The sequence below is a fragment of the Nuphar pumila genome, chromosome 3 (genome assembly GCF_984573655.1).
Source record: "Nuphar pumila chromosome 3, dmNupPumi1.hap1.1, whole genome shotgun sequence".
In the NCBI taxonomy this organism is placed as follows: domain Eukaryota; kingdom Viridiplantae; phylum Streptophyta; class Magnoliopsida; order Nymphaeales; family Nymphaeaceae; genus Nuphar; species Nuphar pumila.
The window spans coordinates 61164110-61308288 of NC_143251.1; the positions used below are offsets into that span (position 1 = coordinate 61164110).

At 36.5% G+C, this 144179-nt stretch overlaps 1 protein-coding gene across 2 annotated transcripts; it reads left to right on the top strand.

The window, feature by feature from the left end:
* The first annotated feature begins 33592 nt into the window (after nt 1–33592).
* Nucleotides 33593–100172, top strand: LOC149842988 (uncharacterized). Of its 2 annotated transcripts, none has more exons than XM_089999534.1 (10): nt 33593–33943; nt 70364–70523; nt 71271–71332; nt 73094–73253; nt 73444–73564; nt 91682–91763; nt 91883–91986; nt 99170–99248; nt 99343–99393; nt 99748–100172. In XM_089999534.1, the coding sequence occupies exons 1-10, from the start codon at nt 33653–33655 to the stop codon at nt 99829–99831; spliced, it is 1194 nt and encodes a 397-aa protein (XP_089855660.1). In that variant the 5' UTR covers nt 33593–33652; the 3' UTR covers nt 99832–100172. The 2 variants fall into 2 exon arrangements, with proteins under 2 accessions (XP_089855660.1, XP_089855659.1); XM_089999533.1 differs by having other exon boundaries at nt 33640–33943; nt 71232–71332.
* The last annotated feature ends 44007 nt before the right edge of the window (nt 100173–144179 follow it).

The following is a 144179-nucleotide window of genomic DNA, read 5'->3' on the forward strand; positions in this document are numbered from 1 at the left end:
CCTCTTTAATACAAAGAGTATAGGGCAACCTATATAAAGGTAAAATTACCAAACTATTTTTCAAATATTTTTATAAAAATTAAGAATTTATATCTAGATGAAAATCAAACTCCACACTCTTGCAACATACTTTAACATGTATCTTCTCCCACACATACCAAGTGAAAAAATCGCCGCCTGTTGACCAGGCTAATTGATTTGCTCTATAAACATCACGACCAATGGACCAACCAGTTCCACAAGATGTGGATTCCTCTGGATCAAAGGTGAAAGAATATTTATTTCCATCAACTCACATCTGTCACCCACCGTAGCATTCATCATGTCAGCTACTTTTACATTGTACAAAGTAATTTGATCTTCCCTAGACATGTGGCCCTCAACAACTTCCAACAATACAAAATTTCCCTCCCAATGGTTGGACCAGAAATCAATAATAGCACCATCTTATACCAACAAGTTTGCTTCCATTAAGATGACGTGCATAATTTCATTAATTTCCTTCTACGCCGAAGAAGCACCTTGAGCTAAATTATCATCCCACAAGGAACCCAATCGTCCATACTTTAGTGTCACTAGCCAAACCCAAGGATTTTCAACCTTAGACATCATCAGCCAAGCAAACTTAGATAGAAAAGCCATACTAAAATCTGTTGCCCCAAGCCACCTTCTTGAATAAGACTTAACACATCCTCCCAAGCTCAAACATGAGTATATTGTTGACATAAAATGGATTGCGAAAGAGCCACTTACCGGATGCAGTCATGGATGATCCGAATTGCACTTCGGTGGATGCGGGTGGTCAGCGTTCTCCTCAACCAATCGATACTAACAATGAGTTCAAGTCATCACACCATTCTGAGTCTCCTATTTATAGGGAGATCTGATAGAGGTTCATAATGGGCACTAGTGGAGGTCCACAATGGGCTGTAATATAACCCCCCAAACCCAAGTCTTTCCCATGTATGTCTGCTGATGTGCCAATGTCATTATGGATCACATCTAGGTTGAATCCTATTCGATCCAAAATTTATTCTTTCACCTGAATCAATGACATGAAAAAATACATCATTGAGGTTTATTACTATTATCTCGATTCAATTTTCATGTGAGTTCACATGCTATCCAGTATCATAAGAATGAATCATACGAGTAATGGAGATAAACACCTCTATATAAGATGTCATATTTCCATAGACTACTATATTATTCATTTTAAGTGCTTAGCATATTAAGAAGACCTTTATGAATAGGTTAGTCTCAAACCCATTATATTGGACTTTTTAATATTGTTATTCTGATATTCTCTTTTTACAAATGAAAGACACTTTATACATAATCAACAATGCACAAAAACCATAGAGAATCAATTTAGTTTCATAAATGCAATCACATATAACTATAATGTATTGTCATACATCAGAAGGAATCAAATAAACTCATATTCATTACATGTTAGAAATATAATCGCGGTGTTAGCCCTTTAGTAAGAAGATCCACAACCATTTCCTTCGTATTGATTGTATCAATACACACTAAATGATTCTTAGTCCAGCAACTTCATTTTCATAAAAGGTCTTCAGTGGCCTCTTAATAGACTCCACAACACCAAGACCCGAAATAAAGTTTCTTATCCATATGGTCTGAGATGAAATCAATAATTTATGCCTCAATGGCTTTCAGAAATTCTTTCATTGTCCTGCAGTGAAAGATGACACATCGATTTTTCTTAGTTACTCATGATTGCAAAAGCAATAGCCTAAGATTATTTGAGCACTCCCACTTATCATAGACAGTCTTCTGAGCGCTCTCACTTCTCATAGCCTTTTGATCAGCTATTATATTCTCTATATGAGCGAGAGGTTAATCGCTCTATACGAGATTCATATAGAAAAGGTAAACATGAGACCATTTATTATTCACCTTTTTTAAGACGAGCATAAATAAGATTATTATCATTCAACTTTGGTGAAAACAATAATACTTAGAGTTGTTTCACCTCCTCAATTATCAAGGAATTGACTTCAATTGGTGAAACTAGTAAATCATATAACTAGAGGTAAATCGACACTATATTTTTGGGTACGATCATGCTTCATGGGTTGGTGTACACATATACTATTATACCTTGCATGAATTTGAAGTATAATGACCTACCTTTAGGTAGAATCATTATTTTATAAAGTCACACACAATCTCAATACTGAATTTCAATCTCAACAAGGTCCAAGAAATTCTCAATTAACAAAACTGAGATCACTTTGGTGATAACCAAAGTGAGTTTATCTAAATCTTTTATTGTAAGTTTATGTAAAGCATGTCACAACACATAAATAACACGCATGTATTCATAATCTTATGCTTAAATAATCATGGACAATTCAAAAACAACATAAAACACACTTTATATCATGTTAAAGTTACCAAAAAGTATGAGATTAGTAATAAAGACATGCATTTACGAGTCATATTTGGGATTAGGGTCTTAAAACGGCCTAAACGAGTCCTTCAAGACCTTGAACCGATCAGGAAAATCCCTGAACTGGTCTTAGAATGGATGAATTGATCCCAGAAAAGCTAGAATCAGTCTTAGAATACATTAACCGGTCTCAAAAACTACTAAACCAGTCATAGAAACTGTTGAATTGGTTTTTAGGATGCCTGGATCGGTTCTAGAATGGCTGAACCAGATAAAAAAAAACCCAAAACTGGTTTCTAGAACCCCTGAATCGGTCCCTAAAGGACCGAATCAGTTCCAGAATCGGTTTTGTCCCTAATGGGTTCAGTTTTGGACCTAATCTGACCCATGGTAACTGACTCGATCTACCTTGGAATAGTAATGGGTCTTGGACTGAGTTGCAATGGGTCATGCTTAGACCCGCTCCATCCAGAACCCAGATACCGGATCTAGCTGGTTCAGGTATACACTCGATCCACTCAAAACCCTATAAACATGTTTGGGTCTCTCGACCATGTACTAACTGAGTCGGTTATAGACTCGATCCACCCGGAATCCCTTAACGGGTCTAGGTCAGGATTGGGTCCCCCCGGGCAGGCACAGACCTAGTTCACCAAGAATCTCTAATAGGTCTGAGACTTGGACCGAGTCTAACGAGGTTGGGTACAGAACCGATCCACCCAGTCTTGCCAATGGGTTCAGGTTTGGATTGAGTCTCGTCGAGTCGGGTACAGACCCAATCCACCTCTATCCCTCAGCCTCTCTCGATGTTTCTCTTGTAAAAGAGGGCATTGGCAACCCTCCAGTTGCCAGCGGTGGAGACAGAGGGTGCCACTGTAACACCTCAATTTTTATAACACAAAAAATGGTGATTTTTTTTTTGAAATACTTTTTTTAAATATTTAACAAATAACAATGAAAAAACTCATCTGATCTAAAAGTTGGCGTACTACTTCCTGTAATCATGCGTAACCATACGATTGTGGAAATTTAAAAGAAATAAATTTCAACATGCATAAAATAAATCAATATCCATAATCATTCATAATTAATTATATTTATCCTTTGAAATGAAAATTAATTAAATAATCAGAGTCCAAAATGTTCAGAGATATAGAAAAGGTAATCTTGGTTCCCATCGCAACCTTCCGCCTTCGCATGCAAGTATTTACTCACTTCTTAAAAAATATTAAATCATATGAGGTCAGACATAACATGTCTCAATAGAGTGAAATATACTAAACTTGTAAAACAGAATACGAAGTACGAATTTCACCAGACTTTTTAAAATTTAGAATTAAAAATTAACTGAAATACTTGTACAACTGACATGTGTATTCAATTCACTAAATTAAACAAGTGTGCATCAATTCATTCATCCAAAGCAAATAAAATGCACGAGCAGTTAATATGCACGAACTTACCAAATGCAGAAGTCATTGAATGCATGCATAAATTTTTATCTTTAATTAAGTGTTCTTTCTTAAATGATGCATGTAATGCCTAACTAATGCACATACATCTTAAGTTATCACTTCTTAGCCCTGTGGGTACAATATAGACAGAAACTAGTTCAGGACCATGGTTCAAACAATGTTTTACATACATGGGTGACTTTGGTCTGACTAGGCACCTTTCACTAGTACCGAGTGCAGGACGACAAGAGTGAGAGAAACTCCTAACACCACTAACCTGATGCATCAAACTTCCACTCATGAGTTTCTTACCTTCTGCATTGTAGTCTACTGCAGAGGTTTCTCTTATCTTTGTGGGTAGGGAGGAGCAACCTTTTGTGCTCAAAATACAGCTCAACAAAGCCAAATATATTATTTGCCTCTCTTTGAAAGTCCTTACTTTAATGTCACATGTTTTACTTAATTGCTTTAATGCCTTATATGCAACATCATGATTGAATTCATTATAAGGATTTGGCTACTTTTGGGTAATGGATATGTTCTTTGATGCATTGCATTCAATTACACATTCATTCTCATGCTTTGACTAACACATATGCATGTATATGAGCAATGCGATAAAGAAATGTAACTTACATGCATTCACATGATTACAACATCATATCATCATCATCAACATAATAGGATCATACATGCTGCCCAAAAACAATATTTGTAAACAAACAATACACTTTGAATGTTGGACCCTTCGGTCCCTTAATTAACGCTTATCCCCCTTTTTGGCAACATGTTTAGTCTTTTCAATATTTATTCATGCCTTAGGATAGGCATATCATACCCTGCAAAAAATTAGACCTAAATATATACATACACATTATGTATGCTAATTATAGGAGAAAAATTATGCCAAACACATGCACACTTTGCAAATGTCGAGATTCGATTCTTAGACCGGCTCTAATTTATGAAACACTCAACTATGTCTGACTGTTTTAGTTAACAAAAACTTTTATATTCGGTAAACATAGATAAAATTTTCATAGATTGGAGAAAATTTTGTCAGCTTTCCATAGCCGAAAATTGTTCATAAAAGTTTCTTCGTATGAAGGAGTTATGAATATTTTACTACAGACATGTCATATTCTATTTCAACTATCACAGAACCATGCTCAGTTCATGAACAAAGCCCAAAATTTCACAATAGATAGAAAATTTTGTTAGTTTTTCAAAGCAATAAACCACTCATTAAAACTCTTCTAGACGAGAGAGTTATGAGCATTTTATTGGTCAGATGTCTGGCTGAAAAGCTGTAATTCTGGGTCTATGCATTAAAGTGGGACCAAATCGGGTCACCCAAATCAGTATACCCATATTTTTTTGACATAAATTAATTTAAAACTTAAATAAAATTTCACATCTAATGTTAATATATCCTAATTTTCATAAATCATATGTTTCCTCAGCCATTAAGCAAGAAAAATAGACTCATCTAACACATGCCTTATTTCCTTAGAAATTAATTCGAAAAAATCAACAATTAATCAAATAAATGATGGCATTTACATGTAATTAAAAAATTAAAAAAATTTACAAAAATTACAAAATATATACATGGACACAATCTACCAACTATAATTAAATATTTCATGGATCTAATTACAAAATTCATGATTTTTCTAAATTTACTAATTTTTTTCTTAAAAAAACTGATATTACAAAAATTACAATATCTCAAAATTTCAACTATAGAAATTCACCAAATTTTTACAGAATGTCTACAACAACCTACTCTACTAATCCAAATCAATACTTGCAAGAAAATCATAGCATAGTTCATGTATTTTTGAAATTTATAGATTTCTTTTCTAAGAAATAGTTTTTAAGCAAAACACATTTTCAAACTATTTTTTCCATAGTTTGATAGCCCTAAGCCAAACCCATGTATGTGAGAGTTTGTTTAGGGCCTATGCTTATGAGAACTCATGGAATTCATACCACGAAATTCATTTCACAAGAGGAGTATATATCACCTACTTTTTGTCAAAAAAAAAAAAAACTGGTGGGTCTTTTCACACGATCTAGTCGATCCATGCATGCTACGGACTTGGAAATAGTCTTCCAAGCCTCCTTGAACCATGTGAGAGCTTCTCTTGTAAACCCAAGAGAGAAAACTCCTCTACTTGGTGGAGGAAAAGAAAAAGAGAAGAAGGTTTTGGAGAAAGAGAGAGGGTTTTGAGAGAGACTTGAAAAAAAAATCAACGAGGCAAAATGAGGAGGGGGGGGGGCTCCTCTACATTTATAGTACTTGAGTTGAGGTCAAGGGATGGAGTAAATCCTATCCCTTGATCTCAATCAAGGGGTACTTACCAAATCTCAACAAAAAGTTTACCTTTTTTTTCACCTTTGTCCTGATATATATTTTATTTCTAATAAGTATAGTCTAAGTCATATATATACTTTATATACTTAATATACTATACATGAATACATTAAAATAGAGAGGGGGTAGGTCGACCCCCTCTTGGCCTCTCTTTCTAATTTATGAACTAGGCAATTTGCTTGCTTGGCAAGCAAGTTGACCTTTTGAATTTTCTTTTCTTTTCCTTTATATATATTCTTTCCTTTCTTCTTTCTTCTTTCTTCTTTCTTCTTTCTTCTTTCTTCTTTCTTCTTATTTTTTTTTACTTTCTTCTCTCTATGCTCCAGTCCCTTAGAGACCTTCTAGAGTTTTCTAAAAGTTCCCTCCCACCTATGGGGTTTATTTTTTAAGTATGGAAACTTTTGACTTTTTCTACTTTGGTTTTAACTTTTAATTTAACCTCAATTTAAAGTTTATTTTTGTTTTTATGGTTTTAAACTTTAAATTAGGATGCCACATAGGATATGGTGGCCCACCTATGGACTCCTACTATTTTATATAATATAATTAATATTTGAATTCCATTCCACTAAATGAAATTCTAATTTAATTTAAATTAAATTCAAATGAAACCTTTCATAAATGCAAATATAAATTCACATGCAATGTAAATACATGGAATCTAAATTGAGTCTACCCTAATTAAGTTTTAGTAATTATATTTCTAAAATCTTAATTATTTAAATTACTTATTTCAATTAATGCTCCTAAGGCTAACTTCGAATTTTACAAAACATATGATTTGAAATTCCAAATTCACCTTAAATTGTACTTAAATTCTAAATGTCATTTAAGCCTAAATTAACTTTGAATTTTAATTAAATTTAAATTCAAATCTTTACAAATTCAAATGTAAACATCCATTTATGTAAATTATTTATATTTCTTAAGGGTTAATTTGAATTCTTCATAAATAATTTCTGAAAATTTTGAAACTAAATGGGGTTGATAAGACCCTGGGGCATGTAGGTTTTTTTTTTGACATTTTTTATTTCTTCTAAACTCTACAAACCCTCTAGTGCATTTCTTGGCTAGAACTTGAGAATTGTAATTAAAATCCAAGAATTTTAGAAAAAACCTTGAAAATCTTGGGTAGTATATCTAAATTCAAATCTAGATCTGACCTAAATTCATAAATCGAAATCCACTTTCAAAAAATTCTAGAAACTAAAATCAAAATTCACTAAGACTCCTAATTCAAATTCAAATTCGATCTGAATTCAAAAACTTCAGAAATTGAAATCAAAATTCAATAAGACTTCCAATTAAAATATATACTTGGTTCGAATCCTGACTAATGTTAAAACTCAAATTAAGATCCAGTTAAGTTCAACTTAAACTCAGATTAAATCTGATAAAAATCAAAACTTTAATTTAGAATAATTTCTCAACTCAAACTTTATTTTGAATCCCAATTAATACTTGAATTATAATAAATTTTATAGCTTAATTTGAATAGTATTTTAGTCTTAATTTACTATTATTTCTTGTAAAGTATCGAAAAGTTATGCGTTTTATAGTCACCCTCTATCTCTACCCTCTTACTCTCTTTCTAGGGTGTCATTAACCATGTCGATTGTGGACCCTTCCTCTGTGGCCGACCAACAACCACCATGGTTGTCGGTGTCGTCATTCTCTCCCTCTTAAAAAAAATAGCAGGAGGAAAATGGGAGTTTACGTGACAGAGTTCGCCCTCTCTCTCTCTCTCCTTCAAACCTCTCCTTCTCTCATCAATTCCCTCTCTCTCTCTCTTTTCTAGTGAAAATGATGGGAGTGGAAGGGGTTGTGAGGTCCCTTAAATAGGGATCTTGCAACCGTGGGAGTCCCTCACTCATTCAAAATCGTGAAAAGGGATCCCTCAATTTTCTCCTCATAATGGTGAAAAGGAACCCTTCCTTAATGAGGAAGGTTTCCTTATCCTCATCTTTATCTCTCTCTCTATCTTTTAATTGTATTGTTTACTGCACTTTGATGCAGGTTTTATAATTTTACCCCTCTTAAAAGAAGATTCGTCTTGAATTTTACTTGAAAACAAATGTTGAAACTGTTCTCGGATGTCTGTCATGTGATCTCAGGTGACCTGATACTTGTTATGATGTTTTTCTCTGACTAGCCCCAATGATATGACTATTCTTCAGCTTTTGCTTCTTTTTATCTAAAATCTCGATGGGCTTCTCACTCATACTCAGGCCATCCTGAATTTTCAACACTGACTCAATTGTATCTAATATGTGAGAGGGGCCAGATAGATATTATTCTAACATAAAGACATAAAACACATTATGAATTTTGAACAAAGAAGCTAATGGAGCTAAAAGGTAAGTTGTCAGTCTAACCCTCATAAGTATCTCAAAGGGTCCAATATACCTTGGACTCAATTTCTCTTTGTGACCAAAATACATTACTCTCTTAAATGATTTTTTTTCCAAAAATACGTGGTCACCTTGCTCAAACACTAACTCGTGGCACCCTTGATCTGCATAACTTTTCTATTGACTTTGTGCAGCTAAAAGTCACTTGAGTATGAATTTGACATGATTTGTCATACGTTGAACCAACTCTGGCCCTAACAACTTTTTCTCTCTAACCTCATCCCAAGGGTGTTCCATATCGATGACCATATAATGCCTCAAAGAGAGTCATGCATATGTTTGCCTCTAAGTTATTGTTGTAGGCAAACTTCATCAAGGACATAATGTCATTCTATGAGTAATTATACTCCAAAGAACATGCTCGCAACATGTCTCTTAGAGTCTGAATGTATTGCTCTGATTGTTCATCCGTCGAAGGGTAGAATATCGTGCTCATCTTTAATTGTGTCTCCATTGCATCTTGCAAACTCTGTCAGAAATGAGAAGTAAACTTGGAGTCTCTATCTCAAATGATCGAATCATATACTTCATGAAGTCTTGACTATTTTCTTGATAAAGAGTTAAGTTAATCAATCAAAAGAGTGAGATGTATTGCAAGTGAGAAAGTGAGCAGACTTGGTCAGTCGATCAACAATGGCCCATATTGAATCCATCCCATCTTTAATCCTTTGAAGTCTTAAGACGAAAACTATTGTACTGTCTGCCCATTTTCACTCAGGTATGGGGAGTGACTGCAAAAGTCCTCCAGGTCATTGGTGCTCAATCTTCACTTGTTGACATATAAGACTACCCATGAATTATATAATATCTTACTTAATATCACTCCCTATAAACACTCCAAATTTTCCAGGTCCATTCCAGACACCCTCCTTTCACATATGCCAAACTCCTACAGTACAATGTAAGAGCCTTACCCCTAGGTCGACCCTAGTTAAAAGGTCATTTTACCCCAATTGCATCAGCAAAATTACTATTTTACTCCTAGGTCATCCTAAACCCTTGTCACTTAGACCCAACAAAGCTTATTTTAAGTTCAAAGGAATTAGGATGTTAGTCAATTCTGGTTCCCCTGAGCTCACGATGGGTAGTGTCAGTTCATTCTGGGTAAATTTAGTTTATTTTACGCAAAATGCGCTCATTTCTAGCTCGAATTTTACCCAATTGTCTTCAAGTCAGTCAAATTTCAGTATATTCTATTCTCAGGTGTCTAATTTGAGCTCATCAGAAGTTCGAATGGCCCAATTCCAGTTCAAAATCACTTCTCATGTTCTTAGACCTTCATTTCAGCTCATTTTAGCTCGTTTCAATTCATTTCAATCAAAATTGTGCTAACCCCAGTCAGCCCAACTAGTGTTTTAGCTTCAGATTTAGTTCACCTCAATATAATTGACTTCCAATTCAGTTCTATCCAGTTTAAATTAGTCCAAACCAGTCCAGTACCATGTCACTCTACACTAATCATGCATATATTTTAGGGTTAATTAACATTAAAATATGCATGATTTTATAAAATAATGTTTCAAAACACCAATTTTATGTTAGTTCTCGAGTAAATGTGCTAAAATGATTTAAAAATAGAAAATGCATGAACAATAGTTTTATTTTACATTTTTATGCCTATTTTAGTTTTTGTTATAGTCATAGTAGTTTAGTTTTAGTTTTCAATTAAAAATAAAATAAAAAATAAAAAAAATAGAGAAAATAGTTTTATATTGTTAATAAAATCATTTTAAATGTTTGTTTTTAGAAAAGAAAAAATTAAATATAAATATAAATAGTTAGAATAGTTTTTTTTGAGTTTCTTTATAAATAAGTTTTGATTTTAATTTTTGAAAACTTTATAATAAATTAGTTTACATAGTTTTTGTTTTTTTTTTAAAACTAAAAAAAATATAAAATAACCAACCAGTTTACACGGTTTGGGTTTCTTGGGAAAAAATGAAAAAATAATAAGCAAACCGGCTTGAACCGGTTTGAATTTTTAAAACTGAAAAAAACTTCTGTTACAAACCGGTTCCAACCGGTTTGATGTTTTTAAAAACCCCAAAACAAGAAAAAAACAGTGCCTCCCCCATTCACGGCTGAAGCTCCTCTTTCCCCTCTTTCCCACTCTTCCCTCTCTTCTCTCTTTTCTCAATCTCTTCCACCATCGCCGGTGGCTGCTTCTTTCCCTAACTTCCCCTTCTCCCTCTTTCTCTGTCTATATTCCGGCGACGGCAGTGGTGGTGGAGCTTCCTTCCGGCGACGGCAGTGGTGGTGGAGGTCGCCACTTCTTCCCCGATTCCAGCTCCATTTCACGGTAAGTTAGATCTACTTCTTCTTCTTCTTCTTCTTCCTCTTCTTCTTCCGATTTCTTCTTCTTCTTCTTCTTCCTCTTCTTTTCCGATTTCTTCTTCTTCTTCTTCTTCTTCCTCTGATTTTCAATCCTTCTTCTTATTTTTCTTCTTTTTTCGATTGATCTTCATCTTCTTCAGTTTCTCTGTTGTTTCTTCATTTCTGTTGTGTTGTGTTACTTCTGAAAAACGAAAATACAAAAAAAACATATATTCCAGATTTGTTTTCTGTTAATCGGCTGATCCTTTACTTTGCAGTGATTCTTTAGCTAGATTTTGTTGATTAATTCATAATGTGTAATATTTTTTTTACAGCAGTACATTTTCAATTTTTGTTCATTCATTAGTTGTTTAAAGCATTTTTTCTTAATTTCCTGTTATTTTCACTTTGTTTCATTCATCGCACAGATTTGCTTTATATTCAGTTGATGTTTTCCTGTTTTGCAGTTTTTTTTTAATTTCTGGTTTTACCGTGTTCCATAAATTCTGTTTTCATTTTATTTTTCATCGTGATTTTCATTTTCTGTTTTAATGTGATTTTCATTTCCTATTTCAATATTTGATGCTGATTTTTGTTTGATGCCTCATTTAATTTGAAGTTCTTGTTTTACATTCTTTGCATTCTTTGCTTCTGATAACTGCATTTCCATTTGTTCCTTCCCTTCTTCATCTGCATAATTTGTTCTGGCATTCATCTAGTTTAGTTGTTATATTTTCTGTTTTTTATTTCATTTCATTTTCCAGTTTTATTCATTTCCTATTTTCATTTTTTAATAATTAGTTTAATTAGTTTAGTAAATAACTGACAGATGTTAACATTCCTTGTTTTTCAATTAAATTCCTATTGTTTTTAAATCGTTCATTTTCTTGTGTTCTTCAACATTAGTTAGTAGTTCAGTAAATAGTTAGTTAATTGATTTGTAATTAGTTAGTTAATAATAGATTTAATTAGAATCAGTTTCCAATTGTAAGTAGTCATTTAGATTTCTTTTCTGATGTCTTTCATATTTCTAGCAATTAATTAGTTTTTTTAGTATACGTGTTATTTGTTCTATATCTGGTACTGCTCGTGTTCATTTGAATTATGCAGGATAGCACAGACTGGAGCGGAAGCGATTACGTGACACGAAGTACGAAGAATAAAGCTTCTTTTTACTTTTCAGTTTAGAATTAGGAATTTCATTGGGTTTGTAAATATTGCACTTTATGCCCTCTGCGAAGGGTATTCATTTGTTGTAATAGTTAGTTGTTTTTAATTTTCTTGAACATTTTACATTTCAAATAATTCGGCAATAAAGATTAGTTTATATTTGTGTACTTAAATACGATATATTCCCGTTCCCTGAGTTCGACCCGGTCTCATCCACTAGTGAGAACCGGTTTTTATTATTTGATGTCTAGTTTTCACATGTTTTTCATATAAAAATCTTTTCAAAATTACAACGATTATAAAGAAGACATCAAATTTTTGACGCCGTTGCCGGGGAACGACGTAATATTAGTATTCACTTTATTGCTTAGTGTTTGTGTTGCATTTAGGTTTAGAACCACGTATGTGCATATCTTAGAGACGAGCTTACTTTTCTGCACAGCCCGCCTATTAGGATCCCCTTAGAGGTGACTGTGTACGATTGGTACCGTACACATAGATTTCATAATTCTTTGCATAATCTCTGTTATGTGTAACTGCGTGGTGTTTGTTTAGTTTTTGTTGTTTTTAGTTCACTCGCTTTGTGGTTTGCGTGGTTTGGCCGCTTAGTGCGTTAGTTAGGTAGAAAACCCAAAGTTAGGACGTGTGTTACACCGGTCTACTCCAAGGTGTACGCAATGGCTGACGATCATCAATTGATCCGTCCTTTGAGGGAGTACTTCATGCCAAATACGTATACTCCCACCTCCTGCATCACGAGACCTGATGTAGGAGCGAGCCATTTTGAGATTAAGGCCAGTGTAATTCAAATGTTACCTTCGTTTTATGGCCTTAACAATGAAGACCCATATCGTCATCTCGACGAATTCCTTGAGATTTGCTCGACTGTGCGAATCAATAACTTTGGAGATGATGCTATGCGGTTGACTTTGTTTCCATTCTCTCTCAAAGATAAAGCCAAGCACTGGTTAAAATCTCTTGAGACGGTTCGTATTACTACTTGGGAAGGAATGCAAAGAGAATTTTAAAAAAAATATTTCCCAATTGGTAAAACGAATCAGTTTCGTAAAGCTGTAACCAGTTTTTCTCAAATTGAGGGAGAACAATTTCACGAGTCTTGGGAGAGATTGAAAGATCTTCTCCGCAAGTGTCCCCATCACCAGGTGCCTCGTTGGCAGTTGGTGCAGTATTTTTATGACGGGCTTACTGAAAAGCATCGTCAAATGGTTGATTCGTCTTGTGGGGGCACTTTTATGCTCAAGAGTGAGGACGAGGCATGGTCTCTATTCGAGACCTTGAGTGAAAACATGATGCATCATACCTTGTCTTCACGGCTCGATAGGACTACATCTCTGTCTAGTGGTCCTAAGAAAATAGGGATTTCCGAAGTTGGGTCCGAGTTAGAATTGCGTACCAAGGTTGACCAGTTGACTAGGAAGTTAGATCAATTCCTAGTCAATTCTTCGAGAAATCCAATAGAAAGAGTGTGCGAGCTATGTGCTAGCCCTGCACACTATGTTGCGGATTGTCCGGCAGCACCATTATATCCTGAATTCGTTCAGGAGCAGGTGAATGCTGCCCAAGGTTTCGCTAAACCCATGCCTGATTCATTTACATCCTCATATAACCCAGGTTGGCGAAACCAGTTTATTTCCCCATCTCATCAGCCCTCCCAGACACAGTATAGACCCAGTAACCCTTCACAAGGTTACTCGCATCCTATATTTCCACAGGTTCATCCCCAGTATTGTCTATCTTCTCCAAAGGAGCCCATTTCAAGAGAAGATGTTAGAAGCCTTTTCTGATATCAAGGCCACTCTTTGTTCCCATACGCAGTCAATAGCCAAGCTAGAGACTCAAATGGGACAGTTAGCTCAGACATTGAGTAGACAAAGTCAGGGGAATCTTCATAGTCAGTCTGTTGTCTCAAAGGGAGAGGATTCCATGTCATTTGACTTGCAACCCACTGATTCACATCATGAGCAAGTCAAATCTGTTACATCCCTTCAGTATGGGAAGGCATGTCACTCCACTCAGGAATCGACTCATGAACCTCATATCATTTCTACTGACGAGTCGATCTCCATGATACCTCAACAGAAGGGGCCTTACTCACAGCATACATTTTCATCATATAAAGCCCCATTTTCTCAGCCTTTAGGATCACCGATTGTTTTTAGTAAGCAAGAGGTTCAAATGCAGAAGGTGCTTGACCAAGTCAAGCCTGATCATATTCGCCACTTGTCTGAAGTTGCATTCATTGATAGTCGGTCGGTCCTAGACTCTCGATTCTTGACCAGTCTCTCAGATGAGACTAATCTCTGTTCTTCACGTCGAGAGAGTTATGATCCTACAGTTAGAGGTAGACGGGATGGAAACACAGTGTGTAGTGTCACAGATGACACTCTTTTCTTTATAGAGCCTCATTGAGTCTGACTTCATGTCCATTGATCTCATGGACAATGAAGGATTTTTCTAGGGATCCGTCTGGCTGGGGACGTGAAACTTAGCGCTTTATGGGAGGCAACCCATATCTTGTATATTATTAGATTTGCTTAGAATTTATAGATTTTATTTTGTTTTTACTTTTTCATGAGTTTTTCATGTTCTTTTTGTTTCATTCATGAGTTTTATGTTTTGTCATGTATACATTGCATTCATTATATTCATAGAACGTGTATTTTTAATTCATGTCAGGTCATTCTACTCTTTTCCCTCATTTATTTCTCTCATGTGCATTCACTTAGTTTCATATAAGCATGGGGGAGTGCCACTGGGACAGTGTCATCCAAGCATGGGGGAGGGTGTAGAGTGCACACCTTGATATTTCTATTTACGTTCTTGCACATGTTTACACATCTCTTATGAAAAGTAGATTTTTAAAGAAAGAGTTTGAACTTATATGAATGTTATTTCAAATCTGATGTTTTTTAGAGGATTTTAAGCCCCACGAAATTTTTTTCTGACATAGATCTAAAAATTATGGTTGTTTATGCGGATTTCAAAGAAATGATGATAGATACATGTTAGAATTTATTTTGAATCATAAATATGAATATGCACAGTTCTATTTTTGAAAAACTAAGCAAATGAACAAAAGCGTAAAAATGAGCTCAAAAAAAAAATAGCATGCGTTAGGTTGTTTGGATAATTCCACAATCCTTAGTAGATGGAACTTAGATGTAAGTTGAAACTTTTAATTCCATTCTCGAAAAGGAGAGTGGAAAACTTCGTGATCCTAAGTAGCTGAGAACAGATACAAGTTGAAATGTTTGACTCTCATGTTATAAGGGTGAATGAAGGAAGTCACTTTTATGTCTTAGTTGATATCTTTTGGTATGTATTGAATAAGTATAGAAGATATTGACATTGCACAAGGCATAAAAGCAGACCACACGCAAGCTATAAGAGAAGAATAAGTGCGCAAAAAGAAAAAGCGTGAAAAAATGAAAAAAATCGAGAAAAGAGCTGAAAAAGAGAGAAAAGTTCATTGCTTAGAAGTGTGATTGAGAAAACCTGTGCAGAAAACATATGAGTGAGGATAAGTAAATAATAATATATTTTTTTTGGATTTTCTAAGAATAAAACATAAATAATTGTGATATTTAGAAAAGTGAAAGAAATTCTTTTTCTGTGGTGGTGCATAAAAGACTCTAATTATATTTCAATTTTGAAATAATAGGAAATATTTGTGAAAATAAAGTCTTTGATTATCTACTACTTGTGAGGATATGTAATATTATGCATACATGACAGAGATGTTTGTGGGTAGCATCACTGTAAACCCTCACGACCTTACTCGTCCACTGGGGTAACCCAGGGGTTGAAAGGGCTTGTTGCATGAGCTAAATGCAACCGTGATTCCTACGAAAGTGAGTTAGGTGATAGTTTTCATTTCATGCATTTTTCTAGTTTGCTCGAGGACTAGCAATACATAAGCATGGGGGTATTTGATCATGCATATATTTCAGGGTTAATTAACATTAAAATATGCATGATTTTATAAAATAATATTTCAAAAACCCAATTTTATGTTAGTTCTCGAGTAAATGTGCTAAAATGATTTAAAAATAGAAAATGCATGAAAATAGTTTTATTTTACATTTTTATGCCTATTTTAGTTTTTGTTATAGTCATAGTAGTTTAGTTTTAGTTTTTAATTAAAAATAAAATTAAAAATAAAAAAATAGAGAAAATAGTTTTATATTGTTAATAAAATCATTTTAAATGTTTGTTTTTAGAAAAGAAAAAATTAAATATAAATATAAATAGTTAGAATAGTTTTTTTTGAGTTTCTTTATAAATAAGTTTTGATTTTAATTTTTGAAAACTTTATAATAAATTAGTTTACATAGTTTTTGTTTTTTTTTAAAAACTAAAAAAAATATAAAATAACCAACCGGTTTACACGGTTTGGGTTTCTTGGAAAAAAATGAAAAAATAATAAGCAAACCGGCTTGAACCGGTTTGAATTTTTAAAACTGAAAAAAACTTCTGTTATAAACCGGTTCCAGCCGGTTTGATGTTTTCAAAAACCCCAAAACAAGAAAAAAACAGCGCCTCCCCCATTCACGGCTGAAGCTCCTCTTTCCCCTCTTTTCCACTCTTCCCTCTCTTCTCTCTTTTCTCAATCTCTTCCACCATCGCTGGTGGCTGCTTCTTTCCCTAACTTCCCCTTCTCTCTCTTTCTCTGTCTATATTCCGGCGACAGCAGTGGTGGTGGAGCTTCCTTCCGGCGACGGCAGTGGTGGTGGAGGTCGCCACTTCTTCCCCGATTCCAGCTCCATTTCACGGTAAGTTAGATCTTCTTCTTCTTCTTCTTCCTCTTCTTCTTCCGATTTCTTCTTCTTCTTCTTCTTCTTCTTCCTCTTCTCTTCCGATTTCTTCTTCTTCTTCTTCTTCTTCCTCTGATTTTCAATCCTTCTTCTTCTTTTTCTTCTTCTTTCGATTGATCTTCATCTTCTTCAGTTTCTCTGTTGTTTCTTCATTTCTGTTGTGTTGTGTTACTTCTGAAAAACGAAAATACAAAAAAAACATATATTTCAGATTTGTTTTCTGTTAATCGGCTGATCCTTTACTTTGCAGTGATTCTTTAGCTAGATTTTGTTGATTAATTCATAATGTGTAATATTTTTTTTACAGCAGTACATTTTCAATTTTTGTTCATTCATTAGTTGTTTAAAGCATTTTTTCTTAATTTCCTGTTATTTTCACTTTGTTTCATTCATCGCACAGATTTGCTTTATATTCAGTTGATGTTTTCCTGTTTTGCAGTTTTTTTTTTAATTTCTGGTTTTACCGTGTTCCATAAATTCTGTTTTCATTTTATTTTTCATCGTGATTTTCATTTTCTGTTTTAATGTGATTTTCATTTCCTATTTCAATATTTGATGCTCATTTTTGTTTAATGATTTCTGTTTGATGCCTCATTTAATTTGAAGTTCTTGTTTTACATTCTTTGCATTCTTTGCTTCTGATAACTGCATTTCCATTTGTTCCTTCCCTTCTTCATCTGCATAATTTGTTCTGGCATTCATCTAGTTTAGTTGTTATATTTTCTGTTTTTTATTTCATTTCATTTTCCAGTTTTATTCATTTCCTGTTTTCATTTTTTAATAATTAGTTTAATTAGTTTAGTAAATAACTGATAGATGTTAACATTCCTTGTTTTTCAATTAAATTCCTATTGTTTTTAAATCGTTCATTTTCTTGTGTTCTTCAACATTAGTTAGTAGTTCATGTTGAGAAACTCGGTTTTGATGTCACATAATATGATACACTGTCTTATTTAATTTTGTATGATATGATAATATGTTCTCTTGAAATAATGTTATATTATGACTAAATATGTTTTGCCTTAAATCTAACGAGTATTTGATGCAAGGATATCTCACCCAATAAGGATGGAGACTTCCTGTTCAAGTACAACTATGGTGCAATCATACTCCTTGAAGAAAAAGCTTGATGAGCCATGCTTTCCTAAAGTTCAAATGAAGAAATCGGCTACCTCAAGTTGAAGATTTTTTCTTCTTTAGAGTCATATGTAACAGAACCTTCAGGAACTTGCATATTGCATATTACATACTCATTCATACATACTATATCATAAAAGTATACGATAGTTTCAAAAAGGTTCTTTTTTGAAAACCAACAAGTGTACCTTCTTACAACCTTTTATGAAAAAGATATTTTGTCATATAATAATTGTACCTTCTTACAACCTTTTATGAAAAAGATATTTTGTCATATAATAATTGTACCTTCTTACAACCTTTTATGAAAAAGATATTTTGTCATATAATAATTGTACCTTCTTACAACCTTTTATGAAAAAGACATTTTGTCATTATACCTTACACTATATACAAGACAACATAAAATCGGCTACATAAGAAGAACAAATAAAATATGTTTTTTTGAAAAGACTTAAGTTATCTTCTTTAATGAAATGTTTCTTAATACAAGAAGAAGACAAAAACATAAATCGGCTACATAAGAAGAACAAATAAAATATGTTTTTTTGAAAAGACTTAAGTTATCTTCTTTAATGAAATGTTTCTTAATACAAGAAGAAGACAAAAACATAAATCGGCTACACAAAAGAAAAACAAATAAAATATGTTTTTTAAAGGACTCTAGTTACTTTTTCTCATAACCATAGAATGTCGACTTACTTGAAGTCATCATTCTCTTTACAAAGCATTAAATGCCTTCTGTAACAAATCCCTTCTAAATATCCTTCCCAAAGAATGTCGACCTTCTTTTTGGGTCCTCATTCTCTCTGGAGACTTTAAAATACACTACATAAAGAACATACTTGACATGACTATGTACAAATGAATATCTCAAAGCACTCATAGTACTTACACTCATTTAAAGTAAAGAAGTACTAATGTACCTCAAATCATTAATTAGAATAAAGACAAAACTACAACCCAACGTTCAAATGTACTATTGTAAGAAATAGACTTTCTTACATAAAATATGTATTACCTAAAACACTACAACGACTAGTGTACCCTCTATCTTACTCTTCTGGAAAAAGGCATTCTCGATCTTCTCTAAAAGATATTTTTGAAAAGACATAACATTTCATATTTCAAAAAGTTACAATTCCAAAATATAACGACTACTTTTTATAAGCTATATAAACACACACACACATAAACTATTCAAACAAGAGGAATGAAATAGACGTGTGAGCTTACAAAGAGAAAAATATTCTATTCGTGATTTGAAAAGAGAGCCTTGAAAAAGAAAGAGAAAAAGAAAGAAAAGAGAAAAAGTCAAGTCCAGCTCTTTGACAAAGAGTATCTTCTGAGTGACAAACAGAACATTATTAGAATCCTTCATTTGTGCATTCATATCATTCTGAAGGTTCTATAGGAAGTATTGTAACTCTGTTTATTCACTGTACTCCTTCTTTGTTTAAAGAAGTAGACCTCTGTGAAAGAGGGTGTTGCCCTTCTCTGTTGAGAGAAGAAGACCTCTTGGGAAGAGGGTGTGCCCCTTCTCTGTTGAGAGAAGAAGACCTCTTGGGAAGAGGGTGTTGTACTATTTATCCGGTAACTCGGATGTTATAGTGGAATCTCAAGTGGTTTGCTTGGGGACTGGATGTAGGTCTGGAAATTGACCGAACCAGTATAACTTCTGTGTTTTATGTGTTGTGCCTTATTGCTTAATTATTTTATTTTATCGATCATAATCATATTTCACTATTCACCCCCCCTCTAGTGGAATTTCATTTGGTATCAGAGCAGGTTTGCTGGTTTCGACGTAACAAGTCTTCCAGCACAAATGGCATCTACCTCTTATGCTCGTGATATTGAAGGTCAACACGCATCTCGTCCTCCCTTCTTCAATGGCTCCAACTATGGATATTGGAAGTGCAGAATGGCTATCTTTCTCAAATCCATAGACTTTGCTGTATGAAAAATTGTTGAGCATCCATACACATCTCTATCCGCAGACTATAACTTATGGTCTGATGAAGAAAATAAAATGGCAAACTTAAATGCAAAGGCTATGAATGCCTTATATTGTGCCATTGATCAAAATGAATTCAACAGAATATCTATATGTGAATCTGCATATGACATTTGACATTCTTTGGAGGTGATTCATGAAGGAACCAACAAAGTTAAAGAAGCCAAAATATCATCTCTTGTTAGAAAATATGAGTTGTTCAAAATGAACAAAGATGAACTCATCACAGAGATGTTTACCAGATTCACCAACATCACCAACGATCTGAAATCTCTGGGTGTAACATATTCCCAGACTGAAAAGGTGAAGAAAATCTTGAGATCTCTCACAACTGATTGGGAGAGAAAGACCACTGCTATTGAAGAAGCTCAAGATTTATCTAAGCTTACATTGGACGACTTAATAGGCAATCTTATGGCCTATGAAGTCCACATGAAAGAAAGAAGGGAAGAAGAGCAACCAGTAAAGAAAACTCTAGCTTTCCCAGCCCTATCTGAGAATGAAGACTCAGATAAAGAATCAGAAATTGCGCTACTTACCAAAAAATTCCAGCGCTTCATGAGAAGGAACCAGCTTCCAAACAGGCACAAGGAAAGAAAAGATCTTAAAGAAGATCCCATGTGCTTTCAGTGTAATAAGCCAGGGCACTTAAAACGTGACTGTCCCCTTCTCAAAAGAAAGTCCAAGACTGAGGAACCAAAGAAGAGGTTCCTCAAGAAAAAGGCTCTGCATGCTCAATGGGATGATTCAGAACCATCCACTAGTGAAGAGTCAAGTGATGATGAAGCCGAAACTGCAAATATGTGCTTCATGGCAAACGAAAGTTCGGTAAGTGAAATCTCTGATTTTTCCTTTGAAGAACTTCTAGATGCTTTTCAAGAACTATTTGAAGAATCTAGAAAATTGAGTTTCAAAAATAAAGCTTTAAAATCTGAAAATTTAGAGCTTTCTCAAGAGAATGAAAAACTCAGCAGTGAAAATTCTGAGTTGAAAAAGAAAAATCTTTTGCTTATATCTGAAATTTCTTCTACTAGCTCCAAAACTAAAGATATGCAAGTAGAAGTTTCAGAGCTAAAAAGTAAAACTGATAACCTCATGAAAACGGTTTTCAAGTTTACTAAAGGTAAAGAGAACTTGGATAAACTCTTATCCTCTCAGAAGGTCTCCTTTTACAAAAATGGGATTGGCTATTCTCATTTCAAAAAACCTTCTTGTATAAATCAAAAGACCACATTTGTGAAAAGTTCATCTAAACCAAATAAGGAGTATTATATTGATAATCTTTTTAACTCCTCTAAAGAGATAGACAAACCCAAATCCAAATGGATATGGGTTCCAAAGTCTAACAAAAAAGGACCCGATTGGGTACCAAAAAGAAGATTTACTTAATGTTTTGCAGGCTTCAAAGAAGAACAGATGGATACTAGATAGTGGATGTTCAAAGCACATGACAGGACATCCAGACCTTTTTGTTGTTCTTCATCATAAAGAAGGAGGAACCGTCACCTTTGAAGATAACAACAAAGGTTTGATAATTGGTATTGGAAATATTGGTAACATAGACAAACCTCTTATCAAAGACGTTCTCCTTGTTAAAGGCTTAAAACATAACCTACTAAGTATCAGTCAAATGTGTGACACAGGTTATAATGTTAGCTTTAATTATGATGCATGCCTCATAGCTGACACAAATGAAAACATCATCTTAAAAGGTATAAGAAAGAATAATATATACGAACTATACCTAGAAAACATCACAGAACATTGTCTTATAGCTAATAATGACACTCAACATCTATGGCACATGAGAATGGGCCATGTCAATTCAAAATACATGTCCAAACTAGCTAAAAATAAATTAGTACGTGGGTTACCCAACATATCTTTTAAAAAGGATTATTTTTGTGATGCATGTCAATTAGGAAAATTGTCAAAATCTCCTTTCAAATCAAAAAATGTCATCTCAAGTAAAAGACCTTTAGAGCTTCTCCACTTGGACCTTTTTGGTCCTTCTAGCCTTAATCATAATAGATATGTTTTTGTCATTGTAGATGATTACTCAAGATTTACTTGGGTAATATTTTTGAAAAACAAAAGTGACACGTTTTGTCAGTTTGAAATCTTATGTAAAAAATTACAAAACGAAAAATCATGTTCTATTGTTAAAATCCGTAGTGACCATGGAGGAGAATTTGAAAATGAACTCTTTGAAAATTTTTGTAACTTGCATGGTATTTCTCATAACTTTGCCTTCCCTAGAGCTGCACCTCAAAATGGTGTAGTAGAAAGAAAGAATAGAACCCTTCAGGAATCTGCCAGGACTATGCTCCAACACAATAATCTTGTAAAATCTTTTTGGGCAGAAGCTGTTAATACTGCATGCTACATAACAAATAGAGTTCTCATTAGACCCTTATTAAATAAAACTCCCTATGAACTATTCTATGACAGAACTCCAAGAATAGACTACTTCAAAGTCTTTGGATGTAAATGCTTTATCCTAAACACAAAAGATAGCCTGGATAAGTTTGATGCTAAATCTGTTGAAGGCATATTCTTAGGATATTCAAGTCATAGTAAAGCATACAGAGTTTTCAATAAGTGTCATAATACTATTGAAGAATCTATGCATGTTAGTTTTTGTGAATCTATTGATCAATCTGTTCATATACAAACTAATGATGATGTTGAAAGTACAGATTTATTTTTAGATAACACAGCTAAATATAATGAAGATGATCACCAAAGAACCTTTGTCGATATCAAAGATCATCCTCAAAAGCAGATTTTGGGAGAACTAACAAAGGGGGTTCAAACTAGAGCTCAGCTAGAACGGATTGCAAACATGGCATTCATTTCTCAACTTGAACCAAAGAAGATTGATGAAGCCATCATTGATGAGTTCTGGATGCTAGCCATGACTGAAGAACTGAATCAATTCCAAAGAAATGACGTTTGGGATCTTGTGCCGAGACCAAAGGATCATCCAATCATTGGGACAAGATGGATCTTCAGAAACAAGCTAGACGAAACAGGTAATGTTATAAGAAACAAGGCCAGACTAGTAGCTCAAGGATACAACCAGGAGGAAGGTATTGACTTTGATGAAACATTTGCTCCTGTTGCTCGACTTGAATCTATTAGAATGCTCTTAGCATATGCAAGCTATATGGATTTCAAATTATTTCAAATGGATGTTAAAAGTGCCTTCTTAAATGGTTTTATAAATGAAGAAGTCTATGTAAAACAACCTCCAGGATTTGAAAATGAACAATACCCAGATCATGTTTTTAAACTCAAACGTGCTTTGTATGGTTTAAAACAAGCACCTCGTGCTTGGTACGAAAGACTTAAAACCTTTTTATTAAAAACTGGTTTTTCTGTTGGCAAAGCAGATTCTACACTATTTGTCAAAGTAGTGGATAATCATACCCTAATTGTTCAAATCTATGTCGACGACATCATCTTTGGATCCTCTAACAACACTCTCTGTGAAGATTTTTCTAAGTCCATGCAGAAGGAATTCGAAATGAGTATGATGGGAGAACTCACCTACTTTCTTGGACTGCATATTAAGCAAACCAAGGATGGAGTTTTCATCAACCAATCTAAGTATGCTCATGAACTTCTGAAAAGGTTCAACATGAACTCAACTGCTTCAAAATCCACTCCTATGAGCACTACTACTGTGTTGGACAAAGATGAAGATTGTAAGACTGTTGATACAAAGGTATACCGAGGTATGATAGGATCACTTCTTTATTTAACTGCTAGCCGTCCAGATATAATGTTTAGTGTTTGCTTGTGTGCTAGATTCCAGTCAAACCCAAAAGAATCACATCTTAAAGCTGTAAAAAGAATAATGAGATATTTAAAAGACACAGTTGATTTTGGATTATTCTATTCAAAATCCTCTACATTTGATCTAATCTCATACAGTGATGCTGACTTTGCTGGAAGTAAATCTGACAGAAAAAGCACAAGTGGAACATGTCACATGCTAGGGCACTCACTGGTATCATGGTTCAGTAAGAAACAGAATTGTGTATCATTATCAACTACTGAAGCCGAATACATTGCTGCTAGCCTAGCTTGTACTCAAGTTATCTGGATGAAACAAACATTAAAAGATCTTGGTTTAAATTTTGAAAATACAACTATTTTTTGTGATAATACAAGTGCTATAAACCTATCTAAGAATCCTATTTTACACTCACGAACTAAGCACATTCAAATAAGACACCACTTCTTAAGAGAACAAGTCTTAAACAACATAATTAAACTAGAATTCATATCCACTAATCAACAGTTAGCAGACATATTCACTAAACCATTAAGACATGAAGACTTCACACGAATTAGAAGAGAACTAGGAATATGTAAACTAAGTGACTTATAAATTAATCTTAATATAATACTTCTTATAAGTTTTGTTAAAATCTTATTTTAAAAGTCTTTTTCTTCTTATCGATTTTTGTTAGTCAAACTAGGTTTCCATATTCACGTATACTCTAAACTCTTATAAGACACATTCTTTGTGTCTTTCAACTTGTCATCTTTCAAGTACACATCCATAATGACTCCTTGTCCTATCTCCTTTCACTCATATCCATAAGAACTAATTATATTAAAAGCTATCATGACATTGTTCACATCACTCATCTCATATCTCCTTTATTATTTGTTGTCCTTTTGTGAAAACTTCTCTTACGATAAGTTGATTCACCTTCAACATGATAACATATTATTTTATGAGAAATCTTACTTTTCAAATTTTAGTCAAAATCGAATGATTTTTTTTTGTTCTTTTTACCCTCTTCTTCTAAAGATCTAGTTGCTATGTTTTTACGTATAAATTTTACTATATCATTTGTTATATCATATAGTATGTACACTCTATTTTTATCATGTCTTCCTTTCATCCTATCGACACTTCACTAAAACATTAAATGCCCTTCATGAAAAATTTAAATGAATATCCTCTCGTACCACCTTTTAAGTTATTATATTTCACATAAATTTTTACTATATCATCTATTATATCATAGCCTAAGAACAATCTATTATCATCTCTTCATGGTTTACATCTTTTACGAAAAAGTACGGTAAAATTCTCTTTTCAAAAACTTGTACTCCACTCATTAGTACGTTTTGTATCACCATTTTATCTCTCTCTCTCTACATTATACGAAGTTCCTTTTCATCCGTGACCATGACTCTCTCATATATTTTATATCTCTCTCCAATCGAGATTCATTAAAACCTTGTCCTTCACTCCACTTTATGTCATACAATTTCTATCCAACTTCAACTGATTGGTGTCCTTTATGACCACTCTCATTTCTTTTACATATCCGTATCACCCTCCTTTATATCTATTCACACTCCTTTCACGTATATCAAAATATACACTTCTTAAATAAGAAATTATTGCATTTCCTCATACTCTCATGTTTGTCCTATTCCAAACTCCCTCTTCACGATTTTGGAATGCTTTCACATAAAGTAAATTCTTGAAAAAAGTTGTTTGTTCTTATTAGGCCATTATTCACTCTCTATTTTTCATGATCTTCACGAAAAACTTTAAAAACTCTTGAATCATTCTTTCTCTTACGTTTAATATGACACTCCATACTCAATTCATGACTATTCTCACTATCCAACAAGATTGCCCATAGTAAATTTGTTACATATATATAGAAAAATTATTTCGAAACTATGTCCTTCTTAATATCTATGCTAATATAATACACTTTCTTCCAAAATTGATTTGATTTGTCATTCACAAGTCTCTTATTTTACAACTCACGCATTTCCTCATTTCATATCAACAATTATTTTCTTCCTTCTATTTAATCAATTGGTTCATCTCCTACCATTCCATTCGATCTTTTCTATCCTTATACAAATTTTCTCTCGGTTCTAGCTCCTTTCTCTCCTAGTGCTTTATTTTCAAGACACTCGAAAATGGCTTCCTCTTCTACCAATGTGATCACCTCCGCCGATCTAAGGTATCCTGATTTGTTTCACACCTACACCTCACTCTGCTCTCGCCCCATTCATGAAGGAAAATTGATCCACTTTGACGACTTCATGTTCTTCGACTTAGACACCTATCTCCTCGAACTCAAACCTCTCATAGGATCTTCATCCCCAGCCGCCTATTATCCTGAACTAGTTCGACTGTTTTATACCAACTTCTCTTCTGATCATGAACAAACCTCAATCACCAGCAAAGTCCGAGGACAGCTGATGATTTTCAATGCTTCCGACCTAGGTAGAATTCTAAATCTACCTTCCACCGGTACCGACCTTAACGCCATAGTACCAATCGACCGATCGGTACTTCGAAAAATACTTCTTTGCACCAACTGCTACCAACTTCCGTGGCACATGAGGAATCTCCAACCTCAAGCTCAGCTACTTGCCCAGATTCTTCTCCACAACCTCTATCCCAAGCATCCCCGCCAGGGATTAGTTCCTCGAAAAATCTCTCTTCTTATCTACGCAATCCTTTCTTCTCTTTCGATAAATTGGTCATCCATTATTTTCGACCTTTTTATTCGTTATCAGAAATTTGAGCCTCTTCTTTTTGGGTGTTTTATAACTTCCATTCTCAAATACTTCCAAGTACCACTTCACAACGAAGTCATCCTCCGACCCTCTCACGTCCTCGATGCTACCACCTTCAATCTAAGGTCTCTGCACATGCCCGGCTCTGATGAAGCAGATCCACTGTCCTCCTTCCATTACTTTTCTGCTATGATGGATATCGAGCAAACTCAAGATCGAATCCTTCGTAATCAAGCCCTGTTGCAGCAGACTCGCAAGCGGAATCGTGCCAACCGGACAACTTCACCTTCTCCACCTTCGAGATAGACTCCTTTTTTATTATTATATTTGGTCTGTAATAACTTATTAAATACTTTCGGTCTGTAATAATTTTTTATTACTCTGATCCCTCCTTTTTGTCCATGACAAAGGGGGAGAAAACCTGTCTCTTTAAACATTATTTCACCCTTTTTTATCATATTATTATTTCTATGCATAATGTCTTTTTGACAGGGGGAGCATATTTTGTCATTATCAAAAAGGGGGAGAATGTTGAGAAACTCGGTTTTGATGTCACATAATATGATACACTGTCTTATTTAATTTTGTATGATATGATAATATGTTCTCTTGAAATAATGTTATATTATGACTAAATATGTTTTGCCTTAAATCTAACGAGTATTTGATGCAAGGATATCTCACCCAATAAGGATGGAGACTTCCTGTTCAAGTACAACTATGGTGCAATCATACTCCTTGAAGAAAAAGCTTGATGAGCCATGCTTTCCTAAAGTTCAAATGAAGAAATCGGCTACCTCAAGTTGAAGATTTTTTCTTCTTTAGAGTCATATGTAACAGAACCTTCAGGAACTTGCATATTGCATATTACATACTCATTCATACATACTATATCATAAAAGTATACGATAGTTTCAAAAAGGTTCTTTTTTGAAAACCAACAAGTGTACCTTCTTACAACCTTTTATGAAAAAGATATTTTGTCATATAATAATTGTACCTTCTTACAACCTTTTATGAAAAAGATATTTTGTCATATAATAATTGTACCTTCTTACAACCTTTTATGAAAAAGATATTTTGTCATATAATAATTGTACCTTCTTACAACCTTTTATGAAAAAGACATTTTGTCATTATACCTTACACTATATACAAGACAACATAAAATCGGCTACATAAGAAGAACAAATAAAATATGTTTTTTTGAAAAGACTTAAGTTATCTTCTTTAATGAAATGTTTCTTAATACAAGAAGAAGACAAAAACATAAATCGGCTACATAAGAAGAACAAATAAAATATGTTTTTTTGAAAAGACTTAAGTTATCTTCTTTAATGAAATGTTTCTTAATACAAGAAGAAGACAAAAACATAAATCGGCTACACAAAAGAAAAACAAATAAAATATGTTTTTTAAAGGACTCTAGTTACTTTTTCTCATAACCATAGAATGTCGACTTACTTGAAGTCATCATTCTCTTTACAAAGCATTAAATGCCTTCTGTAACAAATCCCTTCTAAATATCCTTCCCAAAGAATGTCGACCTTCTTTTTGGGTCCTCATTCTCTCTGGAGACTTTAAAATACACTACATAAAGAACATACTTGACATGACTATGTACAAATGAATATCTCAAAGCACTCATAGTACTTACACTCATTTAAAGTAAAGAAGTACTAATGTACCTCAAATCATTAATTAGAATAAAGACAAAACTACAACCCAACGTTCAAATGTACTATTGTAAGAAATAGACTTTCTTACATAAAATATGTATTACCTAAAACACTACAACGACTAGTGTACCCTCTATCTTACTCTTCTGGAAAAAGGCATTCTCGATCTTCTCTAAAAGATATTTTTGAAAAGACATAACATTTCATATTTCAAAAAGTTACAATTCCAAAATATAACGACTACTTTTTATAAGCTATATAAACACACACACACATAAACTATTCAAACAAGAGGAATGAAATAGACGTGTGAGCTTACAAAGAGAAAAATATTCTATTCGTGATTTGAAAAGAGAGCCTTGAAAAAGAAAGAGAAAAAGAAAGAAAAGAGAAAAAGTCAAGTCCAGCTCTTTGACAAAGAGTATCTTCTGAGTGACAAACAGAACATTATTAGAATCCTTCATTTGTGCATTCATATCATTCTGAAGGTTCTATAGGAAGTATTGTAACTCTGTTTATTCACTGTACTCCTTCTTTGTTTAAAGAAGTAGACCTCTGTGAAAGAGGGTGTTGCCCTTCTCTGTTGAGAGAAGAAGACCTCTTGGGAAGAGGGTGTGCCCCTTCTCTGTTGAGAGAAGAAGACCTCTTGGGAAGAGGGTGTTGTACTATTTATCCGGTAACTCGGATGTTATAGTGGAATCTCAAGTGGTTTGCTTGGGGACTGGATGTAGGTCTGGAAATTGACCGAACCAGTATAACTTCTGTGTTTTATGTGTTGTGCCTTATTGCTTAATTATTTTATTTTATCGATCATAATCATATTTCACTATTCACCCCCCCTCTAGTGGAATTTCAGTTCAGTAAATAGTTAGTTAATTGATTTGTAATTAGTTAGTTAATAATAGATTTAATTAGAATCAGTTTCCAATTGTAAGTAGTCATTTAGATTTCTTTTCTGATGTCTTTCATATTTCTAGCAATTAATTAGTTTTTTTAGTATACGTGTTATGTCTTCTATATCTGGTACTGCTCGTGTTCATTTGAATTGTGCAGGATAGCACAGACTGAAGCGGAAGCGATTACGTGACACGAAGTACGAAGAATAAAGCTTCTTTTTACTTTTCAGTTTAGAATTAGGAATTTAATTGGGTTTATAAATAATGCACTTTACGCCCTCTGCGAAGGGTATTCATTTGTTGTAATAGTTAGTTGTTTTTAATTTTCTTGAACATTTTACATTTCAAATAATTCGGCAATAAAGATTAGTTTAGATTTGTGTACTTGAATACGATATATTCCCGTTCCCTGAGTTCGACCCGGTCTCATCCACTAGTGAGAACCAGTTTTTATTATTTGATGTCTGGTTTTCACATGTTTTTCATATAAAAATCTTTTCAAAATTACAACGATTATAAAGAAGACATCATACACCCTACAGGGTAAAACAAAAAAATAATAATAATTTCTTAGTCATTTGCTCAGAACATCATTTCTGTTAATTTCCAAGCAGGGACAATTCACAATCTGCACTCGGATCAATTCCTTTATTTGATATTTTATCTATATCTGAGATATAATTTTATTTTGGGCTCGATCCGATACAGGATCCAATATCCAATTTCTAAACCTAGGCCCATAATTTTCAAACCTTTCAGTCTATTGTCTATATCCAGGGTCCGATCATCATTCAGCATTCGCCCCATCATTTCATTCATCATTTGAGATCCAGATCCATTTTTATTCAAAACTTTGGATCCAGATCCAAATTCAAAATCCAATTTTAAAATCAATCCTTGCATTTCAATTTCAAATCCAATGTTTTGAAAATCCTTTTTAAAAAACAATATAGATCCAATTTAAAACTTCAATTTGAATTTCATTCTAAAGCCCAAATTTCAAAATGGATCTTAGATCCACTTTAATTTTAGACCCCAAATAATGTCCAATATCCATTTTTATTCTGGATTCGAACCTTTTGTCCAATTCACCTTGTTATTCATGCCTATAATCCAATTTCCTTTCTAAACCCGGATTATCTCATTAGATATCTAGGATCCAATCAATCATTTCCATATCTATTCCTCAATTTTTGGGATCCAAGATCCATTTCTATCTTGATTCAGATCCAATTTATAATTCTATCTTCATATCCAAGATCCAGTTTATTTTTTTCATCATCCGAGATCTATTTCAAGTGTTTTTATCCTCGATCTAGGATTCCCTCATTTATTTTCAAATATGGATTTTGACTTAAGATCTGAGATCCAGATCCATTTGTTATTTTCAACTTCGGATCCAAATCTGAATTCAAATTGTCTTCTGATTTCAAACTTAGATTCAAAATAGATCTTTTAAATCCAAAACCCAATACTTTACATTGGATATTTTGAAATGTTTTCAAAAAAATATCTTTTTCAAATATATCAAATTTGGATCCAGATCAAATTTCTGATTTGGATTTTATCATGCTTATATTATGAAAATGGATCCTAGATCCAATTTTATCCAAAAGACCCACTTAAGTGGTGTCACTTTTGAATCACCCCTTTCATATTAGTCTTGTTTTAAAACTTTGTTTTTCACCTTTTATTTCTTTGTTTTTAACTTTGTTTTTAAAACTTTCTTTTAAAAAAAATCCTTTTGAATGCTTTTAAAATCGAATGTGGGGCCCACTTAGGTGGCACCACATTAAGGTTTCTTTTAGGGTTTTACTTAGTTTAAAGCTATAAAAAAATCAAAACAAAGATTTGTTAGAAAAAAAATCAAAACCAAATTTCAACTAAGACCCATTAGGAAAATCACATGTTAATTAATTAGGTATTGATTAGGTTAGGAATTCTCCAGAAACCCTAACTCCAGCCCTAAAGTTTTCTATAAATAGAAGCTAAAGGGTCAGACACCATCATCTCACGTATCCCTATTCCCCTTTTGCTCTCTCTCCTTTCCCTCTTCCTTCTTCTCCTCTTCTCTTTCCTTCTTCTTCTCCAAGTAGTCGCCCCCCTGTAGTTCCTTCTTATTCACTTGGGTTGCAGCAAGAGTGCTCCTCCACAATAGGTAATCTTCTCCCCTCTCTCTCATTTCATTTCTTTTTTACATTATTTGATTTACATTGCTGTAATCTCATTTTATTCAAGCCTTCATGAAGATGGAACTCGATTTTTCCCTAAAATTGAGTTCCTCTTCAATCGACAATAGCAATTGATTCATGCCTTTTGTTGTTTTGATTTTGGTTTTGTTGATTCTGTAGTAGATCAGTTTTGATCTTAGATTACTGTTTTCATTCATCTAAAATCCAAAAATATTGCATCTATGCTTTTATTTTCATTTTATGCATGGTTAGATTAGGTGTTTTCATTCTCCTTTATAATTCTGTATGTATTTTAATTCTAGTCTCATGTTAGCATCATTATTTCGAGGCGATTTTCCTTATATTTTTGATCTGATTTTTTTATGGGTGATTCATGAATGTATCTCCATAAATCTGTGAAATTTTCATGATTTTAGGAGATCTGATAACCCACTTAAAAAATCAAGAGTCAGAACTTGTTATTATGCACCGTCAGGATTTTAGCAAAATCAAGACCAACTTGTCGAATTTAGATGTCCCCCCTCCCCAAGATGGTCGTTAGCTATATCTCGTGTTCAAGGGTCCTAATGAGCGCCACGTATGTAAGCACATGTAGCTCGTATCCCCATGTTTGTCAGCATCAGTTAGCGTCGGAGTCCGGTGCCGTTGCAAAGACTTAAGTACCCTTTCCTCCATGGGTGCCATAAAAATGACGATTCTAAAAAAAGAGCGGTTGCAAAGACTTAAGTACCCTGAAGATGGTTATTTAAGACTCAGTACCTGCACTGCAGGATTATCCGAGAAAAGAATCCCTCCTGAAGAAGGCCATGAACATCAACCCTCTCTCTCTCTCCCTTCTTTTTTTGCCTCTAAGCACATCCAGCAGATGATCCTATACTGCTCCATCAAGCACCGACTGACCTGCGCACTGACTGTAACATGATTTAACTTGATGAGTTGTGGAGCCTAATTCAGAGTTTTTGCCCTTACAGAAGGGGGGTCCGTGGGCTCCCCCCGGCACAGGTCCAGGGGGCCCCGCCCCTGGCGGGGGTTTTGGGCGGGCAACGCCCCCCAGAACAAATTTTTTTTGGGCCTTGTATAAATTCTTTCTTTTCTTTCCCTCTTGTAACTATCGAAAAAGATCAATAAAGTGTTTTGTTTGATCGTGACACTCATATGTTTCCTTCGATTGTTTCTTGCTCGAGGTTTTTGTAACACCCTTTCCTGCGATTTTTTGTTTTTTTTTTCATACGATTTTCGTAAATCGCTACTCGATTTAGTGATTTTCTATTTTTTTTCGCTACATGATTTTCGTAAATTGCTACTCGATTTAGCGATTTGCCATTTTTTTTGCTATACGGTTTTTGTAAATCGCTACTCGATCTAGCGATTTACGAAAATTGCATAACAATTTGCCATTTATTTTTTTTCGCTACGCGATTTTCATAAATCGCTACTCGATTTTGTGATTTGCCATTTTTTTACGCTATGCGATTTTCGTAAATCGCTATGCCGAACACCACCCCCTTGAGCATGATCTTCGCCGTGATCAGACTGTAGTCGCCAGTCGTCCTAATGGCAGTCTTGAGGTTCGTGATAGGGAAGCCAGAGAGGAACGTGCCATTCTCGACGCCCGTGTTGAGCAACGTTAGGGTGACCTGGAAGACATAACCCTGATAAGAAGTATTGCCGATGTAGAGGGTAGACGGATTGCACTTTGAAAGACTCTGTTGTAGGTGTACTGAAGGAAGATTCTATTGTAGGTGTTCCTTGAAGGCGGAGGAGGGGCCGCCGCAGTTGGTTGCCTGCTGGATGGGGGCAGTATTCTGGCTATTGCTAGCAGAAAGAGGATGACGATCACCATCGGATCACCGACTCTTTGCCTTCCTTAATTTCTTATCTAGAGAAAGAGGGTTTTACAGTGTTTCACGAAGAAGGAAGAAGAAGAAGATGACAACAAAAAGTTCAAACAGAAAAGAAAGAGAGAGCGCTCCAGGTTCATTTCGCTGTTTAGACTTTGAAGAGTCAACATCATCCTCGACTTTTTGGATGAAAGACATTTTTATTTTTTATTTTTTTAACCCTTGTTTTCTTTTTTTTGAATTAAGGACATTTTTGTTATTTTCTTAAACCGTCTGCGTACCCGCTACTCTTTATCCATACATTGTGTGTGTCTGATGTGAGAGAGGGAGAGAGCGCAATGATGGCTGTTGGTTCCATTTCCGGCTTCTCTCTTGTCTCTCAGCCTTTTGTTAACGATGGTGGTGGCAATCTTTCCACCACCATCACGTTCGATGTTAGTTCCACGCTCATTCCCTCTCAGAGCCCATGTGGGTATAGTAACACCAGAAATTCAGGTGCAAGGAGGAAACTAGCATCAACCATGGGAGGTTTGGTTGTATCTTGTAAGGGTGCTAAGGCTGGAGGGGTGGATCTTGCGGAAGGAGTCGAGAGAGATTCGAAGGCTGCAGATTCCCTGCGTAATCTCAAGGTACGATTGTTTTTTTTTTTGAAAGGCAAGATGGGGTTAGGCAAACCCCTACCAGATATCATTTCACGAAATCACAAGAGTATCACAGTAATGGTTTATACATCTCCCCTTCCGGGGAACCAATCGGGGGTTGATCCTTCGAGGATCTTTGAATCCCCCCTCGCAAGTTTCGCCAGATGTTTAGCTATGAAGTTTGAATTGTACTTAGACTTCTGTACATTAAATCTAGGAAAACTAACCAAAAAATTCCTAGCCCGTTGATCATTTCTCACAATGTCGGCCCGCCCTGATTCGACAACAACCTTCGAACCAGGCTTAATCAGTTTGAACACTTCTGGCCGCCCACACCACTCCTCCTTAATTTCACTGACTGAGAAACTTCCAGCCCAAACAAAATAACCCGTGTGGTTTCGTATGGTGTATCCAAAAAACCAGCACCCATGAAAAATACCATGGATAAATACCTGCAGCCAGTTTACGTTCGGAGGAAACCAGCACGCAAGCCGGCGCCATCTGACAGCAGCAGCCTCTTCTGAATTGTTCATGACTCTAAGTACATGCTGTCTGACCATTCTTTCTGGATCTGATCAGCAGATTTACGTACTTCGCCAAAAATTTGATTGTTTCTTATCTTCCAAATGAACCAGATTAGGATCTGGAAATTCACTCTCAACTCCATCTAGTTTTTTTGCTATCAAACTTGAAGGCAAACCATAATTTCAGATTCTGTTTTAGATCACCTGTGGGGTGCCACAGGCCACCAAATAAATTCGCAGAAATTCTCCAAAGGTCCCCGCTGACTGGACATGCGAGGAATAAGTGCTGGGGGTCCTCGCATGCTGAGGTGCATAGCTCGCATCTGCTGGGAAAATGATGTCCCAATTTTTGCAACCGATCTTGAGTGTGGAACCTACCCTCCGAGGCCCATCTAAGGGTAAGTGCAGCCCTCGGAAATCCTTTTTTCTCCCAAACATAGTCCAACACCTTGTTTCGTTGGCCTTTGATCCGAATAGAATCCCAAGCCTGCTTTATGGAGAATGGATCCTTAGGCAACCATTTGAGTCGATCAGGAAGTCCTGGGCACCGGCTTTGGCTGTTGCCAATATGCCTATTCGTCTCTGGAATTCGCAGGGGAGTCTCCTTGTATTGACATTGAAGAGCCATGTTCACATGAATCTGATCTCTGACTTTGAGGGAAAGTAGGTTGTTATACATAACTTGTGCGGTGTTGGGCGGGAGAAGCTTGATCAAAGGGCCTTGAGGACACCAGGGGTCGAACCAAAACTCCACATGTGTGCCTCCCCTTACTTCCCATGATACATCTTCAAGAATAGCAAGAGCACCTTGCATGACTCCTTTCCAGCCATATGACCCACGCTTGGGGGAGTTTGGAACCCAAAGGGATTCTAGGTGGAGATATTTCTGGCGAACCAGTTGGACCCACAAGAGTGTCCAGGGCATTAGCAACCTTCTAGGCCAGGTTCGCTAAACATGCCAGGTTGACCTCTCTACTATCCCGAATACTCAGACCACCCTCCTTTACAAATCCTGTCCCAGCTCATTAGGTGTGCCCATCTTGCTCCTGCCGACCCTTCCCCGAGGAAATTGTGGATAATTTTGTCAATAGTTGAGATGGTGGTTTCGGGTAAACAAAAAGCCCCCATCCAAAATACTGGGAAGGATTGAAGCACCGATTGGATGAGCATCACTCTTGCAGCCATCGAGAGTAGTTTCCCGTGCCAAAGTTCCATTTTCCTCCTAAACTTGGCCAGCAGTGGCTCACATAAATCTCTGCGCAGTCAGCCACTGAACAACAGAAGGCCATGTGAAAATGTCTACGAAGAGACAATACGCATACAAGCACTAATACTTCACGAAAGATGTGCACAAAGGCACTCAAAGAACACTTGAACAAATACGCAAAAAGCATAAAATAATGCAAACATGCACAAAGGCATGCAACACAAATATATTGAATAAAAAAAGAGAAGCTTGAGTCACTCAAGCCTTAAGTTTATAAGGGGGAAATACCCCTATTTATACACCTCAAGGGGGTCACCTTGGGGGCTCACAAAAGGAGTCATTGGGGGGCTCCCCAACGACTCTTTTGGGGAGCCTTCCCAAGGTGGCACGAAAAGCCATAAAAAAAGAAAATAAAAAAGGAATAAAGGAAAAGAAAGAAAGAAAATAAAAAAAACTAAAAAGAAAATACAATCATATTCCAAGTGGAATATGCATAAAAAGTGAATTTATAGAAATACCCTTTTCGGGTATTATGATCAAAATAAATATATATTAGTATATATATATAATATATATGTATACGTATCTTTATATATATACATACTAATGTATATACATAAGGATTACATTTTTAACACCCCCCCTCAAACTTATGGTGCGATAACCGCAAGTTTGCCCAAAAGAAAATGAAACCGAGGGGAGCAAAGCGCCTTAGTGAAGAAATCCGCTAGATGATATTCCGATGTCACATATGGAAGATCGAAGATTTTTTTCAAATATTCTTCCCGAACATAATGACAGTTCATCTCTATATGCTTCGTACGCTCATGGAAGGTATGATTTTTGGCAATGTATATCGCACACTTATTGTCACAACATAACTTTGTCGGTTCTTGAATATGAACTCTCATATCTTCTAGCAGACATCGAATCCATACTATTTTCATGGTTGTGGAGGCCATGACTCTATACTCAGCTTCTGTGGAGGACAAAGAGACCTTTTGTTGCTTTTTACACCGACAAGAGACCAATGATTCTCCTAGAAAGATACAAAAACCAGTGGTGGAGTGACGGTTATTAGGGTCACCTCCCCAATCAGAGTCAGTATATGCAATTAAATTTAAATCAGAGGATGATGAAAGAAATACTCCCTTATTTACCATCCCTTTTATAAATCTGGTGATTCGGAGGACTGCACTCATGTGTACTGACGTAGGAGCATGTTGAAATTGACTGATAATGTGCACTGCATGAGATATATCGGGTCTAGTGATGCTAAGATACATCAATGACCTAACTAGTTTTCTGTAAGGAGTAGGATTATCCAAAATAACCCCATCATCGATCTTCATCTTGGACCCCACAACCTCGGGTGTTTCACAAATTTTGTCATCAGTAATGCCTGACCTGTCAATTATCTCACAAGCAAGCTTAGTTTGGCATAAAAAATATCTTCTATGAGAAAAAACGACTTCAATGCCCAAAAAATATGTCAGAAAACCTAAGTCTGACATCTCAAATTTTTCAGTTAGTGCATACTTAATTTTTTAAATTCCCTTGATATCATCACCTGTGATTAACATGTCATCAATATATAGAAGCAAGATCACAATTCCTGCATCAGATTTCTTTACAAATAAGGCAGTGTTAGCATGAGACAAATCCATTTTCTATCATTAAACTGTTAAATCGGTCATACAAAGCTTTGAGGTCTTGTTTTAGACCATAAAGAGCTTTTCGTAAATGAAGAACCTTACCATTATGGCAATCCATGCCAGAAGAAGCAATCATATAAACTTCTTCATTTAAATCCCCATTTAAGAAAACATTTTTAACGCCCATTTGATGAATATTTCATTTTTTAATTGAAGCGATGATAATAAGACATCTAACGGTAACCATTCGAGCAACTTGAGCAAATGTTTCATCATAGTCTACCCCATATTCTTGACTATATCCCTTAGCAACTAGACATGACTTATATCTCTCAAGAGTTCCGTCACTCTTGGTTTTGACTTTAAAAACACACCTACATCCTATACTTTTCTTTCCTTTAGGAAGATCCTGAAACTCTCATGTTCTAGCTTTCCTAAGGGCCCTTAGTTCATTTTCCATAGCTTCTACCCATTCATTCATCTTTTGGGCTTCTTCAAAATTTTTGGGCTCAACATATGAGTGAATGGCGCTAAGGCACACTCTATGTTTGGGAGAAAAGGAATCATAAGATATGAATCTAGAGGGAAGTCTCCTATTTCTCTCAGTTCTTTGAGAACTTATTGTCTCGTTAGGCTCACTATATTTTTCTATAGCACTTTTAAAGTTGCTTTGGTCTCTATGTCTGTATACAACAAGCTCCCTAGAAGTTCGATCATTAGCCTCATGATAGATGAAAGGCTGAGGAGGATGGTTATTCTCTTCTACTTCATTTTCACTTGGTGTGAATTCATCATCACTAATATCATCATTTCTTGATAAAAGTTCAAATAAAAAAGAATAATCCATATTTTCCTCATGAGATTCAGAATTTTTAAATCCACTAATATTTTCTAGAAAAGTTACATTTCTAGACACATAATTTATCATTTTTGACATTGTAGCATCAAAATCCTTTTTGGGTTTTAGAATACCCAAGGAAGGCACATGAAATGGCTTTAGGAGAAAGTTTATCATTTTTATCTGTTAGAATAAAACATTTGCACCCAAAAATCCTTAATCTGCTATAATCAGGATCCCTTTTATACAAAATTTCAAATGGCGAAATTTTATCCAAATTTTTGGATGGAAGGCGGTTAATAAGATAAACAGATGCAAGAGCCGCTTCGGCCCAAAATCTTTTTGGGATGTATTGGGAAATGAGCAGGGTTTTGGTTGTCTCAATAATGTGTCTATGTTTTCTTTCAGCCAAACCATTTTGTTGGGGTGTTTTGGGACATGATTTTTTATGAATTATTCCATATTTCTCAAGATAGCTTTTAAAATCATTTGAGAGATATTCTTCTCCAGAATCAAATCTAAAGATTTTCAGATTTGCATCAAATTGATTCTTAATCATCATATGATAAGTCTTAAATGTTGTAAAATCTTCATGTTTATATTTGAGGAAGTATATCCAGGTAAATCTAGAGAAATCATCTACAAATATCACATAATAAGAGAACCCTCCATTTGAAATAATAGGTGCCGATCCCCAAACATCTGAATGAATGAGTTCAAAAGGTTTTGTAGTAAACATGGATCTTTGATAATATGGCAAACTTCTCGTTTTTCTATGTGTGCAATCATTACAAACAAAAATTTCCTTACATAAATGTTTGGCAAAAGGAAAATACAAAATTTTTGTGACATTGGGGTGACCAAGTCGTTTGTGTCATACATTATTGTCTTTGTGATACATCACATTACAAAAAGAATCTTTTGGAATTTGAAGAAAGTCCACATAGTAGAGATCTCTTTTTCTAGAGCCTTCCCCAATCAATTTCTCAGACCGACGATCCTGTATCAAACATTTATCAAATAAGAATTTTACATCACATCCATGATCTAAGAGTTGAGAGACAGAAAACAAGTTTAAATTTAACTTTGGAATAAATATGATTTTCGGAATAAAAAAACCTTTTTCTTCAAAATTTCCAGTGCCTTTAATTTCTAGAGATGTGCCATCCACAGTTGAAACAAAAGATGGTGATGAATGTTTTAGAAAATCGGATAAATAACATATGTTGGGGGACATATGAAAGGAGGCACCCGGATCTAAGAGCCAAGAGGTCTTACCAGGAGAAGGAGAGGTAGATGAAGTTGCTCTAGAAATAGTTCCCTTAAGAAGTGGTTGAAGTGCTTCCACGATTTGATGAAGAGAAAGAAGCTCATTTGAGGAAGTCACATTTTCTTCCTTTTGAGAAGTGGTGGCCATGGCAAGCAACTTCTTTCATTTAGGGGAAATAGGTTTTATGTGCCCTGGTTCCTTACAAAAATGGCACACAAGTTTGTTGTAGTCCCTTCTTCTTCCTTGACCACTTGATCCTTGATTTTGATTTTTGAAGTGAGGAGGCTTATAAGCTCGTACATTGTTTCCCGGTCTTGAAACAACATTAACGGCATCACTTTTTTCATTAGCTGAAGTTGTAAGAACACTTTGAATTGTTTTTGCTAGAATTCATACAAGTTTCCTCCCCACTTAGCTTAGTAATGACATCTTCAAGCAAGGGCAAAACGAAAGAGGAGAGGAGAGAAGACCGAATTTGCTCGAACTTGGGTCTAAGTGTAATAAAATATGCGGAAAGACAAAGAGTGCATTAAGCACTTACAACATTCACTAATGAACAAACAAAAGGGATAACACCCAAACCCACAAGAGACAACACAACATAAAAATATAAATGTCTCTTATTGAAAAGAGAGAGAGCTCTCGAGAGTGAAGAATACAAGAGGGGTTCACCCCTATATATACACAAAAAAGAGGAGAGGAGGGGTGGCCTTAGGCCTTAAAAGGAGAGCCACTTAGGGGGCTCCCCATGGAGTCGTTGGGAGCCCCCAACGGTCACAAATGTGACCGTTGGGGGCCCCATCGACTCCATGGTGGGGCCCCTTATGTGGCTGGAAATAAAACAAAAAATAAAAAAAATAAAGTGCAAAATAATTACAAAAAGAAAAAGAAAAATGACAAGTACCCCTATCGGGTACTTGTGAAATGTCTAAAATACCCCTAGTGGGTATACTTAGACAATCTATATATATAAATATATATATAGATTACATATGTATTTTAACACCCTCCCTCAAACTTTACAGGGATATAACCGAAAGCTTGTTAAGAAGAAACAAGAAACGAGGAGCAGCAAGGGCTTTAGTGAAGAAGTCCGCCAACTGGTACTCGGATGTGACGTAAGGAAGTGTTATGGTTCCTCTTAGAAATTCATCACGTACGTAATGGCAGTCCATCTCAATATGCTTAGTACGCTCGTGGAAGGTGTGATTGCTTGCGATATAAATTGCGCTTTTGTTGTCACAACACATCTTCGAAGGAGTAGAGATGATAATGCCCATATCACTGAGAAGACTTCTTAGCCACACAAGTTCCACGGTTGTAGTGGCCATAGCTCGATATTCCGCTTCTGTTGAGGACAAGGAAACTTTGTGCTGCTTCTTGCATCTCCAAGAAATCATAGTCACCTAAAAAAACACAGAAACCCGTAGTTGAGACTCGGTTATTGAGATTTCCTCCCCAGTTCGCATCAGTATAAGCAATTAAATCAAGTGATGAGGAGGAGGAAAGAAAAACTCCCTTAGTTATGGTGTTTTTGATGTATCTGACGATCCTTAAGACTGCACTCATGTGCACGGTTGTAGGTGCATGTTGAAACTGACTGACTGAGTGAACGACATGAGCTATGTCTGGCCGAGTGATGGATAAGTAGGTTAGCGATCCAATAAGTTGCCGATAGGGAGTAGGATCCTCGAGAGGTGTTCCATCTTCCATCCTTAACTTCGCATTGATGATTTCAGGGGTTTCTATCTTCTTATCATCGGAGATACCAGACTTGGAACAAATGTCCGCAACAAGTTTCATCTGAGAGAGAATGTACCCTCGAGGAGAGTATCAATTCCTAAAAAATATCTTAAGAAACCAAGGTCAGACATGTCAAAATTTTCTTTTAAAACTTTCTTAATATCATTAATTACTTGCTCATCACTTCCAGTGATGATCATGTCATCAACATAAAGTAGTAAAATAACTATTAAAGACCTTGCATTTTTCACAAACAAAGCAGTGTCAGTATAACATGAACGAAAATTCAAACTAGTCATTACATTACTAAATCTATCATGCCAAGCCTTTGGGGCTTGTTTTAAACCATATAATGCCTTTTTAAGTTTGAGAATTTTATCTTTACCAATACATACTCCTGGTGGGGGATCCATGTAAACTTCTTCATTTAATTCACCATTTAGGAATGCATTCTTAACATCTAGTTGATAGATGGGTCATTTTTTGACTGACGCAATGGCGATAAGAGTCCTAACACTAGTCATCCTAGTTACAGGTGCGAAGGTTTCTTCATAATCTATACCATATTCTTGAGCATATCCTTTAGCTACTAACCGGGCTTTATAACGTTCTAATGAACCATCACTTTTAGTTTTAATTTTGAAGACCTATCTACATCCAATCGATTTCTTTCCAGTGGGTAACGAAGTTATTTCCCAAGTTTTTGCCTTTTCAAGGGCACTAAGCTCTAAGTTCATGGCTTCAACCCATTGGGGAATGTTTTTGGCCTCATTATAGTGTGAAGGTTCATGAAAAGAGTGCAATGCAATTAGACATGCTCTATACCTAGGCGTTAGGGACTCATAGAAAACAAATCTATTAGGAGGATTGGAGATTCTACTGGATCTCTTTAAAGAGGTTTCTTCTATGTTGGATCCTTGAGAGTATCTTTCTAAGGCGCTCATTTGAGCTTGTTGACCACGCCTAACATAGGTTTGGATTGGTCTATCACTTTCATCTACAACATTGTCAAGAAGAACATCCTCTAGGTCATTCAAAGACTCATTAGAGATTTCCTCTTCTTGAGAGAGAAGATCAAATAAAAAAGCATATTCACTTTCGTCAATATCTTTAGTTTTCATAAAACCATTTTCATTTTCCAAAAAGGTTACATCTTTGGATACATAGAGTTTGTTATTTTTCAAGTCAAAACATCTAAAACCTTTTTGATTTTCTCCATATCCCAAGAACACACATTCAATAGCTTTAGGAGATAATTTGTCCCTTTTATGAGTAAGGACAAAACATTTACACCAAAAAATTCTTAATCTATTGAAATCGGGTGTTCTTTCAAATAGTTTTTCATATAGAGATGCATTTTGTAAGGATGAAGATATCATTCTATTTATTAAGTAAGTTGAGGTTAAGGCCGCTTCGGCCCAAAAACTTTTTGGAATTTCCTTGGAAATAAGGAGTGTCCTAGTGGTTTCCATGATGTGCCTATGCTTTCTTTCGGCCAAGCCGTTTTGTTGGAGAGTCCTAGGACACGATCTTTGATGACAAATTCCATTCACTTCTAAATAATTTTGAAATTCATTTGATAAATATTCTTCACCCGAATCAGATCTAAGAGTAGAGATATTACTTGAAAATTAATTTTTAACTATCATATGAAACTTTTTGAAGAAGTTAAAGACTTCGGATTTTAAATTGAGAAAGTAGATCCATACATACCTAGTGTAGTCATCAATGAAAGTAACGTAATAGGAGTACCCTCCTTTAGACATGACCGGGGAAGGACCCCAAACGTCCGAATGGACTAACTAAAAGGTCTTTTGGACACAAAAGTTCGGTTTGGAAAAGGAGTGGATTTCATTTTGCCAAAAATACAACTCTTGCAAACAAAATGTTTCTCATTACAAAATTTCTTTCCAAATGGAAAGAAGTACATTTTTGAGAAACTTGGATGTCCAAGTCTTTGATGCCAAATTTCAATATTTTTATCTTGGACATGGTTACAAAAAGAGTTGGTGGGGAGTTTTAAGTTGCTCATATAATAGAGATCTCCCCTCCTATGGCCTTGCCCAATCTGCTTCCCGGACCGGAGATCCTGTATAAAGCAATCCTTAGTTGAGAAAGAGATTTCACATCCATGATCACATATTTGAGCAATAGAGAGGAGATTTAAATTAAGTTGAGGTACAACTCTCACGTTTGGCACAAAGAAATCTTTGAAAAAATTTAAAGTTCCAAAACTTTTTACTTGTAAAGATGTACCGTCGGCAGTTGAAACATAGGAGTTTTTATAGTTATTACACAAATCGGAAAACTCATTTTCAAGTGGGGTCATATGAAAGGAAGCTCCGGAGTCAAGGATCCAAGAAGACATACCTGGAGGAGAGGAAGAAGCTATGGCGGCACCCGAGGTTGATGGTATCTTGAGTAGAGTTTGTAGTGCTTCCAATAGTTGAGCAAGAGAAAAAGATTCCTTCCCTTTGATGATTTCTTCTTTCTTTTGAGTAGCTTCTTCAACGGAAGCAACCTTATGTTTAGGTGCTTCATTCAACTTAGGGCAATTATGTCTTATATGACCCGGCTCTTGACAATGATGGCAAATGGCTTTTCTATAGTTGCCATTAAAATTATTTTGCCTTCCAAAATGTGGGGGTTTGTAAGGTTTCATATGGTTGCCGAGTTTTGATACGGCCAAAACATCATCTCCTCCTTTAATCATGCCAAGACGAGTTTCTTCTTGGCATATTTCGGCTATGACATCTTTCAAGGGAAGAGGCTTAGATCTATGAAGAAGGGAAGATCTAACTTGTTCATATTCGGGCCTTAGCCCATGTAAAAATTGGAAAAAGTGCTCTTTTTCCATTTGTTCTCTCCTTAATTCCACATCCACACTAGAAACCCACTTTGGTTCTAGTAAGGATAGTTCATCCCATAAGGGTCCAAGAGTGCTAAAGTAATCCCTTACACTCATCTCCCCTTGCTTGATAGTCCAGATTTTTTCTTGAAGAAAGAATTGACGAGCAAGGTCTTTTTGAGTAAACATATCTTTCATAAAGAACCATGCTTCGTTAGCCATCCAAAATTTAGCAATGTTGGCGCAAATCTTGAGCTCCACATTGTTCATGAACCAAGCAAGAATCTTGGCATGCTTACTTTCTCAATCTTCTACTTTAGATTGGTGATCTTCGATGGCCTTCATGCGGGCATTTCCTTCAAGGGCTTTTTCTTGATCACCATCCATCTTAGTTAGTTGGAGTTGAGGTTCCGGAATGGTGCCCATAACGTATCCCCAAAGTTTTTTACCTTTGAGGTTGTTCTCCATGGCGGCGGCCCACATCATGTAGTTGAAACCATTGAACTTGAAGGAGAGATCAATCTTTTGTTCTCCTTCCATTTAATCACTCACAAGAGGAAAAACGAAGAGAGATATAACAAGAAAAAAATATAGTTACACAACAAGCTATATTAAGAAGAAGAGCATACACAAGGCTCTGATACCATGTAATGAAATATGCGGAAAGACAAAGAGTGCATTAAACACTTACAACATTCACTAATGAACAAACAAAAGGGGTAACACCCAAACCCACAAGAGACAACACAACATAAAAATATAAATGTCTCTTATTGAAAAGAGAGAGAGCTCTCGAGAGTGAAGAATACAAGAGGGGTTCACCCCTATATATACACAAAAAAGAGGAGAGGAGGGGTGGCCTTAGGCCTTAAAAGGAGAGCCACCTAGGGGGCTCCCCATGGAGTCGTTGGGAGCCCCCAACGGTCACAGACCGTTGGGGGCCCCATCGACTCCATGGTGGGGCTCCTTATGTGGCTGGAAATAAAACAAAAAATATAAAAAATAAAGTGCAAAATAATTACAAAAAGAAAAAGAAAAATGACAAGTACCCCTATCAGGTACTTGTGAAATGTCTAAAATACCCCTAGTGGGTATACTTAGACAATCTATATATATATAAATATATATATATATAGATTACATATTATTTTAACACTAAGACCATTCAAAAAATTGAAAAAATGATCCTCTTCCAATTGTTTGTACCTAAGCTCAATAGCTTCTCCACTCCACTTAGGCTCAAGCATCGCGAGTTCATCCCATATGGATGACAATTCTGCAAAATATTCCCTTATGGACATTTCATTTTGTTGAAGGGTCAAAGCCTTTTTTTGGAGATAGTACTTCTGAGATAAATCTCTTGACGTGTACATTTTCTCAAGATAATGCCAAGCTTTCGATGCTTTCTTGAACTTAATAATATTGGCATTGATCTTAGTTTCAACCGATGAAAAAATCCAAGAAAGAATCTTGAAATTTTTCATTTCCCATTCCTCGTGTCTCTTGGAATATTCTTCAAGAGCTTTATTTCTTTCTTCTCCTTCGAGGATTTTGATTTTGCCTTTCTCTACCAAAGTAATCTTTGGTTCCAGTTCCGGTATAGAACCAAGAACGTATCCCCAAAGACCTTTACCTTTTATGTGAGCTTCCATGTTCTCGGCCCAAATATGATAGTTTGAGCCATTCAACTTCAAGCCAAGAGAGAAATATGAGTCTTTTTCGCCCATTAGAGAGAAGACAGTAAATAAAAAATCACGTACCGCAATAAGATTTTAAATCTTACTTGTTGTGGAAGACTTCCAAAATATTGGATGAAGATAAGTCTTCACGCCAATCACCAAAACTTTGAAGGTACGCTTTTCGAGGCACTCAATCACACACCCTTTTTTCTTCAAACCAAGCTTTGATACCATGTGAAAATGTCTACGAAGAGACAATACACATACAAGCACTAATACTTCACGAAAGATGTGTACAAAGGCACTCAAAGAACACTTGAACAAATACGCAAAAAGCGTAAAATAATGCAAACATGTACAAAGGCATGCAACACAAATATATTGAATAAAAAAAGAGAAGCTTGAGTCACTCAAGCCTTAAGTTTACAAGGGGGAAATACCCCTATTTATACACCTCAAGGGGGTCACCTTGGGGGCTCCCAACGACTCCTTTTGGGAGCCCCCAAGGACTCTTTTTGGGGAGCCTTCCCAAGGTGGCACGAAAAGCCATAAAAAAAGAAAATAAAAAAGGAATAAAGGAAAAGAAAGAAAGAAAAGGAAAAAAACTCAAAAGAAAATATAATCATATTCCAAGTGGAATATGCGTAAAAAGTGAATTTATAGAAATACCCTTTTTGGGTATTATGATCAAAATAAATATATATTAGTATATATATATATATAGATATAGATATGTATACATATATATATAATATATGTATACGTATCTTTATATATATACATACTAATATATATACATAAGGATTACATTTTTAACAGGCCAAGGTAGGTGATTGGAAGATTTTTACACTCCCAGCCGCTCCATTACGCAATGCTTCTCTCCCTGCTAATAGACATATTACAGGGCACAAAAATTGACTTCTATTTACTAATTTGAAGTCCCAAAACTGCTTTGAAAAGATGCATGCTATCAAGGAAGTGTTTGATGAAGTGTTTCTCATCTCTTACGAAATACAGAGCATGATCGACATAAAAAGAGTGGTTCCATTGTAGATTCCCAATCGCAACAGGCTTTAGGAGACCTTTAGATACCGAGAGATTTAAACGTCTGGTCAATCACTCCATCATCAAAAGGAACAAAAAAAGGGGAGATTGGATCTCCCTGTCTAATGCCTCTAGTACCCCAAAATTGTTGGCTTGCCTCCCCATTTATAATCACTGCAAAGGACGGAATTTTTAAAAGAACTCTTGATATTAAGAACTCTACTGCGTTGTCAGTTAAAGAAAGGGATGAAGCCGTTTTCATGGTCACTCCAACAAATGTGAAATCTCAACCAACGATGAAGACTTCTCCAACCGATAAGTTTCTGATTATTGGTAAAGAGAGACCATTGATAACTGTTGAATTTCGCCATCTACAAATAAAGGGATCTATTCCACGTGAGAAGGAGTTAGCTCCACTTTTGGAGTGCTTATTGTCAAAGACGTTCAGTCTCATGCAAGAGTCTCTAATTTTATCGATAACTCTAAGAGGTTAGTTATCAATATTATCAAAACTAAGATTGAGGAGCCACTTCCATAAAATGTGGAGTTGGTTGACACTGTCGACATCATCAGCACTAAAGTAAAGGGATCCCTACCACAAAATGTGGAGTCGGTTGCCACACGTGAAGGCCAACCAATAGATGCTCTTTTAAGCTTGACGTTAAATTATTCTTCTCTATTTAACTATATGTACCCTCCACCATTAAGTTAAGAAAGATCTTTACCTCTCTCCGTGGACGTAAGATATTTTTATTTGAACCACATACATCTTGTATTCTTGACTTTTTCTCATTTTTCTTTAGTTTTAACACAACTCATAATCTTGTCAGTCCACCTACTGTCAAAGCCAAATAAGAGTGGGGTTTCCTCTAGAAATTCTCAGTCTATCCTGTCATATGCTTTGGCCAAATCAGTCTTGAAAATTGCTCCTCTTTTTGCTAGAGATCATGGAGTCGCCCACCTTGTGAGCCATGAGAATGCTCTCTTGAATACTTCGACCCTTCAAGAATGATTGTTGGTTTTGGCTGATCACACGATCTAGGATAACCCTCATTTTATTCACCATGATCTTGGTTATGATTTTGTAGATGAAATTGCATAAGCCAATAGGGCAAAATCAACCTTAGGAATGAGTGCAATGTTTGTACAATTTGCCCTTTTAAGAAGCTTTCCCATATCAAAGAAGTTTTTAATAGCCTTACATACATCATAACCCACAATATGCCAAAAACTCTGAAACAGACATCCTCGGAAGCCATCCGGGCCCGACGCGCTATTGCCATCTAGCTCAAATACAGTTTGTTTGATTTCTTCATCAGATACCTCCTATGAGAGCATATCATTTTCTTGAGACTCCAATTTTGGTTCATTGATCCCTTCAAAAGGAAGGGGTGAAATATCAGATTTTTGGAATAGATGAGAAAAATATTTGACCGCTTCATCTTTGATTTCTTTCGGGTCTTGAACCACTGAGCCATCATCCAAAATCAAAGAGTTTATACGATTTCTCTTTATGTTTCTATTGTAGGAAGGCAATATTGCGATCCCCTTCCTCTAGTCATTTGCACAAAGCTTTTTGTCTCCACATGGATTCTTCCATCTCTTGAAGGACCCTAAGGTCGTCCTTTAAATATAATTCCTGAGATAGAGCTTCAGGATTCCCGTTGTCAGTCAGTTGCTGAATTGAGTCAAGCTCTGCGAGAATCTCTCTAATACAACCTGGAAGATCACTTAGCGATGATTTGGCCCATTTTTTCAAATTTATTTTGGTTGTTTCTAGTTGAGATGTTAGGGTAAACATCACACAACCTCGGCCAGGTGACCGTCAACTGTTCGCCATAATTTGTTCACACTCAGCTTTAAGAATCCAACCTTTGAAAAATTTAAAGGATGTGACTGGTCTGAAATGGGGCATATGAGAGATGAGAATCCCGTTGTGATTAGAGACCATCTTCGGGATTGTCTTGCCTTCAATATTAGGGAACTGTTGAACCCACTGTTCATTGACCAAGCATCTATCCGAACGCCTGTTTCTAAAGCCCAGCCCCTTCTGTTGGTTGTGCTACGTGAAAGGAGCATTAGGATTGAGGTTCAGAATATGAGTGAATGGCTATTAGGTAGGATCTAAACTTAGGTTCAAAGGAATCATATGATACGAATCTATTAGGGGCTTTCGAAATTCTTATAAATTTTCTAAGGTTAGAAGAATCTTCTTCTTAGCATTGAGAGTATCTTTCTAAAGCACTTTGTGGGTGATCTTCAGTACGCCGAGCATAGGTTTGTAAATTATCGTGAGGTAGGTCCACATTGTCAAGACTCTTACTCATATTCTCATTTGCCTTATGAATGTTTTGACTCTCATGAATATATTCACTCTTGTCATTGACAAGGTCAAAGAGGAACGAATAATCACAACTTTCTTGGATATTATCTTTGGTAAACCCTCTTTCATTTTCAAGAAACGTAACATTTCTATAAACATATAACTTGTTTCTTTCAATGTCATAACACCTATATCCTTTTTGGTTTTCGGCATAGCCCAAAAACACACAAGGAATGACTTTAGGGGAGAGTTTATCATTTTTGTTGGTAAGAACAAAGTATTTGATCCTGAAAACCCTCAATCTTTTGTAATCGGGGGGCATTTTACAAAGTTTTTAATAAGAGAAATGTTTTTAATATTTTTTAAGGCATTCTATTAATCAAGTAGACTGCCGTAAGGGCAACTTCAGCCCAAAAAAAATTTAGAACATTTTTCTGACACTAGAAGAGTTCTAGTGGTTTCAATAATGTGCCTATGCTTTCTTTCAACAAGACCATTTTGTTGAGGGGTATAGGGACATGATTTTTTATGTACAATTTCATTTAAGTCAAGATAATTTTTAAATTCTTTTGACACAAATCCCCCCCGAATCAGTTCTAAAAATTTGGTTATTGGTTTTAAATTAATTTTATATATAACTATGATTTTTTTTAAAACAATTAAATACTTCAGATTTGTGTTTTAAAAAGAATATCCAAGAGTGTGTTATAATCGTCCACAAACACAACATAATAGAAAATGCCTCCTTTGGATATGACTGGTGCAGGTCCCCATACATCCGAATGCATAAGTTCAAATGGATTCTTAGTTATAAGATGTCTTGTTCCAAAAGGTAAAGATTTTATTTTGCCAAGAATGCAATCTTCATATACATTTTTTTTTTTACAATTTGAAAGAAATAGAAATAATTATAATTTGGTCACACTAGGATGTCCTAGTCTTTTGTGCCAAATTTCTACATCTTTCTTTTTCACAAAATTACAAAAATGTTGTTTTGGCAATTCAAGATTGTCCTTAACATAGAGGTCTCCTCTTCTATGGCCTTGCCTAATCGGCTTCCCAGACTGAAGATCCTGTATTAGACAATCATTAGATGAGAAAACTATTTTGCAATTATAGTCCGCAATTTGAGAAACCGATAGGAGATTTAAATTTAATTTTGGTACTGCTCTAATATTTGGTATGTGAAATATAAGTGTTTTTTTGATAAATACCAAAACTTTGGATTTTTAAAGTGGTGCCATCGGCAGTAGAAATACAAGAATCATTTGAGTTAAACTTGCATTCGGACAATATAGACTCATTAGGGGTCATATGAAATGAAGTACTGGAATCTAAGATCCAAGAGGTCTTGCCATGGTTGTCACTTGTCGATACGGCCGCTCCCGAATACGAGAAAGATTGAGTTTTGAACATAGGTTGCAAAACCTTCATCAATTGAGCTAAGGAGAGCGAACCAATGCATTTGGAGTCGTCTACTTCACTCTTTTTCACCGAAGCCACTATTTTATCTTCTTTATAATCCTCCTTCTTTCTTTTGGGACAAAAATGTTTGATATGTCCCGGTTCATAGCAATGGTAGCAAATAATTTTTTCACCTTTCTCTGACTCATGATCACCCATTTTTTCATAGTTGTTGGGGTTTCTTCTATTCTCATTTCTTACAAAATGATGTAGTTTATAACTCTTCGTGTGGTTTCTAGGCTTTGACATAGCAAACACGAATTCTTCATCCTTAGAAGTGGGTGGCCTTTTCAACCTATTCTCTTCCATAGTTAATTCTTCAAGTCTCTCAACTATGGAAGGAACACCTTCTCTATGAAGTAAAGCAGACTTAATTCCTTCAAATTCGGGCCTAAGCCGATTTATGAATTGATAAAAATGCTCCGCTTTGATTTGATTTTCGCAGAGCTCAACGTCTTGTGGGCAATGCCACTTTGGCTCAAGAAGAACCAATTCATTCCAAAGGAGAGAGAGAGCATTGTAGTATTCTCTTATGCTCATCTCCACTTGAGTCATTGTCCTCACTTTATTTTGGACATTACATATATACGCAATATCCTTAAGACTATACATGTCTTTAAGATATTTTTAAGCATCACTAATGAAGTCAAACTTGGCCAAACTAGAACGTTTGTGAATGTCCACACTATTGATGAGCTATCCAATGATTTTAGAATGACCCATCCTCCGTTCTTTCCATCTTTTCTCATATTCGGAAACGGCTTTAGCCATTTATTCTCCTTGAAGCACAATTTCTTTTTCATTTTACAACTTTATAAGGATGAGCTTAAGCTTCTTGTCAGTGCCGTCAACCAACCCTCAATGCCCTTTTTCCCATATCTTATGTTTTACTATGGATGCCCACATCACATAGTTGGTGTCATTTAGGCGTATGAGAATGGAAACAATTTCTTCCCTTTCATTCTCCATTTACAACAAGCAGAAATAAAACACAAGAGAAGATGAGAAAGAGTGGAAGAAAGACGAAGAAAGAAGAAAAAAGTGATATAAGACCTTTTTTGGAGATGGTCCGTTTCTCGATGCAACGAATGGAATTTTCTCAAGTTCAAGATCCTTCTTTTGATCACAACCTTCTTTCTAACAAACGTCCTTTGGAACACCAAAGCTCTAATACCATGTAATGAAGTGGATTGAATCCGATACACATGCAAGAACATGCAAGAGCACACTTTCAATCAAGTGGAATGCTTAATTGAATCACCAAACCACCCACACAAGGGTCTAACAAATTAATATTGCATATATTCACTCGAGAGAGTGTGTTTAAAATACAAGGCCTTCAAGGCCAATTTATATTGCAAGAGAGGGCTGTTGGGGCAGCCCAATGTGACTGTTGGGCTGCTCCCAACGGTCAGAATTCAGACCGTTGGGAGCAGTGCCAACAGTCATATTGGAGCTGCTCCCAATGACCCAAAAACCAATAAAATGAAAAAGATAAAAAAACAAAAACAAAATAGAAATAAAATAAAAAATAAAGAAAGTTGTCAGCCCCTATTGGGCTGACGCCTATTATAGTGAAAGTACCAAAATACCCTTGATGGGTATTTCAGTTTACAACCTTTAAACATATATATATATATATATATATGCATACTATTGTTAAAATGTATATCAAAAACATAATTGTAAGTATAAATATATATACTTATATAAATAGAGATACGTATTCATATGGTATATGTATACGTATCTCTATATATAATTATATATATTTATACATTTTTTCTCCTTTTTACCCGAAAAGGGTATTTTAGTCATTTTACATTTTGCGCATATTCCATTTGGAATATGCTGTAATTTTTCCTTTAGTTTTAATTCTTTTTATTTTTTATTTTCCCCTTTTTGTATTTCCAAAAAGGAGCATTGGGGGTCTCCCCAATAGAGTCGTTGGGGAGCCCCCAACGGTCACAATTGTGACCGTTGGGAGCTCCCCAACGACTCCTTTGGGGAGCCCCCTCTAGCCCCTCTTCTCTCTTGTATAAATAGGGGTGTTCCCCCTTGTTGTAGAATAAGCTTGAGAGACTCAAGCATTCGGTTCTTTCTATAAAATACATGCCATTGTGCATGTTTATTATTTTTACGCTTTTGCGTATTTTGTTCAAGTGTTATGAGAGTGCCTTCGTGCACATCTTTTCTATATTATTTGTGCTCGTATGCGTATTGTCTTTTCATAGACAATTTTACATGGTATCAAAGCAAGGTTGATTATTGAAGATCGTGGGATTCTCTTTTTTCGAGTGCCTCGAAAAACGTGCCTTCCGATCTTTGAAGTTTGAAGTGGTGGATCTTTCTTCTCAAATATTTTAGAAGAATCTTGTGCAAAGTTGGTGTTGGAAATATTGTGTTGGTATGCTTTTTTCTCTATCTCTTTTCTCTCTAATGGGCGAAAAAGAGTCCCATTTTGCTCTTGGTTTCAAATTAAATGGGTCTAACTATCATGTTTGGGCCGGAAATATGGAGGCCCATATAAAAGGGAAAGGCCTATGGGGATATGTTCTTGGCACAATTCCGGAACCGGAACCCAAGATTACCATAGTAAATGGAGGCGAAATCAAGATTCTTGAGAGAGAAGAAAGAACCAAAGCTCTTGAAGAATACTCCAAGAAACACGATGAATGAGAAATGAAGAATTTCAAGATTCTTTCATGGTTCTTCTCATCCGTGGAAACCAAGATTAATGCAACATTATTAAATTCAAAAAGGCATCGGAAGCTTGGCATTATCTTGAAAAAATGTACACCTCAAGGGATCTCTCTCATAAGTACTACCTTCAAAAGAAGGCTATCTCTCTCTCCCAAGGTGAAATGACGATTAGGGAATACTTTGCCGATCTTTCCTTTATTTGGGATGAGCTTGCAATGCTTGAACCAAAATGGAGTGGAGAGACAATTGAGCTCCGTCACAAGCAACTTGAAGAAGATCGGTTCTTCAACTTTTTGATTGGGCTAAGGCCCGAATTTGAGCAAATAAGGTCATCTCTTCTCTCCTCTTTCTCTCCCCCTTCTCTTGAAGATGTTCTCACCAAGTTAAGTGGTAAAGAGACTCGTATGAATTTATGTAAACAAGGATCAAATGTCCTTGCGGTCCCTTGTAATATTGAAGAACATAGTGAGGTCAATGCCGTATCAAGACCCGGAAACAATGTAAGAACCTACCGTCCCCCTCACTTTAAATTTCAAAATCAAGGTGAAAATGGTGGTCAAAGAGGAAGAAGGGACTATAGCAAAACTATTTGTCATTTTTGTAAAGAACCGGGGCACATCAAACCCGTATGTCCTAAATGGAAGAAACTTCTAGCTATGGCTACCACTGGTGTACCGCAGAAGGATGAGGCATCTTCAAGTGGGACCCTTTCTATAAATCAAATAGTGGAAGCTCTTCAACCTCTCCTCAAGGGATCTACCTCCGGTGCGGCCGTATCCACTTCTTCCTCTCCAGGTAAAATCTCTTGGCTTTTGGACTCTGGTGCATCCTTTCATATGTCCCCAAACATTTTTTCACTTTCCGATTATTTGAAAAATGGTTCCCCATCTTATGTCTCCACTGCTGATGGAACCTCTCTTGCAATTAAAGGAATAGGTAATTTTGAAACTCAAGAATTTTCTATTCCAAAAATTAGATTTATACCTAAACTTAACTTAAACCTCTTCTCTGTTTCTCAACTCACGGACCATGACTGCGATATTAAATTCTCTTGTGATAAATGCTTAATACAGGATCGCCAGTCCAGGAAATTGATTGGGGAAGGCTTTAGAAGAGGAGATCTATACTATATGGAATCTCTTCAAGTTCCAAAAGTTTTGTGTAATGTTGCCCGACATAAAGATATAAATGTGTGGCACAAAAGACTTGGTCATCCTAATATCACCAAGTTATCATATTTACATTTTGCAAAAGACCTATGTAAAAGCTCTTTTTCTTGTAATGACTGCATTCTCGGAAAAATGCGAAGCTTACCTTTTGAGCAAAGAACTATGTTCTCTTCTAAAACTTTCGAAATTGTTCATTCAGATGTTTGGGGACCTGCACCTGTTGTTTCAAAAGAAGGTTTTTCTTATTACGTAATATTTGTGGATGATTTTTCCAGATACTCGTGGATATATTTTCTTAAGTTTAAACATGAAGTGTTTTCATGTTTTAAAAATTTTCACTCAATGATTAAGAATCAATTCAACAGCAACATAAAGATTTTTAGAAGTGACTCTGGGGGAGAATATCTCTCTAATCAATTTAAGGTATATCTTGAGGATCACGGTATTATTCACCAAAGGTTTTGTCCTAAAACACCTCAACAGAATGGGTTGGCTGAAAGAAAACATAGGCACATTATTGAGACCACTAGGACTCTTCTTATATCTCAAAATATTCCTAAAAACTTTTGGGCTGAAGCAGCCCTTGCTTCTGTTTATTTGATAAATCGCCTACCATCTAGGTTATTAGGTAAAATATCTCCCTTTGAGATATTACATAAGCTTGAACCTGATTATAATAGGTTAAGAGTCTTCGGATATAAGTGTTTTATACTTACGGATAAGAATGACAAGCTTTCTCCCAAGGCTATTCCTTGTGCTTTTCTTGGTTATTCCGAAACTCAAAAAGGTTTTCGTTATTACGACCTTCGAGAGGATAAACTATATGTCTCTAGAAATATAACTTTTTTAGAAAATGAGAGTGGTTTTGAAAAAAATGTTTCTCAACAAGAAAATTTTGATTACTCCTTATTCGACTTATTATCTAGTAATGATGACATATCCAGTGATGATGATGTATCATTAAACCATGATGAGGAAAATGATGAAAATATTGGTGAACATAGTTCACTCAATGATCCAGAAAGTAGAGTTCCAAGTGAACCTATAACCTACTCTCGTAGAAACCAAGACACCTTTAGAAGTGCTATTGATCAATATAGTGAGCTTTCGACCCCTCTTGACCATAGAAGATCTGAAAGGAATAGAAGACCTCCAACTCGCTTTGTATCGTTTGATTCTTTTTCACCCCGATATAGGGCTTGTCTTAGTGCCATTCATTCTTATTTCGAACCAAGAAATTTTGAAGAAGCTAAAAAATGTATAGAATGGCAAGAAGCCATGCAAAGTGAACTTAATGCTCTTAAAAGGGCAGGAACTTGGGATTTTCAAACTCTACCTATAGGAAAGAAAACTATAGGCTGTCGATGGTTCTTTAAAGTTAAAACTAAGAGTGATGGTTCTCTAGAAAGGCATAAAGCTCGCTTAGTTGCAAAAGGGTATGGGCAAGAGTATGGAATTGATTACGAAGAAATATTTGCCCCTGTAGCTCGGATGGTTACCGTTAGGTGTCTTATTACTATTGCATCTATTAAAAATTAGAACATTTTTCAAATGAATGTTAAAAATGCTTTTTTAAATGGTGATCTTAACGAAGAAGTATATATGGATGCCCCACCAGGCATGATAATTCCTAAAGATAAAGTTCTTCGTCTTCGTAAGGCTCTCTATGGTTTAAAGCAGGCCCCCAAAACCTGGTATGATAGATTTACCAGTGTAATGTTGGAAAATGGTTTTTCATCATGTTATACTGACACTGCTTTGTTTACTAGAAAATCTAATGCAGGGATTGTAATTTTGTTACTCTACGTTGATGGCATGTTAATAACAGGTGATGATGTTCAAGGAGTCAAGGGTATTAAGTCCGTCTTGACTTCAAAATTTGAGATGTCAGACTTAGGTTTTCTGACATATTTTCTTGGAATTGAGGTTGCTTATTCGCAACGTGGTTATTTTCTATCTCAGTCTAAACTTGCTTGTGAGATTATTGACAGATCCGGGATTTCTGATGACAAAGTATGCGAAACTCCTGAAGTTGTGGGAGCAAAAATAAAAATTGACGATGGTGTTCCCTTAACCGATCCTACCCCTTACAGGCAGTTGGTGTTAAAATATATGTAATATATATTTATATATATATATATATCTATATATATATATAGAAATATATTTGTCATTCACTACCCGATAAGGGGTAGTTCTGTAAACTCGCCCAATAGGGGCATTTTAGTCTTTTTTCTTTTTCTATTTTTTTCCTTTTACCTTTTTCTATTTTTTCCATTTCTTTTTGTCTTTTTTTATTTTTCTTTTTGTGCATTTAATGCACAACCATTGGGGGCCCCAACAAAGAGTCGTTGGGCCCCCAACGGTCACAATTGTGACCGTTGGGAGCCCAACGACTCCTTGTTGGGACTCCCAATGGTCCCTCTCTCTTGCTTTTCTCTAACTCTCCCTCACTCCTCTCTTGCCTATAAATAAGTGGGGTCTCCCCCTTTGTAAAGTGTGGCTTCTTCAAGCCCTTTAGTGCATTTATAAGATTTTATGCTTTCTAGCCATTATTGGCTTTTGTGTATGTCCTCTTTTGGACTTGTTCTTTGATTTCTATGTGTGAATGTCCATTGTAGGACATACATTTCTTTTCCGCATATTTCATTACATGGTATCAGAGCCTTGGTTGTGCTCTTGATTCATATAGCTAGTTGTCTCACTTTCTCTCTCTCTTTGTTTGTCCTCCATTCTTGACTATATAATGGAAGGAGAACAAAAGATTGATCTCTCCTTCAAGCTTAATGGTACGAACTACATGATGTGGGCCGCCGCCATGAAAAACAACCTCAAAGGAAAAAAGCTTTGGGGATATGTGATGGGAACCATTAGGGAACCTCAACTTCAACTTACGAAAATTGATGGTGATCAAGAAAAGGCTCTAGAAGGAAGTGCTCGCATGAAGGCTATTGAAGATCACCAATCCAAGGTAGAAGATTGGGAAAGTAAGCATGCAAAAATTCTTGCATGGTTCATGACAACGTGGAGCTAAAGATTTGTGCCAACATTGCTAAATTCCGCCTAGCAAATGAAGCATGGTTCTTTATGAAAGGTATGTATACCCAAAAAGACCTTGCTCGTCAATTCTTTATCCAAGAAAAAATTCGTACCATTAAGCAAGGTGAAATGAGTGTAAGAGATTACTATAGCACTCTTGGACCTTTATGGGATGAGCTATCCCTTCTTGAACCCAAATGAGTATCAAGTGAAGATGTCGAAATGAGAAGAGAACAAATGGAGAAAGAACACTTTTTCCAATTTTTACATGGGCTTAGGCCCGAATATGAGCAAGTTAGGTCCTCCCTCCTTCATAGATCTAAACCACTTCCATTGGAAGATGCCATAGCCGAAATATGCCAAGAAACACGTCTTGGCATGATTAAAGGAGGAGATGAAGTTCTTGCCGTGTCTAGACCCGGCAATCATATGAAAGCATATAAGCCTCCACACTTTGGAAGGCAAAATAACTATAATGGCAATTATAGGAAAGCTATTTGCCATCATTGTCAAGAACCGGGTCATATAAGACCTAATTGTCCAAAGATAAATGAGCCTCCAAAAGGTAAAGTTGCTACTATTGAAGAAGTTCCCCAAAAGGAGGAGCCAATAAAAGGGAAAGAGTCCTTCTACCTTGCTCAACTATCCGAAGCACTTCAAATTCTACTCAAATCGCCGTCAACTTCGGGAGCCGCCATTGCCTCTTCTTCTCCTCCAGGTACACCTTCTTGGATTCTTGATTCTGGAGCATCTTTTCATATGACCCCTATCGAAAATGGACTATCCAATGTATGCAGCAACTCCAAAAACTCTTTTGTCTCCACCGTCGATGGTACCTCTTTACAAGTTAAAAGTTTTGGAACCTTAGATTTTTCGAAAGATTTTTTTGTGCCAAATATAAGAGTAGTACCTCAACTTAATTTAAATCTTTTATCTGTCTCTCAAATATGTGATCATGGATGTGAAATCTCCTTCTCAACCAAGGATTGCTTTATACAGGATCTCCAGTCCGGGAAGCGGATTGGGCAAGGCCATAGGAGGGGAGATCTATACTACATGACCAATTTGAAACTTCCCACTAACTCTTTTTGTAATGATGTCCAAGATAAAAATATAGAAACTTGGCATCAAAGACTTGGACATCCAAGCTTCTCAAAAATGTACTCCTTTCCCTTTGGAAAGAAATTTTGTTTGCAAGAGTTGTATTTTTGGAAAAATGAAATCCACCCCCTTTCTAAAGAGAACATTTGTGTCAAAAAGACCCTTTGAATTAATTCATTCGGATGTTTGGGGTCCTTCTCCGGTCATATCAAAAGGAGGATACTCATATTATGTTACTTTCATTGATGATTTCACTCGATATGTGTGGATCTATTTTCTCAACTTAAAATCCGAAGTTTTTAACTTTTTAAAAAAATTTCATATGATTGTCAAAAATCAATTTTCAACTAATATCTCCATTCTTCGATCCAATTCCGGTGGAGAATATCTATCAAATGAATTTCAAGAATATTTGGAAATCAATGGAATTTGTCATCAAAGGTCATGTCCTAGGACTCCCCAACAAAACGGTCTAGCCGAAAGAAAGCATAGACACATTTTGGAAACCACTAGGACTCTTCTCATTTCCAAAGAAATTCCTAAATGCTATTGGGCCGAAGCCGCCTTAACCTCCACTTATTTGATAAATAGAATGATATCCTCATCCCTTCAAAATATATCTCCATATGAAAAACTTTTTGAAAGAACACCCGATTTTAATAGGTTAAGAATTTTTGGGTGTAAGTGTTTTGTCCTTACACATAAAAGAGATAAGTTATCTCCTAAAGCTATCGAATGTGTATTCTTAGGATACGGAGAAAATAAAAAAGGTTTTAGGTGCTTCGATCCCAAAAGCAACAAACTATATGTATCCAAAGATGTTACCTTTTTGGAAAATGAAAACGGCTTTGAGAAAAATAAAGATATTGATGAAAGCGAATATGCTTTCTTATTTGATCTTCTCTCTCAAGAAGATGTGACTCCTCACCTAGAGGATGTTCCCAATGATTTAGAGGATACTCCTCTTAGTAATGTTGAAATTGAAAGTAATGATGTTGAAAATAGGTCAATTCAAACCTATGGTAGGCGTGGTCAAGAAATTCCCATAAGTGCCTTAGAAAAATATTCTCAAAATTCCAACATAGAAGAAACCTCTTTAAGGAGATCTAGCCGAATCTCCAACCCTCCTAATAGGTTTGTTTCCTATGAATCCCTAACACCTAAATATAGGGCATGTCTAATTGCATTACACTCTTATCATGAACCATCACACTATAATGAAGCCAAAAACATTCCTCAATTGGTTGAAGCCATGAAACTAGAACTTAGTGCCCTTGAAAAAGCTAAAACTTGGGAAATAACTTCATTACCCACTGGAAAGAAGTCTATTGGATGTAGATGGGTCTTCAAAATTAAAACTAAAAGTGATGGGTCATTAGAACGTTATAAAGCTAGGTTGGTAGCCAAAGGATATGCTCAAGAGTACGGAATAGACTATGAGGAAACCTTTGCTCCCGTAGCTAGAATGACTAGTGTTAGGAATCTTATTGCGGTTGCATCCATTAAAAAATGGCCTATCTATCAATTGGATGTTAAGAACGCATTTCTTAATGGCGAACTAAGTGAAGAGGTCTATATGGATCCTCCACCAGGAGTATCCATTGGTGAAAACAAAGTTCTTAAACTAAAAAAAGGCACTATATGGGTTAAAACAAGCTCCAAAAGCTTGGCATGACAGATTTAACAATGTGATGACTAGCTTAAATTTTCGTTCATGTTATACTGACACTGCGTTATTTGTGAAAAGTGCAGGGTCCTCTGTAGTTATTTTACTACTATATGTTGATGATATGATCATCACTGGAAGTGATGAGCAAAGAATCCATGATATTAAGAAAATTTTAAAAGAAAATTTTGACATGTCTGACCTTGGTTTCTTAAGATATTTTCTAGGTATTGAAGTTGCATATTCACCCCGAGGGTATATTCTCTCTCAGATGAAACTTGCTGCTGACATTTGTGCCAAGTCTGGAATTTCGGATGATAAAAAGATAGAAACCCCTGAGGTTATCAATGCAAAGCTAAGGCTGGAAGATGGGACACTTCTTGAGAATCCTACTCCCTACCGTCAACTCATTGGGTCTCTGACATACTTATCCATCACTCGGCCAGACATAGCTCATGCAGTTCATTCCGTCAGTCAATTTCAACATGCACCTACAACTGTGCACATGAGTGCAGTCTTAAGGATTGTCAGATATATTAAGAACACCATAACTAAGAGAGTTTTTCTTTCCTCTTTATCATCACTTGATTTAATTGCCTATACAGATGCTGATTGGGGAGGAAATCCCAATGATAGAGTCTCAACCACTGGTTTTTGTGTTTTCTTAGGTGACTCTATGATTTCTTGGAGATGCAAGAAGCAGCATAAAGTATCATTGTCCTCAACTGAAGCGGAATATCGTGCAATGGCCACTACAACCATGGAGCTTGTGTGGCTTAGGAGTCTCCTCTGTGATATGGGCATCGTCATCTCAACTCCTTCGAAGATGTGTTGCGATAACAAGAGTGCTATCTATATTGCAAGCAACCACACTTTCCATGAGCGTACTAAACATATTGAGATGAATTGCCATTATGTTCGAGATGAATACCTAAAAGGAACCATTTCACTGCCCTACGTCACATCCGAGTACCAGTTGGCGGACTTCTTCACCAAAGCTCTTGCTGCTCCTCGCTTCATGTTTCTTCTCAACAAGCTTTTCGTTGTATCCCCGTAAAGCTTGAGGGAGGGTGTTAAAATATATGTAATATATATTTATATATATATATCTATATATATATAAATATATTTGTCATTCACTACCCGATTAGGGGTAGTTCTGTAAACTCGCCCAATAGGGGCATTTTAGTCTTTTTTCTTTTTCTATTTTTTTCCTTTTACCTTTTTCTATTTTTTCCATTTCTTTTTGTCTTTTTTTATTTTTCTTTTTGTGCATTTAATGCACAACCATTGGGGGCCCCAACAAAGAGTCGTTGGGCCCCCAACGGTCACAATTGTGACCGTTGGGAGCCCAACGACTCCTTGTTGGGACTCCCAATGGTCCCTCTCTCTTGCTTTTCTCTAACTCTCCCTCACTCCTCTCTTGCCTATAAATAAGTGGGGTCTCCCCCTTTGTAAAGTGTGGCTTCTTCAAGCCCTTTAGTGCATTTATAAGATTTTATGCTTTCTAGCCATTATTGGCTTTTGTGTATGTCCTCTTTTGGACTTGTTCTTTGATTTCTATGTGTGAATGTCCATTGTAGGACATATATTTCTTTTCCGCATATTTCATTACAGTTGGTAGGTTCATTAATGTATCTTAGCATTACTCGACCTGATTTGTCTCATGCTATTCACATTGCCAGTCAGTTTCAGCACGCTCCCACAACCGTTCATATGAGTGTTGTTCTTCGCATCATCAGATACTTGAAGGGTACAGTAAATAATGGAGTATTTCTATCTTCTTCTTCTGATTTAAAATTACTTGCTTATACTGACTCAGATTGGGGAGGTGACCCTAGTAACCGTCACTCCACCACTGGTTTTTGTATTTTCTTAGGAGAATCTTTGATCTCGTGGCGATGTAAAAAGCAACAGAAGGTTTCCTTATCATCTACAGAAGCCGAATACAGAGCCATGACATCTACCACCATGAAAATAGTTTGGATTCAACATCTTTTGGAAGATATGGGAGTAATTGTCAAAGAACCAACAAAGCTATGTTGTGACAATAAAAGTGCAATCTACATTGCCAAGAACCACACATTTCACGAGCGAACAAAGCATATAGAGATGAACTGCCATTATGTCAGGGAAGAATACTTGAAGAAGGTCATTGATCTACCATTAGTGACGTCGAGTATCAACTTGCGGACTTCTTCACAAAAGCTCTTTGTTCGCCTAGATTTCATTTCCTTCTTGACAAACTTGCGGTTATCACACCGTAAGTTTGAGGGGGGGGTGTTAAAATGTATATCAAAAACATAATTGTAAGTATAAATATATATACTTATATAAATAGAGATACGTATTCATATGGTATATGTATACGTATCTCTATATATAATTATATATATTTATACATTTTTTCTCCTTTTTACCCGAAAAGGGTATTTTAGTCCTTTTACATTTTGCGCATATTCCATTTGGAATATGCTGTAATTTTTCCTTTAGTTTTAATTCTTTTTATTTTTTATTTTCCCCTTTTTGCATTTCCAAAAAGGAGCATTGGGGGTCTCCCCAATAGAGTCGTTGGGGAGCCCCCAACGGTCACAATTGTGACCGTTGGGAGCTCCCCAACGACTCCTTTGGGGAGCCCCCTCTAGCCCCTCTTCTCTCTTGTATAAATAGGGGTGTTCCCCCTTGTTGTAGAATAAGCTTGAGAGACTCAAGCATTCGGTTCTTTCTATAAAATACATGCCATTGTGCATGTTTATTATTTTTACGCTTTTGCGTATTTTGTTCAAGTGTTATGAGAGTGCCTTCGTGCACATCTTTTCTATATTATTTGTGCTCGTATGCGTATTGTCTTTTCATAGACAATTTTACAACTATAACATATCTTAACAATATATACAATAAAAAGAAGAGAAGAGGGGGCCATTGGGAGCTCCCAATAGAGTCGTTATATTTCTAACCGTTGGGAGCCCCAACGACTCTATGGTCATTTTGACTGTAGAGCCACCAATCGCTCTACAAAATTACATATTTAAAAATAAGAAATAAGAGAAAAATAACTGTTTAATAAACATTTTTATTACACATGTGAAATGACCAAAATACCCCTATAGAGCATTTACCTATATAACTAAATATATGTATATATATACATATATATGAGTAGGTGGTAGCTTTCTACACCGTTTCGTGCCTAGCTCCACATTACCAGGCTTTGAAAGGATTTTTTTTCTTCCATTTTTTCTAAAATCTGACCATACATATGACTTTTGGATTTTTTTTCTTCCATCTACATGCTTGATTTTATAAGAATTGACTTTTGGATTGTCTGATTTTGACACATAGGTAGTTTTTTATAATATTTAAAAATTGATAGTTTACAATTTAAAAGATAAGATTCAGAACGAGGATATACGTAAGAAGGTAGGCATTGCACCCATTGAAAATAAGATGAGAGAGAATCATTTACGGTGGTTTGGACATATTTGACGAAGGCCTAATGATGCTCCAGTTAGAAGGATGGAGAAATGGGAAAATATATTAGTTAAAAGAGGTCGGGGTAGGCCTAGGAAGACTTGGATGGAGATGATAGGAAAGGATATGAATACTTTGAACCTCACCGAGGACATGGCATTGGATAGAAATGATTGGAGGAGAAGGATTCATGTGGAAGACCCAGAATGATTTTCTTTTTTGGTTCATATCGCCGACCCCAATTGTTTTGGGATGAAGGCGTAGTTGTTGTTGTATAGTTTACAATTTAAAAAAAAATATTTAATGCTTAAAAAGTAATGCCTTTTATCAAAAAAACATAATCCAAGTGTCATTTCCTATAAAATCGACCATGCCGAACACATCTACATGGTCAGATTCAGAAACACCTATTTACTGGTGGTAGGCCCCAAAAGTGGTAGGCAACTATCATTTTTCTTTTATATATATATATATAGGATTCAATCTAACATTAAACCAAGATTGCCAGACTAGGAAGCGAGAAGCGAGAAGCGAGAAGCGATGCATGGAAGCGAGGATAAAAAAATGCAATATAAGAATTGAAAGGGAAAAAAATATAATACAAATAAAAACAAAAATAAAAGTGACTATTATTAAATTCCATAAATTTTTAGTGTAAGAATTAAATTTTTAACAAAATCTAAAAATGATGGCTGCCAATTTAGAGAAAGCACATAGAAGTGAGTGAGAAGCATGAAAGGAAACACATAAAAAACATAAAAAATGGAGTAAAAAACATATAAAAAGAATAGATGAAGTGTGTGAAAAGCATAGGAGAAGTGTGGGAGAATTGAGATTCCTACCAAGTTTTGGAAGTGAGGAGTATCATGCTTTCGAAGTAAGTTTTCAGGAAGCAGACTTGCCACCTATCTAAGAAGCTTTCGGTAACTCTGCATTAAACTACTTGTATTTAACATTATATGGATTCAACCTTATTAAAATAACTAAAATACCCATCAAAGAATAACATTTTTTGAAAATACATGTTTACTTTTTGAGGTAAAAAATGTAACTTTGATAGATTCATAAAGTTACTCTTTTGGAAAAGGTATTCTTACTTTTCATTTCTCTTCAAGTTCAAATATATATAACGCCCAAAAAAGTAACCATGCATTTAAAAAAATATCATTCTTTAAAGAGTGTTTTAGTTATTTTAATAATGTTGAATCCATTTAATGTTAAATACAAATAGTTAACATGCTAAATGAAACATGCAAAATGAGATTTTCAGCCTTTTCAGTATTTTTTCGTGATTCTCACCTCATAGATGTGTTCAACATGGCCGATTCACTAGAAATTAACACCCAGATCATGTGTTTTCAATAAAAAAACAATATTTGGAGCTTTGAAAATTTACGAAGATGATTTTTTGAACCTTAATAAAAACCCACCCATGTGTTAGAATCGAACACTCCAAGAGTTGATCCCTATGAAGTCAAGTGTGTTTATCACATTTGTATGGTTAGAATTAAAAAAAAGGCAAAAGAAAAAGAAACCCCCTTTAGTATGTTTCATTTACCATATTTCATTTAGCGTATCACTATCAAAGAAATCAAGGTGTAACGATCGCAACTCATACCCCTTGAAAATGCGATTTTTTTTTGATAGGCAAACCATTGCGGAAACATTCCCAGAGACCTGAGGCCTTTACAATTCTACTCCCCATTGGATAACCAACCAACCACAAGGGATCTTATATTTATCATGCATACCATAGCAACTCATTATTTATTAATTATGAAGGAAAGGGTGTTTAAACAATAATAGAAAGAGACATATAAAAGTTATTTAAATGACATAAAAGTAAATAAGGAAAAACTGAGCTACGTTGTCCTTCTGTGAACTGTCAAGCAAAAGTGTGACACTCGTAACTCTCCCAGAAACTAGTCGCTTCACTGATCCCCTGCGGCTGCGAAAAATCATAAAAGTAGGAGGTGTCAGAACCTAAATCCTGAGTACAGGTACCTTTAATGAAACAAATGAGCAAAAAGAATGCAGATAATAATTCATGCAATATTTCAAAGGGACATAAATATAACACATTCATAATTCAATTAATCATTCATGCAACATGAAACAATTATTAAACACGAGGAAACATTTAATAGACAACATAGATCACAATTTAAGCATTAAAGACATTCATCATGCATTAAGGAACAACATTATGCATTCACCAACATATCACAGTTAAAGTAACAAGTAAACATATATGATCTAGTGCATAACAAGAATATGCATGATTCAGTGCAATGCATGAATAAATTATTATCCTTTATCAGAGTTTTCTTTTTATATGCATGTCCCTACTAAATGCACACAATTTAAGTTCCTCTTTTTAATTACCATTGCCCGCAGATACTCAAAACTGGTAAGAATTTTCGAGGTCAAGTAGGGTTATTAGGGTAACTTAGCACACGAGTATTTTATTACTAGGTTCCAAACTTAGCTCTCGACCGATATCAGGAAACAATACCATCCATCGGAACATTAACAATCAACATCTAATGTCAGAACACCAGGGACATCAACATCCACAAGTGTCAATTTTCTTGATATACCAAAACAATAGCTGTGTCTACACACCACCCCAAGCAAAGTGGCAGACTCTCCTTAAAACCGTGGATAGGAGAAGAACCTCAATATCGGGTTCAGGGGTAACAATAGCGCACACGGAGTTTTTGTATCTTCGTGGTTTCCCGAAAACCGCAACTCGAAGAGTCTCGTACTTCCGGTGAGACATCTTAGAAAGTACATTACACTGTTCTTTTTCTTTGTTATTATTAATAGTTGTTTCATTAATTTGCAATTCAGCATTCCAAATTAATATCACAAATTCACATTTCCAAATGCAAGGCTCATCACGGGAATTCGGCCTGTGGAAAAATCCAAAACAATGCAATATAGAGGAAAAATGTTAAATGTGATTTTTGTGATGCATAAAAACATGTAAAGAAGCATTCCAAGCTCACGGCTCACTAGGCCCATGATGATTCATTTTGATCATCGATGCATCATATGCAAAAATCGAAACAATCATGCTACCAATGCAATGATGTCAACATGCTTTTAAACTGCACACTCATATATGTCGAATAACAATGTGCATGCATTAAACATCCATATACATAAATTCACAACATTCATGTGTAGGTGCTTGTGTGTAATCAATCACACATGCTTTCCTTTATGAAAACTAAATTTTGAAAATGCACACATGCATATATCCCCAAACCATACATCCTCTTATGTACACATATGTATTTGAAGCAAACTACATATAGAACAATGCTTAAGAGTGCCACGTCACATTTATGCATATTAAACTCTTTCATGCATAGTATGTTTCAAAATCCTAAACAAGTCATAGCATTGAACATGGTCTATACACATACATCTATTCTTGTAAACTAGGCCAACACCATAAAAGTAGAATATATATATATATATATATATATATATATATATATATATATATATATATATATATATATATATATTTTACATGAATAGGCCAGCAGTGGAACTAGAATACAGTCACTTCACACAATGAACATTTACATGGGGACAATACCTTGGTTTAGTCTTAATCACAGAGTTTTTTTTTTTTTTTAGACAAATAGAGTACAGTCCCAACCGAGCCCACTAGGCTGGGATCAGGGTGGCCCTGCAAACAGACCCTGCACAGGCTGGGCCTGTGCAGGTCTGGCAGGACCCACATCTAAGGCATAACCTGGGGCTGTCAGGCCAGCCCAGGCCTGACAGTCCGTGCACAGGCCCTACCAGGGCCTGTACATGCGACTGCCAGGGTCTGGCAGACAGCCAAGCCCTGCTCGGCTGGCTGCCAGCCAGCCCCTAAGCCTTTCAACAAAAAGGGCATCAGTTTTTTTTGCAATGATGTCTGATTACTATAACCTGCAACCAAGATCGATGCCCAGAAAACAATGTATTGCATCTTTAGAGAGACTTCCACAAGAGTCAGTAAATCTCACCCATTGTAACAGAATACATCAATGCTCAATAAAAAGAAAGAATACATCAATGCTCAATAAGAAACCAAGCATAACTTAGGTGCAGTCAATCAAGAGAGCCTCCGATTAATATATTAGGCAGTTATCTTCTCACATCTTTCCTGATGGGGCATATGCAGCAAATGGATGATAGACATGGGAGCATCCTGGTGCATTCACCAACCAAAATAGACTACAAACCACCAATAAAAATTCTGTTTTTACATATACAAAATTTTATTTCTTTGAAAGAATAGAGATATTCAAGAATACTACCATGGAGGAGGATTCATGCATCTCCCTTCATGTATATTTATAAAAATAGGGTTTTAAATACTTTTTTCATGAATTTTCATCAAATTATTGCATGAAAATCCGATCCATATCAATTTCTCACTTGGTTCAAGAGAGAAAACCCATACCTTGATTAAAAAACTGAAGAAAAATATGGGTGAATGTTGAAAAACGTGGGTGGAGGGCTGGAGCAGCTCTCCTCCTCCTCCTCTCCTCCCTCTCTTTTCTTTCCTTCTCTCTTTCCTTCTTTTTTTTTTAGGCTATTTATAAAGAAAAGGGGAGTTATGCCCTCTCCCTTCTCCAACCCTCTCTAAATGGGCTGGAGAAGGAGAGTTTCCTTCTTAGGACTCTCCTAATCTTTATAAAAAAATTTCAACTCTCTTGTTTTGACTTTTTTTCAAAGTTTCCTAATTTTTCAAAAGTCCTTTCTTGAAACTTTTCAAGCCTTTTTAGGCATGAGTAAGGACTCTATTAAGAAGTCCTTCTCAACCCTAAAATACAAATTTTGGAATTAATAAAAATTAATTAATTAATTAATTAATTAATTAATTATTAATTATTTAAAAGCTTTCAAAAATAGACAAATTAACTTAGGAGACTTCATAACCTGATTTAACTCCAAATTAAAGCTTTTAGATCAATTTAAATTTCGAAAATCGTTGGGCATGGATTTGGATATGGAGATATGGATCTAAGATCCAAATCCATCTCCAAAAATCTATATGGATTTTGGACTGGACCAAATCCAGATTAATATGGGTCTTGGATAGAGTCCAGATCCATATTAATTCGGACCAAACCCATTGGATCCAGTCCGATCCAAATTCGAATCCAAACCGACAAATTGCTCTTTTTTTTAGAAAAATGAATTTTTCGGTCAACTGGAACTCGAATTCAACAAAGTAACATATCGTTGCGCTCGACATTTTGAGACACATCCAACGACATATTACACTAATATCAAATTCTAAATTTTGCCCGAAAATAACCCAAATTTTGCTTGAATTTAAAAGTAAAAAATAAAACTCTTTATATCGCTTCGATTGGCTCGTTACGACCTTGTCGATGGGACCTAGGCCAAGCCCAAACTCAAAGACATCAGTCTAAAAACCGAGCCCCAAACGATTTTTCTCCCAGACTTAGCCAAATTTTCGAAAATCTTCAAATTTAACTAAGTGTGAAAATACGTGATATTAAACAAGGTGCTAGCTTGAACTGTCATATGTTACCTTTCAATAATCTATATATTGAAAGTGTACATTTACAAAGCAGCCATTTTAACATCTCTAGCCAGTGATATCAAATGTAGCGTGGTCTTTCTACGCATACAAATCACACCTCCAAATACCTAGTAATTTTTTTTTCAGTTTCATCAATCACTATTCAGTGTCAGTTTTATTAGGCAAAATGTAAAATGTTCAGAAACATAGCTTCAGTTGTAAAGTTGTTTCATTTTTTATTTTTATGGTTCATTTCCAGTATATGTTATGTTCTGCATAGAAGTTCTTTGCGTGTTAGTTTTTGTCGAATTTTATTCCATGGTTTGTGGCATATGTTTGCTAGTTGTTTCTTTATGACAGTCTTATACTTAAGCATGATAAGCGGCTGCCAATACAAAAATCAGATTTAAAAGCAAAACGATGAATACTGGTCATGGTTAGTGAAAATGGCTACTTTTGTCCTCACCTGTTTCCAAAAATATCTTGGAGATACCATGTCACTGTATTGGTAGTGTTCACATTTTTTACATATATTTATTCTTTCTAGCTTTTTCTCATTTCTCCTTTTGCCATAAAGCTGCTGACATATTTTCCCTGATCAAATCTGGTTTGCCCTTTTTTTTTGTCCAATTAGGATATGACTGCTTTATCTCTATTATTTGGATACTTCATATTTCTGCGATTATTTACATTTGCATTGTTATTTTTTTTGTGGTTTTTGGTTACTACAGTAAAGTTGAATTTGTTGGTTATCAACACAAACATGTCAACATCATTTATGCATCTGGGCTATCTTCTTTCTGATTACTTATTGAAATTTGTATTTATGATGCCACTGTACGTTATGATCCCAATCCATGAAAGATGTTTGATTGCACATGCTGTAGTTTTTATTCAAGTCTTTTCCTTGTCTCATATCTAGAAATTCTCTTATTTCCCAAAGTTCTCTTTTGATGGTGACTTGATATTTTCTGGATGTATTGTTGTTATTATCCCATGTTCACATAAAAAGTTAGTTAATTTGAACAAATGCTTATGTATATCTTTATAGGGCCAACACTTGAACAATGCATCTAATACTTTGTTTCTATGAAGAAGTAGAAATCTGCTGATTGGAAAGCTGCAAGAACATATAGAGATAGTGGTGTGATCTATGAGGGAAGAATTGGAGGCTTCAATAGTGGTGGTTTGCTTGTTCGATTTTATTCTTTGGTTGGCTTTATTCCATACCCTCAGTTGAGTCCTTCACATTCTTGTAAAGGTATTGGTTAGCTACAACTTCTGATCTATCCTTTTATGTAGTTAACCTAGTGATGTGTGGAAATTGAATTACATGCTCACACATGCGTGAACACAAATACACAAATATTCTGGATTCTGCTTACTTTGATGATTTTGGGTGATAACAAATTCAATAGTTTTTTTTTCCCTAATATTTCTTGAAATCTTAGTTATTTTACAGACTTGTTTTGATTGTCATCATATAAGTTTCTTCTAATCTATCAAAGAGATTTTAACAATTTTTGTAGTGCACACTAATAGATGTGGAGGTGATTTTTGTTGAAATCGATAAAAAATACTCTTTTGTAGCAATAATTTAGTCAAGGTGAGGGTGGCTCTTGTGGGATTCAAACCCGAGACACATTGGTTATGATAGTGCGACCTAACCATCCAGCTATCTCATTTGACCCCTCTTATTGGTTATAAATAATTAATGCAAGGCACTTAATATGGTGTCTCAAAACTTGTTAGGGGCAAACATTTTGTTGAACTTCTTAACATCTACTCAAAGTGATGTGGATGCACACACTATTACTAGGGGAAAATATTTTATTGTAACTTCTTAACATTCACTATGTTGATGTGGAACCCAATGCTAACTGGTCTTCCAACCTATACATCTGCATGCGTGCATGCTTAGGTCTCTGAACATTTGAAAGTGCAATAACTTTTGAATTTGATCTTTCAGAATCTCCACTGGCTTTGACAAACTCTTTCTCAAATGCAGAGCCAGGTAAGACCATCAAGGAAATTGCAAAAGATATCGTTGGTTCACTCATTTCTGTTAAGGTATTCATTCAATTCTTGGTTAGTTGGGACTGTCAGAAAAATCTTCTATTTTGGTTTATATTGTGTCCTCTTGACCTTCTGAATTTATTCCATTTGTAAATGTAAACTTCAAATGTGCATCTCGTACATGGAGTTTTTTTTTATGGTTTCAGTGATTTATTAAAATATATTTCCTTCTGTCTGGGATACTGTTCCTTGAAATATTGCTGCAGCATGATAAAGTCTATGATTTTTAGCTTGGCTATTTCTTTTGAGAACATTATTGTCTGTTGTATTATAGTTATAAGCATCTCCTGCAGAGATTAGACATTTTGGCAACATATATATGGTATATCATATTAAAGGAAAAACCATCTTGTCAATGTAAAGTTTGATCCTTTTTCTTTTTTCTTTTCCATTTAAAGGAAAAGTAAAGTTTGCATTTTTCCCCCTTTTCCTTCACCCAACTAGATTTGGTTGGGATTCATTTTTTGTAAAATTTAGTTAGAAATATGTCTTTAAAATAACATAGAATTCTATAAGTCCTCACAAGGGGCTACACATTCTAAACACATTTTATTTGGTAGGTTGGCCTAGTTAGATGTCCTTAGTCCAGTGTCAGACTACACATTGATGAAAAGGAAGTTCTTTGTGCATGAAACCATGAACTGGGAGTCTGAAGCCAAAAAGAAGTACATGTTCTAAAGCTGTTCATGACATGTTAAAAAGTTAACAGATACTAAAGAATGAGCATGAACCACCAGTTCACCTAGGACTCCTTAAATGGACTTATCTAAGGCATGATGACTTGATCTAGGCAGTCTTTTTGTTGCCCATCATGTTCATGATGGTTGAGGTATCCATCATGACATGCACAGACGCTGACCGATGTTGTCCAGGAGAAAACCACGGTTGCCAAGCTAGGAAGCGGAAGCGAGAGACGATACGGGAAGCGGAAGCGAGAAACGAGACATTTTAAAATTTATAGGAAGCGAAGTATCAATTTGAAAGCAAAATAGGAATAAAAAATGAAGCAATATGGTAATTGAATAGGAATTGAACAAGAAGCAAATAAAAACTAAAATAAAATTGATTATTCTTATATTTCATGATTTTTCATTAAAAGAGTTATTTTTTTGTTAAAATCTAACAATGATGGTTACCAATTTAGAGAAAGTACATGGAAAGTGAGTGGAAGCGTGAGAGGAAATACATGAAAAGCATGAAAAACATGAAAATAAACGTGAGAAAAGGATATAGGAAGTATGATTAGTTGGTCACTTGTCCTGTCTGGAGGTGTTCACTTATGAATGCAACCAGAACCAATGCCTAAGTAGCTGTGCTGCACTACCAATACAGCTCTTATGTTGAGATTTTCTATATCCACCATAATGAATACAAGGGAAAGAGAGCAACTCTCTTTAAACTGTTATGGTAAGCAATACTGTTTCTATCTAAACTCACCTCATTTTTCATGTGGCTGTGCACCAATATCACTGTTGTCTGTAATCACTAAAACCATATGCATGTACGTGAACACACGACATTAGCATAACTACTAGAAATATAAGGTAAAGACCATGCAATTCCAATGAAATCATGGCAGTCATGTGGACACTGCGTGTTTTATATGTGCTTTGCGGGAATGCCTATTGATTTTCATACTGAACATCTTAATCAAATAGCTTTCACATGTGTCCTCGTCGATTATTAAAGAAAAAGGCTTGCTTATATGTGTCTATGTGCATGTGTACTAAAAATTTGGATGTTCTTGTTCTCTAGGTTATCTATGTAAATGAAGAAAATAAGAAGCTGATTTTCTCTGAAAAAGAGGCAGTGTGGATGAAGTATGCTAAAGAAATCAAAGTTGGGGATGTTTTTGAAGCTAGGGTGGGTTCTGTGGAAGACTATGGCGCCTTTGTGGACCTACGCTTCCCTGATGGTACCACTACTTAGTCTGTTTAAAACTTAAAAGGATTATAATTTCTTCTGGTCATACTTTGCGGCTGTTAGACATGAGAAGTTGTCAATAAAAATTATCATCCTTCACTGCTTCAATTTTTCATGGTTAAGATTGACCACAGTTTGTGCCATAAAGAACATGTGGCTGATTTGTCTGCACAATTATTCAGGTTTATATCACTTGACTGGACTTGTACATATCTCAGAGGTTTCTTGGGATCTGGTTCAAGATGTAAGGGATGTAATTAGTGAAGGTGATGAAGTACGAGTCAAAGTAATACAAATAGATAAGTAAGGATTCTAGTTTCTGTTAGTATTTTCAATTTCTAGTCATTATCCTGCTTGATTAGTTGTTTTTTCAACTATTAGTTTCTTTGTCTTTGGTGGACCATGGTTTACCTTTTGAATTACTTGACCGCCTGAATGATATTTCACTGGTCTGTCAAATTGAGGCATAAAACATTCAAATGTGTAGCTTAATTTCCTTTCCTGCAGTTATTTTGGTGAATAGTGGGATATTTGGTATTCCTTATGCTTGATTAGTTTCTGTAATACAAATAGATAAGTAAGGATTCTAGTTTCTGTTAGTATTTTCAATTTCTAGTCATTATCCTGCTTGATTAGTTGTTTTTCCAACTATTAGTTTCTTTGTCTTTGGTGGACCATGGTTTACCTTTTGAATTACTTGACCGCCTGAATGATATTTCACTGGTCTGTCAAATTGAGGCATAAAACATTCAAATGTGTAGCTTAATTTCCTTTCCTGCAGTTATTTTGGTGAATAGTGGGATATTTGGTATTTCTTATGCTTGATTAGTGTTTAAAGAATTAACTCAAAGGGTAGGTCTACATGACTCATTAACCTGTCCTATTTTCAACATTGGCATCCATGATCTGTCCCATGAAATGCCTAAAATAATGTTTCCTTGTTTAACACTAAAAATTCCTTTTATCTACTCTAATTCATTCTATTTATGCATCTATTTGTTTGCCTGGACATAAATAGATGCTTGTCAAACAAAACATCTTCCTCATTCATTTAAAAATTGTTTATACTAATACGAGTGAAAAATTATTTGAGCCTATAGTCATTCACAAGACCTTATTTTTGGATGCACATATGCAGATACATGTGATGCAATTCAATGTAAAAAATAAGCCTATACCTGTTGATGCAGTTTGTGAATTCATCAATATGAATTAAGGCTCAGCTGTGGGTGGAAATGTGTTCAGAAATAGAATATCAAATATCAAAAATAAAAAATTTTAGATTTTTCTGTGACTATTTTAACACATGCTAAACACTTTTTTTGAGCTATAGGGATAAGGATATGCAGTTAAAAAAACAACAGTGTGAAGTTTACCTGGACTAGAGTTTTAGACGGAAGTTAAAACATAAGTGTTCACATTCAGTTCAAGGATCTTACTGTTAAATGTATTTATTAATTAATTTTCTATTTGTTCTTATATATATATTAATATGTATATACATGGTATATGTATATATGTATTAGTATAAATATATAAGAACAAATAGAAACTTAGTCATACCCTATGAATATGAACCAATATGAGAATTTCGTTGGGGCGTTCCCTACTGAGCGACGCGCTGTACTCTATAGGCCCGGAGGCAGTGATAAATGGGCAAGGGTTGCTAGGTCGTCGCCCAGAAGCGGCGCGTCACATCGGCGCCCGGGTGTGGTGTCAAATAGGCAAGGGTTCCCTCACTTTGTTGGACGGGTGGGGGTAAAGAAGTTAGTCCAAGACCATAAAATTAGGTTAGCCACTTGGAACATAGGGTCTTTAACTGGTAAGTTGGTAGAGTTAGTAGATGTTATGTGTAGGAGAAAGATTGATATTTTATGTCTACAAGAGACCAAATGGGTAGGTGAGAAAGCAAAAGTGATAGAACCTTGGGGATATAAGATTTGGTATACAGGAATAAATAGAAATAGGAATGGAGTAGGGATTGTTATGAGTCGTGAGTTTATAGATAATGTAGTTGAGGTCCGTAGGAAGGGTGATAGGAGTTATTAAATTAGTATTAGGTACGGATATTATTAATATTATTAGTGTTTATGCACCTCAAGTAGGTTTAGATGATTCCATTAAGCGTCAATTTTGGGAAGATTTAAATGGAGTAGTACAAGGGATATCTTATGGAGAAAAGCTTTTCATGGACGGTGACCTTAATGGACATGTAGGCATTAGTAGGGATAGATTTGAGAGTATCCATGAAGGCTATGGTATAGGAGAAATAAACGAAAGTGGAGAAAGGATTTTAGATTTTGGTTTGTCCTATGATATGATCTTAGCAAACACTTGGTTTAGGAAGAGGGAATCTCACCTGTTTTAAATGTTACTAGGTGAGATTCCCTCTTCCTAAACCAAGTGTTTGCTAAGATCATATCATAGGACAAACCAAAATCTAAAATCCTTTTTCACTTTCGTTTCTTTCTCCTATACCATAGCCTCCATGGATACTCTCAAATCCATCCCTACTAATGCCTACATGTCCATTAAGGTCACCACCGATAAAAAACTTTTCTTCATAAGATATCCCTTGTACTACTCCATTTAAATCTTTCCAAAATTGACGCTTAATGAAATCATCTAAACCTACTTGAGGTGCATAAACACTAATAATATTAATAATATCCGTACCTAATACTAATTTAATAAGTAAACTCCTATCACCCTTCCTACGGACCTCAACTATATTATCTATAAACTCACGACTCATAACAATCCCTACTCCATTCCTATTCTTATTTATTCCTGTATACCAAATCTTATATCCCCAAGGTTCTATCACTTTTGCTTTCTCACCTACCCATTTGGTCTCTTGTAGACATAAAATATCAATCTTTCTCCTACACATAACATCTACTAACTCTACCAACTTACCAGTTAAAGACCCTATGTTCCAAGTGGCTAACCTAATTTTATGGTCTTGGACTAACTTCTTTACCCCCACCCGTCCAACAAAGTGAGGGAACCCTTGCCTATTTGACACCACACCCGGGCGCCGATGTAACGCGTCGCTTCTGGGCGACGACCTAGCAACCCTTGCCCATTTATCACTGCCTCCGGGCCTATAGAGTACAACGCGTCGCTCAGTAGGGAACACCCCAACGAAATTCTCATATTGGTTCATATTTATAGGGTATGACTAAGTTTTTATGCTGGCTGTCACTGGCCTACCACAACCCTCCTCCTTTATCCGGGCTTGGGACCGACAATGTATAACTAAACAGTTATACACAAGCGGAGTTATATGAGAAAAATGATTGTAGAGATTAATTGATGGTTCCGATCTGGAGTCTCTAGACTAGTCCTCACAATGGTAGAGAACAAAAAAGAGGTGCCTCTTGTAGATCGAGAGAAGACTAAGACTAGCATTTATGAAAAAAAGTGGAAAGAGTGGAGAATGGAGCATGCCAAGATCATGTCTTGGTTAATCAATAACGTTAATATTAAAAAATGCTCGTCTTAAAAAATTTGAGCATGCTAAAAAAGCTTGGGAATACCTTAAGAATATGTATTCTCTTAAGGATATTGCTCATGTGTGCAATATTCAAAATAAAGTTTGGACAATGACTAAAAAAAATAAAAATATTAGAGAATACTACAATGAATTGTTCGAACTTTGGGAAAAAATATCTATTTTTGAGCTTAAGTGGCATTACACGAAAGATATAGAGCTCCGACAAAAATAACTTGATGCGATACATTTTTATCAATTTATAAATGGCTTGAGACCAGAGTTTGAAAGCACCAAATCCGCTCTTCTTTATAGAGGAAAAATGCCCTCTATTATTGACATTATTGAATAATTGAGTATGGAAGAGAATAGGTTAAAGGGGCACTCTTTGAAAAATTAAGATAACTCAGTTTTGGCCGTCTCTAGATCAGGAAAGTACATGCGCCCTACAAACCACCTCATTGGAGGCAAGGAAATGAGCATGATAACAAGCCTTATTGAAAACAAGGTAATAATTATGACAAAAAAAAATTTATTTGTTATAACTATTATGAACCCGAGGACACTAAGCCTCAATGTCCAAAGTTTAGAAGAAAGGAGGAAAAGAAAGGTAGCTTCAGTTGGCCCTTCACAAAAAAACTAATTATGCACCCGTATCAATGGTACAACTTATTTAGATTCTCCAACCACTTCTGAAAGGGGTATCTTCTTCAAATGAATTCTCAACTGGAGCAGCAGTTTCATCTTAATCTGATCCCGGTAAAACTCCTTGGCTTCTTGAATTCCTTTCATATGACCCCTAATAATAAAATTTTATCTGAATGTCATACCAACTCAAGAATGTCAAATGTTTTTACAGCCGATGGTATATTTCTTGAAATAGAAGGAATAGAAAATTTTGAATTTTTTTTAAAAAACTCCAAAAAATTTATCATTCCAAAAGTTAAATATATTCCCAAATTAAATATAAATCTCTTATCAGTTTTACAAATATTTGACCATGGATATAATGTCTCCTTTTCTTCTAATGGATGTTGGGTACATGATCGCCAGTTAGAGAAGCTGATTGTGAAAGTCCATAGAGAAGGAGATCTTTATTTCATGAATTTTTTGGAAATACTCATGGATGTCTTTTATTATAATGTTAAGAAATTAGAATTGGATATATATATCCAAAATTCAACATTTTCTAAATTTGAAAAAGCTTTGTATCTCTGAAAATTTTACGTGTAAAGACTGTATTCTTGGAAAAATGAAGAGATTACCATTTCATGAAAGAACTTTCTTTTCTTCTAAACTTCTTGAGCTAATACATTCAGATGTTTGGGGGCCAACACCAGTTATATCAAAGGGTGAATATGCATACTATGTGATTTTTGTTGAATTTTGGGTTGAAGTAGCTCTAACTGCTATGCATCTCATCAATAAAATGCCTTCTTCTTTACAAAATATAATACCAGTTGAAAAACTCTTTAAAGTATCCCATGATTATACTAGAGTAAGAAATTTTGGGTGCAAATCTTTTGTTTTTACTAACAAAAATGATAAACTCTCCCCTTGTGCTATTATTTGTGCCTTCTTGGGTTATGCAGATAACCAAAAAGGCTATAGGTGCGTTGGTCCTAAAAAAAAAATTATAAAATGTGACCTTAGGAAAAAAAAAGTTTTTTTGACTTTGAAAAAGGGAAGGTAGTAGATGAGTATTCCTTTTTATTTGATTTAAGTTCAAGTTATAAAAAATGTGATTATGAATGTGATCTGGATAGTGGTCTTGATATAATAAATGAATGTGATCTTGATAATGGTCATGATGATATAATTACCGAAGAGCAACCTCATAGGAATAAAAATTATTTACAATATTCTAGGCATAGAGACCTTAATCAACCATGTGCACTGGAGAAATATGCTGAACAACCTGAAGTTCATACTAGAAGGTCATCTAGGATTTCCAAACCACTTGGAAAGTTTGTATCTTATGATTCTTTTTCTCTAAAATACAAGACATTTATTGCATTAATCCGTTCATACGTAGAACCTTCAACCTATGCTCAAGCTAAAAAACATTCTGAATGGGTAGAAGCCATGAGAATAGAGTTAGAAGTTTTAGAAAAAGCTAATACTTGAACCATTCAAGATATTCCAAAAGGGAAGAAACCTATAGGTTGTTGGTGGGTATACAAAATTAAAATAAAAAGTGATGGAACTCTTGAAAGATATAAAGCCAGATTAGTTTTTAAGTGATATTTTCAAGAATATGACATAGATTACGAAGGAACCTTTGCCCCAATCGCTAAAATAAACACTGTTCGAACTCTAGTAGCATTATCCTCTGTTCGAAAATAGCCTATATTTCAAATGGATGTTAAAAATGTTTTTTTTAATGGAAACCTAGTTGAAGAAGTTTATATGAAGGTATCACCAAGTATAAGTGTTCCCAAGGGTAAGGCTCTTCGTTTGGAAAAGACTCTCTATGGACTTAAACAAGCCCCAAAGGCTTGATATGACCGATTTAGTCGAGTTATGCTTGATATTGGATTTAGAACTTATTTGATTGACACTACACTATTTGTTAAGATTTCTGATACATGTATTCTTCTTCTTCTTCTCTATGTGGACGACATGATCATCACCGGAGGAGATAAACAGGGAGTTAAAAATATTAAAAAACTTCTCAAAAAACATTTTGAAATGACTCATTTAGGCTTCTTAAAATATTTCTTAGAAATTGAAGTTTCTTACTCTCCTAGAGGATATTTAGTATCTCTGTTTAAATTTGCTTTTAACATTGTCTCCAGGTTTGGTATAAGAGACGATAAGAAAGTTGACACTCCTGAAATTGCCAATACCAAGATGCAAATTGATGATGGGGAACTTCTCGAAGATCCTACTCCTTACAAATAACTTATGGTGTAATATCTACGAATTTTAAGGTTTTGGGTTCGGGATCCGTTACCCGGATCCAAAAGGATGTAATAACCCAGATTGTTGGCTTTAGTTGTTTAAATTTATTTGAAAATAAGAAGTTTTTTTTTCTTTTCTTTCTAAAAATTGGGCATGAGAACTGCATTTCGGATCCAAGATCCGTAAAGAATCCGTATTGCATGGGTGGTTTTATACATATTGGGCCCAGATCCGTTACCTCGATCCAAAAGAAATATATATGGGTATTAAAGGCATAAATGTAATAATAATGTTTAATAAATAAATAATTAAAAATTATTATAATAAAAGAATTAGTTTATGTGGGATTGGATCCACGGTTGGACCCAAACAGATCCAACATTTTGGATCCACATCCTTTTTCTGACTCGGATCCACATTCAAACCAGACCTGGATCCACTTTACTGTTGGATCATGAGTCACGGGTCGCGGGGCTCAGAACCGGACCCAACCCGTACCGTATAAAGTGAAAAAAAAATGTTAGTAAAAAAGGATGGGTCTGCCCGATAAAAATAAAGGGGAGGAGGCGGTTAGGGTTTTGAAAGAACCCTAACACGATGGAAGCAGGGGGCGGGGGCAGGGTCCTGCGAGGCTGCCGAATAGAAAGGGGGGAAAACCTATCCCCTTCTTCCTTTTCAGGGGTTCTCCTTCTTCAAATAGGGGATCCCGAATCCCGTTCTCTCTCTCTCTCTCCCACTCTGCTTCTCTTTGTCCCGTTTCTTTCTCGGCCACCGGCCGCCGGCAGCGCCACTGCCGTTCTCTCTCCCCTCGCGTGCTCCCTCGACCTCTTCGACTCGTTGGAGGAGCCCTGGTGCTAGCAAGCCTTGGGTCTCTCCCTTGTTCACGCTTCAAGGAAGGGATTCCTCGGAGTCACGGCTCATCGAGAACACGATGATAGGAAACTCAACACAAAGGGGGAAAAGCTGCGAATAAGGTAGGTTTAATGTTTTTTTTTTCTTTTGGGTATTCTATGGGTCGAGCATGGGATGGGGGTTTGCTGGAAATCCATAGTGAGGGGAGGATTTGGGATTTGAAGTGCTTGGGAAGCCTCAAATCGTGAACTTTTGATAGTAGGGTTTTTGTGCTTTTGGCTTAAGTATCGATTTCAAATATGCCTTGTGTTGTTGTTCGAAATTCCTTTTGGGATTTTCGATTCTGATGTAGGATCTGTTGGGATTTCGTAGCCTATCCGTTTAAATAGGTGAAGTCGTTGAACATGACCCCTATGAGTGGGTTTAAATTGTGCAAAAACGCAGAATCACGATTCTGAGTTTGGGTTGCACACACGTGAAGCCTTCGTTTGGTTCCATGTTTACCATATCAGCAAACGGTGAGGGTGCACTTATATATACAATGGTTAGTTTTGTATTTTGGCTTATACAAAAAAAATTGTGATTCTGTATAAGGTCCAGACCCTATGTCAGACCAACTTGCGCTTGTTTTTGGGCATGAAGTCTTTCTGTTAAATTGATCTCTGTAAATCAAACTCAAGATCTACTTGTTGAGTTAGTTGCGTTTGGATTTCTATGTAACCTTTACTTTCAAGTTCTGCTAAAATCTTTATCTGTTGGAAATTCTGTATCCAAAAGTTTCTGTGTTAGGTTATTGACCAAAAAGGTTTGCATTGTTGAGTCCAATGACAGAAGTCGTTGCCTGTACTCAGAAGAAAAATTATGAAAGAAATGTCATTTCTTGAAATTGTTGTATGCAAGCAGACTCTACGACTTTCTTTTCAAAATTTTCATGAATTGGCCCATTGTGGATTCAAGATGAAAGATAGAGCGTGCTAGTTGCAGGAGTCAGTAAGTGCACTAGATTAAATGTGTATGGGATTTTACTGCCCATTTCAGAAAAAGTGGCAAGTATATCATATTGTTTGCAGAAAACATTTTTTTTATCTTGCAACTGTCCTCATTTGTGAAACACAGTCAGAGAGGAACATGCTTGTCTTGGCCATACCCCAGGCTTATGCAAGACCGTATGAAGGACAAGTTCCTTGTTGCTTGGTGTATGTTTCACATTTTGTTTTCATTATATAGTACAAAGAGATTTAATATATATATATATATATACCGCATATAGGTTTAATATGAAAAACATTGAATCTGCACATTTGAACTTTGTACTACCTGTTTATGCAATTACTCAATGGTTTATAAACTCTTAATACACAGGAATGACCGTCTGTGACCTAATCATATATAGTGTTAGGTTCAAAATTGAGCAATCATTAGAAGTATACTTGCTAAAATGAATATCGGTTAGTGTTAATTGACTACATTGTTATGTTTTGAACAATTAGTGTTAATTGAATACCCTTTTTAATGTTAATAGCATGCCTCGTTAATCAGTTTGTGTCAATTGAATACCTTGGTGTATGCTGATCAGTTAATAGAAATTGTATACCCTGTGATATTCTGATTATCATACCCTGTTATACTAGCATACCCTGTTATCCTCTCATTAGATATAGTTAAACTGTATTGCAACAATATGACCTGCTTTCACCATACTGATTTTTATTGCACCATTATGAATTGCTTTCACAACTCTGATTTTCTTGAAACAGTAGGAATTGACTTCACTTGATTAAAGTAACGTTGACTATGGGTTTTGTATTAGGTTACACCATATCGTTTACCTTTCCCTAATTGTGAATATTTGAGATACATTCTCTTGAATGTCTTGTTATGTTAATATGTTATTGCAAAGCTTGTTTTGGTACAAGTGCATACATGATATGAATATGTGCAACCCTGAAATTCAATTCCTAGGTCCGGGTTATGTTCATGTGGGTGGATGTTAATATATATTATGAATGAAAAGTTTCATGTGCCTACATTTATGGGACATGTTTGATTATCGTGCATTTATGAATCAGTTTCCAAGTACATGCGCATACATGAAATCGATGTGTGTTTGGCATGTACAATCATGCATAAATGTTCTCATGTACTTATGAATTATGGATGAATGCATGTGTGTTAAGTGATTACATGAAAGCACTTGCACATGGATGGTGAACACATGCATATGACTGTGGTAACTCATGCACATTGTTAAATTGATTTGAATGGATGTGCATTTGGAAGCATGTTGACCTCATTGCATACATTGCATATTGTTATGATTTTTGCATACGATGCATCAATGGTCTAAATGAATCATCACAGGCCTAGAGAGCCTTGAGCCTTGGTTCGCTCTTTCTTTAATTGTTTAAATGCATCACAATAATCATATTTACGTGATGGTTTTAATTGTGTTGTTTTATGGTTGCCACGGGTGGTAGGCCGTGAAGAGCTACGCATTGGTGATTTCGAGCTTATGTTGCATGTTGATTTGCAAGCCTATGATTAACTTTGCATGATTTGCAAATGTGATTTTATTGCTCTATATTGCACTGTTCGATGTGTTTCCACGGGCTGGAGTCTCGTGATGGTTCTCGCAGGGGTAGATGCGAGTTTTTGCCTTGTTTTTGCATGCTGAATTGCAAGACTCAATAATTGGCTCTTAATAAAAATATAATGAATAAGAACAGTGTAACATACATTCTGGGATCATCCATATGGAGAATGAAGATCTTAGAGTTTCGGTCTTGGGGAGAGTGTGAGGATACAAAAACTCCGTGTGCGTAAATTTGGTCCTCTGAACCCGATATTGAGGTTTTTTCTCCTTGCCACGGTTTTAGGGAGAGTCCGCCACTTTACCCGGGAGTGGTGTGTTGGTCACAACTGTGAGTTTGTTTTGGTACCAAGGAAGTGACACTTGTGGGCATGGAGTGTCTCTTGTGTCCCCGACATTAGATGTGGAGGTCTAATGTTTCGATGGATGGTGCAGTTTCCTGATATCGGTCGATGGCTAAGTTGGAACCCAGTAATAAAATACAAATTGTGTGCTAAGCTGCCCTGGGAACTTACTTGACCTCGGAGATTTTACCCGTTTAGTGTATCTGCGGGCGATGAAAATTAAAAAGAGGAACTTAAAGATGTATGCATTAAATAGGGCATGCATATGGAAAGGAAAGAGAACTTAAAGGTAAGATAATAAAGGAATTCATGCATTGAAAATGATATCATGCATTTTCCTGCTATGCATTAGATCATGCATATGTTATCTGTTCTCTTAATTGTTATCTGTGTGGTGGATGCATGATGTTTAATTTCTAGTGCATGTTAAATGTCATGTTCTACTTGAACTGTAATTCATGGTATTGATTTATGTTCTTTTTGGCATAATGGATGCACCATGTTGTAAGAATGTTTGCCTGAATTTTGTAATTGTCATAATTACATTCTTCTGAATCATTGTATGAATTCGTATCTGTGGTTATGGGATATTTAAATGATTGCTATTGATGATACTTGCCAGATTGCTTTTGATAAATTGTTGACTGTTGTAGCGTAGTTCTTTACTTATTCTTGTATGGGTTGAAATTCGCATTCGGTACCCATATCACATACTTGACACATGATATACCTGAAAGAAGAATTACAGTAATTCCTACTTAGACAGTTGTAGTTTAATTCCTATAAATTTTCAGGTGAAAAGTTGGAGTTAGGAGCGACTGCGGGATGAGACTTCGATCGGGATTTTGGATTTACTGTTTCAGGGATAGTGTGAGAAACTCTGATCTTAATTTTCATTGATATTGAAATGAAAAGAATGTTTTGGTCTTGCTCCACCTGTAATGTTCTGGAATGTTTAGCCCTATGGTATAACTAGTTTCCGCTGTATAAAAAAAAAATCTCAAAAATTTGGGTTAAGATTTCGGGGGCGTTACAATTGGAGCACTCTCTTACCATTCAATTACAGGAGCTGTTTTGTGTATTATTAGATATATTAAGACTTCTCTTTCTCGAAGCTCCTTTCTGTCTGCTTTATTTTCTTTAGATTTAATTGCTTATACTGATGTTGACTGGAGAGGTGATCCCAATAACAGACACTCAACCATGGGTTTTTGTGTTTTCTTAGGTGAATCTCTAATTTCATAACGGTGCAAGAATCAACATAAGGTTTTACTTTCATCAACTGAGGCTGAATATCGGGTTATGACAACTATATCGGTGGAGGTAGTCTGGCTCAGAAGGTTGTTGGCTGATATAGGAGTTCAAGTGACACGAGCCTCGTGCATGTGTTGTGACAACAAGAGTGAGATCTACATTGCTAGTAATCATACTTTTCATGAACGTACTAAACATATCAAAATGGATTGCCACTATGTTCGAAAGGAGTATCTACATGAGACCATTGATCTGCCTTATGTTACATCAGAATGCCAGTTAGCAGATTTCTTCACCAAACCTCTCGTTGCTCCCTGTTTTCACTTCCTATTAGACAAACTTTCGGTTATTGTATCGTAAGTTTGAGGGGGAGTGTTAAAAATTACAAATAAATAAATAAATATATATATTATGTATATTTATTTATATAAATATATTTTCCTTGTAACTAAGTTAGTAATTAGGTTAGAATAGTTAGGTTAGTTTTTATTTTTTTGGTCTTGTTTGAACTAGTAACACTTGTTGACTAGTCAACAAGAGAGTCGTTGGGAGGTCCAACGACTCTATTGCAATGACTCTTAGCGCCTCTCATGTTTGTGTATATATAGGGGTTGAAACCCCTCTCAAATGTAATGCTTCTTACAGGAAGGTTACAACAAACAACAACAACTACGCCTTTATCCCAAAACAATTGGGGTCGGCGATATGAACAAAAAAAGAAAATCATTCTGGGTCTTCCACATGAATCCTTCTCCTCCAATCATTTCTATCCAATGCCATGTCCTCGGTGAGGTTCAAAGCAATCATATCCTTTCCTATCATCTCCATCCAAGTCTTCTTAGGCCTACCTCGACCTCTTTTAACTAATATATTTTCCCATTTCTCCATCCTTCTAACTGGAGCATCATTAGGCCTTTGCCGAATATGTCCAAACCACCGTAAATGATTCTCTCTCATCTTATTTTCAATGGATGCAACGCCTACCTTCTTACGTATCTCCTCATTTCGAATCTTATCTTTTATTATATTTTCACACATCCATCTAAGCATACGCATCTCAGCTACACTCATTTTTTGAATATGATGTCTCTTGGCAGCCCAACATTCCATTCTATACCATATAGTAAAGTGGGCCTAATAGTCATTCTATAAAACTTTCCCTTCAACCGCAATGGCATTCTACGATCGCACAACACTCCAGTTGTACTTTTCCATTTCATCTCAATAAAATATTATTTATTTTTGAACTTGTCTTGCTCATTGTGTGGGTTTTGTGAGAAAGCTCATTTATGGCTTTTTGATGTGTTTTGTGAGTGAGCGCATTTGTAGTTTTTTGTGTTCACTTTAGCATTGTGGTGGATCTTGTTGGTGGCTTCCGTTTTCTTTACAGTCCTCTATGGCCTTCCCCAATCAGCGTCTTTGACTGGCAATCCTGCACTCGACAACCAATAGAAAAGAAGAAAACATTATACCCATGGTTAGATAATTGAGAGACATAAAAGATTTATGTTTAATTTGAGAATATATCTAATTTTTTAAAATTTTCTATTCATTTTATTTCAAGAGATGTCTCATCAACAGTAAAAACATTTGACCTACTTGACTTACGATATTCAAACAAAATATCACCATTTGGTGTCATATGAAATGGGACATCTGAGTCAGGAAGCCAAAAAGATTTACTGCGGGGTCAGAGATGCCAACAGAAGAGACTGCATCTCCTGTTGATGAAACTCTTTTGAGTAGTGGTTGAAGAGCTTCTACAAGTTGAGTCAAAGACATGATCCCAATGTTTGATTCTTGTGTAGTTTTGAGCTCACTTGATTATTGTGTAACCGAGGCTACCTTCTTCTCATAGGGTCTCTTTAATTTAGTTCTCAACAATAATAACGAATAATTTTTTTTTCTCAAACTTATTGCCTTGTTTTCTACAGTGATTGTTGTTTGATCTCCCATAATGTGGTAGCTTGTAAGCATGAACATGGTTTCCCAGCCCAGATACGGCTAGGACCGAGTCATCATATCTTTAGATGTCTTATTTTTAGTCTATTTTCTTTTATACTTAGCTCTTCAATGATATCTTCAATAGAGAAAACTTTCTCTCTACGAAGAATAATTGATTTAGTAGACTCAAACTCCGGTCTTAGACCACTAATAAATTGATAGAAATGCTCTGCATCAATTTGTCTTTAGCGGAGTTCTATGTCTTCGGGACAATGCCATCTAGTCTCAAGAAGAGCCAACTTGTTCCAAAGATCGGATAACTCACTAAAGTATTCTGTAATACTTTTTTCCTATGTCACATGGGTGCGGGTGCGGGTGCGACACGGGTGCGGCGCAATTTCAAAAATTTTGGACACGGGGACTCGGCTATATATATATATAAGACTCGGTCAAAGTTGTGCCCATTAGGGGACAGCTGATGAGTTGTGAAGGCATTCTGTACACTTTCTTCATACAGGAATAATTCACTTTTGGGCACTTTCTTCATACACTGTAATAATTCACTTTCTTCATACAGGAAAAAACCACAAAAACTTGAGTTGTGCCCATTCTGTACTTAAAACGTGAAAGTGTACAGGTTTTTTGGTTGTGATGGTTTTTTTTCCTTACAGCTGTAGCCCAGAAAATTTTAAAAAAAAAAATTCAAAAAATTTTTTTTTCCAAAAAATGGACCAAAATGACCCTGGGTGCGTTGACCACACCCAGGGTCGGGTTGACCGAGTCCGAGCCACACCCGTGTCCGCACCCATGTCGGTGCGTGTCGACGCGGGTGCGGCGACCTTGGAGCCGAGTCCGTGTGACATAGCTTTTTTCTCTTTGAGTCATAGTAAGTATTTTGTCTTGTAGATTGTCTTTAAGAGATTATATTCTCTTAAGCTACTCCCATGCTTTGTTTGCATGTTCAATTTTTGCTAGACTCGAGCGCTTTTTGATGTCAACACTACTAATGCGTCAAGACATAATCTTAACATGCCCCATTCTCCACTCTTTTCATTTTTTTTCATAAGTGGTCATAGTTTTGGTTTTATCTACCTCTATAAGAGGTACTTCTTTTCCTCCTACCTTAGTAAGAATTAACTTAGGTTCCGAATCAGACTCATTCACTAGTCCCCACAACCCTTTCTCCCATATTAGGTGCTTCATTATCGAAGCTCATGTTACATAGTGTCATGGGTTTTATGGTGACATAATCATTGTCATCCATGTTTATAAGGGCTAAAGAGAGTAAAAAGAAGATAGAAAGGAAGGAGAAAAAAATAAGAAACATCACAAACACTTCACCACCGAGAGAGCACCTCTAATGAAGAGTACGAACCCATGAGCACTCTTCCACCAAGAGAGCACCTCCAATGAAGAGCACAAGCACTCCTCCACAAAGTGAGTACCACAATCTCACAAGTACTTAAATGGTTCTTGCAAAAGAGACTCTCATCCAAATCTTGAATGACACACTTCCCAATGCACCAAAAAATCAGCTTGATCTTCCAAGCTCATATACCATGAAAGAAAACAAAGGTCCTCCGAAGATGTTCACCAAATCAATAAAGTGAACACCCAAAGAGTTCCACTAAAGCACCAAAAGAGCATACACAAGCCATAAAATGGGCTCACACAACACCCACTAAAGGAGAAACACAAGGAATAAAATATATTATTTTATTCACCAACAAATATACAAGAAACACACCATTACAAGGGGAGTCATCTCCTATTTATAATACACAAGAGGGAGTCTCTAAAGAGACGTTGGAGCAGGTCCAACAGCTCCATTTGGAGCCATTGGGCCTGTCCTAACGTCTATTTTGACTAGTCAACATTGTGTTGACTAGTCCAAAAGAAATTAAAAAAAAAAGAAAATTCTAGTTCTAACGTAGTTACACTATAATATATATAAAGAATACATACATATATGTATATATACTTATATATATATATATATATACAATATATATATATATACATTTTTAACAGGAACTTGCTCTAAGTGCCGAATTAGATCAGTTCAAGAATGAGGTTAATAGAAAGAAGCTTACTATTGCTGGATTTATTGACCTTTATTTGGCGCTTGAATTCCTCGAGATGAAGAAATTGACAACTTCTGAAAGTGGCAGCTTAGGAAATGAAGTGGGTAAGGAAATTGGTGAGAATACCGTGCAAAATATGGTGCTAGAATTGGAGGAGCCAATAGAGAAGTTAAAAGTAGAAAGTATGGGATTAGGGACTGCTTTAAAAAAGGAATAATGACACTTGGAAGTATCGATCAGGTTGCTTTTAGAAGTTGAATCAGAAGTTGATAAATTAGAGCAGCACCTGGCATCAGAACAAGATGAAAATAAAATTGTTGAGCTGGACTTGAAGGCCATCTACGTGCAGAAGGCAATGGATAAAATGGAGCCAAAGCCAACACATGTCGATGTCTGTGCAATGAAAACCACTGCAGCAGAGTTGAATACTCTAGAGGGTTTTGACCAGCTGTTGCTTGTGGCCAACATGGAGGATCCCAACAAAATCAGGTCCTCTGTTCTAACGGTGACTGCTCTATCCAAGTTCTCTCTTAATGCTCATTGCTGCCAGGGCCTGGTTTGGCCAGACCTAACTGCCTCTCAGGGAGTGGTTTATGAAAGTGCAGAGAATGATGAGTTGCTGTTCTTATTATGCATGCTTAATGTAGCTGCCATGGCCAGCCCACGAACTGTTGAAATCTACCACCTGCAAGTCCTTGGGCAATGTGTATAAGATGAACTGAGGGACCTGACCAAGGTCTTGAACCAATCGAAAAGCCCCAAGGGACCCGCCAAGAGGATTAACACACTCAAGACAAGCAAGATCATTGCTCACATAGGTGGCCAACAACTCTTTCTGTGGGTGCTATCGACATTTTTATTCTGCGGGCTACACCTTGCAGAAACTAGAAATCAAGAGCCTCAGGCTGGAAGGTGCATAGTGTCCATTCTTTTTTGCCCACATTGGAGCACAAATTATCAACTTTGGGATGTTTTCTTAATCCTCTTCTCGGAAGCATTCTTGCTTACGGGGAGAGAATTGATAGCTTCACATTGAAAAGACATGGAGCTGGGGATTGGAAGGTTTGGTTTGGTTAGTATAGGTTCAGATATAATAGGATCTGGATCAAATTAGTAATGAGGGTTAGTCTCTCTCTCTCTCCTTCTTCTTCTTCTCCTTTCCCAATTTCGCGGGTTCATCCTTGTTGAGGTGAACATTTTTATAGCATCCAGAAATGAGGGCTATCATTCAGCAGCAACCCAACATTCTGTCTTCCTCTTCTTCTTTGCAACTCTTTGGGTCATCGGTAGATACCTAAATCTATTATTTTTAAATGTGTTAAAGTTTAAAGTCTGATGTGAGACACAGTCCACCTATTCGCAAGATATTCACCTCAATGAACTGTGCTATCTGATACTTTGTGCGTAAATATACTTAAAAGTATATACATATATTATTTTAACAAGCCTATGCTAGCTGATTTGAGCCAAGCCAAGCAACCTTTGTTAATTCTTAGCTTGATAACCTTTACGAGCAGCTAATAGGAGCCTATGCTGGGAGCCAAAATAAGCTCTTAATGAGGCAAGCCTGTCAAACAAGAAGTTGCTTATCTTGTTTCCCAGCTCTATCTGGAATGCACCACATGGAGGAATAAAATACTCCATTTGAACTTGAAGTCCAATAAGAATAACAAAGAATCCCTTTTTCAAACCTTAAAATCTACTAAAGGTGAAGAATGAGGAGAAAACTTGAAAATTCATTAAATCCAGCATGAATCTTATGAAATTATATCTATTCAAATGAAATACTTTTATATCTTTAAAATATTGGAATCCCTCACTTTCATCTTCTACTATTGTCTAATTAGCAGAAGGCTCTGGAAAATCCTGTCCTTTATTGTGTTTCAGAAATCCATTCTAAAGAAATAACTACATGCCTATTTTTCAGTGTTTTAAAATCCAGTGGCTTGGGACTAGGCCAGGTCAACTCAGTGACTCAGCCAGGTCATGATAACTTTATATATATATATATATATATATATATATATATATATATATATGGGGGATAACATCTAGATTTCACTCAAGTCGCCCCCCGGGCAACTTAAGTCCACAGGTGCTTCGCAGTGCTTGTTTTCTTTATAAACCTAACTGCTATCAATAGCGGACTCGGGGCTGCTTTGGTCGCCACTATCTATGTTGTTCGGAAGGTTAACTTCCATCACTTCTGCGGACTAGGCTCGCTTGCAGACATGGTTTTTCATCTCGTTTTCTATAGCCATACTCCACTCGCTCTTGTTGCTCCACTCCAACAACCAGGCAACACTCTCTCCCATGGTGTCATTATGTACAAATGTCTTTGGTCTCCATGGCAGGGGTTGTTTTGATCCAATCCGGCCACATGGATGGATTCAGCATGTTCAAAGTAGTGGGAATCGGCTTTGGATCATTTTTATTTTTATGAAAAAACACAATTTTATGACCCAAGAAAGTATCACACATTGTAGGCCATTGATTTTTGAAGCCTTATAAAAACCTATTTTCGTGTTGTAATTGGACGGTCTAAGAGATGACAATCCCTATATATATATATATATTCTACACAATTATATAAGTGTATGTGCATTACACACATATATGTGTGTACGTACACATACATATATATTAACAGCAATCCAGTTCTTATAATATTCATAGCATGATGACCATGTCTCATTTGTTAGTGCCCATTTATTTTCACACAAGTAGGGGGTTGTAGAAGTTTACATCACATTTCTTGTCATTGCAATATAGTAAAAGGCAATGCGAACATTCATCTCTAAAAAAAATGCTACCACGTTCTTTATTTTGAATTTCTTTTGAATAGATTGGTTAAAAGTTATCTATCTATAGGGAAGCCTACGTTATTCTGGTATAAATATGTTGTTTTGTTTGTCAGTTTATCTGACTTTTGAGTTGGACCTGAATATGCAGAGAAAAATCGAGGATTAATTTATCAATCAAGCAGTTAGAGGATGACCCATTTCTGGTGACTCTGGATAAAGTGATAGCTAAGGTGGGTATGTTGCTGTCTTACTTTCAGATATATAATGGAGATTCCTTGTTTCACTTAGCCAGCTATTATTAGAAGTGCAAAGACAATTGCTTACTGTCCCATGAACTTCATATTCATAGGAAGTTATATCTAGCCCTGAAACTTCTGGATCATCTGAAGATATGAACAAGAAGCCACTTCTAGAGCTTGAAAGCATACGTCAGGAACTACTAAAAGAAGATGGGTATGGGTTTTTTTCTATTTTTCTCTTTTTGTTAATGCTTACCATTTTCATTGAACATCATTAACCTAGCTAATTAGTAAAGCAGTCATTACTGTAGCTGCTACTCGTTTTTTTTTATCATTTTGTTACTAAGTTCTGTATGAGTTGTGGCTATTTGACTTTTGTTTGTTGGAAGCTTCCCAAATCAAACATTTGCTGTACCAACTAGGCTTCAGGATCAAACATCATACGACTTCGTTGTGGTTTTGAGGATTTCAGTATAGTTGTTTCAGCTGTTATCTTGGTCAACTAACTAAATCTTGATTTTGGTTTAAAAAGGTTTTGCAAAGCTAATTTTACTGGATGGTGTTTGACCACCCATTTCAGAATCATCTGTTGAAAAATGAGCGCATATAAACTAATCTCAGTTATAAGTAGCACTGAATTGACTGAAAAGGACAATAAAAGTTGGGTTATCTGTGGATATAAAATCAGTCCACGGCCTTACAGGTTTCATGCATCTTTCCTTTTTGCACATAGACTAATAGGGATGACTAAAGTTATGGAAGCCTTATTTACAACTTTAAAATAATAAAATGTTTGTGTGATGAAAAGTAAAGATAGTAAAATTGGGGTTGTCAAGCCATTATTAAGTAAAAAATCTTAAACCAAATGACATGATTTTTGGTCCAAGATCTCTGGGGGCCATCAAATGAGTCTGAGTCATTACAAGTTTCATGTTGTTAAATTATGTACCTTATCACCTATGTAATATATATATATTTTATATATATAAGGTAATACATATACATATATTAATATATATGTATATGTATCTACTTATTATATATATAAAATATATATATTTCTTCTTATTTAGTCGTAGGGGTAGTTTCGTCTTTTCCTTCATTTTACGCACATTCACTTTTTGAATGTGTTTGTAATTTCTTTTTAGTTTTTCTTTTTCTTTATTTTTCTTTTTATTTTTTTGTACTTAAAGGAACCTTGGGGGGCCCACTCAAATAGACGTTGGGCCCCTCCAATGGTCACATTTGTGACCGTTGGAGGGGCTCCAACGTCTATGAGTGGAGCCCCTCCAAGGCTCCTTTTTGAATGGTTATAAATAGGGGCTCTCCCCTTGTATTCTCTCATGGCTTTGTGTCAAAGCCCAAGTTCTCAATAAATCGATTCCATTGTTTTTATGCCTTTGTGCATTTGTGAGGTATTTGTGGGTTGTGCTTTTTGTGCACAAGTGTTCTAAAGTGTTCTTATTGTGCTTTCGTGGTGGGTTTAATATCAAGAATATTAAGGTCTTGATATTAGTATCTTATTGAAGATACTTTCACATGGTATCAAAGCCAGGTTGGAAGAAAGTGGATTGTGCATATCGTCTCTTGTGAAGCACCTCGAAAATCGTGCCCTCAAGCTAGTGAAGTTTTTGAGTGAAACATTTTCTTCGGGCAATATTTTAGAAGCAACTTTTGTCAAGAAAATGTTGAAAATACGTTAAGGTACGCATTATTTTCCATCTTCTCTTCTCTAATGGGTGAAAAAGACTCCCATTTCTCCCTTGGGTTTAAACTTAGCGGTTCGAACTACCATGTTTGGGCCGGCAATATGGAAGCCCATATCAAAGGGAAAGGCCTTTGGGGTTACGTTCAAGGCTCTTCATATCGGAACCCGAACCCAAGCTTTCTACTATAGAGAAAGGGGAAATTAAGATTCTTGAAGGAGAAGATAGACAAAAGGCCTTAGAAGAATATTCCAAAAGGCATGATGAGTGGGAAATGAAGAACTTCAAAATATTGTCTTGGATTTTTTCGTCCGTAGAAACCAAGATCAATGCCAACATCATTAAATTTAAAAGGGCCTCCGAAGCTTGGTTATACCTTGAAAAAATGTATACTTCAAGGGACTTGTCTCACAAATACTATCTCCAAAAGAAAGCCTTGACTCTTCAACAAAATGATTTATCTATTCGGGAATATTTTGCCGAATTGTCATCTATTTGGGACGAGCTTGCCATGCTCGAACCAAAATGGAGCGAAGAAGCTATTGAATTAAGGCACAAACAACTAGAGGAAGATCGATTTTTCAACTTCCTAAATGGTCTTAGACCCGAATTTGAGCAAATTCGGTCCTCTCTTCTATCGGCTTTCACCTCCCCATCTATTGAAGATGTCATCACCAAGCTAAGTGGTGAGGAAACACGTATGGGGATTTGTAAAAATAATCCAAGCATTCTTGCTACACCTTCTCAAAATGACTATGAAGTGGTTAATGCCGTATCAAGATCCGAAAATAATTTGAAGACCTACAAACCGCCTCATTTCAAAAATCAAGGGCAAAATGATCGATATGGCAAGAGAGATTATAGCAAATTAACTTGTCATTTTTGTAAAGAACCGGGACATATCAAACCCAATTGTCCCAAATGGAAGAAATTTCTTGCCGCGGCTTTAGCATCCCAATCGGAGGAACGGCCTTCAACTTCAAATGAACCTCTTTCGCTTCATCAAATTGTGGATGCTCTTCAACCTCTTCTCAAAGGAGGCATTTTTGGAGCCGCTATGTCATCCTCTTCCTCTCTTGGTAAGACATCTTGGTTACTTGATTATGGTGCTTCGTTTCATATGACTCCAAGCCATTGCTTTCTTTCTGATTATTCTAAAAATGGTCTTCCATCCTTTGTCTCAACGGCGGATGGAACCCCTCTTGAAATTAAAGGAATGGGCAATTTTGAAAAACAAGACTTCTTTATCCCAAAAATTTGTCTTATACCAAAACTAAACTTAAATTTACTTTTCGTTTCTCAACTCTCGGACTGTGGTTGCGATATAAAATTCTCTTCTAATAAATGTTGGATACAGGATCGCCAGTCCGGGAAATTGATTGGGGAAGGCTCTAGGAGAGGAGACCTCTACTATGTTGATTTTCTTAAAATTCCCAAGAATCAATTTTGTAATGTTGCTCAAAACAAAGATATTCATGTATGGCATAAGAGATTGGGTCATCCCAACATTGTTAAAATCTCCTATTTGCCTTTTATTAAGCATCTTTGTAATGAAAATTTTGTTTGTAATGAATATATTCTTGGAAAAATGAGAAGTCTCCCTTTTCCTCAAAGATCCATGTTTACAACAAAACCTTTTGAAATTGTTCACTCCGATGTATGGGGTCCAGCTCCGGTAATATCCAAGGGAGGTTTCTCTTACTATGTTATCTTTGTGGACGATTTCACTAGGTTTAGTTGGATATTTTTTCTTAAACATAAACATGAAGTTTTTTCAACTTTTAAAACATTTCATATGATGGTTTTAAATCAATTCAATGGAAATTTAAAAAATTTTAGAACCGATTCGGGTGGTGAATACCTTTCCAATGAATTCAAAAGCTATCTTGAAAACTATGAAATTCTTCATCAGAAGTCTTGTCCTAAAACCCCCCAACAAAATGGGTTGGCTGAACGAAAACATAGGCATATTATTGAAACCACACGAACTTTGCTCATTTCCCAAAATATTCCGAAAAAACTTTGGGCGGAGGCCGCTTTTACTTTTGTCTATCTCATAAATAGACTTCCATCTAAAATCTTGAACAAAATTTCCCCATTTGAAAAATTATATGAAAAAGAACCTGATTATAGCAGGTTAAGGGTTTTTGGATGTAAATGTTTTGTCCTTACTGATAAAAATGACAAACTCTCTTCTAAGGCCATTCCTTGTGCCTTTCTTGGTTACTCTGAAACTCATAAAGGTTTTCGCTGTTATGATGTTAAGAGTGATAAACTATATGTTTCCAGAAATGTGAGCTTTTTGGAAAATGTTAGTGGTTTCGAAAAACTTGAAACCAATGACGAGAATATGGACTATTCTTTTTTGTTTGATTTATTAACTGAAGATGATGATACTAGTGATGATGAAACAAATCAAAATGACTTGAATAATAATGAAACTCATTCTGATCAACATATCAATGAAGAACATAGAGATCCTATAACCTACTCTCATAGAGATAAGAATACTTTTAGAAGTGCTCTCGAAAGATATGATAGTGAGTCTACCCCTTCAAGTGAAGGAAATCTTCGTAGGACCGAAAGATCAAGAAGACCTCCTTCTAGGTTCATCTCATATGAGTCCTTTTCACCAAAATATAGAGCCTGTCTAAGCGCCATTCACTCATACATAGAACCAAGGGATTTCGAGGAAGCACGAACATGTCCAGAATGGATAGTCGCTATGAATAATGAACTTGAAGCCCTTAAGAAAGCAAAGACCTGGGAGTTTCAAGACCTTCCTAAAGACAAGAAAGCAATAGGGTGTAGATGGGTATTTAAAGTCAAAACTAAGAGTGATGGGTCTCTTGAGAGGTATAAGGCTCGCTTAGTTGCAAAGGGATATGGTAAAAAATATGGGATTGATTATGAGGAGACTTTTGCCCCCGTTGCTCGTATGGTCACTGTCCGATGTCTTATAATTGTTACTTCAATTAATAAATGGAACATCTATCAGATGGATGTTAAGAATGCGTTTTTAAATGGGGATCTAAATGAAGAAGTATATATGGATGCTCCTCCTGGAATGGAGTATCCTAAGGGAAAAGTGCTTCGTCTTCGGAAAGCACTTTATGGTTTGAAACAAGCTCCCAAGGCTTGGTATGATAGGTTTAACTCCGTAATGTTAGAAAATGATTTCTCATCCTGCTTTACTGATACTGCTTTGTTTGTTAGAAAATCTAATGCAGGAATTGTTATTCTACTACTTTATGTGGACGACATGCTTATAACTGGGAGCGATTCTAAAGGGATTAAAAGCATAAAATCCATTTTAAAGGATAAGTTTGAAATGTCTGACTTAGGCTTCCTAACTTACTTTTTGGGTATTGAGGTAGCTTACTCTCATAGAGGATATTTTTTGTCTCAAACTAAGCTTGCATCTGAGATTGTTGACAGGTCAGGCATTACAGATGATAAAATTTGTGAAACTCCTGCTATAGTAGGAGCTAAAATGAAGATTGATGATGGTGTTCCTCTCTCTGATCTTACTCCCTACAGGCAACTAGTAGGATTGTTGATGTATCTAAGTATCACCAGACCAGATATCTCGCATGCGGTGCATACGGCAAGTCAGTTTCAGCATGCACCAACTTCTGTTCACATGGGTGCTATCTTACGTGTCGTAAGATACCTAAAGCACACTATTAATAAGGGAGTTTTTCTGTCTTCTTCTTCTGAGTTGAGATTAATTGCTTATACTGATTCTGATTGGGGAGGTGACCCAAATAACCGTCACTCTACCACTGGTTTTTGTGTATTCTTAGGAGACTCATTAATCTCATGAAGATGTAAGAAGCAGCAAAAGGTGTCTCTATCCTCAACTGAAGCAGAATATCGTGCCATGGCGACTACTACCATGGAAATCGTTTGGATTCATCAGTTGTTGGAAGACATGGGAATCACTATTGAAGGGCCTACCAAGCTTTGCTGTGACAACAAAAGTGCGATTTATATTGCTAAAAATCACACCTTTCATGAGCGGACCAAACACATAGAGATGGATTGTCACTACGTTCGGGAGGCGTACCTCAAAGGAATCATTGACCTTCCATATGTCACGTCCGAATATCAATTGGCAGATTTCTTCACCAAAGCCTTGTGTGCTCCGCGTTTCAACTTTCTTCTTAGCAAACTCTCGGTCATCCTGCCCTAAGTTTGAGGGGGGGTGTTAAATTATGTACCTTATCACCTAATGTAATATATATATATATATTTTATATATATAAGGTAATACATATATTAATATATATGTATATGTATCTACTTATTATATATATAAAATATATATATTTCTTCTTATTTAGTCGTAGGGGTAGTTTCGTCTTTTCCTTCATTTTACGCACATTCACTTTTTGAATGTGTTTGTAATTTCTTTTTAGTTTTTCTTTTTCTTTATTTTTCTTTTTATTTTTTTGTACTTAAAGGAACCTTGGGGGGCCCACTCAAATAGACGTTGGGCCCCTCCAACGGTCACATTTGTGACCGTTGGAGGGGCTCCAACGTCTATGAGTGGAGCCCCTCCAAGGCTCCTTTTTGAATGGTTATAAATAGGGGCTCTCCCCTTGTATTCTCTCATGGCTTTGTGTCAAAGCCCAAGTTCTCAATAAATCAATTCCATTGTTTTTATGCCTTTGTGCATTTGTGAGGTATTTGTGGGTTGTGCTTTTTGTGCACAAGTGTTCTAAAGTGTTCTTATTGTGCTTTCGTGGTGGGTTTAATATCAAGAATATTAAGGTCTTGATATTAGTATCTTATTGAAGATACTTTCACACATGTATCTTACCTTTTTACATGTGGATTAGAGGAGTTGCTAAAGAAGGGAAGCTATATTGAATATATTTAAAAAGTTCGACACCCTTTGAGAGAATCTCTATATCTCATGACCTATATCTACAAAGTCTTTTTAGAATTTTCTGCAATTTAAAATTTCACACTAAACTTGGATGTTTACTTCAGGACTGATAGACATGCCAGCAGAAATTGCAAAGACAGTGAAATTTTTGTACATGTACATGTTAAATGAATATGAGACCATAGATCGAGAATCTAAAGCTCTGGTAGAATATGAAGTTTGGGAGAGTTTTTATTCTCTGTATCTTCAAAAGAAGACTGAAGTACAAGTATGCATGAGAGGAATCAAAGATTTTCTAAACTACCTCAAGGAACTTGTATGGCCAAAATATCTCTATATGTATACATGCTCTTTCACATTGTTTTCCTGATGTGGGAAATCACAGTCCATCATTAGGGTTATCTTCTGGAAACCTTCCTCCCATTTATATTAGAAAGATTGTGTCTAAGCAGATGGTTTTGCAACTTTGACTCTTCCTTAGCAAAAGAGTACTCTCAACGTTTTTATCACAACTTAGCATATTGCTCATGTTATTTCTTTTGCCTTCAATGTGTATTCTCTGTTTATGTCTTCAGTTGTGGACATGACTCAAATAGCTTTTAGAGCTACAACATAAAAAAAGGCATAGAGAATGAAAATACATCAAGCTTGATATGTAGATATTCTACTTTTATCTACTTGATATTATATCATTTTGGTTCTAGAAGCTTTTCCATGGTTGCTTAAAAATTGTCCTATCGCATTGCTTACATTAGCATGTAAGTTTTCTACCTTGGTATTTCATGTTTTTTTTGCAGTATAAGTGATGTACAAATAGGAAGACAAGGATTTGAGAAGCGTGTTGTTTCACAAGATTTGGAGCTTTGGCTTTCAAACGTGAGATATTGTGTTTCAAAGAATTGGATTAATAGTTAAGCTCTTTAGTTATTATGGAAATGTGTATTTAATTGTTCCTTTTTCTTCACTGTAGACACCAGCATCAGATGGACATTTTACGCTCCTTGCTCGAGCTGGTAGGCAGGTGATTCTCTCTCTCTCTCTCTCTCTCTCTCTCTCTCTCTCTCTGTGTGTGTGTGTGTGTGTGTGTGTGTGTGTGTGTGGCATGCTTAAGCCCAACTTGTCACCTGGTTATTTTCAACTTCTCTATCCAGATCTTTGCTTAATCATATTGAATATAGTAAACTTTCTAATAATTCACTGGAGGACATTATGTACCACATGCTAGACTGGTTATAATAAAAAGGGGAATGACACTTGCGAAGATCAGAAGACATGGAAAAGCAGCTGCTTATCATTCACATCTGCATGATGTGGAGGTTTAATTCTTCTTATTATGTAGTTTTCAATTGATATTAATAATCTGTACTTACAACAGGTTCAGGAGGTGCACTTGAAAACTTCACTTGATCTGGAAGGAATAAAGAAGGCCGTCCAGCGAGTTTCTGGACGAGTTCCATAGTTTTTCGTTAACAGCATCCAGTTTTTTACTGTAAGAATATGATTTATTTGTACTTACATCTCCTTACTGGGAACAGATACTAAGAAGGGTCATCTTGAATTGATGCAAGGACTTGCAAGCTGGCAGTTCTAAAGTAACCTGGAATTGGGAAAGATTGTATATTATGTTCATAATCACTGTAGAATTAGAGACGTGTGTAATCATGGGTGATGAAAATGGCCAATAATGTGACGAGTATGTAAATCAAAACAGGATTACCAAACGGATAAGGTTGATCATCACCAGGAAAGGGCGCCACTTTCCAAATGTCTTGTAGAAAAATCTTTTCTATCCTTCGCAAATTTCAAAATTTTTCCCTTCCCTTGATATATAAGAGCTGTTTAGATTTACACTTTCTCATTGATTGCTCAGCTATAACATAGACCCTGCGCATTAGTTGAGTATAAATTGCTGGTATATACTAGCAAATATTGCCAATCCAACTACTAAAAGACAATGAAGATATGTGGAGCACAATTGTAATAAATTCGAAATTAATGATCAAACCAAACATCAAAAATTAGGATTGTGTAATTGTTACCAGCTTGCACCTTTAAGGCATATGCATATTGGTGTTCTTTCATGTTTGGGAATTTTCGAATTGCCATTGGACATTAAGCTTTCCAATTGCCATTGGAGCGGTGTCCCACAAAGCTCAGGGTTTCCTTCAAAGCAAGTATCATCTAAAGTACTGAATTGGCGTTCCCTGGGTATGCTTCCTTGGAGGTTGTTGAATGATAAGACTAATGTGGAGAGAAATGTGAGCTTTGTCATCTCCTGTGGTATGCCTCCGGTCAGCTGGTTGTGAGAAAGATCCAGAGATTCCATTTTAAGCAAATTCCCCAATGACTTTGAAATGGGACCTTTCATATGGTTGTGAGACATGTTTAGTACACGTAACCTGGCCAACGTCCCTATCTCTTCTGGGATTTCACCGGTGAACATATTGCTAGAAAGATAAATGGAGGTTAAGCCAGCAATTATCTTGGGTTCTACAATATTTGCTCCTTTGATTGTCAAAATCACATTTGGAGTATACCCAAAAAGTGTAGATGACCACAAGGCCATTATCGGCTTCTCTATTTACTGTCATGGCCCTGAAAGTTTTAAGTAGTGTGGAGGGTAGAACTGTGGTTCGTGTAGATGACCAGTAGATTGCCATTCAATTGCAGCATGTTTAAGTTGCTGTCGTTAGTGAACCCTTCTGGAATTGAGCCTTGCAATTGGTTCCTACCTAGACTCAACACGTTCAGCCCATCTAGGCTGGTGAGGCAACCTGGTATGGTACCCGTGAGGCTATTATTATTGAGGTTAAGAAGGGAGTGTATATTGCAGCTGCATATGGAAGTTGGGATTCATCCGCTCAACAAGTTGTTGATGTCAAGTGAGATTAACTTTGAAAACTGAGCATAGAAATGAGGGAGCGAACCGTTCAACCTTTTGTTGGCGAGGTTGGCGAGCTTTAAGCTCGGGTTGTTGAGAAAGACAGGAGGGATACTTTCACCCCAAAGGTTGTTGCTAAGGTCTAAATGCGTGAGTTTGGAAATCTTGTTCTGAGTTGGGAGAAGAGCCATTTTATGGTCTAGGAGAGGATTGTGCTTGGACACATTGTGTTCAAGAGAGGCATTGAAGTTGACAGAGCGAAGGTGAAATCCATTTCTCGTTTGACTCCACCTACCACTATGAGGCAAATTAGGTCATTTCTAGGGCATGCAGGATTTTATAGGCGGTTCATTAAAGATTTCAACAAAATCTCTCGACCGCTTTGTACTTTATTAGAGAAGGACCAGCCCTTTGTTTTTAGCGAGGATTGCATGAAGGCCTTTGAGATTCTCAAAGAGGCCTTGATTACTGCGCCCATTCTGAGACCTCCGGATTGGACTCTCCCATTTGAGATTATGTGTGATGCTTCTGACTATGCTATGGGGGCTATATTAGGACAGCAGATTGATAGGAAGCCCTATGTGATTTACTACGCAAATAGAACTATGTCTGATGCTCAGATGAATTATACCACGACAGAGAAGAAGCTACTTGCTGTAGTACTCGCATTGGACAAGTTTAGGTCCTACTTGCTCGGTTCAAAGGTGGTTGTCTATTCTGATCATGCTGCATTGAAGTATCTGTTGAATAAGAAAGACACCAAACCGAGACTCATTCGTTGGGTTCTGCTACTACAAGAGTTTGATCTCAAGATTCGAGATAAGAAGGGGAGCGAGAATGTAGTAGCAGACCACGCAGGATCAGAGGCCGATCAGTGATTCTTTCCCCAACGAGCAGATCATGTCAGTCAGGACATCGCAGTTACCCTGGTTTGCGGATATTGTGAACTATTTGGTTTCCAGACAGATCTCTGAGCATTGGAACAAAAATGAGCGAGAGAGATTCCTATCTCAGGTGAGGCACTATTATTGGGATGAACCAGAGTTGTTTAGATATTGCGCAGATCAGATCATCAGGAGATGTGTTTCGGAGGAGGAGTACGAGTCCATTTTGAGTTTTTCCCATTCTTTAGCCTGTGGAGGGCATTTTAGTTGTAGGAAGACGACTGCAAAGGTTTTGCAGTCAGGTATTTATTGGCCCACACTCCACAGGGATGCGCATGAGTTCTGTAGGAGATGTATTAGATGTCAGCAGATTGGGAACATGTCCAAGAGGGACATGATGCCCTTGCTTCCGATTTTGATTGTCGAGACTTTTGATGTTTGGGGCATTGATTTCATGGGACCATTTCCGCCTTCATTTGGAAATTTGTACATTCTTGTGTCGGTTGATTATGTGTCCAAGTGGATGTGTCCAAGTGGGTCGAGGCTGTGGCAACCAAGACCAATGATCATAGAGTGGTGCTTAAGTTCATTAAGCACAACATTTTCAGTCATTTTGGTATGCCACATGCGATGATTAGCGATGGTGGCAAGCATTTTAGGAATGTATAGATAGCTTCTCTGCTGAGAAGGTATTCTGTCAATCATAGATTTACCACTCCGTATCATCCGCAGACCAGTGGACAGGTAGAGGTGTCGAAAAGCGAGATTAAGCAGATTCTAGAGAAGACAGTTCACCCGAACCGCAAGGATTGGTCCCAACACTTAGATGATGCACTTTGGGCATATAGGACTGCATTTAAGACTCCCATTGGCATGTCCCCATATCACCTTGTATTCGGGAAAGCATGCCATCTTCCTGTCGAGCTGAAGCATAGAGCGTATTGGGCCATCAAGAAATTGAATTTTGACCTCACCAAGGCTGGCAAAGCGAGAGCACTGCAACTCTCAGAATTAGAGGAACTCATGAATGATGCATATGAGAATGCAAAGTTATACAAAGCTCGCACTAAAGCATTTCATGATAAGCACATTGTCAGAAAAGTGTTTGAGCCGGAGCAGAAAGTGTGGCTATACAATTCTCGTTTACATTTATTCCCATGGAAATTGAGATCGAGATGGACAGGACCGTACATTGTAAAAGAAGTGTTTCCACATGGAGCAGTGACATTATTCGATCCTATGACCCAAGGTACATTCAAGGTTAATGGGCAACGATTTAAGCCCTACATTTCAAATTCCTTGCAGAATGGTGAGTGTGAGATAGTACATCTCACGAAGGCATGAGGATTCGACCAGATGGATGTATCATATATACATTAGTTTTGTTTTTTATTCCAGTATTTGCTTTTATTTCAATATTTCATTTCATATGTGCTGACATTTATTTTTGGTTTATGCAGGATGAATCTAACATTTAGTGTATGAGAATGAGTTACCAGATACAGGGCAGAGCTTTCAAAGAATTCATTGATCAGATGAAAAAGTCAAGTCAATTAAACTTCAGAAGCCCAGCATAGATCAGGTTGTATCTATCCTTTCTCCCATATATATTTATTGTCTTTTAGTGTGCATTTGCATTGCATTTTTATATATTTTGTATGCCACTAGGGATAGTGTCATTCAAGCATGGGGGGGTGGTTTAGATGCACACTAAATTTTTTTTTATGTCTGGTAGCTAAAGTAGGCATTTGAGAACAAGTTTGTAGCATATATGATTGTTTTTGGCATAATCTAACAGTTTAGAAATTTTTAAGCCCCATGTAAATTATTTTTTCTGAACTGATTCAAATAGAGTAGTTATTTATGAGAAAATTCAAAGAAAAGATAGTATTTGATTGTTAGAAAATTTTGAATCACTTTAGTATAAGTATGCACAGTATGTTTTGTGAAAGAAATAAGCAATGGAAAGATGTTTTTGAAAAATGAGTTTAAAAGAATAGAGCTACGTTTAGTTGTTGATGTCTTCGTGAATCCTATTAGTGGAACTCAGACACGAGATGAAGTGTTTGAGTCTCTTGACGAAAAGGATAACGAAGGAGATCATCCTCTTGTCCAGTCGATATTCGTGGCCTTTGTAGTTTGAGTAAGTAGAATCTGAAGGGTGTTTTACACCTGGTGCCCCAAAGCCAGCTGGTTTGGGAGCCATCGGTTCGAAAGCTTGTTACATGGACTGCATAGAAAGCCTAAGAGATAAAGACATTGCATATGACGAGAGGAAGACTATACGTAAACTATTAGAATAGAAGGTCTAGTGACTCGAGCAATTAAGTCCGAGGGATACTCTGTATCTAGTGCCCTAAGGTCGTCTGGTCTGGGAGTCACTAGCCCAAAGCTCGCTATACAGGTCACGAAAACTGGATATTCGAAATAGTGCTCATGTGAGAAGAATGCTCAAGAGAGAAAATTGAAAAATGGTGAAAAAAATTGAAAATCAGATGAAAAAGAATGTGCTGAATGAGAAAAAGTTCATTGCTTAGGAATATGTGTGCATTACTGTGTAGAAAATATACAAGTGAGGATAAATGAGTAAAATATGATAGTACTTGACTTTATGAGAAAAATCATAGATAGCTACAAATTTAGAAAAGTGAAGGAAAAAGATTTTTACTATGGTGGCATGAGATTTCTGAATTTGTTTTGAGAATGCCCATTACATGAAATATTTGTTCCAACTATTTTCTTAACTGCTTACTATGTTTGAAAAATTCATTCCTGCATTTCATTGATGTTTGTGGGTAGCATCTCTGCGAACCCTCACGAGACCTTGCTCGTCCACTGGGGTAACCCAGGGGTTTAAAGGGCTTGTTACATAAGCTAAATGCAACCGTGATTCCTACGAAAGTGAGTTAGTTTTTCATGCACACATGTCTAGCATTTCTTGTCTCTGTTGCATAACATAGTTAGTGGTTTGTTAAAGGACTAACAAACATTCAAGCATAGGGGTATTTGATGATGCATGAAATGCACATCATGTTAACGAGTTATTCATGCATTTTGTAGTGATATTAAGGTTTAAAACCCATATTTAGATGCATTTTGATAGTAAGGGGTTATGGTTCAAATTTCAGAGAAATCAGAGTTAAAATGAGAGAGTTATGGCTATTTCAGTGTTCAGGCACGAATTTCAAGGTGGATCGGATCCATATCAGACCCAATTAGGCTGTTTTGGACCTTGGATCAACCTTTAGAAAGCCCAAATCCAACCCACACGCATATCCATACCCATTTAGAAAACATTTTGCAGAAACCCCCCAGAAAGTGGCGCAGGGTAAAAACTTTTATTATAACACTGTTTTTGAAAAACACCAAAAGTATAAATTCTAGTTTTCAACAAACCCTAGGCGTCTTTGGCATTGGTATTGATGCCTCTTACTGTGAATCTAACTCCAGCCCCTTTCCAACCTCTCATTCCATCACATTTTGCATTGAAGATTGGGTTTTTGCTTGAAATCAAGCATTATTCCATCTCTCTTCTCATTTCTATTCATTTCTTTATCCTCCTTGCTGTGTTTAATCACCATTTGCTGTGTTTTTGCAAGTGTAGCAGAGGTGGAGACTATTTATCTTGCTTGGAAGTGCAAAACACCCCAACAAGATGAGTCGGCCCTACCTCCATCCGATTTTCTAAGCCCTCCGATCGCGAATCGGCACTCGTTCCATCTTCGGTGGATCTCCAACATGTTGCAACTGTAGATACCCTTCTTGTGGTGATATTCCAGCATTCTCGAACAATCCGGGATGTCAAGCTAGCGCCATTGTCCGCTCTCTTCTCCCCCATAATCGTCGGATCGCCCTGGAGGTAGGTCTTCTTCTCTCTTTTCTTCTAGTTAAAACCTAAATCGTGTGTGCTTGTTTTTCGTATTTTATTTTATGTGTGTCTGCTGTGTTTTTATTGTTTTCACCTTAGAATATCATTCGTGCACAGACCAGCACGGTAGATCTAGGTTTTGCTTCATTATTTTTGTATTCGAGTCTTGTTTTTCCCTTGTTTTCCCTCAAAACATGTAAATCGGCTAGATCCTATTCTAGCCGATTTGCTTTTTCTGTCAAGCGTGTTTTGTTGTGTTGTTTCTACAGAAAAACCAGTTTAAAAAGTTCATTTTGATTTAATTTAGTCGTTGGGTCTGATTGCTTATTGTTTCAATTAAAAAGAAAAGAAAAATCGGCTAGATTAACTCTAGCCGATCTTTGTGTTTCAGTGAGTGTGGTCTCTGCAATTTTTCTTAGTTTTCACGTGTAGTCTGAGTATTGTTCAGTGTGTCTTGTGTGCTCTAGATCTGTTTTAATTGAACGGTTATGTTGGTTTGATTCTATACATGTTTTGTGAGTTGTTTTGACAAAATCGTTGGATTAGGATTGAATCTAGGTGTGTGTGTGTAATCTCCAACTGCAATCTGTGTGTCTGCATCTATTTTGCTGATTTTCTAGTCATATTTAGTTTGTATTGGTCGAGTCCAGCATTTTAGGACATTTCTAAATATCATTCATTTGTTTTGGTGTTTGTTTTCTATTGAAAATACAAAAAGAATCAAGTTTTACTTCTTTGTTTTAGGTGTTGTCCAGCCGACTGTAGGACTTTTTAGTTAGTTTCAGTTTATTACATTAGCCTAATTTGTTGATTAATGTTTTAGTTAAGGTAGATGTTCATTTTGTGGTAAATTTTAGTGTAATTGGTTTCAATTCCTAGTGTTTTAGGTTATGCAGGTAATTAGGTTACTATTCATGTTTTATATAATGTTTATTTCCAACATGTTATTGAGTTAATGTGGTTTTTAGTAGTATAATTAGTTAATTAAGGTCATTTTTTAATTTAGAATTGTCATTAGCGTGGTAATATTTGCGTAGTTTTAAATTTTGTGTTAGTTAGTTAAAAAGTCTATTTTTACATAAGGTAGTCGTCTTCCCCAAGGAGGAGCATCAGCCATTAGATCTCCACTAGAGCTCTAGGCTGTGTTTGGTAAGAATCTTGTGTATTTAGAAAGTCTTTAGTGTGTCTAGGTACATTGTATTAGATGTTGGTTGCTCTTAGACGTTTTTAGTGAAATTTTTAGTAAGTTTTCTTAGGTTAGGTAATTTAATTTATTGTCTACATTTATATTAGTTATAATCTAGATAACATTTTGGTGTTGTATTAGGAAATGTGATTTGAAATAGTAGATTAATTGCACCAAAAAGACAAAGAAAAACAGTTTTGAGAGAGGAGATTTATCCAAATTCGTTGGCTCCCAATTTGGCAATTTTGAAATTGGGCTCAAGAGAGGATATTCAAGATAGAATCACTATTTTTTGGGAAAGTCAAATGTAAGCTTCCAATAGTTTCTAAAAAGGTGCTCACGATTTTGAAAGAAGTAATTACTTGTTTTGTAAATCATATTTGGAAAGCTAAAATCGTGCATACTATCTTGAATTAGATAATTTCAAATTGCTTACTTACCTAGATAGGTGGTGTGAGACTTTAAAGAAGTGTAACTGCCCTTAGTTGGACGGTTTCCACTTCTTACCTTTTTAAATTGAGATTTAAGGTAAGTAAATTCAAACCTCTAGCTAGACGATTTTTGGACTTATCAACTTTCCAAAGTTGGCTTTGAGCATTTAATCTTTCCTATTTCATTAACCGTCCATAGTGATTTAGGATAAAGTAGGTCTTAATTAATTTAGTTAAGTGTGTTAACCTTAGTTAGTAATAAAGTTCTTAGTTAGATAGGTTAATTAGAGTTAATATATTGGGCGTGGACGGTTTAGGGTTATTAGTGTTACTTACTAGGTTTAATTCATTAGGTTTTGATTTTTAGAGTTCTAATTTAGGTATTGTCGAAATGGGTCAATATAATGAAACCATAGGTGTGGCGTTAACCTAGTCCTAGTCCTATCTTTAAAACCACCCTCATTGGTCTTTAGTGGTTTAGTTAGCTTTAGTTTTAATTCATCTTAGCTTTAGTATAAGTTAGTTTAGTTATTCACTTAATCAAACTAATTAGATTTTAGAAATAAGTGTTTATTTAAGGTGTGATTGCTCATTGTTTTTTATGTTAGTAATTCAATTAGTTCATTTGCATTTAGTTTGTATTAATTGCAGTTACTAATTCATATAGTTAGGTGTGCACTTTTAAGTATATTAGTTGCATTTGCATTAGTAATTAATATAGCTTTAGTCATAATTTGCATAGTTTATTCCATTTTCATTACATTTAGCATAAGTGCATTTAGTTTCTGCATATAAATTGTTATTCAGTATCATTTAGGTTTCATTAGGATTAGATTGCATTTTTAGTGTTTAAAATAGATTTATAAAGTGAATAGTGCATTGAACTCAAAACCCGATTTTTGCCCTGTCGCACTGTCATTATTTCATGTGCAAAAATTTTGAGTTTTCCAAATATTATTTTTCTATTCACTTTATTTGCGTGTTAATTGACTGCAGACCAAATTTCAGCTCGATCCGAGTTGATTTGGTCTATTGTTTAAGCGTTTTGTGAAAACTACCTTTTCGGATTTTAAAATTTTGGGACCTGCGATATCCAGATTTTTCCCAGTTTTGAAACGCTTATATCTGGAGTTCCAGATATTATTTTTTAATTTTGTAAAAACTGTCAGATTCTTGAATCTGTTAGTTACAGAATAGAATAAATTTCGAGAAAATCAGACCTTGTTTTCCATGTCAAACAGTCATTTTACGAAGAGCTGTCAGAAGTCTATTTTGCACTAGTTAGGGGTAGATTTGTAATTTAATTCATTTAGTCATTTTCGGTTGGTTTTCATCAGTTTCTGTATTTTAATTGCTGCATCTGCATCATCCAGCATTATTAAACTTAGATTAATTGATTTTAGAATTAGTTTGATATTTTCTTGATTATTTTATTATTAATTAGGTTTTATTTGTTTAAATTCTTCAGAATTAGGTTTAATTTACATTTTAGTTTAGTTTCATTAAGTAATTTACTAACTTTGCATTTTCCTGTGTTTTTAGGTTGAAAAACATAATAATTTTCTAGGGATTCTTGTCCAAGTGCGAAAATTGAGAAGTGGGGAAAAGAGAGAAATACCCTTGGCGTGCAACAGAAGACTGAATTGCTTTTCTATTTTATTTTTAGTGTTAATTTGTAATTGTTATTCATCTTGTAATTATAGACTGATATTTGTGATTAATAAATTAAATTTCTTAGAAATACTTAGGTAATTCCTGTTCCCTATGGATTCGACCCGTACTTACCACTTTGTGGAAAGTCGGTTATTTACTTTTGGTTGACGATTTTCCAAAGATTTTATTGAAAAAACTATCTTTTAAAAAGAGCATTTACAAAAAACGCAACCAAGGGGTGCATCTTGTGTTTTCCAAATTTTTGTTTCATTTACCTAAGTTTTAGGTAAGATGATTTTTTTTTTGAAAGTATGGCTGTGGCACCGTTTTGAGGCTGTTTCTTAAAAAAATGAATAGTGAATAAAAAAAATAAAATTAATAAAATTAAATGGGAGATGCCACCTCAGCCAATTTTTTTAAAATTCTTTTTGAAAATAAAGTTTTATTTTGTTTTGGCAAATCTTTTATTTTCAAGTGGGGCGCCACATGTGTGTGGGCTCACTAACTACTTAAAAAAAATAAATAAATAACACTAAGAAAATAAAAAATAGGAATTTGCAAATTGGTGCGATCTCCGGGTGGGTCCCGCTCCATTTATTTGAAAATTAAAAGCAGAAGAAATAAGTTCTTTTTTTTGGAATTTTTATAATACGAGATAAAACTTTGTTTGTTTTCAAGAATTTGAAAAAAAAATGGGTTTTCAGGGCAAAAATATGGATAAAGTAAATGTAAAAAAATTTTGTAAAGAGATTTGAAATCTTTTTGCAAAAAGTTTTGAGATAAAATCTTTAAAGTTGTCCTGACGAAATTTTAAAAACCAATATCAAAACTATCCAGATTGTTTTCTTGAGAAAACTTTTGTAATTCGGAGTCCTGGGGTAAAATGGGAAAAAATGGTAATTTTGAAGACCTAGGGTTTTAAAAATCAATTTTGAAAAGTTTAAAAATCAAATCTGGCTTGACAATTTTGAAAATCAGGAGTTCTGGATCTCAAAATGACATGTTGTGCAGTGAAATGATGGAAAGTGTTCATGCAATGCTATGCAAAGACATGTTCTATGAAATGTCATTCTGAATCTAGAATTGGAAATTTTAACTTCTTGTCAGGAATAGGATTTTGAAAATTTGCAGCTTGAAAATGTTTCTGAACCTAAATATGGAAATTTGAGGCTCAAGAATGGAATTTAGGACTTTCTGCAAGGTTCAATCTCAGAAAATGACCATTTTTCCCTTCATTGCTTCCGAAGAACTAAAATGTGATGATTGGTGGAGATGTCAGGGAGGTGAGTGAAAATTTGGGGTGTTTACAGATGCCCCTCTTTGCTACTAAGTCGGCTTATGGCCGAGCTTAGTGGCAAAGAAAACACACCAAATTTGGGCTATATAAAAATGCCCCAGTTAGAAGGATCCGACTAGGTATAAAGATATCAGCCTGGTGAAGATGGTAGATATGAAATGGAAAATGAAGAGAAAGATTCGTTCTGTGACGGTGAAGTTCAGGTTTTTGCCCTTAACCTGGATGGGACAGAAAATGCTTCGTATGGAACGAAGCTCAGGTTTGACCCTTAACCTGATTGAGGAATGAAATATCTCATTGAAATGAGATTCAGGTTTGTACCCTTAACCTGATCAGGTGGGAAGTGAAATACCTCATTGAATGAGGCTCAAATTTGTACCCTTAACCTGATTGGACGGAAAATGAAATACCTCTTTGAGTGAGGTTCAGGTTTGTACCCTTATCCTGATTGGGCAGAAAATGAAATACCTCATCAAAGGAGGCTCAGGTTTGTACCCTTAACCTGATCGGGTGGAAAATGAAGTACCTCGTTAAAAGAGGCTCAGGTTTACACCCTTATCCTGATTGGGCGGAAAATGAAATACCTCTTTGAATGAGGCTTAGGTTTGTACCCTTATCCTGATTGGGCGGAAAATGAAATACCTCATCAAAGGAGGCTCAGGTTTGTACCCTTAACCTGATCGGGTGGAAAATGGAATAGAATCTTCGAAAGAAGAGACCATGATGGAACCTTCGGATTTTGCACAATAAATCCGACAGGGGTTTTGCAAAAGGAAGGAAAATGGGGTCCCTAAAGCTTGAAAAAGGGTTGATTTTGGGCGTCTCATTACTGAGACTAAATAGCTTTTGAAGTTGCCTTTTGCGAGAAAATGATTGGTGGCTCGACCTCGAACCGAAATGGGACTGTCTATGGTGGGACAATGGGGACACAGGGAAGTGTGCGAATCAGAGAGCTCACGCTCTAAAAGAAGGGAAGGAATCAAGTCCTTAAAGAGATTTAAAAATTGGTGTCTGGATGTATCAAAGACGGACATCAAGCTCTCACTTCACGCCAAGATAGCTAGAAAATATTGTCAAAATGTTGAGAATTCTGTTGTTGATTCAAAGTATTTTAAAATGATATGCCTTGTTGCAAAACATTCTGTCTTTTCCACCTGGAGTATTACCTCCAAAAAAGATTCACTTCTTAGAATCGAGATTGAGAAATCCAAATTACTTGCAATTGACTTTCTTCAAAGAAGCTATCAATTTTCTTGATATTTACAGGAAAGAGAATTTGATATTATGAAAGCAATTGATGAAAGAGTATTGATAACAGAATTTCAAAAATTTAAAGAAGATTCTTGATAGATTTGGCAGTTTGATATCCTGAGAGCTTCTCTCATGATAATCTTTCTGCACTCTTTTGGCTCTCTTGGGTTTTGGCTACATTCTCCTTCATTTTGGAGATGTTCTGACTTTTTCTCTCTTTCTTTTTCCTCTCTTGCTCTCTTTTAGGAAGGGTACGTCACAAACTCTTTCAACTTGGAGATGTTTGATCCTTCTTAGACAATATTGGCTCATGGGTTAGAGATCTTTAGATGATAGCCAAAATTAAATATCTTTTAGGGATTGTCGGGAGGTTCATTGCATCTGCCTTCATCTAGACAGTGCTTTGGACTTTCCCTGGAAGGATCCGTCATAAACTCCGTCATCTTGGAGATGTTTCAAATCTTCTTTGGCTCCGGGGTCTACTCGCTTAATTCGCTTTCATCTTGACGACAATTGAGAGATGTCTTTTGCGGATATTTAATTGCAGCTTAAGTGATTTTGAGGAAACAGGGCTTGGGTGAATTCTCTCTTTTTCTAACGCTCAGGATATTTCCACTGCCTCATTTTACAAGAATAATTTTTAGAGATATGCCATTGACTGCGATAAATATCAATCATTTATGGCTTTGCAATAACATTGAATCTTCTTTTGTTGGCCATATTGAGGATTTTTCCTTCATCCTTTTGGTTGACCAATAAAAAGAATTTGAATTTTGAATCTCTTTTCGCAAAAGCTTCATTCTTTTGGAAGTAATGATGAAGGTAAACTGAGATAAAGAATTATGCAATAAAGATTCTGAAATCAACAAATAATTTGATTGACAAATTGACAAAATTTTCTTGAAATCCTTGGTGAAAGAGAGCATTTGAGGTCCAGCTCAACACATCCATGACGAAAATTTTCCTCTCTTTTTCCCCAAAAAGAGAGACTCAGGCTTAGCCCTTACATGAATGGGAAATGAAAATTACTCCTCTCTTCCTTGAAGAGGGGTTGTTTGCAAAACGAACTTTCGAAGAGAAATTAAGCTTTCGTCAAAGCTCCCTAATATTAGGCTTCTCTTATAGAAAGTGGGCCGATAATAGTGAGGTCGAAAAATTGGGTCATGAAGGAACGAGTCCATCACACTCTCCCTAAAAGGAAGGTCCTTCATGCTGAAAAATGGCCTAGTAGGAAAATTGGGGTGGTCACAAGGAAAGCGAGTCTCCATCGAGCCTCTCCCTATGAATAGGGTTCCTTGTGTGAAATTGGAAATTGTTTTGCAAACGGTTCACAAAGATGCAAGTCTCTTCAAACTCTCTCTGAAAAGGGGCTAAGTGAACGAATTGGATAGCATGCAAAAAGAACGAGCTCCCTCAAACTCTCCCAAAAATGGTCTCTCGCAAGAGAAAATGATCGAAATTGGATATTGAGATTGATTGACCCAAAGGTCAAAATTGGAAATTAGAAAATTGATTGTTTGAATGACCCGGAGGTCGAAATTAGATGACCTGACGGTCAAAATTGAGAATTGGTTGACCAAAAGGTCGAAATTGTGTGACCCGAAGGTCGAAATTGAGAATTGGGTGACCCGAAGGTCGAAATTGGAAATTGAATGACCTGGAGGTCAAAATTAGAAATTGAGTGACCTGATGGTCAAAACTGAGAATTTGATAATTGGAATTGAGAATTGGAATTTTAAATTGGAAATTGGAAATTGGAAATTAGGTGACCCAGGGGTCAAGATTGGAGAATTGAATGATCCGAAGATTTGAATTGAAAATTGGTGGGCAAAAGATCAAGTTTGAGCAATTGACAGACCCTGAGGATTGAAATGACTTGGATCAACAAAGGAGAATGATGAGTTTGAGTCAGAGCTCGAATAAAATACATAAATCAAGAGTCGGAACCCGGATCAACAAAGGAAAATAAAGGGCTCGAGTCAGAGCTCGAATAAATAAAGAGATCTCGCGTCAGAACCTGGATCAACAAAAGAAAATGAAGAGCTCGAATCTGAGCTTGAATAAGGTAGAGAGATCACGAGTCGGAACTCGGATCAACAAAGGAAAATGAAGAGCTCAAATCAGAGCTCGAATAAGGTAAAGAGATCACGAGTCGGAACTCGGATCAACAAAGGAGAATGAAGAGCTCGAATAAGGTAAAGAGATCACGAGTCGGAACTCAGATCAACAAAGGAAAATAATTTGAAGGGAAAACCTAAGTCGGAACTCGTTTTTTCAAAAAAATAATTTGAAGGAAAACCCGAGTCGGAACTCAGTTTTTCAAAGGAAAAATATTTGGAAGGAAAACCCGAGTCGGAACTCGGTTTTTCAAAGAAAAATAATAAAAAAACCGAGTCAGAACTCGGTTTTTCAAAGAGAATATCGACCAACTTGGAAATTGGATTTTGAAATAATGTCAGTTTGAGCACTGGATTTTAAAATAATACCAGTTAGAGCACTGGATTTTGGTTCACTATTAATGATTGTTTTTCGATTTTGAATAACAATTATGAGTTGTGATGGGACTGTTTGTTGAAATCCCAATACTGACCAGATTGTTATTAATGCAGTTGAATGCAACTGAATGCGAATTGATGCACATGAATGCACAAATGTGTAAAATGAGAGATTTGTTTATCCTGCCTACATAAAGAACAAAATTTTAAAAATGCCCGAATATAACTGGGAAAACAAAGTTTGATTATTATTTTGAAGAAAATAGGAGGATTACAAGGAAAGAGTAGATGCTTCAAGTATAGAACTTTTTCAAGTGTCGAGCATTAATGGGATCTGGTAGTTCTACCCTATCGGCATTGATGAGCCGATATGAGTTGCGGGGTAATGCTTCTTTGACAACATAGGGACCTTCCCAGTTTGGCGACCATTTACCGCCAGGATGATGCTTGAAATAAGTTGTGGATCAAAGCATTAAATCATTGACTTTGAATCTTCTTTCGATGACAGACTTCGCGTACTGCCTGGCTACTCTCTGGCAATAGGATTGAGCATGCTCTGCTGCTTTTAGTCTTCTCTCATCGAGCAAGTCTAGTTGTACTAGTCGCTGCTACTGGTATTGATCAAAGGGTAATTGTAGAAGTGATGCGAATTTCAAAGTGAGCTTCTAAACATGTAGCGGCAACACTACTTCTGTTCCATAAACTAATTCTGATGGAGTAGCATTTGTTGGAGTGCGAATAGTGGTTCGGTATGCCCATAGTGCATCGTGGATCTTCTCATGCCAGTCACGGCATGTTTCTACAGTTCGCTCCAAGATACGAATTAAAATCTTGTTGGTAGCTTCTGCCCGACCATTCCCTTGAGGATAATAAGGAGCAGAAAAATGATGATAGATTTTTAACTTTGAGCAGAATATCTTCATTCTTTCATTCTTGAAATGACTGCCATTATCTGACACGATATCATGTGGGATGCCGAAACGGCAAAGGATGCTTTTGTGGATAAAAGAGACCACGTGTCGACCTTCTATTGTGCGAAGGGTGATAGCTTTTACCCACTTGGTGAAATATTCTATCGCGGCAAGGAAGTATTTGTGGCCATTTGAAGCAGAGGGAGTGATGGGACCTACGACATCAAAGGTCCACATGGAGAACGGCCATTGAGAGACGATAGATTGTAAATATGTTGCTGGAGCATGAATAGAAGGTGCGTGTATCTGACATTGAATACACTTCTTCACAAAATGATAACAGTCTTGTTGCATAGTTTTCTAATAGTAACGTGCCATGACGATATGCTTGACCAGGGTTTGGTAGCCGACGTGACCACCACAGATGCCTTCGTGTGCTTCTCGCACGACTTCTTTGGCTTCGTCTTCATCTAAAAATCTGGAATACTCTGAACTGAATCCCCGACGGTAGAGAACATTGGCCAGGATGAAATATCGGGTAGACATACGCTAGATTGCTCGCTGCTCTTTCTTTGAGAGTTCTGGAGGAAATTCACCAGTTTATATGAAAGTTTTGATATTGTAATACCAAGGCTTCTTCTTTTACTCAGCTTGGTGTACTTGTTTTGTTGGAAGGAAGGCAGGTTGGTCAAGTCTGCCAATTTCGAAGGAGCGACAAGATTCTCCATTCTTGAATGTCATAATGGAGCCAAAGTGGGCCAGACTATCGACCACTTGATTAAAATCTCTCTTGATATCAAAGAGCTAAAATTCTTCAAACTTGCTGACAAGAGCTAAAACAATTTTCTGATAGGGAAATAGCTTCTGATCTTTGACTTGCCATTCGGCTCAGACTTGATTGACAACGAATAATGAGTCACCGTAAGCATGAACTCTCTTAACATTGAAGTCTAGTAGAATCTTTAGACCTTGAATTAGAGCTTCGTATTCATCCATATTATGGGTACATGGGAAATCAAACTTAAGGAAAAAGGGAATCATCTCCTTCTCCGTAGTGATTAATAAAATCTCAATGTTTATTCCAGCCATAATCATGGAACCATCAAAACATAAATTCCAGACTAGAGATTGCTGGATATTGCATATTTGCTCGTCCGGGAAGTCATCTTCAGCTTTCACTTCTTCTGCCAAAGAAAAATCTGCCAATTGATCGGCAATTGCTTGACCTTTGATTGATTGCTGTGAGACATATTCTAAGTCATACTGCATCAATAAGACTTGCCATTTGGCGACCTGTCCGCTGAGGAAAGGTTGCTCCAAAATGTATTTGAGAGGATTGAGTTTAGACAAGATTTTGACTTCAGATGCCAGCAAGTAGTGTTTTAGCTTCTGACACATCCATACCAGAGCTAGGCAGGTCTTCTTTATTTGAGAGTATTTCTTTTCATAGTCTATGAAGGTCTTGCTCACATAATAAATGGCGTGCTCTATCAAGCTGCCTTCTTTATATTGTGCCAAGAATCCGCCGCATGCGACTTGATTGACTGAAATGTATAATAAAAGAGGTTTTCCTAATTCTAGCGGCTTCAAGATTGGGGGATTGAGAAGATACTTCTTGATCCGATCGAACGATTGTTGACATTCTGGTCCCCATTCGAACTTCACTCTTTTTCTGAGTAAGTGATTGAAAGGTTCGCATCTCATCGCCAAATTGGAAATAAATCGAATTGATTACATGCGTCCTTGAAGGCTACACAATTCTTTGAGATTTTTTGGGGGCGGCATATCAATGATAGCCTTTGCTTTGGCTGGGTCAACTTCATTTCCCTTTTTGCTGACCAGAAAGCCCAACAATTTTCCTGATTCGACTCTAAAAACACACTTATGAGGGTTAAGCCTTAACTTATAGAGAATGAGTCGCTTAAAAACTTGATCAAGGAATTCTAGTTGATCTTCTTCCTCTTTGGATTTCACGAGGATATCATCAACATAAGCATCCATGATTTTGCGCATCTGATCGTGAAAGATGACGGCCATCGCCCGTTGATATGTACTCCAGCATTTTTGAGCCCAAAAGGCATAACTGTATAGTAGAAAGTGCCCCAAGGCGTAGTGAAGGAAGTTTTTAATTGGTCGCGGGCGGTCAACTTAATCTGATTATAGCCGGAATATCCATCCATAAACGAGAATATGGCATGTCTTGCCGTGCTGTCGATTAAGAGATCAATGCTTGGAAGTGGATAATCATCTTTCGGAGTCGCCTTATTGAGGTCTCTGAAGTCTATGCAAATCCTCACTTTGCCATTTTTCTTTGGAACAACGACAATATTGGCTAACCAATTTGGGTAGTCAATAGTTCGAATGAATCCTGCTTTGAGCAGATCTTCGAGTCCTTTGACTTGTTGTTCTATTCTGGGATCCATTTTTCTCATTTTCTGCTTGACTGACTTAGCATCTGGCCTTAAAACGAGATGGTGTTCGACCAATTTGGGGTCTAAACCCGACATATCCTCATATGTCCATGCGAACACTTCTTCATGTTGCTTGAGAAAATTTGTAAGCCTTTCTTTCTTTTCCAGACTTAGACTAGTACCGATCTTGAGAACCTTGGGATTGTCCTCTGAACTGATATTGACATCTTTAGTAGGATCTTGTACTAGAGCTGATGGTTCATCCTGCTTCTGAATTGAGGAAAATTCTGGTAATTTTTGAAGAGACTGATCAAATTCTGCATAATCATTTGATTGCTTTGCAACCTTGCCATCTTCTGTGCTTGCTTTGACTCGGTGAATCACTGCAGACTTCTGGAAAGCCTTTGGATTGAGAACGAGCTTCTTGATTGCTCGAGAAGTCATTTTGAAATTTTGGATAAGAAATTTGATTCAGGTAAAATTGCCCATCATAAGACAAACAATCATTTGAAAAAAATCATGCATAAAATGACATTGAATTATAAAATGAGGATATAGAGAAGGAAGATAGATGGCATCCAGATAGACAAAGAAACTTGACATTTTATTGATTTGACTTGATCAAAAACACTGAGACATTTATTTTGAAAGGAATAGCAAGGAAATGCAACAACGACTTTCAATGTGCCCCTTTAACAAAAACATTATTCTTTTGCTGTCTTTCACCGAAGAATCCTTGCCCTGCTCTGTGGGGACGATGCTTTTGAATCATTGGCTCGATGCAGCCATCTTGATTTTTACCCAGTCCTTTGAAGGGTTGATATCCATGCTTTAGAAGTAAATCAAATCCCTTTCTTGCTTTTATGAATTGTGGGAACAATGGATGATCTTTGATAGTGTTGTATTTGACACGACCTTCAAACTTGAAGAACTTGGGACCTCTCCATCGGGTCATGGCTACAGTGTGCAGAGCTAATTCTGAGGATGTCTGAAGTATTTCCCAACTTTCTCCGAGATTGATTTCTTCACTCTCTCTGATGCTAGGAATATCTGCAGTGAATGATGATCGAGGGATCATGGGTTGAGGGAGCCTTTCTTCTGGGTCCTCTCTTAGTACTGTTGTAATCATTCCACCTTTGAACCATTTTACACATTGATGAAGGGTGGAAGGTACCACATTCGCATTGTGAATCCATGTCCTTCTGAGTAGCAGATTGTAGGTGGGTGGTACATTGACCACATGAAAGAGGACAGAGTGCACTGAGTAATTGATGAACACCTCCAGGAATATCTTGCCTTTAGCTGTTTGACCATGATTGTCAAACCCAAAGATAGTGATAGGATCTGGAATATATTCTTCTTCCTTGATGCCTAGCGTCTTCGCTGTCATTTCATGACATATATTGAGGCTGCTGCCTCCATCAACTAGCACATGGGGTACTATCATTCCTCTTACTCGAATGACGATGTATAGAGCATTATTATGAAAGGAATGAGGCTTTGGAAGGTCCTCATCCGAGAAGGTGATCGGCGCATTAGTCATGGTTGAATTCACAATTTGTGCCATGTGTTCAGGTGTGGTACTGGGTTTAACTTTAATCTTCCTAAGCAAATCATCCAGTACTTGTTGATGCTTGCAGGAACTCTTGGCTAAGTCCAAAATTGAGACATTGGACAGAGCAGTCAAAGGCTTTTGATTTTCCTTTTCCGGCATAGGCTTGATGAACTGATTAAGGAAATCAAAAATTCATTTTAACTTGGGGGATGACTTTGTAAGTTCTTCAGCTACCTTCATCTTGCCAAATGCCGAGATTATGTCCATCTTCTTGGCAATTGGAGCTGCTTGTCGTAGCACTGACACCTGATGTTGCATCTGGAGGTCTTGAACAGAACATTGCTTGATGTGCTTGTGAGGTAAAAATGGTTGTTCTGATATCATTGTTGTGGTGTGTGCAGGAAAGGGCTGATTGAGAATATCCATTTTCTCTTCTCCTACCAATAGATTCTTGTCAATGAGATCTTGCACAATGTTCTTGAGAACAAAACAGTTCTCAGTGATGTGTCCCACTGTTCTGTGGAACTTGCAAAATTGGTCTTTCCATTTCCCCATAGGCACAGGGGGATAAGCCAATCTAGGCAACTTGACCATCTCTTTCGACAACTTGTACTCAAGCACATCTTCGAGTGATTGGTCGAGAGGAGTAAATTTTCAGTCGTAACTCCATTCTTCATGTTTAACTTTTTCACGCAGTTTCGGCCCTTGATCCTGCGGAGAAGGCTTGCTGTATTGAGGAGCATGCTTTATTTTCTGATCTCCTTTATTGTTAGAATTGCCTGCGCCGTAGCAATAATCTTTCTTCTGCCCTTTATACTGATTTCGTCTATTGTTGTTGTTGTTGTTGGTAGAGAAGTTGAAGTGAGCTTTCTTCTTTTGTTCACCATAAGGGTTGTTCTTGGAAAATATGAAGCCTTCATAGACTCCATTCTCCACACTCAGCTCGAGCCATTCTGCTCGTTCAGTTAATTTAATGAAGGTCCTGGATGGTGTGGTGCAGATCAATCCTCTCAGAGGTTGCAAAAAATTATTGAGTATTAGTGATAAAACATGTCTTTCTGATATGAGATCCCTCATTTTATTGCAGGCTGACCTCCATCTATGAATGAAATCCCGTGCTTTTTCATCCTCATTGTGCCTTAGATTGCAGAGATGGCTTAATGTCGGAAGCGCCTCTGTATTGAACAAGAAACGTTCGATAAACAAATTCACCACTTTATCGAACTCCTTGAGCTCGATGGAGTTGATATGCTAAGCATACCATTTAGCTGCAACTCCTTCCAAGCTGCGGGGGAAACACAGAAATAGTGCTCTGTTGTCTCTCTTGAACCTTGAGCACTCATCAAAGAACGTGGTGAGATGGGCTTTCGGGTCGCCAGAACCATCAAACTTGATGAATTTTCGGAGAAGGTTTTCGACATCATCATCCCCTTCGAGGCCGTCATAGAAGTCCTCGCTGGTGAAGAATTTCTTGCCCTTGTCGCGGGCTTGGAGATCTTTAACCACTCTGGCCATTTTCCTGAATTGTGACTGCAGGGGTTCTTCTGTGGCTTGACTCTTTGGTTTGAGATTTCTCCTTTGTTCTCGACCACGTTTCTGAACTGTCAGAGGCACCTCATATTCTTCCTCAGTGTCTTCCGCTGATTCTGATTCATCTGAAATTTCTTCTGGCTGAACCTGCTTCTTGGAAGTCTTCTTATTCTTGTGCCCATGGAACTTCTCTCTAAATGGATTCTTCTCTGCACTGGTCCCAGCCTTCTCATTCATCATCTTGTTCATCATCTTTCGGAATATGGCATACATTTACGAGTCTATGCACACATCCTTTTATTGTTGATCTTGATTCTCGGGAGGATCCATTTCTTCTTTTGAGGCTGAGGAGTGCTGTGGTGATGTGGTTCTTCTTCCTGACCTTGTTCGAACCATCAAATGTTGCGGATGCTCTCTGCAGAGCAAAGACCTGATTAGATTCTGAAGGAACTGGCTTTTGAAAGAAATATTTGCTGGAAATATGGTAGACAATTTGAAAAAGATATCTCATTACTAGGGACTGAGTCGTCGCAGGAATCACGACAATTGTGTTGTCATTCTTTGAAAGAGAAATAAACAACGAAAATGTGCCTTGTTACCTAGGCGATGTCATCAAACCATAATAGAAAGATAAAAATTTTTATTGAAATAAGAAAAATATGATTTTATTGATCTTGATAGAGAGGTGGAGGACAAACAATTTGCCACCATTCACGATAGTCGGCAGACACTCTTGGACCAAGAAAGATTTTAAGAGAGACAAAGGAATCCCAGCCGTAGCGGGCAAAATGATATGTCCCGGACCATTGCGCGGAAGTGAGATCAAATTCTGCCATAGCTCCTGATAGCAATCGGGCTTCAACGTACTGCTGCCTCGGGGAGAACTGCCGAACACACCGCTCCGGCTGGTAGTAAGTGCAGAAGAATGGTCCCAACAATTTGAACTGCTTGCCATAAGCGTATGTATATCTGGGGGGAGACAATTGTCAATTAAAATAGTCCCAGACTATGTCATCCTCTTGAATGCTGTTGATCATGGACCGATATCGCGCCACTGGAAGGAGTTCTTGACCATTGTATCTGAAAGAGCTTGCTTCGGCTGGAATATGTAGGAAGAACCAGGATTGAAGCACGTAAATGCATCTTTCAACTAAGATGGATTCTCCAAGTGAGAAACGAGTTAAACCCCGATATAGGAAAGCAAGCGCTGCCATGGCTATGGAGAGACGATTGGTCTGTCGACTTCCCCATCTCCTCATAAGCTGGATTATTCTGATGTCCATGTAGTTTTGTCCATCTGGGAAGAGGGCTAATCCTACAGTTCATAGAACCATTGTATTTTGAATCCTTTCTCTAGCTATCCTTGATAGTGAGCTGACTTCAAGGTGGTACAACTCGAGCAGGTTGACATATTTGTTTCTGTCCAACTGGATCAGGGGCCAAGATCGACGACCTCTCATGCAAGCTAAGGAGTCTCGGGGGTCAAAACCCTTGACATTGATCGGGAATTGATGCTCTAACGGATCTCCAGGTTGACCGGCTGGTTCTGGTAATCCCATGATTTCAGAAAATTTATCCATTAAAATGGTCATTTCTCCCCATGAGAACCAGAAGGTACACGTCCGTGGATTCGATCACTCCGCCATTGCGTGGATCAGGTTGCCATTGATGGTTTGCTTTCCGATTGCTGACGCCACTTCTAATCCGCACTCGCTCAAATGGTTCGGGAACATTTGAGAAAAGCTTTTGAGCCAGGAATAGTACCACCGGGGAATGAAAGTTGCGGTGCTAAGGGCTCGATGTTCAGGATGACCTTGTCGCACCTCGTAGGAGATGTGACCTTCAAGAAAGATAGGATCGACTTGACTGGAAGCCATCGGACTGAAAACATAGGAAGACTCGGAATCAGACTTGGGAAAATTATGGAAATTTTGAAAATTTTGCAAACAGGATATACAATGCAGCTGAAAATTCGAGATCCAGTGGAATGGGAGAATGGAAAATCACCTGAAGTTTTGAAAGAAATTGGATACTTGAGAAAATTATCTAGGGTTTTGAGAAAATATCTCATAGAAAATAAGGATATTTTGAAAAAGGCCTAATAAGTTGGAAAAAAATTTGAGAAATATGAAGAACTTAGGAAATAAGATACATATAATAACATCCTGCACAAACATTCATACACATACAACACTCCCTAGATGGCTGACTCTAGATGCATCATTTTAAAAACAGTTGTAGGACCCTAGTCCTAACTCTAGGTTCAGATCATCTTTGTTCAATCCAGTTATGCCGATATACCCGAACCGAAATCCAAGGTACGTGGCATATAATTTCAACTTCGGTTCTAAGGTAAGGTTTTCCAACATCCTTGAGCGCCTAGCGATATACTTCGGACAGTGGCCCGCGGTACGTGGTAGGGGGGTGTTAACCCAAATAAGTGGCCTAGTTGTGAGGCTATGTCCCGAACTAAGGTTCTGGAAGAGAGCCGAGCAACGTGAAGACCGGGTAATGATAGGTAAGGGAGGTTTGAAAAAAATGATCACATGCAAGAAATAGAGGGCTCTAAATCCTAGAGAGATAGATTTTGAAAACTTTGAAGAAGCATACATTGTTTGCATTCAGATCCTAAATTGAGGAGGGTTGTGTTTAGACCTAAGTCTATGTGGGCATGAAAATATCTCCTCAATCTGGTCCTACCAAACCATGCCTAAGCTATATGCAGTCAATGTCAGCTAGGTTCGCATGATATAAGAAAGTAAAGAGAGTTGACATTTTGTGAACACAGTTTTGATAATTAAACTAAGTCAAGCACAATTTAGGTCAAACAAGGACAGGTCCCATCACGGTCGCCAAACCTATTATCGTCGCAAAATTTTCCCCCATCTTTCCTTCCCTAGCGTGTGGGAAAGAGGAAAATGCTTTCGCAAGTCAAACTTGACCGGGTTTTTGAAATTATTTTGAAATACTCGCCTCCATTTTGAAAATAGCGGGAAAATCCATGGGATGGGGCTCGACCTGTTGGTACGAGGTTCGACCGTTCCTGCCGCCTTTAACAGGGGTAATCAAACCAAGGACCAAAAATGTGCTTGAATTAGTTAAATCATCGAAATTGTGTTCTATCCTAAATGCACAGAGAATTCAGGCCTGTGCTATGAGATTTTGTAAAAATCTAATTTGAAAAAATATGATGTATGCTTAGAAAACATTTGGAGTTTGAAAAGCATTTCTCAGGAAAAAGATGTAAATCAATCTCTCAGGAAACTCAGAAGAAAGAATTGGGAAATCACTAGAAAGTTTATGAAGTTTTGGGAAAATCGTGAATGGATGAAAGTCTTGGGAAAATGGAGAAGGTTCTTGAGAAAAAATGAATATTTGAAAAAGAAAATATTTATCAGGAAAACTCTGACTTTGAAAATTTTCTTTGGAAAACGATTGAAATTCGTTGGAAAACGATTGAAATTCGTTGGAAAACTCTTTGGAAAAGGAAAATCAAAACTTAGGAAATTGAAATCCTGAGAATATTGTCCTTGCAATATCTGAAAATCATTTTTGATTCCTGAGAAAGATGAGAAATTCCTTTTGAAAATGAATCCTAAGGAAATAACATTTTCAGGGAAAATCAGGAGAAAACTTTGACTTGGGAAATCCAATCTTCGAGAATCTTCATAGTTTCTTGAGAAATCAATTTTCAGAGAATGAAATTTTCTTAAGAAAATCATGAGAAAAGCAAATGATGCCCTGATGCAGATGATTTGAATGAATGAATGCACTTTGAAAAGATTTTCTGAGAAATTTGTTGGAAAATGTGTGTTAAGCCAAAGTAAATTCTTCACATATTCTGACTATGGTCATGATAATGTTCAGAGTTTAATTGAGTTAATTCACAATATTTTGAAAAATTAGAAATATGATGTGCATTTTTGAAGATAGCCTAAGAGTGTAGGCTCAATGTGACTGGTAGAAAGATGATGAATCTGGGTCTCGTTCATATTCCGACTAGGGCCGTAAATATGAACTCCACCGAGTTCATCAACTCTCTAAAAGTTGGTGCACGTGCCATTCGTGTCTATCCAAAGTGATTTTCAAAATAAAATGCACGATTCATAGAAGCAGGATATTGCAGGAATTAAACTACATGAGATGCATCCTAATCTAAGCAGTAAAAGTAAATATTATTCTAAGTTTGATTATTACATCTCTGACATAAATCAAAATAAATGAAATAAAAAAAAATACGTAGTGTAAAAGAATCAGTATCCTCCAGATTTCCTGCAAAATGAGAATTAGTACAAGGAATAGATATACAAGATACCTAAGGAAATGGGCATATATAGAATATGTGCAACGAATATATATATATATATATATCTAAATGTTAAAATTTGTGCTAAGTGACATATAACAATAGAGGTTTATTTATATGAGAAAATAGTTACATGAATGCTCATATATGAAAACAAGTGCACATGAAGGGATCCACATGTATATATATAAGTATATATATGTATACATATATATATGGATATATCTACATGTATATATATATATATATATATGTATAGGTATATAGGTATATATATATATATATATATATATATATATATATATATATATATATATATATATATATATATATATATATATATATATATAAGTATATATACGTATAATGAGAAAATACACCTCGTAATTAAAATTCCACATGTAATGGGTAAAATCAGAAAATACAAGATACACACAGTTTCTGTACATGACTTTGCAAAGTCATAATTCCTAAATTATAACATATTTTTCAGTAAAATTTGGTATGAAGCTTCCCTGTATAGCAATAAAAGAGCCTGCCAAAGATGGTCCAAAAAGCATGAATGTATATTGAAATATCCATCCATGAATATGACTAATTATCAAGACTGGGTACCTGCAGAAGAAGGAATAGGTAAATACATAACATAAACAATGTGCAGGAAATGTACTGTGGAAGCACCATGGGCTGTTTCAAGGATATTGTGAAAGGGATTTGGAAAGTGATAAAAGAAAATGTGTAATTGATGCTGCAAATGGAAATGTAGGTGTCGCAGGAGGTTGCCCATGTGCACATGTGTGAACTTGAGCATTAGATTGAGGTGGTGCACGAAACTTGTTGTTGGTGAGGCAGTGTTTAAGGCTGAACGTGGGGAAAGTGATGGTGAAGGTGTAGTAAAATTCGTTGAGTTTGAGAGTGCAGCTGGTAGATAGCAGAGGATTTGGAAGATATACAGTACTATTCAACAATAATGAACTATCTTAGAACAAATGCTAAAAAAAGAAGAAAAGTTGTAGCAAGACATCTAGCAGAAAAACATCTAGCAGAAATCGATGAGAGGGTCGATGGATGATAAGCCAACCATTACTCATAATGGCATATTGGCTTGATATCAATCGTGGTGGACAAATAAAAAAGCTGGTTTTGAAGGTAAAAGCAGGGCATATACTACCTATGCTATACAGACCCTTTTATATACAAGTGATTGTATTATGATACAATGAATCCTATATGTGCAGTGGATGAAATAACAAGTGAATGGCAGCAACTCCAGCTTTCCCAATTACCTAAAGTATAGAGAAATACCATGTTAAAACGCAGACAGCATAAGAGAAAATTTTAAGAAGTTAAGTTGTACTTTGAAAATTCCCATTTCAAGCTTTTCCAGCAGAGACCAAGGCACAGGAAACTGTAGGGTGCTGTGTAACACAAGCTGATAATAAATTCAATGTCAAGCTTCTTTTCACTAGGAGAACCTGAATTAAGATAAGCTAAAAATTTCTGCAGACATACCCATCACCTAAATGACAGAAATGATATAATGAAATAAAATAAAATACAGGAAATACAGAAAATTGAAAGTTAAAAGAAGAAAATTTAGATTGTTGGGCCTAAGTTAAGGGCACCATTTCTTATACGATGAGTCCACCCGGACATCGATTGGATATAGCCATCTATCACTGTTTTTAAAAAAATATGCAGAAACCGTGAGAGGAAAAGGGGATGCCCATGCCTAACAAGAGAGTTATGTAAAAAAAAATATTTATTTCCAACAGAATGCGGTACGCAAACAGGGAACTGAATGAGGTTTTTATACCCATGACATCTTCTATTTGTTGAAGAAATATTAAACTATATGGATGAAACCAAAGGCTGTATGAGATGACATAAAAAAAATGATGAATCTAAAAAAAAAATATTTTGCCTGGGTATTAAGAAGGATAGTTTGGTTTAAATAGAGTAGTCAAAAGGGATCAATGAAGTCATTGCTCAGGCTTCTCGATCATCAATACAAGAAGTAACTAAATTGGCACAACCCATTGATTAATTCAGTGGTTTTGCCAAAATCACAGATGACAAAATGCTCATATAACCTGGTTATATAATGACAAAGGAATATCAAAGAAAAAAAAAACGAGAGGGCAGTAATGAGAACTTCACCTGGTCGTTGGGCTATGCTCCTCTTGGATGGGCTTGTGGATCCTCTGCACCAACAAGGGAGGGGCGGTTTTCTGTGGCTGGGCTGAAGGTAGATGGGCAACAACTGCTTGGATCCTCTGCACCAACTTGACACGGTAGACAACAAGAAGGGTGGTTGATTCTCCTGTTGGGCTGAAGAAAATGGAAGCCTGCTGGATGGTCTTCACGCTGGATGGAGGAGATGAAACTCCCAATGTGGAAAGAGCTCCACGGCAGAGAAGAGGGCACACAGATTGGCATCCTTTCTCTTCGGCTGAAGGAAAATGGCCCCGCTCTTGGTGAATCCCCTGCGATAAGAACAAAAAACCTCTCAATCGGCCAGCTTCCCTCCCTTTCTATCCAAAACCCCCTCTTTTAAAGAATTTTCAGCCTCCTTTCATTGAAAATCGCAACTTCCTTTCAGAGATTCCGTTACATCTCTTTGAAAAATTTTGAAACTGAAACTTCAATGTTGCCGTTTTCAAGAGGGGCGCATCTTGTGTTTTTCAAAATTTTGTTTCATTTACCTAAGATTTAGGTAAGATGATTTTTTTTTTGGAAAGTATAGTTGTGGCGCCGTTTTGAGGATGTTTCTTAAAAAAATGAATAGTGAATAAAAAAATAAAAAAAATAAAATTAAATGGGTGATGCCACCTCAGCCAATTTTTTTAAAATTCTTTTTGAAAATAAAGTTTTATTTTGTTTTGGCAAATCTTTTATTTTCAAGTGGGGCGCCACATGTGTGTGGGCCCACTAACTACTTAAAAAAAATAAATAAATAACATTAAGAAAATAAAAAAGTGGAATTTGCAAATTTATGCGATCTCCGGGTGGGTGCCGCTCCATTTATTTGAAAATAAAAAGCAGAAGAAATAACTTTTTTTTTTGGAATTTTTATAATACGAGATTAAACTTTGTTTGTTTTCAAGAATTTGGGAAAAAATTGGGTTTTCAGGGCAAAAATATGGATAAAGTAAATGTAAAAAAAATTTGTAAAGAGATTTGAAATCTTTTTACAAAAAGTTTTGAGATAAAATCTTTAAAGTTGTGTCGTGACGAAATTTTAAAAACCAATATCAAAACTATCCAGATTATTTTTTTAAGAAAACTTTTGTAATTCGGAGTCCTGGGGGTAAAATGGAAAAAATTGGTAATTTTGAAGACCCAGGGTTTTAAAAATCAATTTTGAAAAGTTTAAAAATCAAATCTGGCTTGACAATTTTGAAAATCAGGAGTTCTAGATCTCAAAATGATATGCTGTGCAGTGAAATGATGGAAAGTGTTCATGCAATGCTATGCAAAGACATGTTCTATGAAATGTCATTCTGAATCTAGAATTGGAAATTCTAACTTGTCAGGATTAGGATTTTGAAAATTTGCAGCTTGAAAATGTTTCTGAACCTAAATATGAAAATTTGAGGCCCAAGAATGGAATTTAGGACTTTCTGCAAGGTTCAATCTCAGAAAATGACCATTTTTCCCTTCATTGCTTCCGAAGAACTAAAATGTGATGATTGGTGGAGATGTCAAGGAGATGAGTGAAAATTTGGGGTGTTTACAGATGCCCTTCTTTGCTACTAAGCCGGCTTATGGCCGAGCTTAGTGGCAAAGAAAACACACCAAATTTGGGCTATATAAAAAATGCCCCAATTAGAAGGATCCGACTAGGTATAAAGATATCAGCCCGGTGAAGATGATAGATATGAAATGGAAAATGAAGAGAAAGATTTGTTCTATGGTGGTGAAGTTCAAGTTTTTGCCCTTAACCTGGATGAGACAGAAAATGCTTCGTATGGAACAAAGCTCAGGTTTGACCCTTAACCTGATTGGGGAATGAAATATCTCATTGAAATGAGATTCAGGTTTGTACCCTTAACCTGATCGGGTGGGAAGTGAAATACCTCATTGAATGAGGCTCAAGTTTGTACTTTTAACCTGATTGGGCAGAAAATGAAATATCTCTTTGAGTGAGGTTCAGGTTTGTACCCTTATCCTGATTGGGCAGAAAATGAAATACCTCATCAAAGGAGGCTCAGGTTTATACCCTTAACCTGATCGAGTGGAAAATGAAGTACCTTGTCAAAGGAGGCTCAGGTTTGTACCCTTATCCTGATTGGGCGGAAAATGGAATACCTCTTTGAATGAGGCTCAGGTTGGTACCCTTATCCTGATTGGGCGGAAAATGAAATACCTTATCAAAGGAGGCTCAGGTTTGTACCCTTAACCTGATCGGGTGGAAAATGGAATGGAATCCTCGAAAGAAGAGACCATGATGAAACCTTCGGATTTTGCACAATAAATCCGACAAGGGTTTTGCAAAAGGAAGGAAAATGGGGTCCCTAAAGCTTGAAAAGGGGTTGATTTTGGGCGTCTCATTGCTGAGACTAAATAGATTTTGAAGTTGCCTTTTGCGAGAAAATGATTGGTGGCTCGACCTCAAACCGAAATGAGACTGTCTATGGTGGGACAATGGGGACACAGGCAAGTGTGCGAATCTGAGAGCTCACGCTCTCAAAGAAGGGAAGGAATCAAGTCCTTAAAGGGATTTAAAAATTGGTGTCTGGATGTATCAAAGACGGACATCAAGCTCTCACTTCACGCCAAGATAGCTAGAAAATATTGTCAAAATGTTGAGAATTCTATTGTTGATTCAAAGTATTTTAAAATGATATGCTTTGTTGCAAAACATTCTTTCTTTTCTACCTGAAGTATTACCTCCAAACGAGATTCACTTCTTAGAATCGAGATTAGGAAATCCAAATTACTTGCAATTGACTTTCTTCAAGGAAGCTATCAATTTTCTTGATATGAAGAGGAAAGAGAATTTGATATTATAAAAGCAATTGATGAAAGAGTATTGATAACAGAATTTCAAAAATTTAAAGAAGATTCTTGATAGATTTGGCAGTTTGATATCCTGGGAGCTTCTCTCATGATAATCTTTCTGCACTCTTTTGGCTCTCTTGGGTTTTGGCTACATTCTCCTTCATTTTGGAGATGTTTTGACTTTTTCTCTCTTTCTTTTTTCTCTCTTGCTCTCTTTTGGGAAGGGTACATCACAAACTCCTTCAACATGGAGATGTTTCGATCCTTCTTAGACAATATTGGCTCATGGGTTAGAGATCTTTAGATGATAGCTGAAATTAAATATCTTTTAGGGATTGTCGGCAAATTCATCGCATCTGCCTTCATCTCGACAGTGCTTTGGACTTTCTTTGTTAGGATCCGTCACAAACTCCATCATCTTGGAGATGTTTCAAATCTTCTTTGGCCCCGAGGTCTACTTGCTTAATTCGCCTTCATCTTGACGACAATTGAGAGATCCCTTTTGCGGATAGTTAATTGCAGCTTAGGTGATTTTGAGGAAACATGGCTTGGGTGAATTCTCTCTTTTTCTAGCGCTCAGGATATTTCCACTGCCTCATTTTACAAGAATAATCTTTAGAGATGTGCCATTGACTGCGATCAATATCAATCATTTATGGCTTTGCAATAACATTGAATCTTCTTTTGCTGGCCATATCGAGGATTTTTTCTTCATCCTTTTGGTTGACCAATAAAAAGAATTTGAATTTTGAATCTCTTTTCGCAAAAGCTTCATTCTTTTGGAAGTAATGATGAAGGTAAACTGAGGTAAAGAATTATGCAATAAAGATTCTGAAATCAACAAATAATTTGATTGACAAATTGACAAAATTTTCTTGAAATCCTTGGTGAAAGAGAGCATTTGAGGTCCAGCTCAACACATCCATGACGAAAATTTTCCTCTCTTTTTCCCCAAAAAGAGAGACTCAGGCTTAGCCCTTACATGAATGGGAAATGAAAATTACTCCTCTCTTCCCTGAAGAGGGGTTGTTTGCAAAACGAACTTTCGAAGAGAAATTAAGCTTTCGTCAAAGCTCCCTAATATTAGGCTTCTCTTATAGAAAGGAGGCCGATAATAGTGAGGTCAAAAAATTGGGTCATGAAGGAACGAGTCCATCACACTCTCCCTAAAAGGAAGGTCCTTCATGGTGAAAAATGGCCTAGTAGGAAAATTGGGGTGGTCACAAGGAAAGCGAGTCTCCGTCGAGCCTCTCCCTATGAATAGGGTTCCTTGTGTGAAATTGGAAATTGTTTTGCAAACGGTTCACAAAGATGCAAGTCTCTTCAAACTCTGTCTGAAAAGGGGCTAAGTGAACGAATTGGATAGCATGCAAAAAGAACGAGCTCCCTTAAACTCTCCCTAAAATGGTCTCTCGCAAGAGAAAATGATCGAAATTGGATATTGAGATTGATTGACTCAAAGGTCGAAATTGGAAATTGGAAAATTAATTGTTTGAATGACCCAAAGGTCGAAATTAGATGACTTGACAGTCGAAATTTAGAATTGGTTGACCAAAAGGTCGAAATTGTGTGACCTGAAGGTCGAAATTGAGAATTGGAAATTGAATGACCTGGAGGTCAAAACTAGAAATTGAGTGACCCGATGGTCAAAACTGAGAATTTGATAATTGGAATTAAGAATTGGAATTTGAAATTGGAAATTGGGTGACCCAGGGGTCAAGATTGGAGAATTGAATGATCCGAAGATTTGAATTGAAAATTGGTGGGCAAAATATCAAGTTTGAGCAATTGACAGACCTTGAGGATTGAAATGACTTGGATCAACAAAGGAGAATAATGAGTTCGAGTCAGAGCTCGAATAAAATACAGAGATCACGAGTCGGAACCTAGATCAACAAAAGAAAATAAAGGGCTCGAGTCAGAGCTCGAATAAATAAGGAGATCTCGCGTCGGAACCCAGATCAACAAAAGAAAATGAAGAGCTCGAATCTGAGCTTGAATAAGGTAGATAGATCACGAGTCAGAACTCAGATCAACAAAGGAAAATGAAGAGCTCGAATAAGGTAATGAGATCACGAGTCAGAACTCGGATCAGCAAAGGAGAATGAAGAGCTCGAATCAGTGCTCGAATAAGGTAAATAGATCACGAGTCGGGACTCATATCAACAAAGGAAAATAATTTGAAGGGAAAACCTAAGTCGAAACTCGACTTTTCAAAAAAATAATTTGAAGGAAAACCCGAGTCGGAACCCGATTTTTCAAAGGAAAAATAATTTGAAGGAAAACCTGAGTCGGAACTCGGTTTTTCAAAGGAAAAATAATTGGAAGGAAAACCCGAGTCGGAACTCAGTTTTTAAAAGAAAAATAATAAAAAACCCGAGTCGAAACTCGGCTTTTCAAAGAGAATATAGACCAACTTGGAAATTGGATTTTGAAATATTGTCAGTTCGAGCACTGGATTTTGGTTCACTATTAATGATTGTTTTTCGATTTTGAATAACAATTAGGAGTTGTGATGAGACTGTCTGTTGAAATCCCAATATTGACCAGATTGTTATTAATGCAGTTGAATGCAACTGAATGCAAATTGATGCACATGAATGGACAAATGTGTAAAATGAGAGATTTGTTTATCCTGCCTGCATACAGAACAAAATTTAAAAAATGCCCCAGTGTAAATGGGAAAAGAAAGTTTGATTATTATTTTGAAGAAAATAGGAGGATTACAAGGAAAGAGTAGATGCTTCAAGTATAGAACTTTTTCAAGTGTCGAGCATTAATGGGATATGGTAGTTCTACCACATCGGCATTGATGAGCCGATATGAGTTGCGGGGTAATGCTTCTTTGACAACATAGGGACCTTCCCAGTTTGGCGACCATTTACCGCTTGGATGATGCTTGAGATAAGTTGTGGATCGAAGCACTAAATCATTGACTTTGAATCTTCTTTCGATGACAGACTTTACGTACTGCCTGGCTACTCTCTGGCAATAGGATTGAGCATGCTCTGCTGCTTTTAGTCTTCTCTCATCGAGCAAGTCTAGTTGTTCTAGTCGCTGCTGCTGGTATTGATCAAGGGGTTATTGTAGAAGTGATGCGAATTTCAAAGCGGGCTTCTGAACATGTAGCGGCAATACTACTTCTGTTCCATAAACTAATTCTGATGGAGTAGCATTTGTTGGAGTGCGAATAGTGGTCCGGTAGGCCCATAGTGCATCGTGGATCTTCTCATGCCAGTCACGACCTGTTTCTACAGTTCGCTCCAAGATACGAATTAAAATCTTGTTGGTAGCTTCTGCCCGACCATTCCCTTGAGGATAATAGGGAGCGGAAAAATGATGATAGATTTTTAAATTTGAGCAGAATATCTTCATTCTTTCATTCTTGAAATGACTGCCATTATCTGACACGATGTCATGTGGGATGCCGAAACGGCAAAGGATGCTTTTGTGGATAAAAGAGACCACGTGTCGACCTTCTATTGTGCGAAGGGTGATAGCTTCTACCCACTTGGTGAATTATTCTATCGCAGCAAGGATGTATTTGTGGCCATTTGAAGCAGAGGGAGTGATGGGACATACGACATCAAAGGTCCACATGGAGAACGGCCATGGAGAGATGATAGATTGCAAATATGTTGCTGGAGCATGAATAGAAGGTGCGTGTATCTGACATTGAACACACTTTTTCACAAAATGATAACAGTCTTGTTGCATATTTTTCCAATAGTAACCTGCCATGACGATCTGCTTGACCAGTGTTTGGTAGCCGACGTGACCACCACAGATGCCTTCGTGTGCTTCTCGCACGACTTCTTTGGCTTCGTCTTCATCTAAAAATCTGGAATACTCTGAACTGAATCCCCGACGGTAGAGAACATTGGCCAGGATGAAATATCGGGTAGACATACGCTAGATTGCTCGCTGCTCTTTCTTTGAGAGTTCTGGAGGAAATTCACCAGTTTATATGAAAGTTTTGATATTGTAATACCAAGGCTTCTTCTTTTACTCAGCTTGGTGTACTTGTTTTGTTGGAAGGAAGGCAGGTTGGTCAAGTCTGCCAATTTCGAAGGAGCGACAAGATTCTCCATTCTTGAATGTCATAATGGAGCCAAAGTGGGCCAGACTATCGACCACTTGATTAAAATCTCTCTTGATATCAAAGAGCTAAAATTCTTCAAACTTGCTGACAAGAGCTAAAACAATTTTCTGATAGGGAAATAGCTTCTGATCTTTGACTTGCCATTCGGCTCGGACTTGATTGACAACGAATAATGAGTCACCGTAAGCATGAACTCTCTTAACATTGAAGTCTAGTAGAATCTTTAGACCTTGAATTAGAGCTTCGTATTCATCCATATTATGGGTACATGGGAAATCAAACTTAAGGAAAAAGGGAATCATCTCCTTCTCCGTAGTGATTAATAAAATCTCAATGTTTATTCCAGCCATAATCATGGAACCATCAAAAAATAAATTCCAGACTAGAGATTGCTGGATATTGCATATTTGCTCGTCCGGGAAGTCATCTTCAGCTTTCACTTCTTCTGCCAAAGAAAAATCTGCCAATTGATCGGCAATTGCTTGACCTTTGATTGATTGCTGTGAGACATATTCTAAGTCATACTGCATCAATAAGACTTGCCATTTGGCGACCTGTCCGCTGAGGAAAGGTTGCTCCAAAATGTATTTGAGAGGATTGAGTTTAGACAAGATTTTGACTTCAGATGCCAGCAGGTAGTGTTTTAGCTTCTCACACATCCATACCAGAGCTAGGCAGGTCTTCTTTATTTGAGAGTATTTCTTTTCATAGTCTATGAAGGTCTTGCTCACATAATAAATGGCGTGCTCTATCAAGCTGCCTTCTTTATATTGTGCCAAGAATCCGCCGCATGCGACTTGATTGACTGAAATGTATAATAAAAGAGGTTTTCCTAATTCTAGCGGCTTCAAGATTGGGGGATTGAGAAGATACTTCTTGATCCGATCGAACGATTGTTGACATTCTGGTCCCCATTCGAACTTCACTCTTTTTCTGAGTAAGTGATTGAAAGGTTCGCATCTCATCGCCAAATTGGAAATAAATCACCGAATTGATTACATGCGTCCTTGAAGGCTACACAATTCTTTGAGATTTTTCGGGGGCGGCATATCAATGATAGCCTTTGCTTTGGCTGGGTCAACTTCAATTCCCTTTTTGCTGACCAGAAAGCCCAACAATTTTCCTGATTCGACTCCAAAAACACACTTCTGAGGGTTAATCCTTAACTTATAGAGAATGAGTCACTTAAAAACTTGATCAAGGGGTTCAAGGTAATCTTCTTCCTTTTTGGATTTCACGAGAATATCATCAACATAAGCATCCATGATTTTGTGCATCTGATCGTGAAAGATGACGACCATCGCCCGTTGATATGTTGCTCCAGCATTCTTGAGCCCAAAAGACATAACTCTATAGTAGAAAGTGCCCCAAGGCGTAGTGAAGGAAGTTTTTGATTGGTCGCGGGGGGCCAACTTAATCTGATTATAGCCGGAATATCCATCCATAAACGAGAACATGGCATGTCCTGCCGTGCTGTCGATTAAGAGATCAATACTTGGAAGTGGATAATCATCTTTCGGAGTTGCCTTATTGAGGTCTCTGAAGTCTATGCAAATCCTCACGTTGCCATTTTTCTTTGGAACAACGACAATATTGGCTAACCAATTTGGGTAGTCAATAGTTTGAAAGAATACTGCTTTGAGCAGATCTTCGAGTCCTTCTTTGACTTGTTCTATTCTGGGATCCATTTTTCTCAATTTTTGCTTGACTGGCTTAGCATCTGGCCTTAAAACGAGACGATGTTTGACCAATTTGGGGTCTAAACCCAGCATATCCTCATATGTCCATGCGAACACTTCTTCATGTTGCTTGAGAAAATTTGTAAGCCTTTCTTTCTCTTTCGCACTTAGACTGGTACCGATCTTGAGAACCTTGGGATTGTCCTCTGAACCGATATTGACATCTTTAGTAGGATCTTGTACTAGAGCTAATGGTTCATCCTGCTTTTGAACTGAGGAAAATTCTGGTAATTCCTGAAGAGACTAATCAAATTCTGCATAATCATTTGACTGCTTTGCAACCTTGCCATCTTCTGTGCTCGCTTTGACTCGGTGAATCACTGCCGACTTCTGGAAAGCCTTTGGATTGAGAACAAGCTTCTTGATTGCTCGGGAAGTCATTATAAAATTTTGGATAAGAAATTTGATTCAGGTAAAATTGCCCATCATAAGACAAACAATCATTTGAAAAGAATCATGCATAAAATGACATTGAATTATAAAATGAGGATATAGAGAAGGAAGCTAGATGGCATCCAGATAGACAAAGAAACTTGACATTTTATTGATTTGACTTGATAAAAAAAACTGAGACATTTATTTTGAAAGGAATAGAATGAAAATGCAACAACGACTCTCAATGTGCCCCTTTAACAAAAACAGTCTTCTTTTGCTGGCTTTCACCGGAGAATCCTAGCCCTGCTTTGTGGGGACGATGCTTTTGAATCATTGGCTCGATTCGGCCATCTTCATTTTTACCCAGTCCTTTGAAGGGTTGATAACCATGCTTTAGAAGTAAATCAAATCCCTTTCTTGCTTTTATGAATTGTGGGAACAATGTATGATCTTTGATAGTGTTGTAGTTGACACGACCTCCAATCTTGAAGAACTTGGGACCTCTCCATCGGGTCATGGCTACAGTGTGCAGAGCTAATTCTGAGGATGTCTGAAGTATTTCCCGACTTTCTCCGAGATTGATTTCTTCACTCTCTCTGATGCTAGGAATATCTGCAGTGAATGATGGTCGAGAAATCATGGGCTAAGGGAGCCTTTCTTCTGGGTCCTCTCCTAGTACTGTTGTAATCATTCCACCTTTGAACCATTTTACACATTGATGAAGGGTAGAAGGTACCGCATTCACATTGTGAATCAATGTCCTTCCGAGCAGCAGATTGTAGGTGGGTGGTACATTGACCACATGAAAGAGGACGGAGTGCATTGAGTAATTGATGAACACCTCCACGAATATCTTGCCTTTAGCTGTTTGACCATGATTGTCAAACCCATAGATAGTGATAGGATCTAGAATATATTCTTCTTCCTTGATGCCTAGCACCTTTGCTGTCATTTCAGGACATATATTGAGGTTGCTGCCTCCATCAACTAGCACATGGGATACTGTCATTCCTCTTACTCGAACGACGATGTACAAAGCATTATTATAAAAGGAATGAGGCTTTGGAAAGTCCTCATCCGAGAAGGTGATCGGCGCATTAGTCATGGCTGAATTCACAAGTTGTGCCATGTCTTCAGGTGTGGTACTGGGTTTAACTTTAATCTTCCTAAGCAAATCATCCAGTACTTGTTGATGCTTACAGGAACTCTTGGCTAAGTCCAAAATTATGACATTGGACAGGGCTGTCAATGACTTTTGATTTTCCTTTTCCGGCATAGGCTTGATGAACTGATAAAGGAAATCAGGAATTCCTTTTAACTTGGGGGATGACTTTGTGGGTTCTTCAGCTACCTTCATCCTGCCAAATGCCAAGATTGTGTCCATCTTCTTGGCAGTTGGAGCTGCTTGTCGTAGCACTGACACCTGATGTTGCATCTGGAGGTCTTGAACAGAACATTGCTTGATGTGCTCGTGAGGTAAAAATGGTTGTTCTGATATCATTGTTGTGGTGTGTGCAGGAAAGGGCTGATTGAGAATATCCATTTTCTCTTCTTCTTCTTCTTCTACCAATAGATTCTTGTCAATGAGATCTTGCACAATGTTCTTGAGAACAAAACAGTTCTCAGTGATGTGTCCCACTGTTCTGTGGAACTTGCAAAATTGGTCTTTCCATTTCCCCATAGGCACAGGGGGATAAGCCAGTCTAGGCAACTTGACCATCTCTTTCGACAACTTGTACTCAAGCACATCTTCGAGTGATTGGTCGAGAGGAGTAAATTTTCGGTCGTAACTTCATCCTTCATGTTTAACTTTTTCACGTAGTTTCGACCCTTGATCCTGCGGAGAAGGCTTGCTGTATTGAGGAGCATGCTTTATTTTCTGATCTCCTTTATTGTTAGAATTGCCTGCGTCGTAGCAATAATCTTTCTTCTGCCCTTTATACTGATTTCGGCTATTGTTGTTGTTGTTGTTGGTAGAGAAGGTGAAGTGAGCTTTCTTCTTTTGTACACCTTGAGGGTTGTTCTTGGAAAATGTGAAGCCTTCATAGACTCCATTCTCCACACTCAGCTCGAGCCATTCTGCTCGTTCAGTTAATTCAATGAAGGTCCTGGATAGTGCGGTGGAGATCAATCCTCTCAGAGGTTGCAAAAAATTGTTGAGGATTAGTGATAAAACATGTCTTTCTGATATGGGATCCCTCATTTTATTGCAGGCGGACCTCCATCTATGAATGAAATCCCTTGCTTTTTCGTTCTCATTCTGCCTTAGATTGCAGAGATGGCTGAAAGTCGGGAGCGCCTCTGTATTGAACATGAAGCGTTCGATAAACAAATTCACCACTTTATTGAACTCCTTGAGCTTGATGGGGTTGATATGCTCAGCATACCATTTAGCTGCAACTCCTTCCAAGCTGCGGGGGAAACACATCTATTGTCTCTCTTGAACCTTGAGCACTCATCAAAGAATGTGGCGAGATGAGCTTTCGGGTCGCCAGAACCATCAAACTTGAAGAATTTTTAGGGAAGGTTTTCGAGATCATCATCCCCTTCGAGGCCATTATAGAAGTCCTTGCTGGTGAAGACTTTCTTGCCCTTGTCGCGGCAAGTCGTCTTATTCTTGTGCCCATGAAACTTCTCTCTGAATGGATTCTTCTCTGCACTGGTCTCAGTCTGCTCATTCATCATCTTGTTCATCATCTTTTGGAACATGTCATACATTTGCCGGTCTATGCCATCATCCTCTTGTTGCTGATCTTGATTCCCGGGAGGATCCATTTCCCCTTCTGAGTCTGAGGAGTGCTGTGGTGATGTGGTTCTTCTTCCTGACCTTGTTCAAATCATCAAATGCTGCGGATGCTCTCTGTAAGGCAAAGACCTGATTAGATTATGAAGGAATTGGCTTTTGGAAGAAATATTTGTTGGAAATATGGTAGATAATTTGAAAAAGATATCCCATTACTAGGGACTGAGTCATCGCAGGAATCACGACAATTGTGTTGTCATTCTTTGAAAGAGAAATAAACAACGAAAATGTGCCTTGTTACCTAAACGAGGTCGTCAAACCATAATAGAAAGATAGAAAATTTTATTGAAATGAGGAAAATATGATTTTATTGATCTTGACAGAGAGGTGAAGGACAAACAATTTGCCACCATTCACGATAGTCGGCAGACACTCTATGACCAAGAAAGATTTTAAGAGAGACAAGAATCCCAGCCGTAGCGGGCAGAATGATATGCCCCGAACCATTGTGCAAAAGTGAGATCAAATTCTGCCATAGCTCCTGATAGCAATAGGGCTTTGACATACTGTTACCTCTGGGAGAACTGCCGAACACACCGCTCCGACTGATAGTAAGTGCAGAAGAATGGTCCCAACAATTTGAACCGCTTGCCATAAGCGTATGTATATCTGGGGGAGACAATTGTCGATCAAAATAGTCCCAGACTATGTCATCCTCTTGAATGTTGTTGATCATGGACCGGTACCGCGCCACTGAAAGGAGTTCTTGACCATTGTATCTGAAAGAGCTTGCTCGGGCTGGAATACGTTGGAAGAACCAAGATTGAAACGCGTAAATGCATCCTTCAACTAAGATGGATTCTCCAAGTGAGAAACGAGTTAAATCCCGATATAGGAAAGCAAGCGCTGCCATGGCTATGGAGAGACGGTTGGTCTGTCGACTTCCCCATCTCCTCATAAGCTGGATTATTCTGATGTCCATGTAGTTTTGTCCATCTGGGAAGAAGGCTAATCCTACAGTGCATAGAACCATTGCATTCTGAATCCTTTCTCTAGCTGTCCTTGATAGTGAGCTGACTTCAACGAAGGTCCCGTACTGGCGGTACAACTCGAGCAGGTTGACATATTTGTTTCCGTCCAACTGGATTAGGGGCCAAGATCAGTGACCTATCATGCAAGCTAAGGAGTCTCGGGGGTCCAAACCCTTGACATTGATCAGGAATTGATGCTCTAACGGATCTCTAGGTTGACCGGCTGGTTCTGGTAGTCTCATGATTTCTGAAAATTCATCCATTAAAATGGTCATTTCTCCCCATGGAAACCAGAAGGTTCACGTCTGTGGATTCCATCACTCCGCCATTGCGTGGATCAGGTTGCCATTGATGGTCTGCTTTCCGACTGCTGACGCCACTTCTAATCCGCACTCGCTCAAATGGTCCGGGAATATTCGAGAAAAGCATTTGAGCCAGAAATAGTACCACCGAGGAATGAAAGTTCTGGTGCTAAGGGTCGATGTTCAGGACGACCTTGTCGCACCTCGTAGGAGATGTGACCTTCAGGAAAGATAGGATCGACTTGACTGGATGCCATTAAACTGAAAACATGGGAAGACTCAGAATCAGACTTAGGAAAATTATGGAAATTTTGAAAATTTTGCAGGCATGATATACAATGCAGCTGAAAATTTGAGATCCAGTGAAACGGGAGAATGGAAAATCACCTGGAGTTTTGAAAGAAATTGGATACTTGAGAAAATTATCTAGGGTTTTGAGAAAATATCTCGTAGAAAATAAGGATATTTTGAAAAAGGCCTAATAAGTTGGAAAAAAAATTGAGAAATATGAAGAACTGAGATAATAAGATACATACAATCATATCCTGCACAAACATTCATACGTATACAACACTCCCTAGATGGCTGACTCTAGATGCATCATTTTAAAAACAGTTATAGGACCCTAGTCCTAACTCTAGGTTCAGATCATCTTTGTCCAATCCAGTTATGCCGATATACCCGAACCGAAATCCAAGGTACGTGGCATATAATTTCAACTTCGGTTCTAAGGTAAGGTTTTCCAACATCCTTGAGCGCCTAGCGATATACTTCAGACTGTGGCCCGCGGTACGTGGTAGGGGGTGTTAACCCAAATAAGTGGCCTAGTTGTGACGCTATGTCCCGAACTAAGGTTCTGGAAGAGAGTCGAGCAACGTGAAGACCGGGTAATGATAGGTAAGGGAGGTTTGAAAAAAATGATCACATGCAAGAAATAGAGGGCTCTAAATCCTAGAGAGATAGATTTTGAAAACTTTGAAGAAGCATACATTGTTTGCATTCAGATCCTAAATTGAGGAGGGTTGTGTTTAGACCTAAGTCTATGTGGGCATGAAAATATCTCCTCAATCTGGTCCTACCAAACCATGCCTAAGCTATATGCAGTCAATGTCAGCTAGGTCAGAATCTAGGCTCCTAGGTTCGCATGATATCAGAAAGTAAAGAGAGTTGACATTTTGTGAACATAGTTTTGATAATTAAATTAAGTCAAGCACAATTTAGGTCAGACAAGGACAAGTCCCATCACGGTCGCCAAACCTGTTATTGTCGCGAAATTTTTCCCGTCTTCCCTTTCCTTGAGGAAGAGAAAGAAGAAAATGCTTTCTCAAGTCAAACTTGACCGGGTTTTTGAAATTGTTTTGAAATACTTGCCTCCATTTTGAAAATAGTGGGAAAATCCATGGGATGGGGCTCGACCTGTTGGTACGAGGTTCGACCGTTCCTGCCGCCTTTAACAGAGGTAATCAAACCAAGGACCAAAACTGTGCTTGACTTAGTTAAATCATCAAAATTGTGTTCTATCCTAAATGCACAGAGAATTCAGGCATGTGCTATGAGATTTTGTAAAAATGTAATTTGGAAAAATATGATGTATGCTTAGAAAACATTTGGAGTTTGAAAATCATTTCTCAGGAAAAAGATGTAAATCAATCTCTTAGGAAACTCAGATGAAAGAATTGGGAAATCACCAGAAACTTTATGAAGTTTTGGGAAAATCGTGAATGGATGAAAGTCTTGGGAAAATGGAGAAGGTTCTTGAGAAAAGATGAATATTTGAAAAAGAAAATATTTATCAGGAAAACTCTGACTTTGAAAAGTTTCTTTGGAAAATGATTGAAATTCGTTGGAAAACTCTTTGGAAAAAGAAAATCAAAACATAGGAAATTGAAATCCTGAGAATATTGTCCTTGCAATATCTGAAAATCAATTTTGATTCCTGAGAAAGATGAGAAATTCCTTTTGAAAATGAATCCTAAGAAAATAACATTTTCAGGGAAAATCACTAGAAAACTTTGACTTGGGAAATCCAATCTTCGAGAATCTTCATAGTTTCTTGAGAAATCGATTTTCAGAGAATGAAATTTTCTTAAGAAAATCATGAGAAAAGCAAATGATGCCCTGATGCAGATGATTTGAATGAATGAATGCACTTTGAAAAGATTTTCTGAGAAATTTGTTGGAAAATGTGTGTTAAGCCAAAGTAAATTCTTCACATATTCTGACTGTGGTCATGAATATGTTCAGAGTTCAATTGAGTTAATTCACAATATTTTAAAAAATTGGAATTATGATGTGCATTTTTGAAGATAGCCTAAGAGTGTAGGCTCAATGTGACTGGTAGAAAGATGATGAATCTGGGTCTCATTCATATTCCGACTAGGGTCGTAAATATGAACTGCACCGAGTTCGTCAACTCTCTAAAAGTTGGTGCACGTGCCATTCGTGTCCATCCAAAGTGATTTTCAAAATAAAATGCATGATTCATAGAAGCAGGATATTGCAGGAATCAAACTACATGAGATGCATCCTAATCTAAGCAGTAAAAGTAAATATTATTCTAAGTTTGATTATTACATCTCTGACATAAATCAAAATAAATGAAATAAAAAAAATACGTAGTGTAAAAGAATCAGCATCCTCCGGATTTCCTGCAAAATGAGAATTAGTACAAGGAATAGATATACAAGATACCTAAGGAAATGGGCATATATAGAATATGTGCAACAAAGATATATATATATATATATATATATATATATATATATATATATATATATATATATATATATATATATATAAATGTTAAAATTTGTGCTAAGTGACATATAACAATGAAGGTGTATTTATATGAGAAAATAGTTACATGCATGCTCATATATGGAAACAAGTGCACATGAAGGGATCCACATGTATATATATAAGTATATATAAGTATGTATACATATATATATATGGATATATCTATATGTATATATATATATATGTATAGGTATATAGGTATATATATATACATATATATAAGTATATATACGTATAATGAGAAAATACACCTCGTAATTAAAATTCCACATGTAATGGGTAAAATAAAAAAACACAGGATATACACAGTTTTTGTACATGACTTTGCAAAGTCATAATTCCTAAATTATAGCATATTTTTCAGTAAAATTTGGTATGAAGCTTCCCTGTATACCAATAAAAGAGCATGCCAAAGATGGTCCAAAAATCATGAATGAATATTGACATATCCATCCATGAATAGACTAATTATCAAGACTGGGTACCTACAGAAGAAGGAATGGGTAAATACATAACATACACAATGTGCAGGAAATGTACTGTGGGAGCACCATGGGCTGTTTCAAGGATATTGTGAAAGGGCTGTGGAAAGTGATAAAAGAAAATGTGTAATTGATGTTGCAAATGGAAATGTAGGTGTCGCAGGAGGTTGCCCATGTGCACATGTGTGAACTTGAGCATTAGATTGAGGTGGTGCATGAAACTTATTGTTGGTGAGGCAGTGTTTAAGGCTGAACGTAGGGAAAGTGATGGTGAAGGTGTAGTAAAATTCGTTGAGTTTGAGAGTGCAGCTGGTAGATAACAGGGGATTTGGAAGATATACAATACTATTCAGCAATAATGAACTATCTTAGAACAAATGCTAAAAAAAGAAGAAAAGTTGCAGCAAGACATCTAGCAGAAAAACATCTAGCAGAAATCGATGAGAGAGTCGATGGATGAAAAGCCAACCATTACTCATAACAACATATTGGCATGATATCAATCATGGTGGACAAATAAAAAATCTGGTTTGGAAGGTAGAAGCAGGGCATATACTACCTATGCTATACA

Coding starts and splice junctions, on each gene's coding strand:
- LOC149842988 (XM_089999533.1), top strand. CDS start 33,653: ATGATGGCTGTTGGTTCCATTTCCGGCTTCTCTCTTGTCTCTCAGCCT. Junction 73,254..73,443: donor GGACCTACGCTTCCCTGATG/GTACCACTACTT, acceptor ACAATTATTCAG/GTTTATATCACTTGACTGGA. Junction 73,565..91,681: donor AAAGTAATACAAATAGATAA/GTAAGGATTCTA, acceptor CTGAATATGCAG/AGAAAAATCGAGGATTAATT.